Source organism: Onychostoma macrolepis, chromosome 11 (assembly GCF_012432095.1).
Source record: "Onychostoma macrolepis isolate SWU-2019 chromosome 11, ASM1243209v1, whole genome shotgun sequence".
In the NCBI taxonomy this organism is placed as follows: domain Eukaryota; kingdom Metazoa; phylum Chordata; class Actinopteri; order Cypriniformes; family Cyprinidae; genus Onychostoma; species Onychostoma macrolepis.
Genome location: NC_081165.1, coordinates 12,444,330 through 12,550,031, shown reverse-complemented (window position 1 = coordinate 12,550,031; position 105,702 = coordinate 12,444,330). Strand labels below are relative to the sequence as shown.

The following is a 105,702-nucleotide window of genomic DNA, read 5'->3' as shown; positions in this document are numbered from 1 at the left end:
CAAATATTAGTAAGCCATTATAAAACACAAACACTAAGTGGAAGGCCAGTAATGAGAGAAATAAAAGAAAGTGGCAGAGCGAGAAAAAAAAGACGAGTGTTGGTGGAGATAACTCCCGTCTCTTCATTACTCCCTTCTCTCTTTCATTAAAAGCTTTTTCCAGCTCCTCTGCCCCCGGCTGAAGACTCTGAAGAGAAAGTGTAATTGTGCATGGGAAATTAAGTCTGCGACTTGCGACACTATTTAAAATGCGGAGTCCCCAAGGGTAAGGAAGTCTGCTAGAAAATGACAACCAATCTTGAGGAAGCTACTTGAAAAATTTTAGCTTGTCAAGCTACAAGCTCCTCATGACTTAGTAGTTGAAGTAGTTTACTAGAAAATGAAAATTCTGCCATTGTTTATTTACCCATATGTTGTTGCATTGCTTGCTTTCTTCCAAGGAACACAAAAGGTGAATTTTCAATAGATATGGCAACTGTTTTGAATTTAGCAAAATTGGCTTTAAATGACGAGAAAATGCCATAATAGTATCGCAAAAGTGGTCCATATGATACATGAACTGTATATACTACACTATACAAGTCTTTTGAAAGTCATACAATAGCTTTATGTGAAAAACAGACAGAAATAGAGCTCCTGAGAGAAATAGCGATAACATAATAGCGATCCATAAATGATTTCTTCTTTTGAGTTAGGCCGTTTCAATGAATCTGTTGATCCATTTCACAAAACTGGTCTGGAGTTGATTTATTAAAAAATAATTTGTATATCATAGAGTTATTTGGGGAAATTAAACGCAATCGTGGTTCTCAAATTTAACTCACATTGCCACTTCTATGATGAGATAACTCAAGAACTGGATGAGCGAACAGATCATTATTTTGAGTCAAATTCCTTGAAAGAAGTGGTCGATCCATTTCACAGATCTTTTAAATGAAAATTTTTAAATGAATTAACTGCACAAAATTATTTATTTACAAATTAAACACACCCATTTCTCGAGTTCAGTTTATATACTTCTCTTATGAATTGCCTTGAGAACCAGATCAGTCAACAAACTGCTCTTTTGAGTAAAATTCTTTCAATGAATCAGTCGATCCACTTCACAGTATTGGGCTGATCCGAATATCTGATTTAACTCAATTCATTCACAGGGGTTAACGATTAATCTTACAACTTGGGAAGACTTGGAATATATTTTTATGACACTTTATAACTAGTTATACTCCTCTTCAACACTCACTCCCAACTCGTCACATATTGATGTTTGGTCAGGACCCCTTGGCGTCATTTTTCGACACACAAGGGTATCCTTTTAGCATAACTCTTCGACATGCAGGGTCCTCCATTGTTTTCAGTTGTTTGTCTGAATTTAATGGTATGCATGCATTTGTAAAAAATTGAAATAATTTTATATAAATTTATACTTTCATTGGAGCACCTAACCCCACCCCTACCCTAAACCTACCCACTTCTGAACAATATAAAACACGTAGCAGGCAAATAAAAGCACAGTCACAGGTATTTATTGCAAAAACTGACATTACAAAACAAGTGCTGTTGCATTCCAAGTCTTCTGAAGGCATACAATATCTTTATGTGAAAAAGAGAGTAAAACATAAGGTTTTAATCACTGAAAATGATCCCACTCCGTTAACGCGCTCACATCTCATTCAAAAAGATACTCCCATGACGCAATAATCACGAGACACACAAGAGCCAATAGCATTTCACAACCAAGGGTGACGTAAAGACTTGGAATATTAATACTTTTTGAATAAATTATGACTGTAGCTGTATCTGCCTGTTATATCTTGTGTTTTATTGACAAATGGTAGGTTTAGGGGCAGGGGTTGGGTTACTTGCTCATAAATATGTAAATAGTGTAACGTTAATTTAAATAAAACTGTTGTGACTGTTTACATTGAAAAATCACACCCCAACATACTGTATATGCAATAATGGCGATATTATTACCCAATATATAATTTAATCATGACGATAAAATTCCCAATGCCTTTCCCGTCGGCATACTGACTCCAAGGGTGTCTCATTTAAAGCAATGGAGGACCCTGCATGTTAAAAAATGACACTAAAGAAGTACCCTGTGCATCAAAAAGTGATGCCAAAGGGTCCTGACCATGCTTCAATATGTGACAAGTTGGGAAAATGGTTTTGTTTGTGAGTGCACTACCATTTGAGCAGAGTTTGACTGCTTGGACCTTTGTCCAAACCATTGATGGGCTTATATAAACAATCTGCCAGCAAGTTTTTTTTTTTTTCCATAATTAGTGGAAAAAGAGGAAGTACATCATCACATTTTCTGTAGCAGTGTGACTCATGAAGCATGAAAAAGAAACCTCTTATCGTGATGACAGATTGTTTTAAAACTGCTGTGCTTTCTCCTCCAATCAAATCTCGCATTTGTTCTCTTGTGGTAATTTTAATCAGTTAGTCTGGCAGAGTTCACAGGCCAACATTTTCCCCTCGGGATCAATAATTGTATTGATGACAGTCCCGATAGAGGCAGTTCAAGCAACCCGTCTCCACAGAGCCACATCGATTTCATTTTCTGCAATCCATTCGAATCAGGTGGCTGCCAAACGCCATTGTGTTTCACCTCGCACCGGACAGGCATTATCAATCACACACAGAGAATGGCCTGTCCGATCAGGCCAGAGTTATGTGCAGTCGGTCTTTCTCAGGGACATTGTCCCTGGCCTCCGCTCTTGAGAGATGAGATTCACTGGGGTGCTTTACACAAATGCCGACAGGTTGCAGTGCAGCTGTTGTGTGCTGGCCATAGGCAGAAGTGTTCAATCTCTTGTCGGACTTATGCAGCGTGATGGTGGCAGAATTTCTCGTCTTGTTTTGTGAAAGCTCTACCTGTGCTGATTAGATTTAACTGGAGATAAGGATACATTCTGACTTCTGTATCATATCCCCCTTAATTCTTATATATATATATATATATATATATATATCAATTGCCCACTTATATTTAATTGCCATATCAATTGCACCCTTCAGTTGCCCTTCCAGTACCACAGTGCAGTGATTTGTATCAGATGTATCAGTGGTAATTAATTATTTTAGTATTATTTATTTAATATTATAGTAATTATTAAATATTTTGAATGATCTTTATTTTAATATTTTTAATTTTAATTTTTGTTTTAGTAATTTTGTTATGCACTTTTGTCCTTTTTTAAAGATTTCTATTTAGCTTTAATTATTTTTTCTTTCAGTTTTAGAAATGTTGTACTTTTAATCAGTGTTATTTTAGTGTCATTGACATAGTTTTTGTTAAAGGGGTCATCGGATGCCCATTTTCCACAAGTCGATATGATTCTATAGGGTCTTAATGAAAAGTCTATAACACACTTCAGCGGCTCAGATGTCGGGAGTAAATGACAACTGCTATATTCATTATCAGGAGCGTCATGCACTCATGATTTTTGAGGGGGCACAAGTGGGGGGGGGGGTCATCATGCTTGTCATGTGACACACAGCAGCCACAATAGCACTGTATAACTGATATGGGCTTATGTTTTATTTATTTTTTCCTTTTTATTTGAAATATTTCCAAACGTGTTAACTATATCAGGAAATATCTCGATTATCAAACATGTGTAAGTAAATGCATTTTGCACCTTTATAGATTCGATCTGTAATGGGTGATGGGCAAAGTAGACTAATCTATTAACTATGCATAAAAACCCATATTTTTACTTAAGTACCAGATATGGGTGACATGCCATAAAATATTTTTAATACGACTGACTTTGTATTTAATGTGAATTTAATAACAATATTGTAAGTTACTAATTATAACACTTTAATTTTACAGAGAGAAAAGAACATTTACATTATCATTTTCATTCAGTCTAGCAAGAGTTCAGGCACTCTCAAAAACTCCCATTAAAATCACTGAAGCTGTTTACACTGTGAAATGAATATCTTACTTACATTAGTACATCTGTACTTTGTTGTTTCCGATGAGAGAATTCGCCAGATAATTCAGTCAGCGAGCAAGTGAACAAAACACCGCATTTCAGCGATGACTCATCTGAACGTCTCTGATTGGCCACTGCGTTCATAAGCTCAACAGAATCATGTGTGACTGGTTATAATGCAGCGCTGCAGAAACATGTCTGCCTCTGGCTCAGCGCCAGCCAGCGAACACATATTTGAATTTAGCAGCTGATGCTGTGCCGCACTGAACGATCTAATCACACCGGTGTGATAGTATCAAATATTAAAAAAAAATTTGTTTTAATTACGTAGATATTGGTACGTATTGCTGTTTTTTTATTACGTTGCTTCAGATACGTATTGTGGCGGTTCAGAATTCAAATATCCGGGGACTGTCGCTAAAGGTTAATGCTCTATCGTGTTGGAAATATGCCCTACACCAAATCCAACCCTAAACCTACCCGATAGTGTTAACAAATGCAAAACCCTATATAAAAACGTATTAGCTGATGCAACTGTGCCATTTGAACTTCCTTTTATGCAGATTTTAACTGCTTTGTCGAACCATAGTTACACGGGATTTGAACCGGTGCTTCTCGTCTCCTAAGTCCGTACTCCGTGAGCTACCGAACAAACTTGTTATCTATGAAAACCCATAGATATGAAGCTGGATGCGTGCGATGTTAACGTTCAAAAGCATCAGTTTACAAATCTCCCAGCATATTAATATTGTTTTGAAGTCATAGCATGATATTCTTCAAGTAATTGTGCGAAAATTACGCTTTATCGATCGCAACTCTGTAAATTTGTGTGAAAGTGTTCATTTATTTTGGAAACTGCAGTGATACTTATTGGTACGTATTTCATGTCACGCTAAAAAGTGCACCCAGGTACGTAAATGCCATGAGACCAGGTAGCTCATTTCACTCAGGGCGGGTCTTAGGTAAGATGGCCTTGTCAATCAACTATCGTGGGAGGGGCCTGCGCAGAACTACGTCATTCTGACAGGAATCTCAGAACAGCCTGATTTGAGAAAGGGGATTTTAAAATAGGGATTTTAAAAAAAGCACTGGGTGGATTTTTATCATTATAGGATGGATGTGTATACACAATTCCAAGACACATTTATGTTCAAACAACTTGATTTTGAACAAAAATGTGAATTTAGCAAAAAAAGTTAATTTTGCATCCGATGACCCTTTAAATATATTAAATTAGATTTAATTTTTATTTATTCTCTTTCAGTTTTAATTTTAAAGTCTTGTTGCTTTTTTGACATTTTTATTTAATTAGTCCAAAAATATGTTTATGTAGTTTAGTTTTAGTTATTTTAGTTTTGGTTATTTTAGTACTTAAACTAAACCAAACTAAACTAACTTAAACTAAAAAAAACTGAGAAATGCTGCCTTGGCGACTAGCTAAAATAAAATAGGTTTATTTATGTATTTATTTATATTTTAATCATGTTTATTTTATATGAAGTAATGAAAATGTTTTCTATGGTTTTGGTTTTAGTAACAATTATAACTTATTTTCAGTTACAGATTTTTTTAAATCTAATATTTATATATATTGTTATTCTTTTATTTATGTTTTATTTTTAGTTAACACTAACAACACTGTTTCATAGCACAGTACAGTTTATAAATTATACCAACAGTAAAAAGTTACTGTTGTTGATTACTGATGTTGTTTTCACCAATTGGAGAAAAAAGTTCTAGCCTATTGTGCAGCATTAATTATCTCATGAATCCATTTTTGTCTGTTTCTGTACCAACACATTGTAACGTGGGGTTTTGTGGTTCTGTTTCATGTTCTTGTTTTCATGTCTTTTATTTTGAAGTTTAGTTACGGTTCTTGTTTGTTTCATGCTTCCCTTGCCCTCATGTCCTCATGCTATCGGTTCTCTTGTTCTTGGTGTCATGTTCTGATTGGTTGTCCTAGTCATGTGTCTTGTTTCCCATTGGTTTGTTCATGTCATGTGACTCTGATTGTTTGTTATAAGTAGCCATCATGTTGTCATTGTTCCTTGTCGTGTATTGAAGTTGTAACCTAGTTTGTCCAGTCAAGTCTGTTCAAGTCAAGTCTCGGATTATGTTTGTATTTTGGATCACTTTGTAAATAAACTGCACTTGGGTTCTCACAACGCTCGCCTCCAGTGGATGAATCTTTACAGAATACACAACCAGCACAATGAACCCAGCAGTTCTTCGCCACCTCTGCCTTCGTCAAGGTGACTGGGCTATAGAGGATTATGTGGCTGATTTTTGTGAGGTATGCCATATGATGGACTTTAATGATGTTGCCCTTATGCAAATTTTTTGTAACGGACTTAAAGACTGTTTATATGATCTGATGCCAGACAACACCTGCTCTGCCACCCTAGAAGAATATATTAACCATGCTCTTTTTCTGGCTGGTTCACCATTTACTGTGGGTGTTGTGGAGGAGGAACACAGCACTTCACCTAAATCTCCTCAGATTATGACAGCGGTTCTCAATTCCAGTCCTCGCGCCCTCCCGCTCTGCACATTTTGTGTGTATCTCTTATCGCTTCAAATGTTTGTTCTATTAGAATTTAAGTGCCCTGCGAAGTGGAAGCGTATATGTTCAATTTAAAGGTCATTAAAATGTACGAGACGTGAATTTAAATTGTATTTATTTACGCATGCATTTATGTCACACTTCACACTTCTCTAGTAAGTTTCGTCGGTTTGTGAAGACGCTGCAGGCAGTGGCGTTGCGCAAAAATGTAATGAATGTTCCGAAGAAGTAAACTTCAACGAATTTCCCCTGCTCAGGGAGTAGGGAGCAACGAACACTGTAGGGAGCATGTCAATTGGAACACAGTTCATGCACGTAGCTCTCTTCTAACGAGCTGATGATCTGAATCAGGTGTGTTAACTAAGAGGGACATGCAAAATATGCAGAGCGGGGGGGCGCGAGGACTGGAATTGAGAACCGCTGGGTTATGACTGCTAAAATGGAGCAATTTCAAGTTCCAACCGTCATGTCTGGATTTATTCACGTCACGTCAGAGTCTACTCATGTCATGTCTTCTAAGCCAAAGCTTGCTCACGTCATGTCTGCTACACCAGAGCCTGCTTACATCATGTCTGCTATGCCAAGGCCTGCTAATGTCATGTCTGCTACTCCAGGGCCTGACTGTCCTGTCACGGCCACGGAGGCCGTTTTTGAAGTCACTGTCTGTTCTGTCATGGCCATGAAGGTCGTTCATGAACTCACTGCCTGTCCTGTCACGGCGAAGGAGGCCGTCTATGAGTTCCCTGCCTGTTCTGTTACGGCCACTGAGGCCGCTGCTCTGCCTGCTCCGCCATGGCTCCTTGCTCCGCCTGTTCCACTTCATGGGCCTGGACCTCCATCCCTCAACCCTTTTCCGCCTCCGCTCCACCACCCTCCTAGACTTTTTGAGTTTGTTTGGTTTGGGGTGGGTGTTACGGTTGGGTGTCTGGAGCCACCCTTGGAGGGGGGGGACATGTAACGTGGGGTTTTTGAGTTCTGTTTCATGTTCTTGTTTTCGTGTCTTTTATTTTGAAGTTTAGTTACGGTTCCTGTTTGTTTCATGCTTCCCTTGCCCTCGTGTCTTCATGCTATTGGTTCTCTTGTTCTTGGTGTCATGTTCTGATTGGTTGTCCTAGTCATGTGTCTTGTTTCCCATTGGTTTGCTCATGTCATGTGACTCTGATTGTTTGTTATAAGTAGCCATCATGTTGTTATTGTTCCTTGTCATGTATTGAAGTTGTAACCTGCTGTCAGTGAGTCTTAGTTTGTCCATGCCAAGTCTGTTCAAGTCAAGTCTCGGATTATGTTTGTATTTTGGATCACTTTGTAAATAAACTGCACTTGGGTTCTCACTACGCTCGCCGCCAGTGGATGAGTCTTTACACACATCTGGACATTACTGTGGTCATGTGCACAACCAAACAAAATTTCCAAACACCCGAATCTATTTGCAACACATCTTCAAGAAAATAAAGTATCTACTTTCCTAAATAAGATTTTTCATATTTCAATATTATTTGGTTTAGAGGACATGATGAAGCTGTCTGCTGGTTCTTATTAATGGACATTCTGCGGTATCACAGCCCTATAGGCAACAGAGGGGACTCACTCGATGCCACGTGAGGTGTTTCACGTATAAAATTTATCGCTGGACCGCCTCTTTGTCAATAATACCTGCCAATGTGAATGTCAGGGCGACGCATGAGAATCCATTAGACACGGCAGCAGTAGCCTGACCTGTGGCATCGCATTCAGTCACTGTAGCCTACTGTCATTTCTTTTAGGTCTCCAAAGAAATATTCGGAATGGAGTGTTAACCCTGGATCATAAAACACGAGAGACTGCCATGGGCCATTTTGACATCAGCCTCTGATAAAGCTCCTCAAACACGTGTAGCTTTTGTGAAAACCCACAATCTGCAGTAAAATGAGGGTGTGAAATGCTTTTTTTTTTTTTTTCATTTACTTTGTTTTTTAATTTTTTTTTATTTTGGGGTGAAATGTGTCCTCGACAGGTTGCAGTGTGATTCACCTTAAAATTCAGTTCTGCTGCTGGGAATTTGAAGTAAAAGCTCTAGCCTAATCTTAATTAAAGGGCTTGATGGCAAAAAGGCAGGGCTGAAAAATCCTGCAAAAACAGATTCGTTCACAAGGAGAGAGAGAGGGGGAGAGAGAGAAGAGAGAGAGACAATAGGTTCCTAAATCCCATGCCGGATTGATCTTCCAGCTTGTGGTGTTGGGAGTTCTGTAATTATGGCTGAACTGAGTCCTTGACCCACTTTTGCAGTCTTATCTCTCTCCCTCTTTCTCGTTTTCTTTCTTTCTATCTGCCTTTCTCTCACTCTGTCTCTCACTCTGTATTTTTCCTCTCTTTCATGCCGTCTTTCTCCTGCTCGCTAAACTGCTGAAGAAGTGCATGTGAGTAGAAACAGCCGTGTAGATGCTGTTATGTGAGACGGAGATGGCCGAGTGCCTGGGGTGTTTAAACTGTGAGAGCTCGCTCCAGCGGGGAGAATTACTCTCCTGCTCTCTCTCAACACCACGTTTGGCACCTGAGGCCTGCCCTGGCAAAGCACCTCATCATCCCAACCCCCAACCCATACACAATTCAGCATGGCACCGCAATCCGCTTGGTAATGCGGGACCTCAACCACCGCTGGCTGCAGGGAACCTTTGGCCATCTAATATTTCATTTGATCCATTTCTTCTTGGAGACGAGAGTCGATAGTCTTGCTCGGGGAGATGTTTGGTGGTAAAGATGTTCTCTTTTAATACCACACAGCAAATGTGCCGAGACAGAAGACTCAGCTCATCTTTATTCCGGCCAAAGCGGGATGGGCTGAAGGGGTGAAACGCTTGAGTTTAACTCTCAACCTCATTTCACGTGTCATACTGGATAATTTTTATGGCATTGCAGAGTTTATGATTCAGAACGGTGTTGGAAAAAGCTTTATAAAACGCCAAGGTGTCCCACTGTCATCATGTTTAATTTTTAGCGAATGCACATCACTAGCTTGAACTGCAAAGGTTAATTTTATGAAAACATGTCCAGGTCAAATATAAATATCACTCTTACTTTTCTTATAAGGAAACCAGTCTCTTTCCAATACAAATAAGACCAATCTACCTTTTCATAACTGAAATAAAAAAGTTATGACCAGTCTTGAAGAAAAAAAAATTAGATGACTAACTTTTTAAGACTAGTCTAAACCGTCCATCCAGTCTGTGTTGGAATTACATAAAAAACTGAGACAGACTAAATCCAGAAGAACTGCGGCAACCAAGATGGTCTCCAAGATGCTTCAAGAAATATAATTATATAATTTATATATCTAATAAAATATAAGATATATAATTTCTGGTAACACTTTAGTAGGGACCAATTCTCACTATTAACTAGCTGCTTATTAACATACATATTACTAACATATTGGCTGTTTATTAGTGCTTATAAAGCACATATTTTGCATCACCATGTTCTACATCCTTAATCAATACCTAAACTTAACAATTACCTTACTAAGTATTAATAAGAAGTAATTAGGAGTTCATTGAGGTAAAAATCATAGTTAATAGTTAGTTAATAGTGAGAACTGGACCTTAAAATAAAGTTTGACCTAATTTCTTTTGATTTGGGGATGGAAATCAATCTGGACATGTTATTGGCAGGTTTAAACTGTAAACATTATTCAGATATGTATAAAACATCTATGTTTTGTTTTTGTTTGTTTTTTACACTAGAGCATTCTAACTAACAGATTCAGCAGAGTTTTCACATTCAGGTTGCCAAGGTAATCAACAGGCGAAGACTGCTCAGCTCCAGGAGCCATACATCACTGTCACCCCACCGCTCCTATCCATGACGACCATTCCAAAGCACTATCACGGCTCCTCAACCAGGATGCTAATCACATCTACATGCTCCGTCTACACATCTTGAAAAAATGGTCTTGAATGCATCTGTGTTGCCAGGGTATAAACATCTTTTATTCAGTCCCTCTATCAAGGTTTGTTTAATGATTTTGTCTCACAAAGAAAGTATGTTTAGGATATTGAACCGGCTGCAAAATGAGAATCTGTTGTAATAAATGGTTGGAGTATTTCTCATCGTTTTACCTCATGTCTTGCCTAACGTTGACTGACTCATGATAAACTGCTTGCAATGTTCCTCATTTGTAAGTCGCTTTGGATAATACCATCTGCAAAATTAATAAATGTAAATGTAAATTACAATATCTGTCCTTCTCTGTTTATCCATTGGGTCTCATGACAGCATAAAAGTTGTTCAAACAGCTCTGGCAGAAAAAAGCACCTTGCATTTTCCTCTGTGTGGACATTGACAGCACCATTTATTCTCTTCTGATCGTGCTGATACGAAGCCTGATGTTACTGCTGTTTTCAAGGCATCATGCAAAATTCCTTTGCTAAGAAAAAGCACCTTGGAGTGCAAGTCCTTCCAGAGAGATAAAGGTGCCTGGGTTGTGGGAGAGATATTTTTTAAAGCCAGTTACATAGACGGTTGTTTTTAATTATATTTTTGACAACCACAAACCAACAAAGACATACTAACCTTTGTGGTCACTTTATTGCACATTCTTTCTTTATTGGCATATTTCTATTTCTAGATCCATATACACTGTAAAAAAAAAATACATACATACATACTTCTAAATTGTAAATAAAAATATTATTGGATTACTTTTTACAATAAAATAAAATAGTAAAATAAGCTAAATGTTAATCCAATGTGATACTTGTGTTTCTTTGTCATTATTTGTGAAATTTACTAGCATTTACTAAAAAACGTTTTTTTTCCGAGCATATATATACATATATATATATATATATATATATATATATATAGTTCTATCATGACAACTCTCGGAGGGTTTAGCATGGTACATGATAACGTTAATGTGTTTGGTCTTGGCGGAATAGATCTGCTACGCTGCTGTGGCAGAGCAAGTACCGAGACTTGCTACTGCCAATACATCCACAGACATACTGCTGTGAGCATGTAAGAAATACTGCTGCTGCACATATATATAAAATAACCCCTATATATAGCATACACGAATGACCCCGTAGCAGATCTATACAGGTGGCGCTGGGAAAGGTGTAGGGTTTCTGAGTATTCAAGTATTTAAATGTTGAGCAGCAAGCTCATTGGCTGCTGATACAAAAAGAACCAATCAGCCACAACATGTGATGATGATGTCATTATGTCAGATTGAGTTAGACCTATTGGACTGCACCATCTAGTGTTTCATGGCGGGACTTTGGATAAATGAAAATTGATTTACACTTCACGTTGCTAAGAAAGAAACTGTTACAAATACACTCTATTTGTTGGACAAGTAAACATACAAATTAAATATCATAACTTAAGGGTTAGTTCGCCCAAAAATGAAAATGCTGTCATTAATTACTCACCCTCATGTCATTCCAAAGAGTATCACAAGCATGCGCTTGCTTCCGTTTTATGTAAATGATGCTATATTTGTGACGTTATAAACGACGTTATATTTGTGTGTTAACGTAAGCAGTTGTGTCATGCACATGCGTTGTTTACATTAAACGGATGGCGGGGCGCCGATGCATATGGAATGAGGAGGAGAAGAATTGCTGAATAGTTGTTATTGAAGTTGTTATTTTTGTTTTCTTTGCGCACAAAAAGTATTCTCATAGCTTCAAAAAATTGAGGTTGAACCCCTGATATAACATGGACTATTTTACCGATGTCTTTGCTTCGTTTCTGGACCTGGGAAGATTGCAGTTGTGTTGCTGTCAGAGGGCTCTCGGATTTCATTAAAAATATCTTAATTTGTGTTCCGAAGATGAATGAAGGTCTTATGGGTTTGGAACGACATGAGGGTGAGTAATTAATAACAGAATTTTCATTTTTGGGTTAACTATCCCTTTAAGACTACTTTTGAAGATTCTTTTATTTCACAGTGACTTTTGAAGATTCTTCTATTTTACAGTGACAAGCTTTTATTGACTAGGAAAGAGTCTCATGCATTGAACTGCAAGTGTTCAATGTCTTTCAAGTTTATTTAAATAATTTATTAATTATTATTGAGCTTCTTGTGAAAAGACATTGTAATTCTAAATCAATCAGAGCATCAAGGAAATGCCACTTAATTAATCTTTCTGCTTCATTAGATTTTCCGATCATAATTAAATGATTAGTAGATATGAACTTTGTATTCAAGCATTTCACTCATGCATTTCTCCCCACTGACAATTAAAACAGCACAATAATCTCATATGATTGGAGGGAGATTGAGGACTTGGGGCTTGAGTGTTTCTTGAGATAATATTAGATGAAATTCATAACTTGAGTGTGTGTTTTGCGTGCATGCGTGCAAATGGCTTAAGTGTCATTATTCTCTTGAAATTTCATGTAATATTGCAAGGAATCTCGCCGACCTGGTGCTTTCGCAGCCCCCTGTGAGCAGTTCTGCTCTCTCTACAGAGACACCCTTAGCTTTTCCCGTTCCTCTCGCGGGGTTTCACGCGCACCAGAGTGTGCCCTGCAGCCGCGGTGTCTGAATGTCACAGGAAAATTAAAAAACTTCTACCTTCGCCAAGGGCCTGAATCTTAATATAGACCCTTGCTAAATCTAATACACTTGAGATTATGACCAGGTGACAGGGTCAGTAAGTACTGATTAAAATTGAGGTCAGTAAAAGGTGGCCTTTGAAAAAGAGTGAAGAAAGAGAACAAAATACTCTTCTGAGGTGTTCCCTTAACAAACACTTAAGGCTGCTCTTATGTCAAGCGCTGTGGTGTTGCTCAAATTTAATTTCTATTTCATGCAACCCAGACCTATAATAATTGCTCGGATATGTTTTGATATCCTCTCTGATCTGATATTGCTGAAATATTGTTGGGAATAGAATTGAGTGGTATGGTAAAAGCTTAAACTTGCTTTCTCTGCATGGACAGATATCGGATGATGTGTGTATGTTTATTTGGTTCAAGGGCTCAATAAGGAAAACACCCAATTTAAACATTTTCACAGCAGTCAAATTAGGCATTGTTTGTGACATTGTCAATAAGTGTGGCTATTAGCAGATTCAACATTTTAGTGTAAAGATTAGTGTAATGATTACCTGTGAAACATCACTGTTGGCTAATGACCTTCCATAAAAGACAATACACAAACACAAGGGTGAAATTTCCTCCCAGATACACAATCCTTCTGCTTTTGTTTTCTCTATGAGAAAAGACAGGTGAATGAGTTTCCAATGGTCTGAAAATAAAAGAATGAAATTAAGAAAACAGATTGCATCCATTTATGATTACAACAGCATTTTCATATAGGCTAAACAGATTCAATAGTTTGAAATATCATGACACTTTCATAGTACAGTATAAATGATTTTACTAGTAATACTAATTTCTAGAATTTAGGTGAAATGACTCATATTAAATCTGTTAGGGAGTTTCATTATCACCTGTCATAAATATGTTTAAGCTAACTTCTATGGCAAAAGTTTACTGTTTATAAAAACAGATTACATTAATTTATAATAACATTAATTAACAGAATTAATTTATATATGCTAATTCTTATAATTAAAACAATTATAAATAATTAAAATATCAAATTTCCATAATTCAAGAAGTTTAACTGAATGTTAGCCTGTGATTTTCTATTCATTATAAAAATGAATACATCTAGGCTGTGAAAACCTTAATAAAAGTCAGCCCCTATAGTGGGTCCCGTTATCCACTAGTTGTGAACCACTGAACTATACTATACAATTATATACAATTATATTTGTTTAAACGAATATTATTAATTAGTGTAGGCTAGTGTTTGAGACAAATAACAAAATGGAGAAAATACTGAATTAAAAATATGTTCCTATTGTTTGATGACTAACTGTCTAAGCCCTTAAATTAGCCGTGTGTGTTGCCGAAGTACTTTTCACCTCAGATCACAGGGAGGCTTGTGAGGTAAAAACAGCTTTTCATCCGTTCCCTCCTTCGCGAGCACATGAAAACATGCGTTCCTGCTCAGTGATTTCTCATTCCAAAAACACAAATTTAGATATAGCCTAAGTACAAAAAGAGCTTTAAACCGCGCTGTCAACGGCGGAGATGAAAGGGAGTAACGCGTCGGAAGCCTGTCAAACCGTTGACATTCCCGCGTTATCTGCACAGCGCGAGCTGCTGGAAGCGCGGGAATCGCGTGTCTGCTGACCGATTCGCCGCCTCGCGCTCCCCTCCTTTCTGTCCTTTCTTCTGACAAGCAGTGGGAGAAGAAGGAGGAACAGAGAGACGATGATGTGTTTTTCTTCTTCTTTTTCTATTTCTAAGGCGAAATAAGGATAATTTCTTGGAAACGAAAGACAAACAATGTGGTTTTGTGCGGCGCTGTGTGTCTGTACATTTTCTCTGAGGCCTTATCATTAAGGCTAATGTTGATTAACTTCTTACAGCTCTCTCTCTCTCTCTCTCTCTCTCTCTCTCTTAAGCTGTGTGCATTTGGCAATACATTCCTCCTAATTAAACCAATGTCTTCTCAAGCTTTTGTGCTTTTGTTGATAATTATGTGTTTTTGAAATAGCCAGCCTGACAGAAGTCTATGAAATATCTCTGTGCAGACAGGCTTCAAAATGCTGCTATCTGCTCTCTCTGTTCCCGTCTCTCTCTCTCTCTCTCTCCCTCTATGAATGGGATATGTACACAGCTGGTATATGCAGAAGACTGGTGAAGCATGAAACCAACCTTTATAAAATGTTATATCACTGCACACATTCCTGGTACTTTTCACCTCAATAAATTTTCAATGGTCACATAAAGGTGCCTCCAGCACAGGTCGTCATCTGAATGAGTGTTTCGACATAAAATGAAATAGCATATAGGCCTAGAGCTTCCTTTTAATAACGCTTGGGGAACTTTTTGCTGACCTTTGCACACAGGAACATGCAAATATGCACTAACACATGCTAAATGTACAAATACACAAAAATACACAAACCCTAATGCAAAAATAAACACTATATATTATTTGAAATTGCGATAGCCTATTTCACGATATAACTGCTTTTAGTATATCAAATAAAAGCAGCCTTGTGAGCATAAAAGACTTTTCAAAAATATTACAAAATCTTAATTATTCCTTTTTTTCTTTCTTTTTTTTACCGGTAATGTATAGTACAAAAATATATTTTTAATACCTAACTGAATGTGCATGTTGAGCAGAAAAGAGTTTGAGAGTTTGAGAATTTTATGTTTGCATGTGGATCATAGTCTTTATTATGACGCCATAGCATTTACTGCAAGGAACACCGTCTTGGTGAGTGATTTTGAGTCTGCTTCTTTTTCGAAAGACAAAGAGTATTTAAGCGAGGATTCTGTATTTATATTCATTGTTTAACTCTCTTTTGTTGTTTCACTAAACTATAGTTGAAGAGTTCAGATGCAAAAGCCTCTAAGTGCTGTTTTTCTCTAAAATTAGCATTTTTTATCAGGCTCCTATGTGTTCAGTAATTTCACTTTAATGGCAATGAATAGGTTATTTTCATTGCTATTAAAGTTAAATAACCGAACAACATAGGAGCTGACAAAAATGCTTATTTCAGAAGAAAATTTCAGACGTCACAGAGGCTTTTATATCTGAACTCTTCAGTTGTATTCCTGTTTATGGCCTTGTGATCATGCTGTAGAAACTCAGGAGAGATGACATGAATGAATCTTTCGCTCGAAAAAAGGTCTGTGCGGTTTGACTTTGTGGAATCCCTCTTGTAGACCGGGTGTTAATCACTTTTCTCTCTCTATCCTTTCCCCCGTATCTCTCTCAATCCTTCTCTCTGTTGCCAAAGGTTTTAAAACTCATTACTATTTCCCGGATTAGAATTCAGAACTCAAACAATGAAGTTAATTATGACAGATGATTACTGCTGTAAGAGCTCTGGAGTTCTTAAGACATTAGTTGCCAGGGGGTACTTTGTAGGAGTATGCTGCAACCGAAACCAGCTCAGCTAATCTACTGTGAACTATTTTGCTTTTTGTCAAAACAGAAAAAGAAAAAAAAAAATCTGTTAATAGTAGTGCATAATTAAAATGATATTTTATTCAAAATAAGGAAAGAAGTCTGGAGAAGTAGGCTACATGGCTTCTGCATCTGATCCAGAAATGGCTAATAGGCCTATGTCTAAAATCTAATTTACATTATTTTTAGGTTGCACTAATTAACTGGCAACCGCACATGGCATCTGAAAATTTCTGAAAAGTCAGTCTATTGATTTTATTTATTTATTTGTTTGTTTTATATTCCACCAATTTGTTCAAATCACTGTGTGGAATAGCAACAGAATGCTTGGCGCCACATGCACCACTAATAATAACAGAAACGCAGGTCAGAAAAACGTGTCTATCTGCATACTCATACAGGCTGATAAAACTGGCCAACAGCTGTTTCCTTGTGTGTTAACAGCAGTGCTTTTAACAGAAAAAAAGACAAAAAAAAAAAAAAAGACACAAAGAAATTCTCAATTATGATAAAATGTTCAAACGTACTGATGTAATAGCAACACTGATGCTGAAAAACGTGATCAAGCATCTTTTCTGTCAGTCTCATGTGCCGCTACCTGACAGGGAATTTGTTTCATAATTGGGAGAGCCAGAGGGGTAAACTCAACAGAGACACTGTGCAGCAACATCATAGAGCTGTTTCTCTCTTTTTTTTTCTTTTCTCTCTCATTGGCTGTCTTTCTGTCTCTCTCATGTATCCTTTTTTTCTTACTATTATTTCTTTCAATTGATGGGGGGAAAAAAACTAAACTGACAGCTGTGGATTACAAAAATTCACACAACAGGTACTTCAGGGAACATTTTGCTGCCTGAATATTTTACATTTTATAACTGTATACTTGAACTACTACGTTCTGCTTTATACCTTATAGTATACTGAAAACCACTATAATAATAACAACATAAAACAAATTGTAACAATATTTTACTTTCACTATATTGTCTTAAATGTATACACTATATTGCCAGAAGGTTTTAGACACCCCCTAAAATGAACAGGTTACTTTGTTAATTCCATGAGTACAAACCTTAATGTTTAAGCATAAAATGATATTGTAGGGAATTATGTGCTTCTAATTTTACAGCAACAGTTTGGACAGGACCCTTTTCTATTCTGACATGACAACGCCTCTGTGTATAAGGCAAGGTTAAAATGAAATGATTTATGTTGATGTATGATGAATTATATTGCCATCTTTGTTGCCACAGTTTTCTCTTCTAAAGAAGGGGGTGTCCCAATATTTTTGTCCATATAGTACAAGTCATTGGTGTTTGGCTATGAGTTTTTTTTGTTAACAACTTTTTATTAAATTTTCTTCTAGAAATAGTAGTAAACAAAACGCAACTGTGCAAATTTAGAACCCACCCCAACGCACAATAAAATAATTTTTACAAGGATTTTAGAAAAGAAGACACAACATTAAAAGCTGAATGCCATAAATGTACAGTTTCCGCATTAGATCCATGTATACGAGAAGTTGCGAGTTCCATCGAGATAATGTCCAACAAATACACCGTCCAGGTTCGTCTCTCCATTGTGTGAGGAGGATTCCAACGGTTGACTAGCAATTTTTTTGCTGCTGTGAGAGCAGTTAACAGTAAACTAACAGTAAACATCTTTGTTGGACGGACAAGGTGAAGTCCCAAAAGTCATTCATGAGAAAATGGCGCAGAATCAAACATATCTCAGTAGTACCCAACAAATATAATGGGTCCTGTGAGAGCTGAGACCAAAAAGGCGAGAGAGAGGGGCACTCCCAAAGAAACAATGTGAAAACGTGCCTAAAGATCCTTGCAAACAGAGATTACACTTAGGAGAAGATGACAGATTCATATTCAGAAAAGAAAAAAAAAAAGCTTGAGAGTGTGATTCCTTTGGTCCAGATTTATCTAAGATATGCGACATTACAGAATTCGTATCTGCACCCAATACAATTTCAAAATCCGAAAATTTCAAGAGATAGGTTGATAAAACAGAGAAAAAGTTGGGTCAGGATTACAAGGGGCATAAACTGAAAGAAATACAATATACAAATACAATATAATAAAATATGTTATTCTACCATCTGTATCACAACCTTTATCTAAAATAATCATATTTAAAGTCTTCCGCACAAATTTTAGGACACCCTTGGTTTTAGTATACGAAGATGAGTGAGATATCACTTCATAAAATGTATTATTACACCTGCGTATATCCTCCTCTTTCAAATGGGATTCTTGAACTAACACTATATATCAATCTTTGTTCTTTGCAAAAAATCCAGAAAACCTGTACGTTTGTGAGGGCCATTTAGGCCATTAATATTACAACTCAGAATATTAAGGTCAGTCATAGGTATCGAACAGAATTACTGCATAATAAGACAAAATACAACTTTGAGAATAAAACGCTTCCCGTCACTATATGTTTGGTTATAAGTTTTTGACTCAAGATCTGCATTTAAAGTCACACCAGAGGTGTTCAGCTTGGATTAGGACTTGGCTTTCTGCAGACCAGACAAGTTCTTCCACACTGACTAAATCAATCATTTCTTTTTGAACCTTGCCTTATACACAGAGGCATTGTCATGTTAGAATAGAAAAGGGTCCTGTCCAAACTGTTGCTATAAAATTAGGAGCACACAGTTCCCTAGAATATCATTATATGCTTAAACATTTATATTTGTACTCATGGACATTACTAAAGTAGTCAAAACTGTTCATTAGAGGGGGGTGTCCCAATACTTTTGGCAATAGTGTATAAATCACAGTGAAACAGAGGTGACTACAAATCTCTTCTACCATACTGTGACATTATCATAAAAGTAAAAAAGGGTGGGGACTCAGTTATTCATATCATTTCACCGTAAGATTGAGTTGTGATGTTTTAAAAAAAAATTACATATGATTAAAAGCTTTAAAAATAAAAATAAATAAAACATGCCTGCATAAATGCTTCACAGAAACATCAGTAAAATACATTTAGCAAATGCACTCTTAAAATAAAGTCTCCAGAGAACCTTTCAGTTCTGAAAAGAACCATTTTTTTAGTGTGAAGAACATTTAAACAATCTAAAGAACCTGCTTCCACTATGTGTTATATAAAGGTGTCATGAATGTTAAAAGTTCTTCATGGAACCATTAATACCACTGAAGTACTTTGATTTTTTAGTGCAGTGCATGTTAACTTTAACTGTAATTTAAAATTATTTTTACATACAAAAATGAATTAACTTTTTTTCACATTTGACTAATTAAGGTTCAGAATTTCACTAATTAAATGAATAGTTCACTCAAAAAAATTACTCAGCCTTAAGCCATCCTAGGGGTATATGATTTTCTTCTTTCAGACAAATACAATGGGAGTTTTATTCAAAATTGACCTGACTCTTCCAAGCTTTATAATGGCAGTGAATTGTGGTCGAGATTTTGAAGCAAAATAAAGTGCATCCATCCATCATAAGTGCCTCACAAGGCTCCGGGGGGTGAATAAAGGCCTTCTGAAGTAAATCGATGCATTTGTATAAGAATAATATCCATATTTAAAAGATGTAGGGCATAGTGTATAAGCTCCAGTGAGAATATGCTAGCCTCGTGAGAACCTTTGTTTACAGCAAATGAAAGCCAGTCTCCTCTTGGCTTATATCGAAATTTTAATCCGACATTTGTCTTAAAAAAATTCTATTTTTGTATTTCTAATTCCCCGGAGCCGAGTGGAGCACTTTTTATGATGGATTTATGCACTTTATTTTATTCACTGCCATTATAAAGCAGGACATTTTTAACATAACTCCGATTGTATTCAACTGAAAGAAGAAAGTCATATAGGATGGCTCGAGGGTGAGTAAATCGTGGGGTAATTTTTATTTTTGGGTGAATCCCTTTAAGATTTAGAATTTTTACATTTCTTTTATTTTGAAAATTACCATTTTTACTGTGTACAGTGTCTTAAAAATATAAGTTCTTTATTGGCATCTGTTCCATGAAGACCCTTTAACATCCATGGAATGGGAGCCAAATATTGTTCTTCAATGGCATTGCTGTGAAACCCCCCTTTTGGAACCTTTATTTTGGAACCAAGATCCCTGTTGTAAACAAAGCCCTGTTGAATTTTTTAATATAATGATTTGTATGCAAGGCTGTTATACATGTAATCCAGATATATATTTTACCATTGACACTGAGTTATAAAAGCCTTTTATTAAACTTTCATCTGCGTTTGATAATAGAATATTTTCTCCACACAAATACCAGTTCATCCACCCTCATCTTTTTCATTTAGTTGATAATCCTCTTACTTTCAAACATTGATAGTGCTATGCAGCAGGTCACAGGGCATTGAGACTCAGGTTTTGTCATGGTAATGAAGCAAGTGAGACAGCTTTTAATTCGCAGACGATGAGCTATCTTAACAGAAATAATACGTTTTTTTTTTAAACCATTCAAATCTGTAAGTCACTTTTTCATCTGTTATTATTTCCATGTATATCTCCCCTGGCTTAAAGGATGCCTTTCATATTTCATTGAGTGATAGCCTAGATTCGTTGAGGATCATTACCATTACAACAGCCCCTGCAAAAATACTGTTATCTTCTCCCATGACATCAAATGATGATATATATCGTGGGGTATTTTATTCAGTCTTACAGACATGATACGATCAGCATGCCACGAGTTTATAATGATGAAGTAGGAAAAAAATATAATTTTAGTCAACCTGCAGTGACACTTAAGTCTGTTTGGTTATGTGGTGAAGGGGGAACTGGATAGGCTATATGCTAGTCATATACTTCCCTAAAAGAGTAACTTTATTATACAGATCTGAGGGATGAGTTTCTATGTAAAACTTAAAAAACACAGTAGTAGCCTATAGCCTATGTTTATATGCATGTGATAAAATACCTATACATTTATTATGGATTCAATCTATTATATCTGCCATCTTTCTAATGTAGGTTCTCGTCTTCGTGTCATTTAATTATGTGGCCTCACATTATGGGAACTGCTAGTGGCTATGCAGTTTAGAGTAACTTTGCAATGCTTCATAAAGTGTAGTAAGTACTAAAATGTAGATGCACGTCTTATCGAAGTCATGGAAGCTGACCTAATTAAAAAACACGATAATTACTCCATCAGTAGTGGTAAATCGCATTTCTAGCCATTAGAATTTAGTGTACGCTGCTAACTAACTGCGCTTGTTATTAGAACAGATGGTTTGAGAGGAAGTTGTGTGCGCATGCGCAGTGCGCCAGCATAGAGCTGAAGCGCAGACAGCGCTATGAGAGACAAGAGAGAGAAAAACACCCCTTATCTGTAGAGAAAGGCTCAAAAGTTCACTCGTTTCGCATAAAATTCTTTCTACGACTCACTCAGGTCACATATCGTACCGTGTTTCTATGTCTGTGATGCGGAGTGTCTGAGAGGTTTGTAAAATTATTTTTCTTGTATTTTAACCACCGCTCTGCGCACTGACACAAAGACAGATGCTTACTCGATCATTATGTGCTGCTTTGGGACAAACAAATCAGATTCGTGCGGGGTTTAGTAGAAGGATCTTTCTTTGTTTCGGCCGTAAAGCAGCATTGTTGACTCGGCTTTGTTATGTTCTGTCTCTTGTTTGGGCCGTGCATGAAATTTAGGCCAAACGAGACGAGCCTTGGTTGGCTAACTTGGTTTCTTGACTCTTTTTCTCTTCGTTTTCCGCATCAGTTGCACTGCAAGCGGATCTAACGGAAAGGCGACAAGTGTACGGCGCTCACATATATTTACAAACTTGTTCGAACGCGGTAGGAAACGCGGTTATCGATTTATAACACAAACTTGGGACGGATGGGGCTGCTTTCGTAGCGCATTACAGCGGTGTCCGATTCGCGAACGAATCGCTGAGTCGGATCATATTAGTGAATCGATTGATCTGGTTCACAAAAAAACGATTTGTTCGCTATTACGGAATCGTATGGGGTTCTCAAGGACTCGCTCGTAATGAGCGTGTTGACAATTGAGAACCGACTCTTTCGGACTCGATTGACAACTCAACGATTCAATAATTCGAGAACTTGTCTTTCAAATATGCATTATTAGTTCAAATGAAATTTTAAATGAAGTGTATTTTGTACATTTACAAAAAAGAAAAACAAAGCTCCTAAACTGAAACAGGAAAAGGGGGAAAAGCGAGATTTTTTTTGCTGACAATGGCTAGAGAGTTGATATAATAACAAAATCCTGAGTCAGTTTTGTAACTGAAGATGGAGAGAACATCTGAGATGTTACATTTAGTCATTTAGCAGAGGCTTTTATCCAAAGCGACTTATAAATATAAGGACATTAGAAGCAATCAAAACCAACACAATGAGGCTTTCCTGTAACAATCTTAAGAGTGGTGATATGCTGAATCAGAAATCGGTCAATATTTTGAACATTTTTGGAGAGAATTTGTTTTGGCCAATAGCCATGCCCACTTGAACACAGGGTTCTTCCTGTTTGAAGTTATTCTACTCCAAACTCTTACCAGCAGCCTTGTTAGTTACAAAAACAAAACAATTTCTTTCATCCAATTTTTGTGACTTGAGTAAGCTATTAAATAATTATCTATGGTATGTGCATCTCACTGTACTTCCACGGTCCAGACATTGGCATCGGCCGTGGAAACATTAATGAAAAAACATTGCAGTGCCCCTAATGTATAAGTATTTTGTGTCTGTTTTAGGTTTGACGTTCTCTCTTTTACAATTGTCTTGTTCGTTCCTGTGCTCTGCATCACTTAAGCAAACATCACGATGTCCTTTGCACTTCTTGCTGTGTTCTGCACGTTCTTCGATAGAATGCTCCCACTCATTTTTTCAATTAGTTCTACATCATCTCGTTCACCGACTCGACATTTACATGCCCATATCAGCGTTATGATGTCACTAGTCTGTAGTCAGAAGTGTAGGCTGCAAAACAGAGCGGACAGAACATGATGCTGTGCCAGTGTAGATGTGGTGTTAAAATGCTGTTATTCCTGCCAGGGTTCATTGAGTCTCTGCTGAGAGTGGCATCCCACAGAACTGCCCTCATCTGCCAAGCTCTCCGCTCTGGAAGGCTCACAAAACTCCCACTAGTGAGATTCAGCATTCTTACTGAGGTGAGTGTGTGCGCTTTTTTTCAAGAGGTCAGTCATGGCGTGTAGACGAGTTAAATGATGACTGGATTGTAGAGATTGGTGAATTCTGATTTGTCATGTACACGTTTCATCCAATACAAGTTAAGCTCAGTTGACAGCATTTATTTTGTAGCATATTATTCTTTACCACAGGAAGTAATCAATAAATCATCTCATCAGATTTACAACTGAAGTAAATGGGGGGCCAGAGAATAAACATTAAAGTATTTATTATGTTTATAGATATTGATAGAATATATATTTATAGATTATAAGATGTTCTACATAATAGTGATAGAATTGATAGCTGATCTCGCCATTTTTATTTTTTTTTTTTTTGTGTGTGTGTGTTATCAGGATGACGTAAGGCTGGTCATAATCTGCATATGTTCACAATATCTAAATATGACAACTAGTCAGAAATCGTCCCAGTGAAATCAGTTTGCCAGATCACATCATTGCAGCATTCACAGATATTAGTTAAGTGACTGATAACTAGCAGATCATTCACACAGAAAAATAGTTTTCTACCTACAAACAAATTTACAGCTGAAAAATGAGTTTAACTAATTGCTTGCATTCCTTTCTCTATCTGCGATTTGTGCAAACTAAAAGTGCTGGTGGTTGATTTGATTTTGATTTGAAGTTCTATGTGTCATTGTGTTCCAAGTGAAGGTAAATGCTGTAGAGTTTCGCTAATTTTCACGACGTGGATGCATGTTTGGTTAATTGTGCGTCTGTGTGTTTAGGATGGCTTGTTTCGAGGCTGAGGTCAGTATGCACTGTTAGTCATTGTTTCCAGTCACTCTGACGGCTGTGTCTCTGAGCTTGAGCCCAGGGATGACATGGAAACACAACCTGCTGATCTCTGAACACAAGGTATTATTTGACATTATATATTCTCATTGTATTACTCAGTTTGTGCTGTTACTGTTGGTCATCTGTTCCTCTTACAGCATCATTCAAAAGTTTAGGGTCACTAAGATTTTTTTGTTGTTGTTATTATTAAAAGAAATTAACGCTTCGTGAAAGTGACAGATTTTATATTGTTACTTTTTTTTTTCTTTTTTTTTTTAAATAAGTGATGTTTACTGAATTTTTGTACTCCTCAGATAATCTACAAACAATCTGTTTCCACAAAAAGTTTAAGCAGCACAACTGTTTTCAACATTGATAATAATAAGAAATCAGTATATTAGAATGATTTCCGAAGGATCATGTGACACTGAAGACTGGAGTAATGATGCTGAAAATTCAGCTTTGCATCACATGAATAAATTTCAATTTTAAATGTATTAAAATATAGAAAACTTCTATTTTTATATATAATAATAATTTTCACAATATTACTGTTTTACAGTATTTCTGGTCAAATAAATTCAGCCTTAATGAGCATAGAAGACTTTTTTACAAAAATCTTACAGACCCCAAACTTTTGTACAATACTGTAATGTGATTTGCGGCTTTTCTGTCTATAAATCACCTTAAACACCTTATCGTATGTTGTATTCTTCATTTGTAAGTCATTTAGGATAAAAGCATCTGATAAATGAATAAATGTAAATGTAGTGGGTTTTTTTTCACTAAATGCAAAAGTCTAGTTTCTTTGTAGGCCAAAGGCATAATTGACTGCTTTTGGTGTTAGCAAACACTATATATAAACTTTGACCTAATAGTGTACCTCAGTTGTGATTATTTATAGACCTTTGAGAGAGCTGCCTTGTGATTTGTAACCAGTTCTCGTATTGGGAAATCATATTGACTCACTGACCTGTTTTGACTATAGTTGCACAGTTTTGTCTTGGTTTTGTGTGTAGGCCGAGCAGTGAGCTAAATCAGGGACGTGGAAGGGTGAAAGCAGGCCATGTCACGGGTTCCCACACCCCCTCCCCCAGGGGAAATGACAGCAGGACCTGTGGCGGAAAGCTGGTGTTATACACAGGTGAGAGAGACTGACTGAATGGAAAATTAATCGCTCTGAGTTGAGAGTTCTTTACTGAACGGCAAAAGAGAAGAAACAAATATCCCTCTCTTTTGTTTTGTTTTTTTGTATTGACAGGTGAAAGTTGTGAAGTTTTCTTACATGTGGACGATTAACAACTTCAGCTTCTGTCGGGAGGAGATGGGAGAAGTCGTAAGGAGCTCGACCTTTTCCTCAGGCCCCAACGACAAGATGAAATGGTGTGTTTCATCGCTTTCTGAGTGTTTGTCGAAAGCTCTCAAGTGGCCTCTTAATTCTTCTCTGTAATGCCTCACCATCCTGCCCAGCCAAACACACTCACATACACCCAAGAAATCAGGCTTGACCTTTCCAAATATCATTGTCTGTGAAACAACAGTGGCCCATTTTGATTTAGGTTGAGTTTTCATTGAGCCGTCTGGGACAAACTTTGAGATTCGCAAAAGATTTCTTTGGTCACTGACAGCTGATTAATTGCTTTGCGATGAATCTAGTCTCTGATGAAGATCCGACTCTAGCAGACATTTCGATCACAGTACTGCAGTGACACTGACTGCTCCAACGATGGCCGTCCCCAGACTAAAAAAAATGGCTGAAGAGCCAATAAAATTACACATTTATGAATCATATAACATATTTTGGTTGCCAAATTACAGAATTAGGGATGTTCAGAAGCAGCGTTGTTCATGCTATTTCAGTGATTTTGAAAAAATAGATCTATACTTAGTACACTGCTGGTCAAAAGTTTAGAATAATTCATATTTTTGTTTTATTTAAATTTTTTATGTTGTTGAAAGAGAGAGTCTGCATTTATTTGATCAAAAGTGACAAAGATTTCCACAAATCTGTTAAACAACAAAAACTCTTTTCAACATCGATCATGATATGAACCATTATTAATAATTGCCAATGATAATTGAGCAGCAAATCAGCACATCAGAATGATTTCTGTGAAACTGAAGACTGGAGTAATGGCTTTGCCACCACAGGAATAAATTTAAATTACTTTTTAAAATATATTAAAATAGCAAATGTTTTACTGTATTTTTCATCAAATTAATGCAGCCTTGGTGAGCATAAGAGACTTCTTCCAAAAACATTAAATATCTTCATCGTTATATATCTAAATTAGCATTTTATTGCATATGGACACATACGGTATTTTCCAATTATTATAACTTATTTTAAATTCTTAAATTAGGTTTAGATTTAAAAAAATAAATAAATTGTAACGCTGCAATTTTTTTTTTTTAACATGCTCTCCTATTTGATTTTTTATTTGATTTTTTTCTGCAGGTGTTTGCGAGTGAACCCAAAGGGTCTGGATGATGAGAGTAAAGATTATCTCTCTCTATACTTATTGCTTGTCAGTTGCCCAAAAAGTGAAGTGAGAGCAAAGTTCAAGTTTTCTTTACTGAACGCCAAAAGAGAAGAAACTAAAGCCATGGGTAAGAGTTTTCTGTACATTCACAGGGTTGCAAAGGGGTGGAAAACTTATGGTAAATTTTCAAAAAATTTCTCAATGTCCAAAATGTTCTGAAAGTTTACCAAAAAAAAATGTTCCAGAAGTTTTCTGCCCTTTTGCATGTCCAGACGTTCACAGGATTGAGTTTGCTGATGTTTAATTTGTATTAATGCTTTTTTTTTCCTCCCCACACTTCAGAAAGCCAAAGAGCCTACCGCTTCGTCCAGGGAAAGGACTGGGGCTTCAAGAAGTTCATCAGGAGAGATTTCTTGCTGGATGAAGCTAATGGACTTCTTCCTGATGACAAGCTCACTCTGTTCTGTGAGGTACCATATCATGTAACGTTTGATGTAAACTAAATGTTTTGATGTAATAATGTCCTTGCTTCAAACCAGTGATTCATTTGTTTAGGTGAGTGTGGTCCAAGACTCCGTAAACATCTCTGGCCAGTCAAACACAAACATGCTGAAGGTTCCGGAGTGTCAGCTTTCCGACGACCTGGGTAACCTGTGGGAAGGCTCCAGGTTTACAGACTGCAGCTTGTTCGTGGGAGGGCAAGAGTTCAAAGCGCACAAATCCATACTGGCAGGTGAGCTTAGTCATCCCAATACGCCATTGACAGACGTTTGGGGTAGACCCAGATTTGCCTTGCTAAAAAGACAAGCTGCACAGACAATAGAGAATATTCAGCGAAATGATAATGAGGCACATGATGAATTTGGCAGTACTTGCACACAGATGATTCACTTGAAACTGATGATTCATGTTTCCTTTGACAGCGAGGTCACCAGTATTCAATGCCATGTTTGAACACAAAATGGAGGAGAGTAAAAAAGTAAGTGATCAGATATACACTACCAGTCAGAAATGGACAAACCTACCCTTGATTCTTTAGAATTACTGTTTACTACATTTTAGAATAGTAGTAGTTATAATATATGTACCGTAGTAATAATAATACTTATAAAACTATTATTTTCAACATTTTTCTTTATTATTGAAATAACATTATAAAATCAAATTATATAATAAAATACACTGCCGTTCAAAAGTTTGGGAGAAGTAAGATTTTTAAAGAAGTTTCTTCTGCTTATCAAGGCTGTACCTATTTGATCAAAAATACAGAAACAAACTGTAATTTTGTGAAATATTATTGCATTGTTTTAATATACTTTAAAATATAATTCATTCCTGTGAAGCAAAGCTGAATTTTCAGCATCATTACTCCAGTCTTCAGTGTCACATGATCCTTCAGAAATATTTTTTGGACCTGTGGTACTTTTTGTCAAGATTATTTGATAAATAAAAAGATAAAAAGAAGAGTGTTTATGCACTGCAGAAATAAATTATTTTAAAGTATATTAAAATCGTAAACCAATATTAGAAACTGCAATAATATTTCACAATATTACTGGGGGGTTTTTTCTGTATTTTTGATCAAATAATACAGCCTTGATGAGCATAAGATACTCCACTGAAAAACCTAAAAAAATCTTATGGATCCCAAACTTTTGAACGGCAGTGAGTGTATATATTACAAAATTTAAAAAAAAAGTGTAAAATTTTATAAAAATCTAGACATTTTCTATATATAATGTAATATAGTATGTAGTAACAGTGTGTGTAAAATAAACAAAAGACATACATATATATTTATTTATTTATTTTACACGCGCTATTATTACACATTATAATTATAATATTTTTTCAACCCTGTCACAGAACCGTGTGGACATCAGCGATGTTGAACCGGACGTATTTAGGGAAATGATGGTATTTATTTACACTGGTAAAGCTCCTAACCTGGAGAAAATGGCCGACAACCTGTTAGCTGCTGCAGACAAGGTAAGACGCTGCTGCTCTGAAGGAAAAAAAGGGCTTTTGTTTTGCGTTCATGCTGCTGTTATGTGTGAACACTTCCTGTGATTGACTTGCAGCTTGTTTTCTTCTTTCTTTTTAGTATGCTCTGGAAAGATTAAAGGTATTATGTGAGGAGGCTCTCTGTAACAGTTTGTCTGTAGAGAATGTGGCTGATATCCTCATTCTGGCTGACCTGCACAGCGCAGAGCAGCTTAAAGCACAAGCCATAGACTTCATTAATAGGCAAGTACACACACTCAGTCATAAAAAAAAGAAAATGCTTTGTATACTTTACAATTGTTCGTTTTCCGAACACTTAAACTTAATTGTATTTACATTGTAAATATTTGCAAATTTAATGACTCGCAGGTCTGTTTTAAGTTTGTCTTCCATCAGTCATTTTTGTATGGTCCCAATTTCACTTTGCATAAATGACTGATTTAAAGCAAAGGCAATTATATTAATTGCAATAATTTGTGCGACAGTTGATAAGCTGTTGAATATGTAATGGTGACAGTGGTGGCTGGATTCTGCTCTGGTCTCTTTCCTCAGATGCAGTGTTCTTAGACAGCTGGGCTGTAAAGATGGGAAGAACTGGAATAGCAAGTATGTGTGCCAACATGCCACCATCTCCCAGAGTCCTTTGCAAATAAAAAGCACCAAACACATCTGTATTTAACAGGAAGCTCCAGTTTGCATAGTAATTATGTGACTAAGATATCCGTAAAACAAAATGATTCATGGCACAGCTTGTGGAGAGTTTTTATTTTTTATTTTTTGTTGTATGATCACGTTTTCAAAAAATGTTCGGGCTCGGTGCAGTCTAGGCATTCTCGACAGCAAAGTAACAAAGTAAGATTTTTTAATCTTTTACACTTGAGGTTTTAAAATGTAATTTATTCCTGATGGCGAAACTATTTTCAGCATCATTACTCCAGTCTTCAGTGTCACATGATCCTTTAGAAATCATTTGCTGCTCAAGAAACGTGTCTTTTTATTATTAATGTTGAAATTGTTCATTTATGTTCTCCAGATTGTTTTGCACCATTGTTGTACTGTATATGCGATATTTATTTTTACAAATCACATGCCACAGATGCTGTGGATAGAGTTTAACTTGTTTTGAACCCAGAACATTCCTTTTAATTAGCATGATTTCCCTGAATTAATAAAAATCCCAGATTATTTTTACTCATTTCATCAGCGTGTGACGAATGTTATGTCATTTATAGATAGTAACCTTCAGGCTTGTTTTTGCTCATTCGCAGTCATGCCGCAGACATAATGGAGACTGCAGGTTGGAAAGCGATGATTCAATCCCATCCTCACTTAGTGGCCGAGGCGTTCCGGGCTCTCGCTTCAGCTCAGTGCACCCCTTTCGGTCTGCCTAGGAAACGGCTAAAACAGTCCTGACCTTTGCCCTCACAGACTGCTTAGAACAAAACGCATGAGGAGGCAACCACCCTACCAAGCCCTACTTCCCCCTCCTTTTTGCCCCCCTCTTCACTCACCCGTCGCCCTTACCAGAGACCGGATAGAGGAGCTAGTTCAAACCACAGTGCTCAAAAAGAAATGGACTTCGCCATGCTGTTTACTCTGGGCGTCATTTGAAAAATGGCCTTAAAGGATCTGCCCCTCCGCTCCTTCGTGTCTCTACGTGTAGCTACGTGCCTGCTGCGACTGATCCCAGACCTGTCTGGATTGCACTAGCTCCCACATAATGCAGTAGTTTTAACATGGTGGTGTTTAGGACCTTATATGTTACATGTTCTCGAGGGGGGAGGGTTGCATTAGACCTTCTTGTGAACTTGTGGTCTGACGTTTCAAAAAAAAAAAATCAAGTATACACTCACTAAATGCATACCCACGAACACGCATCGAGTGCAAAGATCGTCTCCACTGACACTTTTAAAGTGATGATGTTGCCTATATTGCTGGCAGAATGTCGCATTGTATGTTTATCATCATTAAAATTGGCGTAAGTATTAACCGAGGTCGTGCTGTAGAATACTTGGTGAAATGTGATGCAGTTCACATTATGAGTATTACACGAGAACGGCTCAAGACGTCGATATTTTGCACCAACTTAAAACTAATGGTAAATATGAAGATTTGTTTACCGTGTTGTTTACAGAACTTGTTTTCTCCTTTTTCGCACAGAGTTAGTTCTGACTTTAGTTGAAGTTATTTTCCATGGTTTAACAGGAGAGTTCTTTGTGTTTGGAAAAATGTATTGTGGTTCAAAAGAACTTTGATTTATTGCTTTGGAAATAAAATGGTGAAAAAATGTCCTGGTCTTATTGTGATTTTTTTTTTTTTTCCTTTTCTTTATTCATATTTTTTCTTCTGTCTCTAAAACACATTACCTTTTTGCCTGATGTCACTAAACCCTCTTCTTTATAGAGGGTGTATAGATCAGATTTGATTCCCCCTGCATGGAAAGTTTATCAAAATGACTTTAAATATTGTCGATTTCAAATATTAAATGTTTTTATTGACGCTTTTGTCCAGTCAAAAGCCTTCAGTTAACTTTCAGTGGCAGATGACCATATTTAAGAGAGAAAAAAAAAAGTATATTTTACAAGTCGGTCCCAATTGTAATAGTTTTAGCTCGACTTTTTTTTTATTTGACGGCAAGTTTAGAATCTTTTGAAAGTTTCAGAATATCAGGACCTTTAAAAGCTCACCTGTCAAACCATGCGTGCTATGATCTTTACGGTACACTAGCATGTTGCAAACATATTCTCTTCAGTCTGCGGCTTCAAAAATCATTTGAATGAACTTCTATAAATATTCTCTTCTTTTTTAGTCTTTAAACATCTGGAGACGACTTAAGCTGAGATCAAAGCCAGCGAGCTGCAAATCCTCAAACGCCCTGTTCATCAAGCCATGAGATTACACAAACTCTCACCAACATTATGTGTACATTTTTCAGATCATAGTTTGCGCATATGATCAAACCTTTCATTCACAAAGGTTTTTTTCTTTTTCTTTTTCTGCTGATGTGAAACAATGTCATCTTTGTTTTACATTTGGCAGAATTGATAGAGGTTAATGGCTGTTCTGCAATGGGACTCTCTTCTGGTAGCGTCAGAAGGATACTTAAGCTTTTAAGAAGATTTTATAACAAATGTGGTACAGAGTTGACTGCTCAAGCTTTGTCTGACTTTTTTGTTTGTTTTTTAGTTTGAATCATCTGTGCAAGGATTCCTATCCAACTTGTGAAGCTGTACACCAAAAATCTGCTGACAGTCTTTGAGTCAAAGAAGAAACTACACAAGGGAGCATTCTGGAAATTTAAATCTTGTCTTTGCTTTAATAACCCGAAACAAAATACAAAAGAACTGAGGAGCACATTATGGCTTTAACATTAATCTTAGTTACTGATAATGTTTCTGTAAACACAAAAATATGTTGGCATGAACAGGAGGGCATCACAAATGGCTGCAATACGAGATGGTTTACAATTTTTGTTCTGTTCTTGAATCCCAGCTTATGTTGATTGGGAAATTTGTTTAGGATCTAAAACTTCACACTGATGACATCACAAGAGTCACTGAGAAAGGGTCAGGGGTCACTGTGGAAACCATAGATGTGTTGGTCTTGTCCAATCTAAATGTCAACCACATGAATCAGCCTTCAGGAAATCAGGTCTTAAGCCTGGATTCACCCAAAAATAAAAACTTTTGTCACTCGCTCATCCTCATTTTGTTCCAGACCTGTTTGACTGACTTTTTTCTGTGGAAAATTTCTTTTTTGGGTGAACTCTTCCTGTCATTGACTGCCCTAGGAGGACAAGTAAGATAGAATCAAAAAAGTGGTTCCTCATCTGACCTTGCTTCCATTTATCCGGTTCTTTATGGAACAGAACAAGGAAACTACAGGCTAGAGAGGCTGTGACAACGAGATGACAACTCAGTTACCTCAACACATCCAATCTAGGCTGTGCTATCCCACAGAGGTATAGGGAGTGTCACTGTGGTAGTTGTAGTCTGGGCAGACCTTCTGTACTAGCTTGTAGTCAGCACTGAAGAAGTCAATGTAGATGCAGATGACTTTGAAGGGCTTGGAGCAAAGCCAAGACACATGGCTTTGGGTCTGTTCCTGGAAACATACCCTGTTCGGGAAGTCGCTGCAAACAGACGTCCTCTTGCTGCGGTCCGTCTTCTCATATTCCACTCGACAATTGAAGGCCTTACTGTCTTTGGGTACCTCTATGGTCTCCTGCTGAGTGATCTCAAAATCGACAGCCTTGGAGGGCGGGACCAGGCTGACGGACACGTTGCCCAGGCCGGTGGAGTTGTGGCGGAAATAGACGCTGAAGGTTCCGTTGCCATGGTCAACGATCTTCCCAGTAATGAGAAGGTTTAGCTTGACCGTTTTGATGTTCGAATGGAAGTCGCCCCAGCCAAACATCTTCTTAAACTTGCCCGTTTTCACATAGGGGCGACGTTTGGCCCTCGAGAGGGTTCCTTCAGTATCAGTGTGGTTGGATAACCAACCCCACAGATCCAGTGCCCCGGGATCCGGAGCAGTTTCACGGCTCTGGCTGTTAGATTGGGACGTGTGGGAGAAAAGCCGCAGGGATTTGAGAATCCCTGAACGAGAGCCGTAAGGAGAGACACTTTCCTCCTTATCGCTCTCTCCCCAACCCAGAGGAGACACAGCTGCTCTGAGCTCTGCTCCACATGTCACCTTCAAAGACAAAACCAGGAAGAGAAATGTTAAACGAAGAGGTTGTAGATGCTAATGTATCTTAGGAAACATAAAGATCCAATCCAGTCCAGTGGACTAACATAAATGTTTTTCCCAAAGTCAACATTACAAGACATTCAAAAACTACTCTACTCCCATATTTCTGCAGAACTTTAATAATCTATTGAGTTTTAACTGTGCAAATAAAAAGACACTTCAGACACACTTTGGGGTCTCTCTGATTATTGCACTAGTGGAACCCTTCAAAGAACTGCTAGGAAACCTTCTGAAGGTGCTTCAGATATGCTAGTGTGTACACAAGGAACTTTCCCTAATGATGGGGTTGCTGGAGGTTCCACACTCTTAAAGTTCTTTTCTAGCATTTATGATTCCATGGAACCTTTCCATTCCACAAAAGGCTCTTTACAGTGGATTTTTAAACTGTTTTTCACACTAAGATAAAAATGGTCACAGATAGGTTCTTTGGGGTACCAAATGGTTCTTCTCTGGCATCGCTTTTAAGAGTGCAATATGTTAAGAATTCTTGCAGGAACTAATTTTCATTTTGAATGTTCTTCAGATAACTTCCCTTTTAGAGAGGGTGCCTAGAGGTTCTCCAGAGAGTTCTACCAGCAATCTAAAAAACCCTACATAATGCCTCAAGCATCTTTACATGAAAAGTGGTCAATCCATAACACAGAGTTAAAATGAGAAGATGCTTGAGGCACCATCCTGTCAAACCAGAAAAATGCTCTACTCTAGGAAATTGTAGGAAGACTTTTTAGGTTGCCTCAAATAAAAAAAAAACCTAGACCACAAATGTGTACTAAGAAAGAAATTATTATGAGTTGCATTTAAGCATAAAATATTTAGAGTAAGTGGACATTTATATTAGGTTATTAAGGTTTTAAGAATTCCCCAATTGCATTAAACTGATGTGCATGTCCACATTCACACCTCACATGTGAAATTATAAATGAATAATCTACTACAGTATAACATGAATGATATTACAGCTAGTATATAGAAGAAATCAAAGGAGATGCATCACTACATAAATAATCAAAACATAAAGATGGGATGGGAAACTGAAAGCTGCATGAGACAGCCGTTTTAAATGATGCAAACAGGATGTAACATCTCTGAAGTATGAAACTGTTCACTGCAATGCAAGTTTACTGACACAATAAACACTATGTACCTCAAGCTTAAGACAATGACACCCAAACAGTCACACACCCAGCAAAACTGGTTCCTAAAACACACCCATGACTCCTGCTAGCTTTTTTAGTCTGGAGTTTCATATTATTTCTAAAGCCAATCAATGTGATTACTTTGTTTTGCACTGCAGGCATGGTGAAATATGAATGAACAGAAAAAAGCACAGGAAAGACCAAAGGTGGAAGATCAGGGAGGAGCTGCCCTACTCTCATTCTCTCCATCTTTCAAGGAAGCTCAAAAGCCTCTCACATATACTTTCAAACGCGCAATTTGATAGAACGAAAGAGTGTATATGTCCCAAAGGCTATTTATTCCCCATCTCCCCAAGTCTATCTTCAGCTTTCTCCATCATTTCTCTTTCATTTTCAGAAATAAAAAACCAAGGGAGGTATATTTAGGAGACAGACAATTTTTGCTGTACACTTCATAATTCAAACCCGTGATGATGAATGAGAATTAAAACCTTCTGTTGCGTGAAGAAATCTGCTGTTTGTTAATTTCAATATCGTGCAAATTCATGATCCACAGAACAAAAGAACTACCAATATCTTCTGGAGAGACATAAAATGCCTAATGTGTAAAATGAAAAGAAAAGAAAAAAAATATATTAATTTTGGTCAATCATAATAAATATCTGGAATAAATTAAACTGAAAAATAAAATATAGTGGGGGGAAAAAACGTACCAAAAAAAAAATATTAATGTAAGAGATTAGTGACTTGTATTTAATCTGAAATAAATACATTTTATTACAGTTCAAGGACGGAAATAAATTAAAGATAAAAATCTGACTTTGTGATTGCAGTGAAAAACAAAGTCCCTTGAGAGAGGACTTAGGGCTGAGCCATCACAGGTTATCATTTCATCTTCAACTGGCTTAAACTGGTTTCTGGGATCAAGTCTTAAATGGTATGTTGGGTTTGTGAAGTCAACTCATATGCATTAAAATTAATCTTTGGAAATAAAAACACGATCACACACACACATTTTGTTCTCCTTTGAGAAATAAGCAAACATGGATTAAAGCCCTGCGGAAACTGGATTAATCAAAGATTTACAGAGGAAATTAGACAAAAAGCCAAGGCATATTCTAAAAGCATATTTGGATTACACAAACTGTCTTGTCTCTTTAAAAAACAAACAAACAAAAAAACAATGTATTATTTAAAAAATACCTACCTGTTTCGCAAATACTACAATAGTTAAAAAAAAATTAAAAATGACAATGAGGACGACTGGTTATTATAGAGATAATTATTAGTTACAGCAATAATAATAATATACAATGTCTTTTTCCATCTTTCACCAGTAATACACCCTGTGAGAAGAAAAGGTTCATTAACTTTGGCAAACGAAAAACTGCAGTAGTCACATATAAAACTTTGCTTTAATTAAAATAATTAAAATAAAATTCATACCATGTGTAAGCAGAGCAAGAGCAGGGCAGAGTAACACTGGCACATCTTCATGTGTTTTTCGAGTCCAGATCTGGCTTAGTAAAGTTCAGGTCGACTCGCGGCAAGGTCTTCTGTCAGTATTCCTAAAAACACAAAAGCTGTCATGCTTGAAGATATAAGGAAATACATGAAATTAGTGTTAAGAACATGAATGTCTACAAGAAAGCATATAAAACTGGTCAAGTTTACTGGTTTAACGAGGCTTCTTCCATTTTATTACACTTTTAACTTTTTTGCAGATTCTGTGATGTGAAAAATAAATGTGAAAAATTACAAACACACCATGTATTCTCTCTAACTAAATGAAGTCATAAAAACATGTTTTTACAATACAATATTAATTCAGAACATGAATTGCAATTATGTTGTTTAAATGAGTTTTAACTGAAGTATAGAATGACACTGCAGGAAACTGCTGTCACAGCTTGAAATATCAAGTACTGAGAAATACTGTATTAATAAACGCAATTATTTTGAGAAGAGGATTATAATTATTCTTTGTTATATAAATTTATTCACCAGGGGCAACAAACTAAGTAATGCAAAGGAGTCACCAAATAAATAAACAAATAGTAAATTGTTTAATATTATTAACAATAATTAGATTCAGAATAACTCACCTTTTTACTGTAGAGTTGGAGCCATGCATCTCTGTGCGGTGAGCATCCTTACAGTGCAGTTATCGTAGTGCTTAAAGAGATGAAGACAAACATCACTCCTCGACAGTCCAAACTCAAAGTGACCAGCAATAAAAACTTCTTCGCATTTGATTAAAACAATATAATCTTCTTCTTTACTCAGCGTGGCTCGTGTCCAGCTGTATTAAATCCTCTTAGCTCTGCTCATCTGGCTGCATGCCTTTCCTCTGCAACACTCACATATCCTAACACGATTATGTGTGGATGTGATTGTCCATCCAAAAGAAAAAAAATGATAATAAAACTGCTCTCTAAGCAGTCTCCTGGGTAAAAGTCCAGTTTTGCTGCATCCTTGCCCGCTCGCTCTTCCTAAACTGATGTTGTGTGATGGATCAGTGCGCTTTTGGGTTGTGACAGTGGAGTCACTGAGTCCAACCCCTCAACATCAGCACCAATAACAGCACACATCACACTTTAATGCTTTTTTATGTATGTAAAGCCATTTAAAACCACTGTGTGTTAACTTTGATGGCTCATAAAACAGCAGAAGACTTGCCTTGTGGGCAGAGTTTTTTTTTTTTTTTGTGACAAAAGTACTATTCAGAAGCATTTTAGCTCTTTTATCATCATGAGACTCTACAAAAAAAAAAAAAAAATATATATATATATATATATATATATATATATATATAATAATAATAAATAAAGCGCATCAAATCTTTAGATTTTCATATTATTAAATTAAGATTTTTTTAAATATTGGAATAGTTATTGGGTAGTTTAAATTACAGTGAATGTTTCTCAGGGTGGCTTGGTAATAAAAAGCTAATGAAAATTTAAGCCAAATCTAAAAAATAAAATTGAACAGACTACATAGTGTGCAACTGGGGCTTTATGGGCTAAGTTAAAATGATAGCAATTAGAAAAAATAATAAAAATTATGAAAGACAAACTACCAAAAATGTAAAAAATGTAACATTCAAAAATCAAACTTGTTTTGCCAAACAAATTATAAACTTTTCAATTTCACTTTTAAAATTGCACAAGTTCATAACATTTAATTCACGTTAACAACTTGCCCTAACAAGTATGAAAAAACACCAATTAAAACTACTCTTCATAATATAGTTGGCCCTTACCTACTTCAAGTGTGGTATTATTGTCAACAGCTATGACAAAATATTATATTAGAATTTTGGTTTGGACAGAACTCACACAAAACTATTTTAAATATAAGAAGGTTTTACAATAAATGTTTGGGGGGAAAAACAGCTAGTGAAAGCACATTTGTGTGATTAACCCTGACTCAAACCTTTTTACCTTTTCTATATTATTATATTATATTATCCACAACCTCCATAGGTATATCAGAGAAATGCCAGGACAGGATTTAAAACCAGAGCCAATAGTTGTCTAATAATCATTAAATAAAAATTGTCCATTACAGTGAACATAAATGAATAGCTGTATCTAAACAATTTGTATCATTACAACAGAGGTTCCAAAACAGGGGTTTTCATAGCGGTGCAATAGAACAACCATTTTGGGTTCCCCAAAGAACCTTTCAATGAACCGTTCTTCAAAGAACCATTTTTTTTTCTGAATAATCTGAAGAACTCTTTTCATAAGGGACATTTTATGCAATAAAAATGTTTTATGGATTTTAATGGTGCTTCGTGAAACCATTGATTCTGAAGGATATGTATCCATTTAAAATAGTGTGTGATAAAACCATTTTTGTCAATCTACTGAAAAAATTGAAAAATAGGAAGTCCTGCATTATGCACTCATGTTAGATGCCAAAAATGTGACTAAAATGGGAGAAAGTCTATTTTTTATTTAGTTTTATTTTATTGATTATTATTATTTTAAAAGTCATATGTCGTAATAATTAAAAATGTTTTTAAGAAACTAAAACGACTAAAAAAATATTGGGTTTAAATGTGCAAGTTTGTTTGGAAACAGCTCCGCTCTGTGGTTATTACAGTAACTGCAGTTCAAGCCACTCTGGAGTTAACAGCAAAGACAAAAAGATGTTTATGCAAGATTTATTTACTCATGCAAATGTAAACGTTAGAACACAAACAAATGAACAATACAATAAATATAAGCAGTCTTTTTTTTTTTTAAATCAGATCTATTAATTTAAACAAGGTACAGAATGAACAAATCTTGACAGCAGCGATGCTTGTCTCTTCAGTTACACAAAATGACTAACAAATCTAAGTACAGAACTTTCATAAAGACTCATTTGCAGGACTCTTTAATAATCTGGTTCTGATTCTTCACCAGAGTGGCTAACATGGTCATGAAGTTGGGCTTCTGCACGGCAGGTTTTGTAACACCAGAGGCAGAGACTTTCTTCTGGTTCCCTCGTTTAATCTTAGGCTTCACACTGAACAGATCTGTGGGTGTCCTGAACCCATCCGAATCCTCAGAAATCTCTTCCTGCTGCTCATTCTGGAAACCATTCTGAGCTTCATGAATCTCTCCGCGCTTGTGCTTCTGCCGAGGGCTTTTCCTCTGTTCCACAGTTTCCACAGCAACAGTTTCAGGCGTGTCATCAAACTTCAGCACCCGCCGCGTTCCGTCTATGCCATCAAACACTTTCTGCTTGTTCAACTTGCCCCGGACATTAGTCGTCCGCTGTTCGCTGGAGGCATCTGAGCTCTGCTTCAAATCTGCATTTAATCTTGAAATCTTGTCATCTAGAAGCAGTTTGTCCTCCTGCGTCACACGGACACTAAGGTTGAGAGGAGAAAGCTGCTGAGATAATGTGTTGTTCAAGGAAGGCCTCCTTTTCACTGAAGATTTCCAGCCAGCAATGGGTGGCCAGACCACAGATCGTGACCTCTTACGATGCCGTGGCTTCGCTCTGGTAATGGACAGCAGATACTTGCAGTGACGTAAATTCCTAGATATGTACATACAAAAATTATTTTACTACATATATAAGCACAATACTGGAGTATTTTTTATCTTTCTTTGAATGGGACACTTCATTTTTGGCAATACCATCGACTTGATTCATTGACGGACACTATTGGAAGAGAACTGAACTGAGCTGGACAATGATATCAGTGAATCAACAAAGAACTGCCTTTAACTGAATAATTTGACTGTTTACTATTGTCCTCTTTTTAGAGCTGCTTTACAGCAGCATTCAATTTTGTTTTGCACTATTGACGCATTATTTTTCTGTTTAACAAAAGCTGCTTTGACAATTTGTATTACATAAATCACTATATAAATAAAGGTGACTTGACTATTAAAATTTTAAGTTAGTGCCAATGTAGAAACAGTTATTTGTCATTTTAAGTTACTTTGCTTTAAAGCAAACTGCTCTGAGTTCACTTGATTTTCACATTTGCTAGTACGAGCAGCTAGAGATGCATCGATTGCAATTTTCTTGGCCGATTCTGATTTTTTGGGAACCTGTGTGACCTGCCGATACCCAATTTTGCCGATTCAGATTTTCTTCCTAAAAAGTATAATTGACAGTATATACAAACAAAATATTATATTTATATTTTGTTTGCATATGCTGTACTATACTATAATGCAAAAAAAGTTTTTTTAACTTTTAATGCAATCCTTTTATTGCAAAAAAAAAATAAAGAAATAAAAAATAATAATAATAATAATAATATTATATATATATATATATATATATATATATATATATATATATATATATATATATATATATAAGGGTGTCAATGTTAATGCGTTAACGCATGCGATTAATCAAATTTAACGCGTTAATATTTTTTTAACGCAAATTTATCGTTTGATAAGGTTTGACCCCAACTTCTTCCCGTCATCACAGCGCGGAAGGTTATCTATCATTGTGTGATGAGCGTACAGCAAACCAGTGTTGCGGCACAATATTTTGAAATTACAGTCACGGGAAAAAATTACAGAGCCGTGGGTTGCGGTTTTTTGGGCTACTTTTATAATGTACCGTGGCCGCCCAAAGTGTATATTGACAAGTAAAAATTAAAATAGATCCTTTTACTAATGTGTATTATACTTGGAATGTATCCCTGGCAACTTAAGAACGGAGAGGCGGTTGTAACATCACAAACAACGTGAGTTTCAGCCGAAATAAACATGACAACAGCCACTATAGATTATATAAGATAATAAACACACGATTACGATAGATATGGTCTGTATGTGATTATTTTGAGTGAATGTGTAGATCTGAAATGCTAATTTGTGCAGCGATATAAAAGGCTATAAATAGCATATTTTAACAACAGTAAACGACCAAATTCCACATGTGATCACAAAAGGAAGTTATTACAAACACTCGATGGTGGTTTGAAGTGAGTTCTGAGTAAAAGTGTACTATTAATCTCATAAATTGTCTTATGAAGCATGATGCTAATGTTAGCTCTAATGCAGCTGCAGAACAGGTTCAATTCTTCTTCATAATGCATTTTGTCATAATACTTCACTTAAGGTCGCAAGAAATGTTTTGTTGTATTTATTTAGAAATACTTTTGATAATAGTTGGGTAAATGTATACTGGGATTGAAGCGATGTGGCTTGGTAAACATTTTATTGCCAGTTTAAAGGCTGATAATGGCTGAATAAAAACAAAAGAATAATGATAAAATAACAATAAGGATTATGTCTCATACCTGGCGGAAGTGTGAAAGGTTACGTTTCCTTAAACTAGTTTGTCATGTATTTCTTTTTGAACACATTTACAGGTGAATCCTAGTATTTTAAATTTGCGATTAATCATGACTGTGATTAACGCGATTAAATTTTTTAATCGATTGACAGCACTAATATATATATATATATATATATATACACACATACACACACACTTTTTGGAGGACTAGACTTATACTTTTTAATGCAAAAAATAAATAAATAAAATACATTAGGGGTGGCACGGTACATGTATTCGTACTGAACCGTCACGGTACGGGCACCTCGGTTCGGTGCATGAGGCCTTACGACGAATACAGACAATTCACCCCCAATCCAGAAGGGGGCGGCGGCAGCAATGCAACGCTGCATGATAACCGCCAGCGCCAGCAGAAGAACAGTGAATGCCATGAGTTGCGCACTTGAAAACAAAGCCCCCTAGACAGTGACCATGTGCTGATTCTGAACGAGTCTCTCACATAGACTGACAAGGGAGTATACTTTAAGGGCTTGCGCACTCAACTGTTTGCGAAATGGAGCTTTGTGCTCGTGTATCCTACCTCTCATTCAATAATTCTAAACTATTATTTATTATGTAAATGATAGGCTTTGTACTTCAGTCGCGTTCCAACGGTGAGACAGAGGCGCGCGCTGATGTTTGGGTCACTGTATTTTATTTTGATAAAAATAGCAACTGTGCTGTCAAGTTAGCAATGCTGGAATGTGTGTGTGTGACACTCCAACTTTAAACACTTATTGTCTTATTAATAATCACTGTATAAAGGTCTGCTTTCATTTGTGTACACTCACAATGAAAACAAAACAGATTTTATATATATAACGTAATAATATTTAGTATTTTCACATCTAGATGGAAAAATTGTAATTTGCACTACTGTCTGTTCAAAATAAATGAAAAGAAACTGAGCATAGTAGATTTGTTTTATCCCCTGTTGTACCGAAATCGTATCGAACCGTGACATCTGTGTACCGTGCCTCCCCTAAAATACATAAATTATTAAACATTACAGTTCCCCCAACCTGGAAAAAGTTACAGATGTTCTCTCACAAAATAAAGTGCTCTATGACTAGAAAAGAGGTAGAAATAACAAGTAACTGAAAAGGAGTTGCTGTACTGTTTAACACAATGGATGTCATTTGTTTCTTAAATTGTAATTTTTTCACTAACCTTATTAAATGTGTAGTCTTTCACATCAAATTCTTACATTGTTTCAATTAATTCAGCTAGAATAATAAGAAACTGTACAGCTGTAACCATTCAACTGAAATCAGTATCAACAAACTCCATCTTTCCACTGCAGGAAGCACAGAAGCTGCATCTGAAGTGGCATTAGATGTATTTACAGACTGTTTGATGAAGCTGAGGTGCCATAAATGCATTTACACTGCAAAATTTCGAATGCATAAAGAATTTTATAAGATTAATGTTTCAAATATTTTTTATTCTTACAAACAAGAAATGTTGGGGAAAATGCAATGATTGTTTTAAATATGAAACCAAACCAGTAGGTGGCTGCAAATGACTGTTTGAATGAGTGTGACATTTAGTCCTTCATTCAACAGATTTGTTCAAACAGCTGATTCATTCAGAAACAAGGCAAGTGACTACTGTCTTTATGAATGGGTTACTGAATCATTGACTCACTTGATTCGTTCAAAAACGTGGATTCATTCAGTAACAAAACACTGCTGTGTTGCTAGACACAAAACAGTTCTGCTGTGGCTTTGATTGGAACTATTTTCATCAGTGAAATTGAGCAAAAACTGACAATATTGTGTCTAAAATGTAAGTCACTTAATTTTAACTTCTTGTTTATTGAACTACTATTGTATAAAATCACATTGCAATCAAGTTGAAACATTTTGGTCGTTCTACATGTTGTGTATCTAAATCATACATTATAAATTTGAATAATAGTATGCATCTATAAGTTTCTGTGCGTGCTGTTGCGCTCATTTGTTTTGATTTCTGCACGAGTCTCTTTCACACACTCACTAAGGCTGTGCAAGCCTCATCTGGCACGACATAAATACATCATCAGTCGCCATAAGTGTGACGTCAAAACAGACCGGCTCGTAATCAGCAGACTGACTGGCCGGTCACCGGTCTGAGCCAATCATGCAGAAAATCGGCTAATTCCAGTCCCTGGCCAGTCGATCGTTGCATCTCTATAAGCAGCATCCTGAATGTTCAATAGTAATAAAGGCTCCAGGATTTAATCATATCACCTTGCAAAGTCATGCGCATATATATATATATATATATATATATATATATATAAATACTATGGAAATATAATGCTATTTCGTTCCATTTATGTACACCACTGTTCAAAATTAGTAAGTTTTTTTTTTTTAAGTGACAGTAAATATATTTATAATGCTACAAACATTTTCAATTTCAAATTATTCTAAACATTATTCTTTTGAAAGTTCTATTCATCAAAAAATCCTGAAAAAAGTATCACAGTTTCCACAAAAATCAAGTGTTTTCAACAATGATAACGATAAGAAATGTTTCTTGAGTAGCAAATCAGCATATTCAAATGATTTCTAAAGGATCATGTGACACTGAAGACGGAAATAATGGCTAAAAATGTAATTACATTTTATATCAAAATAGTATTAGTACTGCTTTATAGAAGTATTGTATTTAAAATATATTAAAACGGTTTCTTTAAATTGTGATAATATTTCACAATATTACTGTTTCTGATCAAATAAATGTATCCTTGGTGAGTATAAGAGTAGAGAACAGTAGTATACTGTATTTATTCAAGAAATAAATTAAATTGTACTACAAAAATCTGCCATACTACTAATAACAACCATAATATATATCAATAAATAATATTATATTACAAATAATATTATTATAATATACAACAAAACAAAACACAGAAAATGAATGAAAAATAGGCAAAAATAGACCACCATTGATGAAGCAGACAAAAATCTTGTTTTCAACCCCAAATCATTATGGAGTTAATTCTGATCATGAATGACATATTGACTCACCTCTGCTGAAACACATGAGGTCTGGAGCAGCTTGCTTCTGTTCTGTTGACGGCTGCAAAATCGGAGCCTCCTTCTAACAGCTTCCTGATCCGACTCAGGCTTGTCCACAATAATCTGAAGATCAACATTCAACCTAATTAACATATGATTATATAAGCAGTAATTCATCGCTGGCAAGATGAGCTTTTAATAAAACTCGACTATCTAGGCAGTAAAAAGCTTAGCCTAATTATTTTAAACCCTCATGTTGCAACACGTTATTTTGTTATTATGACCCAGAAATTATCTTCCTTTTCCTGAAAATGCTAATGTTATTGTACTGGACTAAAATCTACTGATAATTCTTGTACTTTTCTGTATTTTTTTCCCCCCACCTTGTTATATTATATTCCCGGTCAAAGTTTTTTTTTTTTTTTTGAATTGATTCAAAACTTTTTGGCTCATTGATCTGAGCTAATGAACCTCAGGTTTTATCCATAAATAATGTTTTTTTTGTTTGTTTTGTTTTTTTTAACTCAAGTGCAATGAGGCCCAAGACCAATGAGTTCTTAAAAAAAAAAAAAAACTCTAAAATACTCTACTGTAAGTCTTCTTATTATTACAGTGTTATATTAATGTAAAAGATAACATACCCCTTCTCACGATGACGGCGTCTCCTAGGGTGCCACTTCTTAAGAAGAACCCACACATCACAAGTTAAAGATGCTGGATCTAATATACAAAGACATACCAAAAAATATTTTTGGTAACAGGTGCTTTATATTACGAGCTTTATGTTAATCACTTAAGAGTCTCATTTCTACAACCAGCACATCTGAAATATTTACTTGTATCTCTGCTTTTCTTTTCTGGGGTCGGCTGTTTTCTCATCTTGGCAAAAAGTTTCTCGCATTCTCTGCATCTTACAGTATCGACAGGATGACAGGGTGAGCTGGGACCTGATTCCACTGTGAGATCAGTACTGGATTCGTCCAAAATAGACTCAACCTCTCCTCGAGACTCAATCTCATTCTTGGTCTCAGAGGTATTAGCCCTCAACCTGAGTTTCTCTAGCGTGTCCTCAGCCATTGCATCTGGAGCCAGGGAGATCTTCTGAACCATCCCATGTTCTGGTTCCACAACAGAAAGCAGCCTCTCATCTTCTTTTCTCACACGACATGATGGACCATCTCTACTCTTCCTTACTGGCCGCTTCACATCACGAATAACAGACACATGATCTTTTATTTCTTCCACACGGTCTGACTCACTAGAGTCAGTGTTACTCAACAATACAGAGATGCTCTCAGAGTCCTTCACATGTTCTCGCTGTTGAAGCCGTCGGCTTCTCAGGACTGTGCTGCGCCGCAGTTTCATAGAGACAGATTTGGTAGTAACCTCCCTGAGAACCAAGATGTTCACCTGTAATGAAGAATTAGAAAAATTAAACAATTTATCAAACAACACCATATGCAAGTTACTAAGCAAAAGACCTCTTCTAGATAATGTTTTTTTTTTACTTATTAGAGCGATTTCTACCTCACTGTAGTATCCTGACTCTTGTCTTGGAGGAAAGTTAGTGAAGTAGTGGTAATTTGCCCTGAAAACAATAGCCATCGCAATAAATCGCAGTTTGTTTCATAACTAACTAATCACTACAGTGCTGGTCACAAATCCAAACAGCATTACTAAAACTAGCACATTTGATTCACTAATGCCCACTAATTATTTCTAGGGAAGCAGCTTACTACATAGTGCACTGTGGTAGATAACGTTACAGTAAACAGAGATGTCATTAGCTCTCTTTTGAAGAAACATTAATTCAAATAACTTAAGTAATAGGATTGCGTGTAATGTTTTAATAAAACACTTAATCTCCTCATAAATAATATATTTCCGTCGTTTTACTCTAAAGATTTGTTATATTTGTACTTTGTTCGTTTTGGTTTGCCTGACTGTCCCGTGTAGCAATGTCACTCTTTGAATAACGATAACACACATTTCTTACTCTCTCTCGGAATGTCGATAGTCTGTTTGCTGAAATAACATGTCCAACATGTCCATCGCTTTAAAACCGAGTTCGAAGCGGATCGATCCGAAGCAGAATCGCAGTTTTCTGTTTACCTCAGTACCGCAGCAGCGCTGTTCGCGCGCGAAGCCTCGCGCGATCTGTCATCAACCGGAAACTGTAATTCAACTGGAGCAGCCATAAGGGAGCGCTGCAGGCTATCTTTAAATCATAGATATATATGCCTATGTCTTTAAATTATGTTAGCCTTCAGAAAACCAACATACTGTACTGATATTCTGTTTAAATTTAAAATTAGTCTCTTTCTGACAATAACATTTCTGACACTTTTACTCCTCCTAGAGCTTTAAGCTCCCTCCACTCGGGTCAGTCTGCCTTAAAACCTCAAAAATCTATGATTTAAGTTTCTCTTGATTATTTTTTTATTTTTTTACCTAGTTCAAAAATTAAATCACAAGGTATTAGGTAAATGTATTACATGCAGTTCTCTGAAGACACACAATGCTGAACTTGTTTAAGTTTAGATTTGTTAAATAATCACACTTTGTATGTCCCATGTCACATTGTAACATTAAAAACAACAACTACTGAAAATACGGCCATGAAAAGTCATGATTAATTAGATGAAGTAATTACATTTTATTTGTCTGTGTTCATACAAATGCTTAAAGGAGAATAAAATACAGTACTTTCCTTCAAAAGTAGTAATTTGTCGTAAACATGAGAAACAACAGGACAAAATGAAATAAAGACAGCCAGAACTCGCACACTCTTGACATCTCTACTGTCATTGTCCAAAATGAGGACAATTTCAAATGCCCTTTTGCTCTTCAAATGTCTCAAATTGAAATCTATAACAAAACGTAAAACATTTTCTATAACAAATGTATTTAGTCAAGCTAAGTTCTCTTGATTTTCTTCATTAATTTAACTGACCTCTATGAAATGAACAAAACACACTTCTGATTTTAACCATTGTTTTCACCTGAAACTGCACATGCTTGGCTTTGCCATGAGTTAGAATGTTGCATTTTTGCATGCAAAGAACAGATTATGAGATAATTTTACATATGATTTTTATGAGGTATTACATTTTGTATTGTATGTTTCTTTGAATAAGAAGCACCTGTTAAATAACACATTTCAGAGTAGTTTTATAATGTAATAATGTATAGGATAATATTAAGTCTCGAAGCTTACAGTAATATAACAGTGTTTTGTTTAACTAGAGACATGATACAGATCAAACTATAAGTGCCCTATAAACAAACAATTGAAGCACCGATTTAAATAAAATAAACATTTTTATGAACATTAAATTATAAATTATTTAAACGAGTTAGCCAACCCAAAAAGATAATTAAAATCACGTAAAGTGTTTCTGTTGAAATTAAATATATATTATTATATTACATTAGTTAATTGCATTTTACAGCTCTTAAATTAGAATTGTATACTTAAAACACAGAATGGCACAGTGGTCCATTTCCTGCAGTCTGTTAGCTTCACAACATATCCTGTGGTGTTTTTTAGTGGCTTCCCTGTTGATGCTTGTCCTTTGCTACTGAACTGAGGTCAACTTTCTGGGAACTGCAGTTGTTACTGCATTAGACAGCTGCTGCTTGGCAGGAAGTCTTGAACGTATGTGACCACAGCCTTGGAAAGATAAGTCATAGTACCATAGCTGCCGCTAGGAGCACTGTCAAAAAAGAAGTTACAGATTCCTGTGGCAGGATCTTTCTCCAAGAAATACTCATTGGCTCCGCTGGATCTCTGAAATAAAAACACATGAGATGCAATGACCAGATGTGCAAAATTGGAATCTACACAAAACAGGCACACTTTGATGAAGTTGAGATAGTTTTGATATGTTTAAATGTTTTTTTCATCAGTACATAATTCCCGTAATTCTATTTGTGTTAGTTCATAGTTTCGTTGGCATTACCATTATGCTAAAATGTGAAAAATTGTAATAATCAAGAACAAGCAGGTGTGTACATACAGTACATCTGAACATACCAATTGAGCATCATATGATTATATATAACAGCATATGCATGATGATACCTGATCCTGTTGAAAGAGATCGTTGGCCATGTGAACAATGCGGTCGATGTGAATAATTCCCCCAATACTGGGAATCTCCATGTCAGCTACAAGGGTCAACACCATTATGGCCTCCACCAGCAGCTGTCTGTACTCAGGCTGTGGGACATGATTCAGTACAGACTCCACGTGCACTGCAAACTTGATCTCTCCTTCTGTCATCTACAATAATACACAAAGACAACAGCTCATGTTGTTGTTCCAAACCCGTAAGACCTTCATTCATCTTCGGAACACAAATTAGATATTTTTGATGAAATCAAACTTTCTGACCCTGCATAGACAGCAACACAACTACCACATTCAAGGCCCAGAAAGGTAGTAAGGAGATCATTAAAATAGTCCATTTGACACCAGTGGTTCAATCGTAATGTTATGAAGCTAAGAGAATACTTTCTGTGGGCAAAGAAAACAAAAATAACTATTCAACAATTCTCTTCCGTGTCAGAATTCGAGACACGTTCATGACAGTACCATGACGCATGCATGTGCATTCCTATCTTTGCAAACAAGGCGCAGCACATCCGGGTTCTACATCAGAATGCCAGATCCTACGTCAGCAGCATCACATGTGTCGTGGTACTATCATGAACGCACATCGAAATCTGACACGGAAGAGAAGAAATAGTTGAATAAAGTTGTTATTTTTGCTCACAAAATGTATTCTCGTAGCTTTGCAAAATTAAGGTTAAGGAATAACTGATGTCACATGGACCATTTTAAACCTTTAAGGTTTAATGTAATACAGTATGGTATAGTACTGTATATATGCACAGTTCAAAAGTTTGGAGTAGGTTACATTTTTCTTAAAGGGGTCATCAGATGCCCATTTTCCACAAGTTGATATGATTCTTTAGGGTCTTAATGAAAAGTCTGTAACTTCTCAATGGTAGTGTAAAAAAACACCTTTTTTAGCCTATCAAAAACAGCTCTTTTCAGAGCAAGCCGTTGTAAGCCGTAGATTTAGTAGATTTAAAAAAAAACACTGGGTGGATTTCTATCATTATAGGATGGTTGTTTACACACACTGCCAACACACATTTCAGTTCAAACAACTTGTAAAAGTGCATGTAGCATCCGCTGACCCCTTTAAAATAAATTCTGAAAGATGCTCACCAAGGCTGCAATTATTTGATCAAAATATAGTAAAAAAAATACAGTAATATTGTGAAAAATTTATAAAATTTCAGGTAACTGATTTCTATTTGAATATATTTTGAAGTGTATTTTATTCCTGTGATGGCAAAGCTAAATTTTCAGCAGCCATTTCTCCAGTCTTCAGTGTCACATGATCCTTCAGAAATTATTCTCTTAAGAAATATTTAAATATTTAATGTTGAAACCAGCTGTGCTGCTTAATATTTTTATTGAAACTGATACATTTTTTTAAGATTCACAGATGAATGGAAGGTTAAAAAAAATAGCAAATATATGAAATAGTTTTGTTTTTTTTTTTTTTGGTAACAATGTGAAATAACTTACTGTGACTTTTGATCAATTTAATGCATCCTTGCTGACCCCAAATATTTTAACTGTAGTATACATAGTTAAGGGGTTGAATTGAATGTTATACAGTCTACTATGTGTGACCTTGGACAACAAAACCAGTCGTAAGTTGCACGGGTATATTTGTAGCAATAGCCAACAATACATTGTATAGGTCAAAATTATGCCAAAAATCATTAGGATATTAAGTAAAAATTATGTTCCATTAAGATATTTTGTAAATTCCCTACCTTAAATATATCAAAACTTAATTTTTGATTAGTATTATGCATTGCTAAGAACTTCATTTGGACAACATTAAAGGCGATTTTCTCAATATTTAGATTTTTGCATCCTCAGATTCCAGATTTTCAAATAGTTGTATCTCAAATATTGTCCGATCATAACACACTATTTATTCAGTTTTCAGATGATGTATAAATCTCAATTTAAAAAAATTATTTATTAACCCTTATGACTGGTTTTGTGGTCCAGGGTCACATATATAGTATAAGTGTACACACACACACACCCCTGACATATATATCAGGGGCATTTCCTCCAAGGAGACAAGGGAGGCAGTGTCTCCTGTGTCTCCTCAAAAAACTGGTTGAGAAAATATATTACAAAAGTGAAACAATGCAAATATTACTAAATTAATTATTTAAATTTATATTAATTAATTATTAAAAAAACATTTTGGCCGGTAAATTTTATCACGTCACCGGCCATTGGCAGGTGTTGAAAAAAGTTAGTTTTAGGCCCTGTATATATACATATATATATATATATATATATATACAGTGAGGAAAATAAGTATTTGAACACCCTGCTATTTTGCAAGTTCTCCCACTTAGAAATCATGGAGGGGTCTGAAATTGTCATCGTAGGTGCATGTCCACTGTGAGAGACATAATCTAAAAACAAAAATCCAGAAATCACAATGTATGATTTTTTAACTATTTATTTGTATGATACAGCTGCAAATAAGTATTTGAACACCTGAGAAAATCAATGTTAATATTTGGTACAGTAGCCTTTGTTTGGAATTACAGAGGTCAAATGTTTCCTGTAGTTTTCACCAGGTTTGCACACACTGCAGGAGGGATTTTGGCCCACTCCTCCACACAGATCTTCTCTAGATCAGTCAGGTTTCTGGCCTGTCGCTGAGAAACACGGAGTTTGAGCTCCCTCAAAGATTCTCTATTGGGTTTAGGTCTGGAGACTGGCTAGGCCACGCCAGAACCTTGATATGCTTCTTACAGAGCCACTCCTTGGTTATCCTGGCTGTGTGCTTGGTCATTGTCATGTTGGAAGACCCAGCCTCGACCCATCTTCAATGCTCTAACTGAGGGAAGGAGGTTGTTCCCCAAAATCTCGCAATACATGGCCCCGGTCATCCTCTCCTTAATACAGTGCAGTCGCCCTGTCCCATGTGCAGAAAAACACCCCCAAAGCATGATGCTACCACCCCCATGCTTCACAGTAGGGATGGTGTTCTTGGGATGGTACTCATCATTCTTCTTCCTCCAAACACGTTTAGTGGAATTATGACCAAAAAGTTCTATTTTGGTCTCATCTGACCACATGACTTTCTCCCATGACTCCTCTGGATCATCCAAATGGTCATTGGCAAACTTAAGTCAGGCCTGGTTTAAGCAGGGGAACCTTCCGTGCCATGCATGATTTCAAACCATGACGTCTTAGTGTATTACCAACAGTAACCTTGGAAGCGGTGGTCCCAGCTCTTTTCAGGTCATTGACCAGCTCCTCCCGTGTAGTTCTGGGCTGATTTCTCACCTTTCTTAGGATCATTGAGACCCCACGAGGTGAGATCTTGCATGGAGCCCCAGTCCGAGGAGATTGACAGTCATGTTTAGCTTCTTCCATTTTCTAATGATTGCTCCAACAGTGGACCTTTTTTCACCAAGCTGCTTGGCAATTTCCCCGTAGCCCTTTCCAGCCTTGTGGAGGTGTACAATTTTGTCTCTAGTGTCTTTGGACAGCTCTTTGGTCTTGGCCATGTTAGTAGTTGGATTCTTACTGATTGTATGGGGTGGACAGGTGTCTTTATGCAGCTAACGACCTCAAACAGGTGCATCTAATTTAGGATAATAAATGGAGTGGAGGTGGACATTTTAAAGGCAGACTAACAGGTCTTTGAGGGTCAGAATTCTAGCTGATAGACAGGTGTTCAAATACTTATTTGCAGCTGTATCATACAAATAAATAGTTAAAAAATCATACATTGTGATTTCTGGATTTTTTTTTTTAGATTATGTCTCTCACAGTGGACATGCACCTACGATGACAATTTCAGACCCCTCCATGATTTCTAAGTGGGAGAACTTGCAAAATAGCAGGGTGTTCAAATACTTATTTTCCTCACTGTATATATATATATATATATATATGTGTGTATATACAAGTGGTGTCAAAATTACTGTGTTAACGCAGGCGATTAATTTTTTCAGTTTAAAGCGTTAAAATTAACGCAATTAACGCGGGGCGGGGCTAGGTTTGGCCACCCCACTCACAACTGCTAAAGAATCTTCCTGTCCTGCCAGCCGTTATACTCTTCAAGTGCACGCACAAATGTGATCCTGGACCACAAAACCAGTCTTAAGTCGCTGGGGTTATATACAAATATACATTGCTACAAATATACATTGTATGGATCAAAATTATCAATTTTTCTTTTATGCCAAAAATCATTAGGATATTAAGTAAAGATCATGTTCCATGAAGATATTTTGTAAATTTCTTACCGTAAATGTATCAAAACTTAATTTTTGATTAGTAATATGCATTTCTAAGAACTTCATTTGGACAACTTTAAAGGCGTTTTTCTCAATATTTTGATTTTTTTCACCCTCAGATTCCAGATTTTCAAATAGTTGTATCTCAGCCAAATATTGTCCGATCCTAACAAACCTTGCATCAACGGAAAGCTTATTTATTCGTATAAATCTCAATTTTGAAAAATGTACACTTAAGACTGGTTTTGTCATCCAGGGTCACAAATGTGCTCTAGGCTATATTAAACCGCTGTATCATATTCAAACCCAAATGAAACTATGAGTATGCAATGTTGTAGTTATGTCGTCGGTTAAATCATGAAGTTACAAAAGAAGGTGATTAAAGCTGCCTTAAAACTGTGCATGCAAGTATTTATTTTTTATGACGAGTACCATTCAAAGCAGTGTCAGTTCCGCATTAAGTTCAGCAGCGGCAGTTTTTAAAGTAGCAGCCAAAATAACCTAATAACCAGCTGCTGTGATGTCTGTTAATCAAATATCAAAATTAAAAGTAGGAAATCAATAACTTCTGTAGCTTTACTTTATCTTTATTAAATTTAGAATTTAGTGTTTGATAACTTTATTAAATTAGGCTATATTTTCTTCCTGAAGGGCTCAGGTAGTTATATGACATTTATTATAATGGGTTTATGTGAAGATTGTTTTAAGTTCACTTAAATTAGAAGTTATTTTTTAAAGTCTAATAAATGTTAAATTGATAGCTCTCAATTATACTGCATGTTGAATGGCTATAGTCAATGGTTAAACATTAGGAAAAAAATTCATAGAGACATCAGTTTGTATCAGTGATACTTGCCTTCAGTCATAAAAAAGATTGCATTAAACAAATATTAGAAATATACTTTCTAATGTTGTTTCTACATTAATTCAAAGATTGAATGTGAAATTATTGCAATATAAAAAGTATAATTAAAAACTTTAATGTTAGGTGGGATTAATCGCGATTAATTTCAGAAAAATGTGCGATTAATTAGTTGTTGTTTTAACCGATATATATATATATATATATATATATAATTGCCTCCTCATTTTAAAACACCACCGCACGCCACTGACATATATACAGCATATATATATATATATATATATATATATATATATATATATATATATATATATATATATAGTAGTGCTGTCAAACGATTAATCGCCTACAAAATAAAAGTTTTTGTTTTCCTAATATGTGTGTACTGTGTATATTTATTATGTATATATAAATACACACACATACAGTATATATTTTGAAAATATTTACATGTCTATATTTATATTCATATAATTTAGATTATATACAAATATATTAAATATATAAATTAATATATTTAAAAAATATATATATACACATGGATGTTGTGTGTGTATTTATATACTGTATACATAATATACACAGCACACACACATTTTTTGTAAACAAAAACTTTTATTTTGGATGTGATTAATGATTAATCGCGATTAATCGTTTGACAGCACTAATATACAGACCATGGAATATATATATATATACAAAGGTGGATGCACCTCACGGGTCGTGGAGGAAGGCAAGACATATCCGGCAATGGAGAGGCCATGACATTTCTGGAGAATCTTCCAGACTTTCTGGTAGAAGCCCATGGGAACCCTGTTTATGGCCCCGTCCAGTCTGCGTCTCCTCAGCCACTGGCCCTGGCGCTCCTCCCACTGCAGGTGTGAGTCTCCTGTACCGGTCGGAGACAGAATCCCGCTGGGAGTGGAGGGGCTGCTGCATCGCTACAGACACGCACACATTTGCATCGTCAGTATATCATAAAGATATGAGGAAAAATTTGACTAGTGGGTCTAGTGTCACTAATCAGCACATATAACACACTTAAAAGCATGCTTCAGGTTTAGCAAGCAGAAACTATGACAAACATAGCTAAGATGTTACAATGTCAGCCCATGCTAAGAGAGTGAAATGACCACAACAAGACAAGACTGACTTGACACACGTTAGAAATGTTAATTGGCTGTTATGGCTGGAAGTTTGTCCCATTTCAAATCAGTCATCTAATCTGAGGCACTGAAAAATTTCATTAGATTAAATTTATATTTATTGAGCCAATGAACTGAATTCACCCCTCCAAGTTAAAATTATTTTTAATCTTCTGAACTGACTTGTGTAAAAAAAAAAGGATTTGACAGTGGAGAGCAGGTGTTAGTGGAGAGGGTTTTGGTACAGTAGGCTTTTCTGCAAGTTACCGTGGAACGAGGGGATGTGAAATTACTGCTGATGGAATGACTGCTGGTAAATATCTATGAGAATAAAAGCAGAGCATACAAACATTTAAAATGGACATAAAAATGGAAAGTATTTCTGAAGAACATCAATCATACAGAGAGACATTCACATGACAAACTATCACCTTCACAGTCAAAAAGATGCTTCATATGACTAAAAAAAGATGTGTATGGTATGGGCAAACTGAATATTATTTAGAATTGTCATGCTAATACTGGCTTCATGGTCTCGACAAATGCGCTGGGACCTCTAGACAGAATGGGCTCTGCACAAAAAAAAGCTATTCTACAGTATTAGCACAGCATGCCAATATTACAAACTCAACCCACACTCATGGGTCTGGAGTCATCGAGCTGAAAACAAAATAACATAAAAGCCATTTAAGGTACAGTAGTGAGGAAATCTATTTATAACATCTTAAACTGCAGTGTAAATATATCACAGTTTACAAAACATAAAAACAGTTGATAAATAATTTACAGACATTTCTCCTCTTTCACTCCACCTGTTTGATTTCAGTCTTGAGTTTTCTGATGCCCGTGCGCTCTGTCTTGGTGGCCCCTGTGTGTCCAAGCTCATGGATGGAGATGGCAGGACTGGTGGCAGAAGACTGAATCGGACGCACTTTCACACAATACAGAGCGATTATTGAAGAACAGACCACACAAGAGTAGCCACATCATACCTCTTTTTTAAATGAACTGTACAGAAATCTTTAAATAATATTATGTAGCTGTTCAGCTAGGATGCATTAATTCGATCAAAGGGAGAGTAAGTACATTTGTTACAAAAGATTTCCATTTCAAATAAATACTGTTCTTTTTTTGAACTTTCTATTCATTAACAATTCCTGAAAAAAAAGCATGTTTCACAAATATGCTTTTAATTCGCCTGTGCCATCACAGGAATATATGAAAGCCCATTTCTGCCACTGAATTTAAAAAAAAAAGGTTTTATTTTACAATTCTGGCTTTTTTTCTCGCAATTGCGAGTTTACATCTGTAATTCTATCTTTTTTTTTATTATTAATTGCGAGATACAAACTCGAAATTGCGAGAAAATAGTCAGAATGGCTTTTATCTCACAATTCTGACATTATTTCTCACAATTGCACTTTATATTCCACTATTCTCACTTTATAACTCACAACTCAAGCAATTCTGAGAAAAAAAAAAAAAGTTTGTTCATCTTTTGTTTGTAATTCGAATTGCGAGTGTATTTTTTTTCTCATTGTGAGAAATAAACTCGCAATTCTGATTTTTTTTCTGGCTATTCAAGGGGGAAAAAGACTGATATGTTCCTAGAATTGCGAGTTTAAATCTCACAATTCTGACTTAACTCACAATTCGTAATTCTGAGAAAAAGTCAGAATTTTGAGAAAAAAATTCACAATGACCTTTTTAAATTTTTTATTCAGTGGCGGAAATGGGCTTCTATAAGAATAAATTACATTTTAAAATATAATAAAAAAAACATCCACAATACGGTATTACTGTTTTAATGTATTTTGATCAAATAAATGCAGACTTGGTGAGACAAGAGACTTCTTTCTAAAACATAAAAAAAATCTAAACTTTTGAACAGTCATGTACATATACTACAGAAAATGACTCAAAAATAAAACTATAAAAATTACACCTAAAAACCCAAAGAAATACTCACTGGAGTAAAGAGTGCAAAAACTAAGGTTGATTGATACTCACTGCTTCTCTCTACACCAAACTCCTTCCCGCTCAGGATGTGATGTAAGAGATTCTTCATTTCAAAAGGACTGAGGCTCATCAGGCTCTCTGATGCCTCCTCACCTGTAGATGTCACATGGACAGATTTATTGCACATAATGCAAGCAAATATAAAGATATACATTGTAGAACCAAAACTCTGATTGGCTGTACCTGAGCAGTGTAGACTGCGAGCAAGTTCTGTAGCCATCACTTGCATGATGAGTCCGATGCGCAGACGTAGCATGTCTCCAAACAGAGACGGCTGAGAGCGCACATACATGGCCAGATACACCATGATCTCCTGAATTCAGACGTTTAATAGATAAATTTAATGGAAAAGTAGAAGATAGCAACTTAACTTGAAGGCTTACAATTAGAACTACCTGTGTGAGGACAGCAATGCTAATGTCTTGTCCACTGGCCTCATAAATCAAGCAAATCAGTTCTTCAGGAGGAAGAGGACTAAAAATAAGAGAATCGGTTAAGTAAAAAGAGAACATTAAAATGATCACTTTATAAAAAATGATGATTTAAAAAATAAATAATCTAAAATGACTATCAGAAACTAAAAGACACTCACACTGTGATGACCTTCTCTCTGGGTTCGGGAGGAAGACCCACTGTCAGCTGTTTATGATGGGAGATCAGATCTGTGCAAGCCTGAATGCATACAAAAAAAAATTATTAGGGGCAAAATTGTTGCCACTGAGGGTTAAACTGATATAAATTATTTTTACTATTATAATCTCTATAAATCTAATAATGTATATTTTATGACAATTTTCTTGTAAAAAAAGTTGTTTCCAAGACACTTAAATTACTATAAAAAGATTTCAGTTAAAAAAAAAAAAAACAACATTCTATTGTTAAATATATATATATATATATATTTTTTTTTTTTACTTTCGATTAATCAAAGAATCCTTAAAAAAAAAAAAAAAAAAAGTATAAAGGTTTCCACAAAAATATTAAGTAGCCCAACTGTTGTAACATTAATAGTAATAAGAAACGTTTCTTGAGCAGCAAATCAGCATATTAGAATGATTTCTGAAGGATCATGTGACACTGAAGACTGGTAGCCTGGTAATACCATACTCTGCTACTTCGCTTTGCTTCGTAGACAGAGTCTGGAAGGACAAGCGGGCGCTTGTCTGAAGTTTAAAATCATTGGTGTGCCCGTAAGCCAATCACATAACGGTTGGTTATGACGTATGTTATTCACCGGCTCAGCCGCCTCGAACTTCTGCTGTAAACACAGGTATGCGGCGAAAACAAAACCATCGAGCGAAATACCGGAGTGAAGATGGCTGTGAACGACTTTTGCAGATTATGTGAAGTAAATCTACGCATCCACAATTATCGCCTTGCCGGACTTTGGCCTCCCCAGTTTCTCGCTGACGATCGGTAACAGTTGATAAATTAAACTTTTCCCAAAACCTGTCGGGAGTAGGGCCACAACATCACCTCCATTCAAAATGTGAACCAAACACTCTTCTTGTTCGGTCTTCAGTTGGCAAATGCCGGGAATATTCTCCACAACAGAGCGAATAGCATCCCGTGTCTCCATGTCCGCTGTCGCTTTAGATTTCCCTCACTTAAACTATCTCAAATTCGGCGCTTAGCGTCTACGTCACGGCTCTCAGCCCGCCCTCTGTTCGTTGATTGGCCGGCTGCTGCGGAGCCGGAGATAATCTGGGAGATGGTTTGCTATATCAGACTATATCAGTACAGAAACGAACTGAAATTGAGCGGAAGTACGAAGTCTGACGTAGTCAGGCTAGAAGACTGGAGTAATGATGCTGAAAATTTACAGGAATAAATGACACTTTAAAATATATTAAAATAGAAAACAGTTATTTTCATTTGTACTAATATTTCACAATATTGCTGTTTTTACTGTATTTTTGATCAAATAAATGTAACCTTGGTAAGTATAAGAGACTCCACACTTTTGAATTATAATATAACAAACATTTAAAGTTTTAAAATTTCAAAATGATCAATATGTAAGTTTATTTATTTAAAAAAAATCAACCAAGAAACATAAAAGTGTCTGTTGTTTATGAAACAAGCACTGATAGATATGGGGTCTCACCTCAGCAAGGACTTCCACCCTCTTTTTCAGGATTCCTGAAATGTAGCGGATGAGGCCCCATTCCTTACACGCTCCTGCCCGAACATACAGCTCCTCCAGCAGGGAGCGAACAGTTGCCTCTCCATGTCCTGACAGATTTACTATCCAATCTGGACCCCTAAAACACACAAACACCAGGAGGAGAATGATTTAATGACTGATTTTAGACTTTAATTAAAAAAGGCTTTTAAAATAAATTATAATGGAAATGCACGGTCAATTTTTTCAAACGTTCTCACTTCATAGCATAGAGGACATAGAGGATATCTGCCTGGTCCTGAAGGGTTGGACAATGCTTTAGCTGATTGACCAGATAGGCAAAGTCTGTGTTCCCATGAGAATCACGTGGCAAGTGCAGGTCAACACTATTGGCCTAGTGTGTGTTTGAAGACAAAAACAGAGATAAATCAAAACTATTGGCCATTTATTTCATTTTTTTTTTTTCACTTTATGCTGGAGTGTGTCGACTTGCCTTGGTGTGATGAGAAACATTGTGCTGAGGAACATCCAGCAGGTTCAGAGACTTCCTGTGTTTGCTCATGATGGGGACAACAGGCAAATACATGGAAGGCTCTGAAAAACATAATATAATGATATGACTAGCTGTGCTCTAAGAGAAAGCATTAAATCCACTTAAAGGGATAGTTCACCCAAAAATGACAATTTTATGTTTATCTGCTTACCGCCAGGGCACCCAAGATGTAGGTGACTTTGTTTCTTCAGTGGAACACAAATGAAGATTTTTAACTCAAACCGCAGTTGCAGTCTGTCAGTCATATAATGTCAGTCAATGGTTTGAGAGAATGCTTTGAGAGAAAAAAAAAACATACACAGACAAAACCAAATTAAACCCTGCGGCTCGTGATGATTCATTGAGGCCTTAAGACACGAAACGATCGGTCTGTGCAAGAATCTGAACAGTATTTATATAATTTTTTACCTCTGATACACGCAATGTCCAGCTGTCCTGAGCGCGTTCACAACAGCCGGCGCGTGACACGTCAACGTGCTCTGGCACATAGATATATATACGTATATCCTTGCGTATCGTGGCCCATAGAAACAGTCGCTAATGAGGCATATGAGACCTCAATGTATCGTCACGAGCCGCAGGGTTTAATTTGGTTTTGTCTGTGTATGGTTTTTATTTTGACTTTATTTCAAAGCTTTTGAACGTTTGGAACCCACTGACTGACATTATATGACTGACAGACAGCAACGGTTTGGGTTAAAAATCGTTGTTTCTGTTCTACCGAAGAAACAAATTCACCTACATCTTGGATGCCCTGGGGGTAAGCAGATAAACATCAATTTTTCATTTTTGGGTGGACTATCCCTTTTACTATTAACGATCAATCTTGAGGGCTTACTGGGCATGTTGTGGCCCTGAACCTGGGCCATGAAAGAGAGGATGTCCCTGGTGGTGTGTTCAGCACTGAAAACGTGGTGCTGCCCCCTCTGGATGGGAGGCAGATGACATTTTGTAGTAGTGCTGTGCAATAGATCTGTGAGATACTGATCAAACATGTTTCCTGAACCTCCTGTGAGAAAACAAACCACCACTTATTATTTTAGTTTATGAGTATTGTACATTTGTGCATATGTTGCTTTTTGGATGCTGGTGTCCCCAGTAGACTTATTAAACTAGCTTAACCAACAAGATCAGGAATAGAGATGCGCAGATAGTTAAATTCTGGATGATAATGATTAGTAAAATTCAACACTGTTTTGAAATAATCACAATAATGTACATCACAATAATGTACAGTATTAAAAATGGATATTCACTTTGAGATTTGCTAAACATTACATGTCGCAGTGCTATTAAACTAAACATGTTTTTAAAGATTAAGTGACTGTAGGCGATTTAAATGTAAAAAACTAATCTTTAAATGAGTAGATAACTAATATAGTGTTTTTTTTAGAATTATTGATATACTATTATAGTATTTATTCATATTTTGAATTAGCTTTTATTTTTAGTTTTAACTCTAAAAATCATTTTTATTTTTAATTTTAACTCTAGAAATGTCATGTTTTTTGTCATTTTTATAAGTTTTGTGTGTTTTATTTATATTTATATTTATTTTATTTTTATTTTATTTCAGTTTTAGATTCAGTAATTTCAGTACTTCAAATTCAACTTATTTTATTTCAGTTGCCAATGGCAAATTTTGATTCACATTTTTTAAGTTTAAGTGTTTCAGCTAATATTTATATTTTATTTCAGATTTATTTAAATTTTAAAGGTGGGGTAAGCGATTTCTGGTAGCCAATGTTGATATTTGAAATCACCAAAACAAACACACCCCTTGATAGCTCCGCCCCATACATACGTACGCAACCCAGGCAACAATTAGTTCTGTGAAACAAAGCAAAACCAACGTTACACCGTGTCTACACCGGTCGCGAGTGGCACGACAAAATACGCTATAAACTCATTATAATCAGTGATGCTGTCTACACTGGATGCTGCGCGGCACGACAAATCTCCGACAGAAAACTGCTGCCGCATTCTATTTATGATGTGCTGACACAAATTTCAAATGATTTTCAATGGTCGCTTTATCACGTCCAGTGTAGACACGGTGTTACTCACCTATCGAGAAGAAACAAAGCAACCTCGGCGTCCGATCACAGGCCTTCCGCTCCTCGAGTTCTCTCCAGCACTGGAAAGCTGATCCGATATTTACACGGGTCCTACTTCTTGCCTTATCGTTCCGCAGACGTTTTCCTCTTTTGTTTTTTATCCGCCATCTCTATCTTTCTGTTGCTCGGCTCAGCTAATGTCCGTCCTGTGCACTGAACGCTCTTTCCTCCACATCATGAGTAGACACGCCCCTTACTGCTGATTGGCTACAAGCTTGTTTTGGTACTCGGCCCCGACTCAGTTTTCTATAGCGTTTATGAAAAATTACATACCCCACCTTTAATAGTTCAGTTAACAATAACAACACTGCTGATATGGTACCCTAAGAAAGACCATTCTGGTCCATCAGCTTGACCAACAATAACCAGCATAAATCAACCTTGAACCATCAACACTTAATCTGGTCTGAAAACCCTGGTTTTCAGAAGAGTATGTATGCATATATTTTTGGGGGGAGAGATTCTTTCCAAAGCAGCTATATGCAAGTAAGTATGGATACCTGAAGGCCCAAAACTCTCTTCCTCTTCTTCTTCCTCTTCTTCTAGCAGATTTTCTTCAGAGTCAGCATCCAAGAAGCTGAGCTGGGTGTGGAAGGAGGTTGTGAGGAATGAAGAGAGGTTTGCCATCTGCACCCTAAACAGCAAAGGGATTTGCGATGTCAAATAAACCATATTTGTGCCTCAAAGATCATACTATATATAGCTCTTTTTATTGTTATTGTCACAATTTCTCTGACCTTGCACCTGCAAAGTAGCCATCTTGAAGCTTCCGGAGCGTGGAGAGGATACAGGGGTCAATACTGTCACCATCCTCAACTGGCCCAATAATAGAAACAAAGAAACTGTTAATATTAATTTGTGCATATTGCAATATCTTCCATCGAACGAGAGGTTTTACCCAGCATGCTCTGTGTGATAGGGAATGTGAGGGTAGGTCTTCCAGTCATCCGCCAGCAGGACGAGAGATAAGCAAGCTCTGTTCGCAACATCTCCACAATCATCTGGTTATCCAGAGCCAGGTAGAAGTGATGCTGGTCAATGAACTATGGGAAAAACACATTGTTATAATGTTTTTTTAGACTTTACAATATATACTTCTACCATAAAAGACTTCCATGTGAGATAATTTTTATTTACCTGTGGGGTGAATGTGTAAGTACCATTTCTGATCTCATAAAACTTTGAAGTTCCCAAGACACCGATGTGCCTGTATGGTCGCCCACTCAGATTCAGTTTTTTACAGTTCCCTGTGTAATTGAAAACAAATGGTTTTAATTCATTTTTTTGTCTCCCAGAACCTTCAAGGCCTTCTTCTAAATGCAGTTTTACAGATGTAGCCTTTGTTTACACTGTCTGGCTCTGTCCTGTTAGTCATGGTGGATCTGAACACTTACCTAGTTTCACGTAAATGTGGCTCAGGATGCGAGCTGGCATGACCCGGATGGGCGAAACGTCAGAGATGGTCTGAATCTCAATCCCTTGGTCCCTCAGCAGCTGCTGGATCTGCACTGACTCAGCCACTACACTCACTAAACAAAACAAATAGAGCTGCTGGCAAAAGGTCATTCTTCTCTGTTTAGCAAATTATAGTATCAAGATCGAATTCAAAATTGAGCTTCAAGTAATGAATTGAATCTGCTCCTTAAATGGACTTCAGCCCAACACAACCAGCTGATTCATTCCTACTATGTGGTAGATTTTCATATCGCCTAATATCAAATATTAAATAGATATTAAACCCACACCTTTTATAGATGGAAATCATACTATATAATTTTCATATATAGTTTATGCTATACACTGTTAACATAAAATTTGAAGTATATAATCAAGTTGTTTATTTCTTTAACCAAAATCTTTCAAAAGATGTTTTTTTGTAGTATTGTGTTCATTGGAATTCAAACCTACATTTTTATTCCATTTTATATAAAAAAAAAAAAACAATTTTGGTGAGAAAACCACAGGCTAAACCTAAGTATTATTAGAAATGAATTCAATACATTTTTATGAGGTTTTTTGGTTTTATTTTTCTTGTCTCACTCAAACACACTGACCATTGCTCACATTGTTAGGTATTATAGAAATTTGATGATAATGATAATATAATTAATGATAATGATAAATGATAATATCATAATTTCAAAAGTTATCATGTTTAACATGAGCCAATTGTCACTCCCTTTAAGATCAACTTTTGCCCTTTATCTTTTTGTTTCCCTAATATCTCTCACCACTTTATATCTTGTTAATTTTGTTGTAAAACTATTGTGCAAGTTATACTGTAACTGAAAAAAGCATAAGTGCCTGAGTTTGACCAAACATATTTCTCAAAAAAATCTGGCACATCCTTTTCCCATAAAAATGACAGAAATTCAAAAGGTGATAACACAATTTAAGATATGGTACACATAAGTCTGTCTGAATAGGTACTGTCTAACTGCCTATATTTCTCATAAAAATGCAAAAATTAAAGCAATAATATTCACAAACCTTGCACAACAACATCAGGCTTGAATTCTTTAGAAAATCGCCTGTTCAGAGGATCAATCTCTCCAGGGGCCAGAAACCCCTAATTAAAATCAATCATTTGTCAAATATCAGAAAAAATGAGCAGAATAGATAAACACAAAGGATTGCCTAAGAAACACTGGGACTACTCTGTTTTGACATTTCACATGTGCACTTAACCAACAAAGATACCAAAGATAGCGCTTCGACACCTGACACCATATCTGATTATATACAGTATAACATGTTTAATATGGAAGTGGATCCAGGCTTTAGTACCTCTGCCAGCAGACAGCCCAGGATATACAGAGACTGGCCCCACATGTGTGGGAGCTGGCCAGCGGCCACACGCTCCACGGAGCGAGGGTTCCTGTACTCCTCTTCAACCTGAACAACAAACAAACACACAGATGAGCAACAGATCAAATCATTTTAGCCAGGATTGTTTGTGTCACAGTTACTGTGCAGAGTCCAAAACACTCGTTCAACTTGAATTAATCTTCAGAACTGGCATCATTTAGTACACATTGAGTATTTGAGGTGATAAATGTGCATGCTGATTCAGAATGATAAATGATCATTTGTTGCAGATGAAAATTAGACATTGATGAACTGTACATGGTATTGATCAGAGTAACAAAACGGTTTAAACTCACTTTGTCAGCAGGAACAGCATAGAGTTCAGGCACCAAACGAATCCCGTGTTTGCCTCTGATCAAAACTCCGTCAAGAGCCTCTTTGTATTCCTGCACCTGAGGAATGACACAGCCATCAGTCATTAATACATACTGCCTCCATGAGGCCATGAGTGGGAGTTATTTCTTATTCTTACTGCCGCTCCTTTCAGAATACAAGTGAGTATTTCTACAATGACCTGTTTGTACCTGCTCATGGTCTTCATTGAAGATGCCATCAAGTATAAGGTAAGTCCAAAACACTGGCCACTCACATTCAATGTTCTCAAAGAGCTTCAGCTCAGCAGGATCATAGTGAAGGCGAGTGGGGTCCTATCACAACCATAAAAACATAGAATGCAGTCACACTATGAGAGAATTAGCCATAAAATACTTATTTTGTGTAAAATCGAGTGTCTGGTTACCTCTTTTGGGGTCCTATATCCATCTCTGATAAATCGACAACAGCCGTAACGTCCCTAAAATGATTGAAATATGCTTAAGATTGTTACAAAATTAGCATCCGCAGTTGAAAAGTATGTAGCCTCTAAAGAGACATAATGATAAAATAATGAAAAAAACTGAGATGAGAGGGAAATTAAAGTTTCCCTCTTTGTGTTCACTCACAAAACTTGTGCATGCTCTCATAAAAACTTTTGCATTCTCTTGCAAAACTTTTGAGTTCTCCACAAAAATATTTGCGCCCTCTTGTAAAACTATTGCATGCGCCAGAGAAACTTTGTATTCACATACAAAAGCACTGAAATGTTTTTTTCCTCCCACCTAATATTATTTCCTAATATTATAATATTATTACATTTTGCGAGCTAACACAAAACCATTGAAATATAATTCTTCTTCCCATCTCTTTTTTTTTTTTTACCATCAACAGAGTGCCATGGTTGCAATGGTGCAAAAATTGTAAAGTTGGTTGCTTGACCACTTTATTTTCCCCCCACCAAAGATAATCAACCAAAAAGTAAGGGGAATTTAAAAATAATTATTATTATTTTTTTTCTTACACATTCTCACGCCCATAAAAATAAAATAAAATTTAAGTCCAAACCTGAAATTTTCTGCATGTAGATACTTCAATCCTTCCTATAAACTGACCCTAAAATTGGAACCCTGAGCAACCTTGGATAAAAATAGTCAAGCAACCTCCACTAGACCACTTGAGATGAACAGCACAGCCTTTTCCTCAATGGCCCAATACCTGCAGCTTGGTGATGATTTCACTCTTGGTGATGTTGACCAGATCTGCGTCCTCCACTGCAAACGCAGGAAAAGAGATGACAGAGAGCAGTCCGGCATCTATCTCTTTAGAGGTGGAAGCTCGAGGAAGCATGGAGCACAAGATAGACTAGAAACACAATGAGAAACGAGATGTTTGACTCTTGGATAACTTTTATTGATTGGGAAAAAAACATCATTTTAAATGTGAATAACTTACTTAAATACTAAAGAATAAACCTGAGCTGCATCTCCCAAAACCTTTGTAAGCATAAGTAGATCATACAATATGTGGCAATGATGCTTTTGAGAAATGGAGCCCTGATCTGTAAAATAATAACCACATTCAAATCATTAATTTACCTGACAATGTTCTACTTCATCTGGGAGAACATGAATCACTGATTTTGGGCCTCCATGAGCTCCAAACAAGTCAAGCTCATCAATGGCCTCCAAAGCTGCCTAAAACGTGAACAGCAAACAAAACTCAACTTCTGAATGAGCAGAGAGACTAAACGAGACCAGATGACTCTCCTACCTTAGCCATTCCGACAGAGCTGCCGTTCAGTTCAGGAATTCCTTGATTGGTTTTGTCTCCTCTCTCCCACATCCCATAATCCTGCAGGGGAGCGTGAACTGTAATGCCAGTTCAGTAACTCTATTATCTAAGAACTTGATAAACCAATGAGAACTCACAGCCACTTTGTACGCTGCCTCGATGTAGAACACCATGTTCTGGATAAACGCCACCTCGTCCAAGTTAGATATGATACACAGACCTGCAATGCAATTTCAATGATAATGAAAACGGTTGCTAAAAATAGGAAACCCCACAGCGCAACCAATGGAGGCTAAATTTAAAACCCCATGAAAGTTTGTGAGCATGTTTGTTTGCTTTGAGGCAAATCCATCCACAATCTGTGGACTATTTTCACATATTCTGCTCTAGTTTTTGGGAGAAATCTATAGAATTCTGTGGAATGGAATTTCTAAACTGTGCTAACTATACTACGTGAGTAATGTGGAGAACTTTGTGAATGATAGATATTTCAATTTAGCAGAAATCTGCATTGTTTTCTGAAGAGTTCTGTAAGGACAGATTCTGTGAAGACCTGGCAATAAGTACAAGTAAAAAAGTTACACAATTTGTTTTTACCACATATACAAGTTTAAAATGTTCAGTCATTTTCAGGAAAATTGACTATTTTGATTACTAAACAGATGTTTGTCCAAACAAATGTGCTCTAGAATGAGAAATCCCCTAAAACCACCTGCATCCGACAAGCAATAGCAAGCAGCTTATCATTTGATATCATAAATCATAAAACCCACCTGAGATTTAATATGAAAAATAATCAGAAAAGAAAACTGTGCTGGTCAAGAAATTTCAAGGGGTCTTTAAAAGGATAGTTAACCCAAAAATGAAAATCATTTATTCACCTTTATGTCATTCCAAAACTGTATGACTTTCCTCTGCAGAATATAAATCATATATGTTTTTAAGAATGTAGGAAACCAAGCATTTTTAGTTGACCATTGACTTTCATCAAAAAAAAACAACAAAAAAAAAACATTTTTTTTTTTTTTTTAAATTTCATTTTTGTGTGAACTATCCCTTTATGGATGAATCCACTCTATAGATAGTTTGTCTCACCTGAGGCGGTCATCTGAGCCAATGTGAGCAGGTACAGAGATGTGGCATCAACCTGCAGGTGCCCCCACTGATCATCTCCAACCACTGTGGCACAGGTAGGTGTGTGATATTTGGCATGCAGGCAGTCCTTTGTGCTCTGTGTGTGTTTGAACTTCTCTACCTTTGCCACCTGCAGTAATATATGCACATGCTTAGTCTGGCCAGAAAGGTGTGTGTTCACATGTCTGCAGACATGAGCTCAACAATGAATGAACCGATGAATAAATGAATAAATAAAAACCATATAGCTCAACAGATGGGTTTAGAATAGCAAATGAGCAAGACCATAGAGTTAAATGCCGTACCTGTCTCATCATACACTGCAGCAGCCCCTGCATTAGTTTAACCACACTCTGAAAAAAAAAAATGCTGTTAAAGGGAAAGTTCACCCAAAAATGAAAATTCTGTCATTAATTACTAACCCTAACTAACATGTTGTTCCTAACCCATAAGACCTTCGTTCATCTTAGGAACACAAATTAAGATGTTTTTGATTAAATACAAGAGCTTTCTGATCCTCCATAGACAGCAACACAACTGAAATATTCCTAGGTCCAGAAAGGTAGCAAGAACATCGGTAAAATAGCCCATGTGATATCAGTGGTTCAACCTTAATTTTATCAAGCTTAATTTTATGAATGGCAGCGTGATCAGGAGAAGAATTGTTGAATAAAGTCATTATTTTTGTTTTCTTTGCAAACAAAAAGTATTCTCGTAGCTTCGTAAAAGTTGGTTGAACCCCTGATGTCACATGGACTATTTTACCGATGTTCTTCTTCGTTCTGAGCCTGGGCTATTCAGTTGTGTTGCTGTCTGAGCGTCAGAAAGCTCTCGGATTAATCAAAAATATCTTAATTTGTGTTTGAAGATGAGCGAAGGTCTGGTGGGCGACATGGCGGTGATTAATTGCAAATTTTCATTTTGGGTGAACTATCCCTTTAATAGTACAAGTATTGATTTCTGGAAATAAACAAACAGCACAATATTCTGGATAAATGTATACTTACAATTGCCAGACAACTATATTTATACAATATACACTATACAAAGAGATTTTTTTGAAATAAAAACTTTTATTCAGCAAGATTATTAAACTGATCAGAATGTACAGTAAGCCTTTTATACATTTTATAATATTTTTATTATTTTTAACTTTCCTCGAACAGGGCATGTGACGCTGAAGACTGGTGAAAATTCAGCTTTGCCATCACAGGAATAAATTAAATTTTAAAATATATTCAAATACAAAACAGTTATTTTAAACTGTAGTAAAATTTAATATTACTGCTAATATTACTGAGAATTAGAGACTGAAAAATCTTACATACATATGTACATAAACAAACATATATATATACATATATATACACATATACATATACACATATATATACACATATACATATACACATACATATATATATACATATACATATACATATACATATACATATACATATACATATACATATATACACATATATATATATATATATATACATACATATATATATACATATATATATATATATATATATATATATATATATATATATATATATATATATATATATATATATATATATATATATATATATATATATATATATATATATATAGTGGGTACGAAAAGTATTCAGACCCCTTAAATTTTTCACTCTTTGTTATATTGCAGCCATTTGCTAAAATCATTTAAGTTCATTTTTTTTCCTCATTAATGTACACACAGCACCCCATATTGACAGAAAAACACAGAATTGTTGACATTTTTGCAGATTTATTAAAAAAGAAAAACTGAAATATCACATGGTCTTAAGTATTCAGACCCTTTGCTCAGTATTTAGTAGAAGCACCCTTTTGATCTAATACAGCCATGAGTCTTTTTGGGAAAGATGCAACAAGTTTTTCACACCTGGATTTGGGGATCCTCTGCCATTCCTCCTTGCAGATCCTCTCCAGTTCTGTCAGGTTGGATGGTAAACGTCGGTGGACAGCCATTTTTAGGTCTCTCCAGAGATGCTCAATTGGGTTTAAGTCAGGGCTCTGTCTGGGCCATTCAAGAACAGTCACGGAGTTGTTGTGAAGCCTCTCCTTCGTTATTTTAGCTGTGTGCTTAGGGTCATTGTCTTGTTGGAAGGTAAACCTTCGGCCCAGTCTGAGGTCCTGAGCACTCTGGAGAAGGTTTTCGTCCAGGATATCCCTGTACTTGGCCGCATTCATCTTTCCCTCGATTGCAACCAGTCGTCCTGTCCCTGCAGCTGAAAAACACCCCCACAGCATGATGCTGCCACCACCATGCTTCACTGTTGGGACTGTATTGGACAGGTGATGAGCAGTGCCTGGTTTTCTCCACATATACCGCTTAGAATTAAGGCCAAAAAGTTCTATCTTGGTCTCATCAGACCAGAGAATCCTCTGCATTGCCACAGTTCTGTCTCTGAGCTCTTCAGGCAGTTCCTTTGACCTCATGATTCTCATTTGCTCTGACATGCACTGTGAGCTGTAAGGTCTTATATAGACAGGTGTGTGGCTTTCCTAATCAAGTCCAATCAGTATAATCAAACACAGCTGGACTCAAATGAAGGTGTAGAACCATCTCAAGGATGATCAGAAGAAATGGACAGCACCTGAGTTAAATATATGAGTGTCACAGCAAAGGGTCTGAATACTTAGGACCATGTGATATTTCAGTTTTTCTTTTTTAATAAATCTGCAAAAATGTCAACAATTCTGTGTTTTTCTGTCAATATGGGGTGCTGTGTGTACATTAATGAGAGAAAAAAATGAACATAAATGATTTTAGCAAATGGCTGCAATATAACAAAGAGTGAAAAATTTAAGGGGGTCTGAATACTGTCTAAAAAAGTATTGGAACAGTTAAGACAAAATTGCTCTGTTGGCTGTGGAGTCAAGAAATTTGCAAATATGATGAAAAGATGAATATGAGACAAAACTACAGAATGTCACATTTTATTATTAGACGTTTCAACACATACAGTGGGGCAAAAAAGTATTTAGTCAGCCACCAATTGTGCAAGTTCTCCCACTTAAAAAGATGAGAGAGGCCTGTAATTTTCATCATAGGTACACCTCAACTATGAGAGACAAAATGAGAAAAAAAATCAAGATAATCACATTATAGGATTTTTAAAGAATTAATTGGTAAATTCCTCGGTAAAATAAGTATTTGGTCACCTACAAACAAGCAAGATTTCTGGCTCTCACAGACCTGTAACTTCTTCTTTAAGAGGCTCCTCTGTCCTCCACTCGTTACCTGTATTAATGGCATCTGTTTGAACTCGTTATCAGTATAAAAGACACCTGTCCACAACCTCAAACAGTCCAACTCCAAACTCCACCATGGCCAAGACCAAAGAGCTGTCAAAAGACACCAGAAACAAAATTGTAGACCTGCACCAGGCTGGGAAGACTGAATCTGCAATAGGTAAGCAGCTTGGTGTGAAGAAATCAACTGTGGGAGCAATTATTAGAAAATGGAAGACATACAAGACCACTGATAATCTCCCTGGATCTGGGGCTCCATGCAAGATCTCACCCCGTGGGGTCAAAATGATCACAAGACCTGTGAGCAAAAATCCCAGAACCACACGAGGGGACCTAGTGAATGACCTGCAGAGAGCTGGGACCAAAGTAACAAAGGCTACCATCAGTAACACACTGCGCCGCCAGGGACTCAAATCCTGCAGTGCCAGACGTGTCCCCCTGCTTAAGCCAGTACATGTCCGGGCCCGTCTGAAGTTTGCTAGAGAGCATTTGGATGATCCAGAAGAGGATTGGGAGAATGTCATATGGTCAGATGAAACCAAAATAGAACTTTTTGGTAAAAACTTAACTTGTCGTGTTTGGAGGAGAAAGAATGCTGAGTTGCATCCAAAGAACACCATACCTACTGTGAAGCATGGGGGTGGAAACATCATGCTTTGGGGCTGTTGCAAAGGGACCAGGACAACTGATCCGTGTAAACGAAAGAATGAATGGGGTCATGTATCGTGAGATTTTGAGTGAAAACCTCCTTCCATCAGCAAGGGCATTGAAGATGAAACGTGGCTGGGTCTTTCAGCATGACAATGATCCCAAACACACCGCCCGAACAGCGAAGGAGTGGCCAAGAAGCATTTCAAGGTCCTGGAGTGGCCCAGCCAGTCTCCAGATCTCAACCCCATCGAAAATCTTTGGAGTCCGTGTTGCCCAGCGACAGCCCCAAAACATTACTGCTCTAGAGGAGTTCTGCATGGAGGAATGGGCCAAAATACCAGCAACAGTGTGTGAAAACGTTTGACCTCTGTCATTACCAACAAAGGGTATATAACAAAGTATTGAGATGAAATTTTGTTATTGACCAAATACTTATTTTCCACCATAATTTGCAAATAAATTCTTTAAAAATCCTACAATGTGATTTTCTGGATTTTTTTTTTCTCATTTTGTCTCTCATAGTTGAGGTATACCTATGATGAAAATTACAGGCCTCTCTCATCTTTTTAAGTGGGAGAACTTGCACAATTGGTGGCTGACTAAATACTTTTTTGCCCCACTGTATATGTTTTACCAAATAAAAAGGACAGCACTTTTAGAGTTCATCCCACTCATTGATGTGAGCATAAGTATCGAGACAGTTGAACATAAGGCAGATATAAAAGATTAAAAGCTATTATTTAGATGCAGATCCCTTGCGTACAATCACAGCAGTGAGTCTGTGACCCAGAGACATCACCAGACTCTTGGTCTCATCCTTTGAAATGCTTTTCCCAGCCTTTAATGCAGCCAATTCCAATTGTTGCTTGTTTTGGGGAGTTTCTGCCTTTACTCTCCTCTTCTTCTGGTGAAATTCATGTTCAATCGGATTTAAATCTGGAGACTGACTTGGGCAATCTAAGACTTTCCATTTCTTTGCCCTTATAAATTCCTTGACTGAACTGGCAGGTGTTTTGGGTCATTGTCCTGATGCAATATGAAGCACTTCCCAATGAATCTGGTGGCATTTTCTTGAATATTGGTAGGCAAGATGGTTTTGTACCCTTCCTAATTCATTCTGTTACTGTCATCATACAGTAATTCATCAGTAAAGGTGAGAGGGCCTGTTCCAGAGGCAGCCATGCATGCCCTTGCCATGACACCACCTCCACCATGCTTTACAGATGAGGCTGTATGCTTGGGATCATTGCAGTTCCCTTTTTTTCTCCACATTTTTGCTTTCCCATCAATTAGATAAAGTTTAATCTTTGTCTCATCGGTCCATAAACACAGTTCCAAAACTCTTCTGGCTCACCTTTGTGCTTTTCTGCAAACTCTAATCTTGCCTTTCTATTTTTGGAGCTGGTCAGAGGTTTGTATCTTGCTGTGTAGCATCTGTAATTCTGTGTCAAAGTCTCCTGAGGACAGTAGATTGTCAGAGCATCACCCCAGCTTTCTGGAAGTTGTTGGTGATTTTACAGACACTTCTTTTAGGATTCATTTTCACAGCTTTTATGATTTGTCTGTCATCAACTACTGTTGTTTTCTCAGCCGATCAGGTCGTTGTTGGTTGCTGGTGGTTTCCAAACTCTTGATTTCTCCATGCCCTTTGTTTTTGCTATAGCTCTAACTGACTTCCTCTTTTCTTTTAGCATCCAAATTGCTTGCTTTTCTCTCAAAGTCAGCTCCCTCATCTTCATCCTGGTTTGTGTGTGTCATCATCGAATGCAAGATTCAGAATGCAGAAGTAATGGATATAACTGATACGACACATTCCCTGCTTTTAATATCTGAAAAATTAATGCAACAGGACACAGCTGATCAGTTAGAAAGACCTGTGAGGCAACTGTTCCAATACTTATGCTCACATCAAATGAAACTCTAAAAGTGCTGATCTTCTTAGCTGGTAAAACATCTATGTGTTGAATCACCCAATAATAAAATGTGACATTCTGTAGTTTTGTCTCATATTCATCTTTTAATCATATTTGTCAATGTCTTGACTCCACAGCCAACAGAGCAATTTTGTCTTAACTGTTCCAATACTTTTGGAGGCACTGTATATATATATATATATATATATATATATATATATATATATTTCAGTCTTCTGTTATGTGTAGTTGAAGCAATCATCCAACAACCTGTTACAGTACTCAACGACAATGTGCTACTGAACAATGCCACATCAAGTGGTCATGTTTTGAAGTTCCAGTCACCTGTTCAAGCTCGTAGGCTTTAGCTTTGTCCTCATCACGGTCTGCATTCTTGCGGTAAGCCATGCCGAGCCCCCACACTGCCAAGATGCTGTAAACATTATCTCTGACCCAGGCATCCTTCTGCTGCTCACTAGCTGGCAGTAGACCTGTCACTGGATTCTATATGGAGAGGTCAAACCCATCTTAATTCAAATATACATCATTTAATTAAATACAAGCTTCTGATTCTGATCTGATTATATGCTAACTCTCATAACACTTACATATTTCATACGTTTTAAACACTAGTAACGTGCTGAAAAAAAGTTACTTCATACAATCAAATAATAAAAAAATCAAACAGTTATATTGATCACTTATTATTACTAATACAGTTTCTTGTGTTATGCATAAAGCATCAGCTCTGCTTTCAAAAGGAATTTACATGCTGCAGATAATACAAATATTTTCCTCACTCATGGGTTATTTAAAGGTGACCTTTGTTCAAGCCTTATTTATTTTTAGATTTCTCCTGGCAGAATGGCCCCAATGGTGCAGAAGAATCTCAACCACAATAAACTTTTTTACCATTATAATTTAATAATTCATTACGAACAATATAGATTGTATAGATCAGAGATTTGCAGAACACATTAGAATTAGAATAGATCAGAATACAGAATTATTAGAATAGATTAGGATATATTAATGTACCGATTAGAACAATGGAGTAAAATAGAATAATATGGAATTATATAGTACATCCAGACAGAATAATGCATAGAGCTAAATAGAACAGAATAGGCAATATAATAGAGCAGAACAGAAAAGAATGGAGTAGAAGAGAATAGCATGATATATGTAACACAATAGAATAGAATAGAATAGAATTCTCGATCATGTTTTGAACAAACCTGGTGGCATAATATTGTTTCTTGGACAAGTCTGGCAAATCCATCCAACCTCACTCCTGAATTACTGCGGCTCCTCATGCTGTCATCTATTTATGGACTTGACATAGAATTTAAGAAGATATGAAAGAGAAAACCTTACGCTTCCTGATCGATTAGAAGAGAGGATGCAATCAGATCTTTACTGTAGCCTATCAGTTATTCATGACGACTAGCCAAGTCATGTCCGTCCGCAATGTTGTCCATTCATTTACTACATAATAAAAACGATTGAAATAAACAGGCCCACCACACAAACAGGCTATTCAAAGACAATATACTCCCTTCTACCATTTTAAGGATCTGTAAAGCTCTGTATTTTAATTAAGCATTGTACATCCCGAATGAATTCCGATGTTGACACTTACCGCAGACGAGAGCCCGCCCACATGATGACGTAAGGCTGTTTGAGTGACAGGAAAACCCGGAAGTTCAGTAATCTTTCGCCAGCATCCAGGGACTGACAGAAGATTTATAGTTATTTTAAAACAAGCATTCACTTTCTTAAGAGCTGTTGTTTTTTGTTTTCTAATCATTCACGCCTATTCATCGTGCTAAGCGCCACTAAAACGTTAATTAAACCGTCTTGTTTTGGGGTTTAAAAGGGAAAAGTCCGTGTAGGTTATCTGTTTGTCATTGGGGTCCGCCTACGGTATGCGCTCTCGACCAAACGCGATTTGTTTTCATGTAGAAGCTCGTCTTTTGATTGGTTCACGATGAGTGCTAAATTTGGAGTACATGAGGGGAATTGACACTGAAAGCCAAAAGTAAAGTTTCTGTCTAGTTTTACGAGGCCACTGTGATGTTAAGGAACAGTTTCATCAACATTGTTCAACTATATAAAAGTATATAAACCTTTAAAAAAAATGCAACAACAAAAGTGGCACACATTTCTAATCTGTATATTTTCTTCAAAATTCATAGACTTAAACTAATGGCCAGAGTGACCTTTAACTGAATTATTTCTACTTTGACTCATAGACCAATCCAAAGTCCCAAAAAAACATTTGCATTTACTGACCATAGCCCCTCAAAAACCACAGGCAGCTGCTTCTATAATACATAATAGAAGAGAGCAGAATAGCATAGAATAGAACAGAACAGAACAAAAAGTAGGATAACAGAATTAGGGTAGAATTGAATAGAATTCCCATTCATTTTAAACAAACCTGGTGACATAATATTGATTCTTAAACAAAAACCACAGACTCCTCAGTTGTGTTTCCACAGCTTGATTTATTGTACTATAATTTCTTTTGACAGCAACTATGGAAATCTTCATTCAAGTGTCCAACAGCATGTCAAATATTCAAATGCTCCTTTTTGGTTCTTAGAAGTAAGTGACTGATTGTCGTACTAATACTTATCATAATTGTCTCATAATTATCCTGTAGATTAAAGTGTAGGTGAAGAAGCTTCTATATTTCACTGTAGGTAAATGTTAAATCTGAAACACTGGATTTCTAAGCACGTGTTGGCTCAAGAGTAAATGTGCTGTGGAAGGTGACAGATTTATTTTAGCTACTGCAGGCCCTTTTTAAGTCAATGGAAATTTAAATTTAACAATATTTTTAGACATAATTTTATCTTAAGTGAAACAGAATGAATGTGGCTTTTTCAAATTCTTGTACCCCTGAATTAGTGCACTTTTTACTAATGTGCATCTGATAATGATATGCAGGAAAAACTCCAGTCTTACTCTGGTTTAGCACCTTGTGTATAGGAATATATAAAACAAAAAATCAGCTAGAGGCCTTTCAGAATAAAAATACAGAAAAAAAAACTACAGTTGCAACTTTGTCAAAATACACATTCAGTACATATTCTTTGGAGTGTTACTAATAACTTGGCCTCTTGGTTTACTGCAGTGTCTTCCTGTACCCAAAACCCATCTCCCCAGGTGAAATAATTGAGTTAAATCCAATGAAAGAGTTGCAGGTTATCCTAAGCAGTCATAACTCTGTATAGCAAACCATTTTTACCACAATATAAGTGCATAAATTGCATAGATTTAGTGTAATAAAATGCATCAGTTCTATTCTAACCATTGTGCTGAACCCTATGACAGACCAATGCCCCCCCCCTCCCCCACCCCTTTACTAAAAACCCGCCCCACCCCTCAACAGATCCACCGAACGAATCGCTCAAAAAAGCTAGCTTTGTTCAGACTAGCAAATTCCTGATCCCTGAAAATGGCCGTCTGGTCTCCCAGCGATAGTTTCGCTAAGATCTCTTTGTCAACGTCGCTGCCCATGGCAATCACAGTGGGAACGCCCTCTGCTCTGCGCATGGCACTAATGCCTTCCTCCAGGTTCTTGTTGCTGGTGACCCCATCGGAGAGGAAGACGAACGCCAGCTCGGCATTTCGTCTAGCCAATCGTGTGCCTCTGCTCGTGACGATGTTGTTGATAGCGTAGATAATACCGCTGCCCACATTGGAAGTAGAATCCAGGTACCTCAAGTTGGCCAGGCCATCAGTGATGACGGTGAAGTTGTTGGTGAGTTTGAAGGCCAACTGATGTTGGTTTTCGTCACCATACTGCAGAAGAGCCACCCTGGCATTGCGTTCATCGTTGTCTCCCCGGGCGAGGGTCAGGCGGTTAGCGACGTTCTCCACGAACTCACGTGCATAGCGGAAATTCTCCTGACCCATGCGCTCCGAGCCATCCAGCAGGAAGATAAGATCAACAGGCCGCTGGATGCAGTTGGCTACAGCTGGCTCTATAAGATACAAAAACAGCAATAATTGTCTAGGTTGACATGCTTGATTTGCTCCGGTGGAAATGTCCTGAATTAAAATAATGAATTGTGCAAAATAAATGTGTTAGTTTGCAGAGATAAGGTTCATTTAAGAGCAAATAAAGCTAATGAAAATAAACGTTTCATTGCTAAAGATATTTATTTGTCGGAAATAATTCAAGTTGCATTTCTTGCAGTCCAAGAGCTTGCCATTTTTTCATTGCACATTTCTGATATACAGTATACATATATAATACTTACTACTAAATATACATAGTCTTGCATTACCAAGAAAAATCTCATTGTCTATAATGGCAGACTGAAAAACATTCTTAGTCCATTTTTCTTTCACTCACGGCTAGTCAATATCAGGATGCTCATAGCTAATTCACATTGATATGTATTTCCTTTCCAAAAGATTCACTGAGATAATCATCAAGCATAAATGGCCATTAACATTTATATAAGGAGGCTACAAAAAGTATTACTGAATTTCCATCGTAGTACATGAATGATATTATAGAGATATGTCAGATACTCTCTAAAGCTTTCTGTTGCCTAAATGGCAGATTGACTTTTGGGGGCAATTTAGAAAATAAATTTAACCAGAAAAAATATTGAACTACTTTTTTAGGAATAAAACAATATGCTATAGCATTGGTAAAGCAGTTTATCAAAAATCCTTCATTTATCATACCAATTATTTGTGCAAAATATAGTGTGTATTTGAAAGTCGACCATGGTAAAGCAGCACTAAAAAGCTCCATTGATATTTCACTAACCTATGCAAAGCTGCAGGCTTGTGAATTCAGCCTTAATGTGCAAAGTGCAAAACTGTTATGAATATAGTCTCAAAATGAATTGTTCATTAATTTACAGATCCTTCAAAGGAATAGATCAAGTAAAAGAATAAAAAATTCAGTCATCATTATCTGGTTCTGTCATTCAAAACCTGTATGAATTTACAACACGTTTATGGAGTTTTTACTTTCCTTTCTGGAGTTTGACAACCCCTGGTCACTCTATGTTTTCATTTTTAGAAAAAGATCACTGTTTAAAACATTTCCTTTTGTGTTCCATTGAAGAAAAAAAAGTCATTCAGGTTTGGAACAATGTGGGTAAGCAAATGATGACAGAATTTAATTTTTTAAATGTAAACTAACCCTTCATTCATCAGTTACCACTATCTTTGATATTCACAACACCAAGGCATTTCTAAAAGATCAAAATTCCTTCAAATCCTAGAAGCCCTGAGGAATCAAGCAAAACAGGATAAGCTAATGAGAACATGCTATGCAAGCAAAGTGTCGAAAAAACGGTTCATCTATTCAAAACGTGTTCATTTTGCATATTTGAATGCAAAAAGTGATTACAGAGCAGCAGGCATTGAGGTCAAGGGCAAATTGCCATTTCACATTTTCGTCGCATAGAATTGCTTTTAGCAGAGGCTAGAAAACAAATGTAAGTGGTTGATAACTGGCCATGATGTTAAATATTTTACATGCTATTTCTTGCAAATTAAATGTTACATCTTTATTGGCAGCATTCGATTATTAACGCAAATACTATATTCATGCATAGACCAGCTAGCTTTTTACTTAACAACTCTACAGTGAGGCCAAGTGTATTCTTTTAGTCAAGCTATCAGTTTGAATTTTTGGAAATGCCCAATCTCATGCTTCCTAACACAAGCCAAGAGCTTTGTTTGGGTCTCCCATCATATCGGAATAGATCACTCTAAATGAGTCAATGAACAGATCGGTCCATCTCTGTTTGTCAGGTTCAGAGGACAGTTTAGCCATCTGGGCTGCGTAAGCCAATGTAGCTACAGCCTTGGTGTAGGTATCGGGGTGTTTGGCCTCTTGTAGATTGTTGAATAAGTTTGGGACGCTTAGTACAGTGGTTGGGATGGGACTGTCCTTCCACTCCTCTGCAAGGGCGTCATCTGCAAGTGAGTGTTGAAACAATAGTTTTAGGGGCCTCCTAGCAACTGGCTGTGCCTAGTTGCTGTTTTGATTGATTTTAGTTTTTGATTTGATATCTTTTGCATTGATCATTGAGCATTTTGCTGACACACTCATAAGGAAATGTCACTAAACAACTGTTTGCACACCTTCGCTGTGATAATGTGACATTTCCATTGTGAGACTTGCTTTATCACACATAACAAGTGTATGATTAATATTCATAACATATACATATGAGATGTGTAACTCAACATACGTATAAAATTTGTTATGTGTACTGAACCATTAATGTATAAAAATGGACTTTTTATAAATACAGTATGTTTCTCATTTACGTTGCAAATCTAGACAGTTCTGTGGATTATATATTATTTTGCAGAAAAAAACATTATTATTATGACTTAAATAAGCCAAACATTTTTTTTTTTTTAATTAACATGCTAGCTGTTCTGGCTGACACAGCAACTATTAATGTCATCTAATAATTGGCCATGAACAATATTGTATGCAGTGTTGTTATTGGTAACTAAAAGTGAATTTTTTTTTTCGGTAATTGAAATAAAGCGCAATAAAAAATTAGATGAAAAACTTAAAAAATTACAATTGAAAATGTTGCCTTGACAAAAAACTGAAATAAATATGCTTGCTGAAGTACTAAAATGACTAAAACAAAAACTTAAAAATAAATGAAAGCTTATTAGAAATATTAAAAAACACAAAAACTAATAAAATGACAAAAGCGCATGACATGACTAAAACTAAAAAAGAAACAAAAAAATAAAAGCTAACTGAAAATATGAATGAATGCTATAATTGTATATAAATAATACTAAAATAAAACTGATTGTATGCATTGCATAGAGTATTTTCCCCCTATTTAAATCCATTTAAACCCTGTGAAAAAAGAAAATTATAAAAAGATTGCAGTTATGTAAAGAAAATAATACAAACAATAAATATATGAATTTTACTGTATACATTAAGTTAACTGAAAGAAAAAGTTATGAGAGTTAATCATACACATCTTTGTGTATATGAACAACAACACTTACCACTTTTACACGGAAGATCAGGGCAAACGATCACTGGATCTAAAACAAATAAAAGTAATTAAAAGAAAATTATTTCTGGATTTCAAGACAGCAAGCTAAAAACAGTAAAGTCAGGGCAGGACTCACCTGGACAAAGTACAGTCTCAATCCTATCGATGAAATCCTCTGCGACCAGATCAGCGAAACGCCTCATTCCCATGACTCTTCCATCTTTTCTGCAAGCAATGGACTTGAGGCTTTCGTTCTCCTCCGGCTGGTCAAACATGTCACCAATACCGATGGCATTCACGTCAATGCTGGTGTCTGTGCAGAGGTAATTGAGCAGTTTGTCGTCATCACGAGGATCGTACCGGCCGTCTGTGATCACAACCACTGTCACATTAGCCTTCGAACGACGGCTATCGCGAATTAGGTTATCGTAGGCGAACTTCAGGGCAGAAGGCGTCCACGTTCCTCCAGCGATCCACTCAAGCTTCTTCACGGCGTCTTTGAAGGCGGACATTGAGTCGATCTTGGAGTCGTTGAGGCGAATGGCCTGGAATGTTCCATTGTGACTGTACTGGACAACGCCGACTCGAGTCCCTGAGACATTTAGCAAACACAGATTTTGTTAGATTACATCAAACCAGTTCTGCATTGCTACTTAAAGTATTTAAAGCTAATTCTGTTTTTTTTTTTTTTTTCAAAGAGATTCCAGAATCATTTTTTTTTTTTTTAAAGTACTACAATTTGACATTTTCTTAAGTAAACATGAATGTTGCTTGCCCATGTTTTACCTGTTTCAGAACTGGGATCTTTTGCTATTGAGCCCAGTCTGTTGATGGTGTTGATCACGAAGTTCTTCTCCAGGGTGAAGTTGGTCAGCCCCACACTTTCAGAGCTGTCAATCACAAACACTATATCCAGGGCACCACATCTCTTTTCACAATCTGAAACAGACAAGAATGTTTACTGAATATACTGCAGAAATCCATTTATTTTTATGATGAGAATCTCAGCATGAGAATATTACCACAGCATCCACAGGTCTCTCTGATGTAGTTCATGACATCACATTCCTGAGAAAATATATAGTATATATTCAACATTTTTCCATTAAGTAATTTTTAGCAATTTAATTACTTAATGCTTACAGTAAGGCCAGGATCTCCCTCTGGTCCAGGGTCACCCTGTTAAGGACACAATTTAAAATAATTTAATAAAAAATGAACACTGCCGAACATTACCATGTTACCATTTACTGTTGTTTAAGGACTTTTCTATGGCCAAATAAATAAAATATATCCCAAATGTAGGGCTGGGCGATATAGCCGAAAATGTTTTTTCCATGTCAACAATATCATGATATTCATTTACCATTAATGGTGAAGGAAATGCTTTCCACATGTTTGTTAGACCTTGAGAATGAATGTAAACTTGTTTGTTCATAATTAAATATTTGTTCATAATTTTAATTTAGAGCCCCAGATGACTATATATCTCTTTCGCATAGTATATAATTGTTCAGTGTCTGCAGCCTCAATATATGAAGATATGAACACATGAACTTCATCTCCAGAGCTGCTCCAAAAGTCTGAGAGTATGTGTGTGTGTGTGTGTGTGTGTGTGTGTGTGTTCAACAGTATTTTTTCTCAAATTAAATTGTGAAATGAAGCAACTTCATGTGTACATGCCTTCATATATTGAGAATGAAGACTGAAAATGTATATACTAGATGAAAGAGAACAAGCAGGCTTATTAGCAACATGCACTGACCGACTGTTGTTGTCTTTATTTCTGCTTTATTTATGTGATAGACTGTTAGATTAATCCATTTCAAGAGCTTATCATCGTTAGACATACATTTTATTGCGATCTTGATATGATATAGTTTATTACCCAGCCCTACCCAAACATCATTTTAACATTATAATGCACTAAAAATTAAACTTGCATCTCTTCCTGGGTCTCCTCTAGGCCCCCTTGGTCCAGGTTCTCCTGCAGGCCCGGGCTCTCCCTGAAACACAATGAAAACATATTATCACATTGTGAAAGTAAAACTGGTTGTAAATGGCATTTCATTTTGATTTTGATTTTATAAAAAAAACTTCTGAACAGTAAGCGTGCAACAAAAATGAGTCATTTTGCTGACCGACTGTCCAGGAGTTCCCTTTAGACCTGGGTCGCCCTTTGGTCCGCAGTCTCCTCTACTTCCCCTGGGACCAGGTGCACCTTTATCACCCCTGTCACCCTGTTAAACACATATTTATTATATTTATTTGTAAAATATGAAATATGATATGATCTAAAGCTCTGAAAATTGAAATTTCTTTCAGTAAAAGTACAAATTTAACTCATTACAGTACCGTAGATCCCCTTGGTCCAGGATAGCTGAATCCAGGTCTGCCAGAATCACCCTACGGCAAAAGAATCAGCATCTTGTATTTACAACAGACATGCAAGCATTGATTTTGAAACCATCAGATTTGTTGTGTGTGATGTACCTTTGGTCCTGGAGGGCCAGGATCACCTCTAGGGCCAGAATCACCTGCGTCACCTTGGGAACCCTATAAGAGATATAACATGTTCTTTGCTGGTTATTCATCCAGCTAAATAAGTTCATCATCTGACGTCAGCAGTGAGACAAAAAGGCAGCTGTTTTTGGTTTTGGAGATTTTCAGCCAGTGTGTACTGTGCAAATACGGCATTTAGCAGAATTTTGTCATTTTTACATTTCTGCCTGGTTCTCCAGGAACTCCTGGTGGGCCTCTTGGTCCTGGAAGTCCGTTATCGCCCTAAAAGTTAGTAACGAAAGCCAGAAAAATATTTATGTTTTCAGTGATATTCATCATAAAACCAATAAAAATCCATTTTCAACAATGACCTGTTTTTAAGCAGCCAAATCAGTGACTCTTACCTTAGATCCTTTGTTGCCAACTTCACCCGGAAGACCCCTGGGTCCCTCAGAACCTGGTTCACCCTGTCAAACGTTATAAATATTTGAATCAATCAGGGCATTGTTAATATAACTGTTAAATTAGATAACATAGTCTCCCCTCATGCAATCTGAGTTTACAACACAATAAGAGCCACTTACAAAGCACCTTTTTTAATTGATAACTGAGAACCAATACTTTGTAAAGTTATCATTTTCAGTGAACCCAACACTGACCTTGTCTCCTTTTGGCCCATTACTTCCGGTGCTGCCTTTAGACCCAAAGTCTCCTCGTCGTCCCTAAAAAGACAATGGTAAATATCACCAAAAGTCAACCTACTGTAGATTTACAAGGCGAATATAACAGAAAAAGTATTCCTCACAGGGTCGCCTTTAGGTCCAGGTCCTCCAGCTGTACTCTGTAAAACAAAACAAAGTTCTCTTTAACATCATCTCTAATTTACAATGTTAAAATAACAATAATGACCATAATTAAAACAAATACATACAGCAGATCCTTTCTGGCCAGGAATTCCAGGTGATCCGGGACTTCCTCTCTCTCCCTGTAGGGGGTGTCAGAGAGCACATTACAATATGATTGATAATAAATGTTAGTGTAATCTCTGTAGTTATGAAATCTTACTTTGGGTCCAGGATCTCCAGCTGACCCAAGTGGACCTGGTCTTCCTGGACGACCTGGATCACCCTGAGAAGAAAGTGAGAAACCATGACACCTCAAACCACAATGCCTAATTAATGGCTTTTACATAAATGCCAATTTTTCTTTTCTCTGCAATTTCTCAGTTACCTTTTCTCCCAGAGTCCCTGGAAGACCAGGTTCTCCAACATCTCCAGGATAGCCATCAGGACCCTGTAAAAGGCACATTCATCTGTTAATGGACTAGCATAATACCAGTATCTGTTACCCCAAAGGAAAAGACTCGCACCTTGTCGCCAGGGTCACCTTTGCAGCCAGGAGCGCCGATCCTGCCAATTTTTCCCTGTTAAAAAAATAGTAATTTTTATCTAATTTTTGTATTTTTATTGCTACCCACACTTCACTACCCCACATTTACTATTACTTACCTTCTGTCCATCTGTTCCATTTCGGCCCAGTATTCCTGCAACACCCTGTTAGACAAAGAAAAAAAAAGGTTTTATAAACATTTCAAAATAGATGCAGCATGGAAGATTCTGGAAGAAATATAAAATGATAAGTAAACAGTCTAAGGAACTTACCTTCTTCCCTTGTGCTCCAATTTCTCCCTGAAACAGATAATTTGCATGTAAAGTTTTTGGTGCATTACCAATAAGTCGACCATATTTATTAGATCTTACAGATAACATTGAGAAAATCATACCTTTTCACCTCTGAAACCAGGCTCTCCCTAAATGAGAATAAACAGGAGAGTGGTTACAAACAGTAATCTGCACAAATCAAACGCAATAAGTTTAATGACAGCTAATTAGATGTACACAGAAACTGAAATGAAATGCTTGAAGTGAACTGAGCATTTAACACAGTATTTACATAAAAATTAAAAAAATGTAAATTATATATTGCTTCCTTCTAGTAATCAGCCAAGCAAAAACACTTTATAATCTTAAAATAGCCAAACATATGCAGAATAGTCTGATCAATACATATTGGTTTATGATTAGGCATTTAATCGCACCTAAGGAACATGAAGAACTTACTTTAGGTCCAGGATGTCCAATGGGTCCCTCAATACCTGGATCTCCCTGTAGGTTTTTACATGAGTTAATACAAATAGTACTGGTGTGAGAGCCTCGCTGAATACGCATTAGATTTAGTATAGTCTTTGGTTGAAATGCAATGTTTTACCAAATGCATTCAATAGAACTGGTTTGTACTCACAGGACGTCCTCTTTCACCTTTAAAACCGGGGTCGCCATTATCTCCTTTTGCTCCCTGTAATAATCAAGACGTTAGATCAAGTGTTAAACAGAAAGAAACAGAGAGTGAAATTACTTGATTAAGATTTCTGTCAGTGCTGTCTTTTTAAACCCAATTTAGTTTTTTAAGATACTCACTTTCTGCCCCCTGTGTCCTGCTGGACCCGGAGGTCCTGGAGTCTCCAAACATTTTGTAGAGTAGCACTGGAAAATAATGATAAAACTGAATTATAAAACATTGTAATTTAAAAAGAGTTGGAAAAAGGTTCTTCAGACTTTAAAAATGTTGTTCACGCTGAGAAAAAAAAAAAATTGGTTCTTTGAAGAACTATTCACTGAAAGGTGAAAAAAAATGGTTCTTCTGTTTCACTGCTGAGAAAAACTCCTTTCGTTTTAGGCAAGGCAAGGCAAATGTCATTTATAGAGCACAAGTTTAATATAACTATAGTTGATCCAAAGTGCTTCACAATAAAAATTGATCAGAATTTAAAAGAGAAAAAGAGGAGAAAAGTATTAAAAAAAAAATAAGTATCAAAAACAATTAAAATGTATATAACACCAACTATTTAAAGTACATTCAGAGCACAACTCAAATGCTTGAGAGTAAAAATAAGTCTTTAAGCAGGATTTAAAAGCATCCAGTGATGGAGAGTGATATCACAAGATCTTAATGACCTAGAGACTGTATATGGCCTAAGAAGATAACAAATATAATCCGGGGCACAATTATGCAAAAAGAAGGACTCTAGAGATAGGAGAGATATGATCCCTTTTCTTAGTTCCTATTAACATTCTGGCTGCTGCATTTTGAAACATCTGTAGCCGAGACAGTGTAGATTGAGGTAGGCCAATGTACAAAGAGCTACATCTGAGATGAAAAAAGCTACTCTTTACAACTGCATTTACATGCTTGTCAAATTGGAGACGAGCATCAAACTGGACTCCAAGATTTTTTGCATGATTGTGTAGGTTATTACTTAAGAAACCTAACTGTGGTTTAATAGAGTTGCTAGTAGCAGCAGGACCCAGTACAAGCACTTTGGTTTTATTTTCATTCAGCTGCAGATTTTATTTTACTTATTTTCATTCAGCTGAGTTATTTGTCATGCAGGTCTTGACTTCATTAAGGGATAAAAAAGATGATCTAATGATGTAATTTCCTGGTTTGATTGGAAGATATAACTGGAGGACGTCAGCAAAACAATGATCATTTATATTACAGTATGTTTCTGGAGTATTGAGCCCAAAGGGAGCATGTAGAGGGAAAACAAAAGAGGGCCAAGAATGTATCCCTGTGGAACACCATAATGGATCAGCGCAGTATATTTTAGGAGTATATAGTGAGAGCTCTGAGGAAAGAGATGCAACATGTTGACACCCAATGAAAAAAAAGTACACTGATATGGATCTCACCTCTTGATAAGCCAGATGAAGCTGTAAAAAGAACAAGAACATAGAAAGATTATTATAATAGTTCTTAGCTCACAACAAATATGAATGAAGTACTAAATAGTGTCTTCGTCATTAAATACCTCTGAAAATCATCCAATATCTTAATTGTAGGGTATTATGCCACTGCATATCCAAAAGAAAAGTATTAAAGGCATTTCATTACCATTGTGTCATAAATGCGATCGATTGTTGATTGCACTATGAGTGGCCGCACTCCCGTGAGATCAACCGCCATGTATTTGTTACGAAACACTCCAGCAGGTGAGTTAGCGATCTCCCTGAGTCCCGTCTCCTCTAGGTTCCTGGATGATGCGACAGAGAAGATCTTAATGAATTCGTCACGTGCTCGTTCTGCTGCCACTTTGATCCCACCACATGGGTTTCCTGTCACGTGACCATCGGTGATGACCACCGCAAAGCGTTTGGTATTGGGTTTGGACGGAGCGCGGAGCAGTTGCTGGGTCATGTTGGTGATGGCGCAGTCAATGTATGTGCCCTTGCCCAGGTAATTTATTTTTAGGAGCTTAGAGATGAACTCATCTTTACTGGTGATGGCACTGATGATCTCCTGCCGCTGGGAGAAGTGAAGGCCTCCTACAGACCAGCTGATCTGAACTAAATCTTTGTACTTAACGTTTTCTAGTTTCCTAGCAAAAGCAGCGGTGAACTTTTTGATGCTGTCTACCAAGCTGCCAGGTGGGTTCTCCTGCAGAGCTATGGTCTCAGATGTGTCGATGACAAAGTACAAGTCGATTGGGCATTCGGGTGTTGCTGGAGAGAGAGAACACATACAGCAAATTAAGTCATTAAAACAACATAAAATAATATTAAATAATCTTTATATTTCTTAATATAATTGACTACCATTCAAAAGTACGGGGTAAGTAACTTGTTTTCTTTAAAGAAATAAAATAAAATTAAACTAAACTGGTCACAAGAAGTGACAATAAATGCATTCATAATGGTACAAAAATATATTTTAAATAAATGCTTTTTTACTTTCTATTTATCAAGGAATCCTAAAAAAAATATCATTAAGGTTTTTTTTTAATGAAATTACAAACATTTATTCAGTAAGAATGCATTAAATTGGTCATAAGCGACAATAAAGACATTTTAATGGGGTAAGAAAATGTGTGATTTTTTTATTGATTTATTTTATTATTGTGATATTTGAGCATCATTACTCTAATCTTCAGTGTCACATGATGCTTCAGAAATCATTCTAATATGCTGATTTGATAACTTAATATTATCAATCTTGTGTTGTTTTTTTTAATATTTTTGTGATAATCTTTTTTTTTTTTGGTAAATATAATGTCCAAAATAACAGCATTTATTTGAAATATAAATCTTTCGTAACATTATGATTTTTTTTACTGTCACTTTTGATCAGTTGAATGCATCCATCCATATCTTTAAATAAAACATGTGTAATGAACAATGCATTCATAGAATACTACAGAATAATCAGTTACTGAAGTAAGCATTTCCTCACTTGTGCAGGGAGTCTGGCCCTGTGTGTGAACGCCCACAAACAACAGGAGGAGGACTGATAGTCTCATCATCCTCATTCTCCTTCCTAAACACACAAACAAACAGGATGTGTTGACCATGATCACAACACCACACGCTCAGAATCTGTGCCCATCTGTGGACATCTGTTATATTCTAGCAGGCCAATTACATTTACAAAACATCAATTGCATTAATTTAGCAAGAAAGCAAAACATGTCTCACCAGTGCCAGAATTTGGGGAATGTGACTATTTACCACTTTAAATTATTCTAATGCACAATCATAAAATTACTACCGCTAAAATTGCATAAATTGAGTTTCACAGAATCTTTAGCATCAGCCCAGTTGCATTATCCATCTAACAAGGGGCATAGAAACTGCTAAACTGGTAAAAAAAAAGAGTAATATAAGTCTACATAATTTAATATAAGACAATATTTCATTAATTAAGATTACAAATTATTATTGAATTTGTGTCAAATATATTATAGAAATGCTCTTGAAAATGTTCAAACAGAGTTAACTGTCAAATGGAAACATTTGAACTGAATTGACCACACCCATAAGCAGTTGAACTAAACATTGAAAGATAGGAATTCAAGAGGCAATGGCATTCTGGGAAATAATGTGATATGCCACTTTGGTCCATAAATCTGTCTGTAGGGCTTTTGAATTCATTATTATTATTTTACACGTCCTTAAGTTCAAATTTAAATTTCAGTTCTAGCCTCTGTTTGCCTCCTCAATTCAAATTCACCACAAATTAAATTCTGAATGCCACAAAACCTTACTATATACATAATACAAACTAATTCCATTGATTTTTAGGCATATCTATAATAGTTTTTTTAATGTCAGTCTGGAAATTAGCTATCATACTTTTGGAATCAAGTTAATTCATTTGTTTACAATATGTGTAAATACTACTGGAGCAAGAGATTCATCCACCGTCTGTAGAATAAGAGTGTGTCTTGATTCTGAATGTTGTTGGATGGCAATAAAGTTGTTCAGTTTGTAGTTTAAAAAACCCAGAAAAAAATTGCATTTTGTTTAATGAAATCCAATGACTTTTTACAATGGAGTTTTAACGTTTGAATAAAATAAGGGCGTGGTCAACGTTACCTGAAGAGACTTTCTTGTTTTGTCTCACAGCATAAATCACACAGTTCTATTTCAAACTTCAATTTTGAAGATTTTTTTTATACAAGTTGCTAAATAATACTGACAACAATGACCACAAAGATGACGAATCAGACAACCATTCTTCAAATCAAATCAAACCTTCTTCAAATCAAAGTTTGTAATGTTGTCATTCACCTAGCTGGTTGGATTGGTTCACATCTTATAACACTTAAATTATAAGATTATAAAGTGTTTTATAAAGCCTTTCTCACATGTTTTAAAATCTCTCTGAAAAAAGTGAATGGGAATTACTCGTTGTGAACCGCTACTTGTACTTCCGGGACCAAGGCAACTGGAAAAAATGGGCAGTCGCCCTATTAGCTTGAAATAAGGGTGTGGCTTACTTGTCCGGAAGTTGTTTCTAATTGTTCAGATACAGTGTCAGTCTCTATAATTATAATAATATAATAATTTACTTTTCACTGTGTAGTATTAATGAAATTAATCAAGTTTTTCAATGTCATTATTCATTTGTGAATTATTGTACAGACTGCTGCTAAAGCACCATACACACGCAACTGTTACTTTTCACAGCATTGGTCAAGATGGACCAATCACAGCCCTCATGATTACTGTATATAGATAGACTGCTGGGGATTCTCATCCATATGTCAGATATCAATCACTGGAATTAACAAATTTAAACAATTGCACAGTTTAGCATATCAAATATGTCCAATAAAACAATACTGACTCAAGGTGACTTTCTGAGCCCCAGCCGTCCCCTAAAGTAAAACAACTTTTGTCTCAGAGGAGACAGATATTTGTTGCTCAGTGTTCTAAATAGATCGTCTGTTCAATTAATCAGAGGTCATATTCTCTTTGGTCCTGATCTCAGTTTGTCTGATGCCAAATCATACTAACATTTAACTCATTACTACTGAACTGTCAAAGCATCTTCAATTAAACTAGCCGATTCATCTGAAACGATCCTCAACAATTAGTAAGGTTTTACTAGCATTTTGTATTTGAAACCATTATCTCAGCTATGCCTTCATGTTTATAAAAATTAACTGATCTGATATATGCATGCTGTTAAATAAATACTGCAACAAATCAGAAATATGGCCTTTTGCCACAAACGCCTTACATTCAATCAGCACAGGTGATCCAATGACATGACTAATTACTAAATAATTATAATGTTATAATTAAAAAAAATTAATAAATAAAATGTTTAGTTATTTTACATTTTATTACATTAGGTATCAAGGTTGTTTGTTTATCATACTGATTACACCATAGCTCCAGGTAGGCTACTGTATTTCAGGCCCATTAGACAGTATATGATATGCAATATACAGTATACGAAAATATATAGGCATAATCTAAACTCAAAATATCCAAAAACTCATACGTGACATATAGGACGAACAACTACATTAAATACCTCGATTACACACTTTGGGTTTTGAAATCACAAATATTAAAGCATGCAAAACCGTTTATTCTTTTCACTAAATCGTTTTCCGGCAAATTTAAGGAGAAAGCGACAATTTACAGTTTACTGAATAGCCGAACAATGTGCATAGTTTAAGTGCCTGAGCATTTCCAAACTTCCACTCTTCAGAGACAGAAACGCACTGCAAAGTTATATAAAAGTCAGACATCACTTACCCACCCAAGATCAGGAAATCTGAAGAACTTTTCGAGAGCTGGTTTATGTTTAAGGTTACCAAACATACATTCCGAACTAGGTAAAGCAGAAATCAGAATAAAGTCCAAAATAAGGGAGTGAGTGAGGAGCCAAGCTGCAGGAGAAGTTTCCTCTGCGCTTCTCCCAGCTTGAACAGAAGTCTCTCGTCCCTCCTTCACCAGCGCTAACGGAACGGAGCATCTGTGCACTGCCTCTTCTGTCCGCATGGCGGCGCTGTGCATCCACACTGATGGACTACACTCCCACTCCTCACGGTATTTGATGGATATCTGGTGATAAGAGGAGGGGGTATATGGATCACCCACACATGTTCACAAAGTCCAGAGTGAGGACATCTTATTGAATTATATTTATTTTTTGAAGAAAAAAAAAAAAACCGTGTGCTGAATTAATAGGAACTCTCACATGGCTTTCTTCTGTGGAAGTGCTCTAATGAAATGCACATGGATAGCATCTGTCCGCAAAATGACCATTGTTCAATTTCAAAGAAACAAGAGTTATGGCATCTTTTTTTTTAGTTCTAATTGCAGTTTTCTAGAGATTGCATGGGAAAATCACTGCCAGATGTCATTAGTAAAGACGTTAAATACTCTGTGTCTATATATATATATATATATATAGGCCTATCCTACTGTTGTTGTTGTTGTTGTTGTAAATTCCTAATGTTTGCAAAGTATAAATACTTTACCATTTGATTAATATATCATGATTTTTTCATATTACAGTAATAAGAATTAGATGATTTTTCATTACAGTAATGTGAATTTGTGCTTAATTATCATGAAAATAATGTTAGAATGCCAATAATTTTAATGATTAGCCTGTATTAAAAAATGGTAATATGACCTGGAAATGATTCTTTTTTTTTTAATCTATAGTTTCTTCAACTAGGGGCACTTTTAGCCTTGTGAGGTTGAATAAAAAAACTTGTTCAAAAGTCACGTAACACAGTCTCATAAGTTTAAATAATTTGTCTAGTTTTAAGGTCTGTAAGAAGACAAACTTAGATTACAAGAGAAACTGTTAATATGTACCATCTTGTCCGACCAGCAATGAACAAATGTCATTTCCACCACATCTCAATATACAGCTGTTATTTAAAAATAGAATAATTTATGCCACTCAAGAATTGTCTAAGATCATTTTTGTAACTAGTTTTACCAGTTTTTCCACAATGTACAATAATTATACATTTGTCAATGAGATAAATTAACTGCCCTAAGGACCAAATGCTGAACCTGTCACACTCTGAAATGTAATATTGGTTTGGGTTAGAGCTTATTAGAAAATAAATAACTTGAATTTTTATATTAAGTAGAGCATGATGTCATAAATTGTGGATACACTTTTAATCTGCGATGAAAACTTTTAAAATATTTTTTAAAAATGTGTGTGGTGATGGAAATGACAGGGTGTTGTGGAAATGACAATGAATTAACGTGAATGTAGAGAAACAGTAGATATATTTATTAGAAAAAGTCTTAAACACATCACACTCATTAAATTATGTTTTATTAATAAGGTTCAAGAGGAGCACAATCAGATAATCAGTCTGGCCCAGGTGGAGCTCGTCAGCTAATCACCTTAACAAGCACAACAGGTGTATATATATATATATACAGAGGCCAACTCACCTCTGTTTCATGACAGTTTTCCAGCATCCCACCTCCACCCCAAATACTCACTCTTAATCTAATTTCATCCCATTCCTGGGGTTGGGGGTTCTCTGGGTTCGGGCTCTATCCCGACCTCGGAGCCCTCCCCCCGGATAGCACGCCAACTATGCTTACTAATTGCTCAATCATATTATATGTTAGTGCAAACTCGTGAACTCAATTCACAAAGTCATTAAACATAGCCACACCTGTTTTTAGTGTAGTGCTGAGTTTGATGTATAAAACTGATTTGTCTCACAGATGAACGGCTACAGTGCATACTGTAAATAACTGACACAACTGATGGCAAGGCAAAAATATAAGCAATAAATGATGCATCAAAATTTCAACATTGTTAGATAATTATGAAGCCATATAATTGTGAAAGTTTGATATGTTCTCATTGGTCTCTTAAATGAACACTCATCTTCTGTAAAGAGTAACTGTAAAGAACACCTGAAACTGTATCATTTAAACAGAGATGTGGAATGTGGAAAATTGTGAGCACCTTGAATGTGTGAATGTATGTATGTTTGCATGTGTGTGAGAGAGAGAGTGTTTGATGTGATTCAAGGCCAAATCTTGAATTAAGCGTTTCACAGATTTCTTTCCAAACAGACAAAATCATTTCCGTGTGATGTTTGGTCACTGGTACAAGCTCAGGGATAAGGCCTATGATATTCTTGGTTTGGTACCAGATTATGTCCTGTGACCTTTCTTTTGCTGTCTTAGTTGGCATCTTAAAAATAGATAAAAATGAAATCAATTAATATAAAAGTAATATAATTTAGAAATAAAAATAATATCATAATATAAATATAAATAGTATTGTAATATATTATAATATAAAAAGTATTACACAGATCTACTCTCGCAATCCATATCAATTGTACATAAATGTCATTTCCACCTCAGGCTGTCATTTACACCACAGAGGGTAGTGTGGTGGAAATGACATTTCTGTAGTTTTTTGTGAAAAAATGGAAGATAGCTTCACTGATTAGCTTTGAATTAATAATTAGCATTTCATGTATGCAAAATACTCTTATTTAACTTAAAATTTTTAGCTTTTTAAAAAAAACCTTTGAAGGTACAGCATGTTTGGAAATGATGTAGAATAAATATATTAACTGATCAAGCAATATTTATCTTGATTTTTCTTCATTTGTTGCTGATGAAAATTTAAATTCCCTCCATGTCCAACATGTGCTCTGATGTCACTGAACATTTCCATAGAAACCACCTAAACAATCTTTCACACAAACTTTTTAAAGGGACATTACAGTGTTGTGGTGGAAATGACACCAATACCGTGCGACAGCTATATTTTGTATAAAAAGTAATATTGACAGTGGCCTCACATTAAATACTATAATGAATTTTAATTATTTTACTAGTGCTTAATTCAGGTACATTAATAGTTACCAGATAAGTCATATTTTTAAACTGTATTTTCATTGTTGAAGTTTAAAAGTCAGGCGTCTGTCAGAGCGTGTGCCAGTCACAACTGACGGAGTTACTCCACTGAGTCACCTTCACCAAAAGATATCTACATAAACATTCATATTCCAGTAAACTCTCCCATAAACATGAGTGTGTGCACGCCCAGCACACTTAACTCACTCTGCTGAACTGTATGCCAGCATTCATATTACAAAAAAAGTGCATGAAACAACTAAACCTCAAAAGCAATATGGCACCACCTGAGCAGAGGAAATTACTGATCATCTCTTCATTCCGCCTGTGGCCTATGCCATATGTGTCCTGTACTGCTGGGTGAGGAGAAACGGGATGTCTGGATTTGGGATTTCCCCCATGTAGAGAGAGAGAGAGGTGAAAAAGAAAGTGAGAGAGAAAAGATATCTTCCACATACTTTCCAAAGTTCCACAGAATTTCATATCACTAGCACAAATACTGTATACCCAGATTAATAAGCCATTTATATTCCAAATGCAAGAGGAAGAGAGAGGGAAAGACACGTACTCAGATGCTGTAATAAATTATTTTAGCTCTAATGGGCTACAATATACTGGAAATATGATTCAACACCATGATGCTAGTGCCCCAGCTAACAGAAAATGTTCTCAAAACAGTGGATAACGTTCTGGCAAGGTTCTCTCAAATTATGAACAAACATTCTTTCAGTAACGTCAATAGAATCTTCATTCAAAGTTATCTGGTTATTAATAATAATATTCACAAAATATGCATAAAAACATTATTTATACATTTTTCATGCAAAGTTTTTTTTAACATTTCAGTTGGATGTTCAGCTAAGTAACATTCCTATAATGTCTGCAAAGTGATAAAATGCACTGTTCCCTGAATGTTCGTGTAACAAAGAAAAGAAAACATTTTTAAAAAACTCGACATTTTGAATGTTCAGGGAACATTGAGTATCATTCAGTGCAGCATGTGTTACGCATTTAAGTTTGTTCCAATCATTAACCCAAAGTCTTTAACACAGTTTGATGGTTATACTGAAAAAAAGCTCAATTTAAAGCAACTGTATGTAGTTTTGTGTTGGCCTATTTCTGCAACTTTGAAGCCAGTAAGTGAGTGGAATTCACTATGGTAAGTATATCACTGTCATAATTGCAATGCATATCTGTACATGTACATTTGTTGCTGCAGTAAATCAATGCGCCATTTTCATAATTTCGTACCCACTCACCAAACAACACCCAGAACAGATGTTTGGCGGGGAGCGTGAGAAAGAAACAGAAGCCATTCGCCTTTTAAGCAGACAGTGTACCATCAGAATGTTTTTGAAATTGATATTTCAAGGTAAAAAAAAAAAACTTTGCCTACATATAGTTCCTTTAAGTCATACCTATATGTAACCCTGGACCACAAAACCTTAAGTGACGAAATTTAGATTTATACATCATCTGAAATCTGAATAAATAAGCTTTCCATTGATGTATGGGTTGTTAGGATAGGACAATATTTGGCTATTTGAAAATCTGGAATCTGAGGGTGCCAAAAAATCAAAATATTGAGAAAATCGCCTTTAAAATTGTCCAAATGAAGTTCTTAGCAATGCATATTACTAATCAAAATTTAAGTTTTGATATATTTACGGTAAGAAATTTACAAAATATCTTCATGGAACATTATCTTTACTTAATATCCTAATGATTTTGGGCATAAAATAAAAATGGATAATTTTGACCCATACAATGTATTTTTAGCTACTGCTACAAATATACCCCAGCGACTTAAGACTGGTTTTGTGGTCCAGGGTCACAAATGTAAAAATATGTATATTGTGATGGTTGCTCAAGCATGAAGATCCTAAATGCCTTCTTTTTAATTGCCTGTTTTGTGTGGAATAAATCAGGGCCAATAAAATCAGTTCAAATGGAACTGTTTTATTTAAGCATTTAAGCAAAATAAACGTGAAACTGATGCCAAAGTGATAATGAAGATTGGACAGTGATTCTCAGTTGGTAGGTCTGCTATTTGTTAACAATTCAAAGGCTCAAACAGTAACACACTCGACTGCGTACACACAACAACCAACACACATATACAGATATTTCCGTGGTCACACTCTTACAGATGTACATGCACTCTCTCGCTCTCTCCCTCACACACTCACATGAATTACAACAGCTTCCACCTGTCTTTTAAACACTTCGTGTGTGGCATGTTCATATGCATACATGCATGTACTGTATATCAAGTCCAAACACAGTCAAAAATATGTATGCACATTGATCTGTTTCAGAGCTATCTCTGACGTTGAGTTCTACAAGTTTTATAATCCAGATCACTACTTAGAATAGCAGATGAAAACAAACCCTTTCTGCAGTTAGGACTGAAATCACCTCCCTTTTCTTAATTTATTGTCTATGTCTGGATATTAGGATCTGCATCTCCCTGTTTTTAGTAATAGCTTGCATCCAAGCTTCGACTCCCTCATCTGATTAGCTTAATCGTTACTCTGGATAAATTCTGACTGGAAACAATTCTGATGTTAAGCAACTGTGTGAAGAGAAATGAGACAGCAGCAGTGCACTGTGGAGTTAGCAGAGAAGAAGAACTTCTGCAGAATAATCAGGCAGAATTCGTGAAACAGCAATGGGTTTGTGTTTTTTTTTTATTTTTTCTTTGTTTCTTGGCAACGCTTGCATATTTCCTTAAAAAGGAGAGAAAGGGATAGAGGAAAAAAGGGGATGGAAGGGGTCTGAATGAGGGGGGACTGAGTCTGGTTTGTCTCAGAGGCACTGGATGACTAACACTGCAAGAATGATTCCATACTTCCCTCCAGTTACAAGCACACAAACGAAAAACTCTGAACAACTCTGCTACAGGAAAACCTGTACATGATCACATTTCAATACTGTTTTGTAAACTCATGAGCTGTTTTTGGAAGCCAATTTGTACCACATGAAAATAAAAGTAAAACTTAAAAGTCATAATTATGACATAAATCAAAATTATAAGATATTAAATTGTAATCATGAGATTAAAAGTCTAAAATATGAGATACTAAATTATAACTATGAGATAAAAAGCTAAAATTATGGCATATGTTAAATATTAAAATCATAATTTTGATGTAATTAACAATGTTGAAGAATTATGAGAAAAAGTAAATTATGACACATCATAATTGTGACATGAAAAACTTAAAATTAGGAAACAAAAAGTCAACTGACATGAAAGTCAGATTCGTCATAAGAACAGTCATTACAGAAGTAGAAATGATAACACGAAAAGTCAAAATTACGAGATAAAGCCATAATTATGACTTGAAAGTCAAAATTGTCATAAAAGCAATTATTACAGAAGTAGAATTTCTAACATGAATAGTCAAAACTATGAGATAGTCATACATAAAACTTTAAAATGATAACATAATTATGACATAAAAAGTCTAAATTATGAGATAAAACAATTGTGATGTTAAATAATAATTATGACAAACTCTTTCAAACTCAACTGTCATAATTATCACTTGTGCAATATTTTTAATTCTCAATCTCATAATTATGGCTTATGTCATAATTATAATTTACCAAAACACAATTTTTTTTTTTTTTTTCTTATGTGGCGAAAATGGGCTTCCATAAAACTCCATTAGTTATTAAATGGAAAACTGGATTAATTCTGTCATTCTAAAGAGCTCACAATAACTCTTTCTTCTGAAATGTGATATTCCTCCTTGTGTGTAACTAAAAACTTAAAGGTTAATTAGGGAAAAAATCATGTGAGCAACTGATGAATGATGGTGTGAGAAACCCTCAGAATGTGTGTACGTGTTATCGGTCCTCTCGTCACAGAACCATGGAGTCCTGTGTTTGAATCCAGAGTTCCTTTGAAATCTTGGAATTAGCAGCAGAACCAATTTCCTTTCAAACAAAACCACAGGTTTAGAAAAAGAATATCACCCTTTTAGTGCACCCGCGCTTACTGAGCAGATCTGCTTTTAATAAAACCAAGGCCTAGCAGCCCAATCATAGTTTACAATGACATTTAGCTTATGATAACATTTAGTCAGCTTTTCAAAACCAGATATGTGATATTGCAATTGGCATATGGTGCAATTCACGATAATTCCAGTCAGCATAACGTAATGTTCCCTCGTTCTCCCTAACCAACAATTCGAGCTGGACAGACCTTCAGAACAGTGAATCCCTTTGAGAACATGGGCTTGCCCTCAACGGGGAAAGATGACCTCAATGGGAAAATAGAGTAAAACATATTCATAGAATATTCCTTATTTAAGTGTACAGTGTGTTGACAGTTCCACTGAGTCATCTACTTGTGTATTGTAAATACAGTGTGGTCTGTTAGATGCTTGGGCTGCGCTCACATCCTGGCCAGGTTAAACAGACGAGGGACGAATTTGTAAACTGTCATCTGATGAGGCGTTTTAACCAATGTCTTGGCTGGTGCAGGTGCAGATCTGAACAAGACATATTCATTACTCATTTACTCATGTTTGTCTATACGACCGGACGATTTTTAGTTGTGACCTTTAATTAGTCTTTGGAGAGTCAAAGGGAGTCGGTGCAAACGTTCACATTTCTCAGCGGGTGGCCTTTGGTCTTGACAGTGACCAATGAACAACTTCTCAAAGTGGAGAAAAAGACTATTGTCCTACTCAAACATAACGAATGCTAACTTTAACTGTATCCATTGGGAACGGGAAGTGGAATTGGGAAATGGTTCGGGAAGTACTTTTCCCATTCAAAGTTTCAAACGTTTGTCTTGGTTAAAGAGTTATAAGCTATGAACTACTAAACCAACCTGCAAAAAGGTGAAAAGCAACATTACAAACTTTTAACTGAAGTAAAAAGTATTTGAAAATTGTTAAAATAATAATAATAATAAAATACAAGACTGTATCGTGACTTAAATTAAGGAAAGAACTACAATCCCAAGAAGCATTGTGAATGACAATCAAATGAAAAATGATACAGATCTATTGATTTAAAGATTAAATAATGCAGAAACAACATATTTTGTTTATTGCAAAATATACAAAGTAGCTTGAGAACAACTGACTCATTGAAATAGGCAAGGCGCTAAAGAGTTCTTTTGGTGCAGTTTGCTTTTTGCTATTCTCTGATTTTTGGAGATTTTTTTTTTTTCTGGCAGAATCATGGGTAATGTAGTCTGTCACAAGAAATTCTGGTTTTAAACATGATCAGCTTCAACAAAAACATATTCCATCCATTAACAACCTTGTAGTTAGCACAAAGTCTATCTGAAAATGTTTGGGATTTTTAGTTTTTGTTTAGTTCAAAATATACTTTTTAAATAGTATTATTATTCATATTATTCAAATATCATCTCTAGTTCCTTTTTGCTTCATCAATTCAAATTGAGGAACTGAGTTGGAATTTACAAAGCATTCTCATTACAGTTCTGAAACAGTGTTTGTAACCTGTTTTTCTGGGATCCACCTTTGCTTAATAAGTAAGAATTACAGTTGTTCCATGAATTGCATCTTAATTCAATCCAACTAATTATTTATGTTGCCAAAATTGAGTACTTTCAAGTCAGCTAATGAGATAGTGCCTTAATTCTATCATTAATCAGGATGGCTGATTTTCCAGGGAAAAGTTTAGTTCGTTAAATGATTTATTCCTCAGAGTAGATCACATTGTAATGACTCCATTATGTTAGTGAGGATCCATGCTTATAATAATATGAAGTGTTTTGATTCAACTGGGTTTTCCTCCCCTAATTTAAGCCTGTGACTCAGCTTCTCCTACGAGCTGTAACAAGATTGCGTGTGTCATTTGACTAAGTGTTTAACCATGGTTTTGGTATCCCGCTCCTGCGGTTCACTATTGGCTGGAGTTTGTTTAAACTAAACTAAACTCCCACCATGGAGCTCTCACAGCTCTCATTGCTCAAGCAAATTACAGTGCATTGTGGGATTACCCTGCAGCACCATTAAAGCCAATTCTTTCCTTCCCCTCTCCCACCATTTTTTCTCCCTGTCTCTGATTTGATCTCATCCTCCCTATCGCTACTCCTTCCGTCTTCCCAAAGGTTCCTCACTCCCCATGTGTGCATGCCTATTTCTTTGAACTAAACTTAAACAAAAAATAAGTTTCAATTTCCTGCAATATATTTACTTAATCCAGTCTTTTTACACATATTTCATCTTTTGTTTTCACTCTATGTCATAGCGCACTTCATAGCTTTTTTTCTGCAGGCGACTTGCATCCTTTAACCGAGATATTTCTGTGACCACATGCCTCCAGATGTTGGCCCTTAGTGCTCAAAGCCAGCTGGGAGTCATTATCTGGGCATGTTGTACCAAACCTCTCCACCTCCTCTCCAAAACCCCTCCCCACACCTCCATACACCCTGTTTCCATGGCCACAGTGCTGTTCTGTGGGATTTCTAGTGAAGAGAATTTGGAAAATGGGTTTGGCATGTATGTGGTGCTCCAGGAATGATTTGGCAGAATATAATTGTAGCATACTATTGAACTTATATTATCGGGAAGCTCCTGAAGCAAACTTGTATACCGCTTCCGATATGAAACAGACTGTAATGCAAAAGAATTAAATATGTTGAAATCAGTCAAAAGGCTGAATGTCTTTGTGTTCTGAAACTGCTGAATGTCTGAAGGTTTGTTGACAATAAACAGCAGACCTGGTTTACTTAAATATTCAGGCTCCTGCTGATTTAAGAAATCGTAAAATCAGAGAGTGAATTTGCCTAATGAGTGGAGAAAAAAAGTTGAATTTGAATAAGGTTTGGATGTTTTAGCAGCTGCAGCTTTTTTTCCGAGTAAAGCTCCAACTGGGAAGGCTTGTTCTTAGGAAAGCAAGGGGGACATTATTTGGAGCAACAAAATAGAAAAAAGAAATCAAAACGAGGTTTTTTTTTTCCTCTGGTGAAATAATATTGAAACCATACTGTTCAAAAATTTGGGGCTGCTACAATTTTTAATGTTTATGAAAGTGTCTTACTTTTTTAAAATCAAAAATACAGTAGTACAATATGATTTTTGTCCAATCAGATGCTCTGTATAATTACAAAGTAAAACACCATCATGATCAATCCCTTTATGTGCCCTAAACCTCCTGTTTTAATAGGAAATATATAAACACAGAAAACAAAAAGCAATTTATGGCATCTTTAAGAACTCCTGAGTTCACATGTCCACAATCTATGACAGGGATTGCGGTTTGGCTTACTGCAAAAAAAGGGACTAGCTAGTAAGTAAATCTCTCCATTCCTGTCAAACCAAATTATGGAAATTAAAGTTGAGATGGTCTCATGCTGTGAAATATCACAATATGGGAGCAACGTTGCTCTGAGTCTTGCTGTCTAGAGAAGCATGCAAGTAGTTGTATGGTCCTTTTTGTAAATTCAAAGATGTGGTCACTACAAGGAAACACCAGAAGCAACAATATAATTCAATATTGGTTAATGGCTGATGTGGTTAGGAAAAGGAAAGGGAACAGATGCCATGGCAAAACCCTCAATAGATGAGGGTGATATTACACCGCTGCTACTGAATCCCTGACCGGAGATGACCTTGCAGTTTAACAACCTCTTGCTGCGAAGGTGGCGACACTAGCTGCACATCATGTGGAGCACAGAGTCTTGACATGGTGTTTCTGTGAGATGTATTAGAAAATATATTTGCATTTTCATTCAGTCTGTCTGCTGTTTTTGTTTTGTGCAGGTGTCTTATTTAGCATAATTTCACAAATCTAAAATCAGCCCATTCTGTTTTTGCTTTAAATCTTGAAATTATAATCTAATTCAATTCAAAAACAACTGTTTGTGCCACATGCATACACTACCAGTCAAAAGTTTTTGAACAGTAAGATTTTTAATGTTTTTAAAGAATTCTCTTCTGTTTACCAAGCCTGCATTTATTTGATCCAAAATAGGCTACAGAAAAAGCAGTAATATTGTGAAATAATTTTACTATTTGAAATAACAGCTTTCTATTTGAATATATTTTAAAATGTAATTTATTCCTGTGATCAAAGCTGAATTTTCAGCATCATTACTCCAGTCTTCAGTGTCACATGATCCTTCAGAAATCATTCTAATATGCTGATTTGCTTTTCAAGAAACATATATTACTATTATTATTATAAGCTTTTGTAACATTATACACCATTCAAAAGCTTGGAGTCAATATTATTGGTTTGTTTTTTTTGTTTTGGTTTTTTTTGGGGCGTATAGAAATGAATACTTTAATTTAGCAAGGATGCTCTAAATTGTTTAAAAGTGATGATAAAGACATTTATAATGTTACAAAAGATTTCTATTTCAGATAAATGCTGTTCTTCTGAACTTTCTATTCATCAAAGAAACTTAAAAAAAATTCCTCAGCTGTTTTAAACATAATAATAATAATAATAATAATAATAATAATAATAATAATAATAATAATAATAATTAATGTTTTTGAGCAGCAAATCAGAATATTAGAAATATTTCTGAAGGATCATGTCATGATGTGACTGGAGTAATGATGCTAAAAATTCAGCTTTGAAATCACAGGAATAAATTAGATTACATTTTAATATATTTAAATAGAAAACAGTTATTTTAAATAGTAAAAATATATTAAAGGGGTGGTTTACTGCGATTTCACTTTTTTCATTTTAAATAGTGTGTAATGTTGCTGTTGGTGCATGAACAGTATCTGCAAAGTTGCTGCGCTGAAAGTTCAACGTAAGCGGAGATATCGTCTTTTACAAATCAGGAAGTTTAATGCCTACAAAAACGACTCCTATGGGACTACAACGAGATACTTCCCGGGTTGCATACGTAACAAACCCATAAATTTGCATCAACCCCTCCCTCCAGAACATGCCAAAGAGGGGGCAAGGCCATGTTCTGCGGCTTTGTCGAAGAGGAAGAGTTATAGTGGAGAGTTGTAGTCATGCCGTCGAAGCGGTGTTATTTTCACCCAGCTGTCAGGTCTTCTGTGTTCGGGCTTCCTACGGATGCTGTAGTTCGTCAACAATGGTTAAAATTTATGTTTGATTATATTCCTGACAATTACAATCCTAATTTAGCTCTCTGTGCTGCGCATTTTACGGAAGACAGCTTCCAGAATCTACAAGAGTTCAATGCCGGATTCACACAGAAACTATTACTAAAACATGGAGCAGTTACAACTTTAAAAACAGAGGCAGCAGTTGTTGGGCCACAACCTGTAAGTAAGATTTCATCATTTTAAATGTATTTGCATGTATAATTTCAGACGTAATGTTTTAGTTTTATCAAGGACGTAAACAAATGCCAACGCTGGCTTTAGTAGCCAGTTAGTTAAATGATGTTTCGTGTGTCTATGACAAACGCGTACAAATATTTTGGACCCAAATTTGTAATTATGTACTAATTTTGTAAATGTATTTTCCATGTATACTTTATGAAGTAATTTTTCGATTTGATCAAGACCGTAAACACAAGCCAACGCTGGCTTTAGTAGCCAGTTAGTTCGATGCTATTTTGTGTGTATAAGACAAACGTGTACGAACTTCAAAAATTGATATGTAATCACAACAGCAAACTTCCATTCAGAAACATTTTGTAAGAGCCGTGCTTGCGGAAGTTCTGCTTGACTCTCTTCATTACCGCTTTCTGGGTCTGATTCTGGCTCAAACTGATACGGCAATATTGACACCATTATTTACATTTGACCGGAGCACATGCGACTGTCGCCCGTGAAGGTGATGGGCGTGAAGTTTCCGGACAATGTGCAGTACACAGTTTAGCCAATCACAACACACCGGCCCAACTAACCAATCTGAGCCCATCGCCTGTTTCTGAGGGAGTGGTTTCATAGAATCAGGAAGTCAACCGGTCGTTCAAATGACAGAGGAGAAAGCGGCTTACAATAAAGGTGAAATATATGAAAAATAAGGCGTTTTTTAACAAACAAAACATGAAGACATGTTATATTGCACCCCATAAACACAATCAAGCAAAGAAAAAAAGCAGTAAACCACCCCTTTAAAATGTTACTGTTTTTACTGTACTTTGGATCAAATAAATAAAAAATCTTACTGTTCAAAAACTTTTGACTGGTAGTGTAGCACTACTGTCTGTTCGAAATAAATAAATAAACAAAGAAAGAAAGAAAGAAAGAAAGAAAGAGTGCATTACCTGTTGTACCGAACTCGTATCGAACTGTGACCCCACAATCACGGTACATATACCAAACCGTGAATTCCATGTACCATTACACCCTTAGTAGGCTACAGTACAGATACAATCCAAAACGGTAACAGATTCGGGCGAAAAACAAACCAGACCTCTCATAGATATGTTTGTTATCTTAAAGTACTGGTTCATTAACCATCAACATACGCTAACAATCTGCTAAAGGTAGGGTAGATGGATGGATGGTGCGCCAGACATTAAGCTACACTGATAAAAATGATTTTTTGGTGAAGTAAACACTACATAAAAACAAATGTAATTTCTACATTAAATAATTTAGTTCAGGCAAGAATTAAAAAATTTAAGTAAATTCTATATTAGTACTCAATTTAAACTTGTAGAAATTAAAGTTTGAACTTATAATTATATTTTACTTGGAATTGTTTGTTATGCTTACAAGGATTCTTTAATTAAATATCAGTTATGATCCCGTTTTTCCCATCATGCACTGGGGCATGAATAATTAAAAAGGTTAAATTTGTCACTGTTTTTTAGTTATATTTACACTGTTTTATGGTTGCTTTTGTTGTTAGGTTTAGTAACTTACTGTTTTGTGACATCTGGAGTTGATTTTCTAGTCAAAATGACCCATTCTTACTCAAACACTATTGTGTATGGTGTACCAAGTATTGAGGTCTCTGTGTCCATTTGGGTAACAATTCTTTTGAGTGGACATATTATCTTAAAAGGATAACAAGCTGTCTACTTGCTTGCTTACATGTTTGTAAGTAAATCACATGCTTTAATAGCATGGTTGTTTCCCAGTGTTACATCGTTTGAGTAAATCTTAGAAGCCATGACTGAGTGAAAAATACTTAAGTATTGCAGATTTAACTTACAATAATCAAGTAAAAATTACTCATCAAACTCTAACTGGCCATGTTAAAT

The 105,702-nt window shown here is 36.1% G+C and overlaps 5 protein-coding genes and 1 long non-coding RNA gene across 14 annotated transcripts; 1 reads left to right on the top strand and 5 right to left on the bottom strand.

Moving 5' to 3' along the window:
• Positions 1 to 10,208: 10,208 nt before the first annotated feature.
• On the bottom strand, positions 10,209 to 14,654 carry LOC131549722 (uncharacterized). Its single transcript, XR_009273475.1, has 5 exons — positions 14,442 to 14,654; positions 13,617 to 13,756; positions 11,068 to 11,133; positions 10,810 to 10,971; positions 10,209 to 10,696 (listed from the first exon to the last, which is right to left on the bottom strand). It is a non-coding gene; the product is annotated as an uncharacterized LOC131549722 (long non-coding RNA).
• Positions 14,655 to 21,754: 7,100 nt separating this feature from the next.
• Positions 21,755 to 31,245, top strand: spoplb (speckle type BTB/POZ protein like b). 2 transcript variants are annotated; one of them, XR_009273506.1, is made up of 13 exons: positions 21,755 to 21,953; positions 23,538 to 23,653; positions 24,421 to 24,550; positions 25,489 to 25,613; positions 25,731 to 25,852; positions 26,928 to 27,079; positions 27,295 to 27,422; positions 27,508 to 27,685; positions 27,876 to 27,931; positions 28,819 to 28,941; positions 29,057 to 29,199; positions 29,509 to 29,808; positions 30,225 to 30,364. XR_009273506.1 is itself a non-coding variant. In XM_058792415.1 (13 exons), the coding sequence occupies exons 4-13, from the start codon at positions 25,536 to 25,538 to the stop codon at positions 30,367 to 30,369; spliced, it is 1,179 nt and encodes a 392-aa protein (XP_058648398.1). In that variant the 5' UTR covers positions 21,756 to 21,953; positions 23,538 to 23,653; positions 24,421 to 24,550; positions 25,489 to 25,535; the 3' UTR covers positions 30,370 to 31,245. The 2 variants fall into 2 exon arrangements, 1 of the variants encoding a protein (XP_058648398.1); XM_058792415.1 differs by having other exon boundaries at positions 21,756 to 21,953; positions 29,509 to 29,562; positions 30,225 to 31,245.
• Positions 31,246 to 32,252: 1,007 nt separating this feature from the next.
• nxph2b (neurexophilin 2b) lies at positions 32,253 to 37,432 on the bottom strand. Of its 2 annotated transcripts, XM_058791678.1 has the most exons (3): positions 36,950 to 37,432; positions 36,291 to 36,412; positions 32,253 to 33,651 (listed from the first exon to the last, which is right to left on the bottom strand). In XM_058791678.1, the coding sequence occupies exons 2-3, from the start codon at positions 36,339 to 36,341 to the stop codon at positions 32,905 to 32,907; spliced, it is 798 nt and encodes a 265-aa protein (XP_058647661.1). In that variant the 5' UTR covers positions 36,342 to 36,412; positions 36,950 to 37,432; the 3' UTR covers positions 32,253 to 32,904. The 2 variants fall into 2 exon arrangements, with proteins under 2 accessions (XP_058647661.1, XP_058647662.1); XM_058791679.1 differs by lacking the exon at positions 36,950 to 37,432 and having other exon boundaries at positions 36,291 to 36,489.
• A 1,563-nt stretch (positions 37,433 to 38,995) lies between these two features.
• On the bottom strand, positions 38,996 to 46,861 carry si:ch211-227n13.3 (uncharacterized). Of its 5 annotated transcripts, none has more exons than XM_058792533.1 (6): positions 46,662 to 46,832; positions 46,193 to 46,253; positions 45,502 to 46,075; positions 45,307 to 45,385; positions 44,675 to 44,788; positions 38,996 to 39,881 (listed from the first exon to the last, which is right to left on the bottom strand). In XM_058792533.1, the coding sequence occupies exons 1-6, from the start codon at positions 46,715 to 46,717 to the stop codon at positions 39,215 to 39,217; spliced, it is 1,551 nt and encodes a 516-aa protein (XP_058648516.1). In that variant the 5' UTR covers positions 46,718 to 46,832; the 3' UTR covers positions 38,996 to 39,214. The 5 variants fall into 5 exon arrangements, with proteins under 5 accessions (XP_058648516.1, XP_058648517.1, XP_058648519.1 ...); XM_058792534.1 differs by having other exon boundaries at positions 46,653 to 46,771; XM_058792536.1 differs by lacking the exon at positions 46,193 to 46,253 and having other exon boundaries at positions 38,997 to 39,881; positions 46,778 to 46,861.
• A 1,058-nt stretch (positions 46,862 to 47,919) lies between these two features.
• phka2 (phosphorylase kinase, alpha 2 (liver)) lies at positions 47,920 to 75,445 on the bottom strand. Its single transcript, XM_058791857.1, has 31 exons — positions 75,052 to 75,445; positions 74,159 to 74,317; positions 68,270 to 68,317; positions 67,926 to 68,094; positions 66,968 to 67,050; positions 66,810 to 66,890; positions 66,635 to 66,733; positions 66,255 to 66,401; positions 65,464 to 65,517; positions 65,249 to 65,371; positions 65,021 to 65,116; positions 64,644 to 64,751; positions 64,347 to 64,425; positions 63,251 to 63,385; positions 62,994 to 63,103; positions 62,755 to 62,899; positions 62,594 to 62,672; positions 62,357 to 62,490; positions 60,578 to 60,748; positions 59,680 to 59,780; positions 59,447 to 59,580; positions 59,169 to 59,325; positions 57,654 to 57,733; positions 57,457 to 57,535; positions 57,245 to 57,374; positions 57,053 to 57,154; positions 55,855 to 55,973; positions 55,310 to 55,363; positions 54,611 to 54,838; positions 48,750 to 48,950; positions 47,920 to 48,455 (listed from the first exon to the last, which is right to left on the bottom strand). Exons 1-31 carry the CDS (start codon positions 75,127 to 75,129, stop codon positions 48,282 to 48,284), a joined length of 3,657 nt encoding a protein of 1,218 aa, XP_058647840.1. The 5' UTR covers positions 75,130 to 75,445; the 3' UTR covers positions 47,920 to 48,281.
• An 858-nt stretch (positions 75,446 to 76,303) lies between these two features.
• Positions 76,304 to 91,650, bottom strand: col6a2 (collagen, type VI, alpha 2). Of its 3 annotated transcripts, none has more exons than XM_058791860.1 (28): positions 91,446 to 91,646; positions 88,627 to 88,710; positions 87,292 to 87,899; positions 87,090 to 87,110; positions 85,815 to 85,880; positions 85,639 to 85,692; positions 85,458 to 85,502; positions 85,121 to 85,147; positions 84,999 to 85,025; positions 84,846 to 84,890; positions 84,707 to 84,760; positions 84,568 to 84,630; positions 84,403 to 84,465; positions 84,269 to 84,322; positions 84,143 to 84,178; positions 83,997 to 84,059; positions 83,742 to 83,804; positions 83,557 to 83,619; positions 83,329 to 83,391; positions 83,191 to 83,241; positions 82,977 to 83,075; positions 82,779 to 82,841; positions 81,979 to 82,014; positions 81,858 to 81,903; positions 81,622 to 81,774; positions 80,972 to 81,427; positions 80,846 to 80,884; positions 76,304 to 77,808 (listed from the first exon to the last, which is right to left on the bottom strand). In XM_058791860.1, the coding sequence occupies exons 2-28, from the start codon at positions 88,700 to 88,702 to the stop codon at positions 77,207 to 77,209; spliced, it is 3,036 nt and encodes a 1,011-aa protein (XP_058647843.1). In that variant the 5' UTR covers positions 88,703 to 88,710; positions 91,446 to 91,646; the 3' UTR covers positions 76,304 to 77,206. The 3 variants fall into 3 exon arrangements, with proteins under 3 accessions (XP_058647843.1, XP_058647844.1, XP_058647845.1); XM_058791861.1 differs by having other exon boundaries at positions 91,450 to 91,646; XM_058791862.1 differs by lacking the exon at positions 76,304 to 77,808 and adding an exon at positions 77,821 to 79,771 and having other exon boundaries at positions 91,446 to 91,650.
• Positions 91,651 to 105,702: the final 14,052 nt, after the last annotated feature.

Excerpts from the sequence above, each read along its gene's own strand:
- spoplb (XM_058792415.1), top strand. The coding sequence starts at position 25,536 with ATGTCACGGGTTCCCACACCCCCTCCCCCAGGGGAAATGACAGCAGGA. Across the intron at positions 25,853-26,927 it reads CCCAACGACAAGATGAAATG|GTGTTTGCGAGTGAACCCAA; the intron begins GTGTGTTTCATC and ends TTTTTTCTGCAG. Across the intron at positions 29,563-30,224 it reads GGGAAGAACTGGAATAGCAA|TCATGCCGCAGACATAATGG; the intron begins GTATGTGTGCCA and ends GCTCATTCGCAG.
- nxph2b (XM_058791678.1), bottom strand. The coding sequence starts at position 36,341 with ATGAAGATGTGCCAGTGTTACTCTGCCCTGCTCTTGCTCTGCTTACAC. Across the intron at positions 33,652-36,290 it reads TCTTGCTCTGCTTACACATG|GTGACATGTGGAGCAGAGCT; the intron begins GTATGAATTTTA and ends TTGTCTTTGAAG.
- si:ch211-227n13.3 (XM_058792533.1), bottom strand. The coding sequence starts at position 46,717 with ATGGACATGTTGGACATGTTATTTCAGCAAACAGACTATCGACATTCC. Across the intron at positions 46,254-46,661 it reads TATCGACATTCCGAGAGAGA|GGCAAATTACCACTACTTCA; the intron begins GTAAGAAATGTG and ends TATTGTTTTCAG. Across the intron at positions 39,882-44,674 it reads CCTCATGTGTTTCAGCAGAG|GAATTTACGTCACTGCAAGT; the intron begins GTGAGTCAATAT and ends GTACATATCTAG.
- phka2 (XM_058791857.1), bottom strand. The coding sequence starts at position 75,129 with ATGAGGAGCCGCAGTAATTCAGGAGTGAGGTTGGATGGATTTGCCAGA. Across the intron at positions 64,752-65,020 it reads ATGCTGTTCCTGCTGACAAA|GTTGAAGAGGAGTACAGGAA; the intron begins GTGAGTTTAAAC and ends TTTGTTGTTCAG. Across the intron at positions 59,581-59,679 it reads ATGTTTCTCATCACACCAAG|GCCAATAGTGTTGACCTGCA; the intron begins GCAAGTCGACAC and ends AACACACACTAG.
- col6a2 (XM_058791860.1), bottom strand. The coding sequence starts at position 88,702 with ATGAGGATGATGAGACTATCAGTCCTCCTCCTGTTGTTTGTGGGCGTT. Across the intron at positions 87,900-88,626 it reads GGGCCAGACTCCCTGCACAA|CAACACCCGAATGCCCAATC; the intron begins GTGAGGAAATGC and ends CTCTCTCTCCAG. Across the intron at positions 83,076-83,190 it reads CTGGACCAAGGGGATCTACG|GGTGACAGGGGTGATAAAGG; the intron begins GTACTGTAATGA and ends TGTGTTTAACAG.